This window comes from Myotis daubentonii, chromosome 3 (assembly GCF_963259705.1).
Source record: "Myotis daubentonii chromosome 3, mMyoDau2.1, whole genome shotgun sequence".
Classification (NCBI taxonomy): domain Eukaryota; kingdom Metazoa; phylum Chordata; class Mammalia; order Chiroptera; family Vespertilionidae; genus Myotis; species Myotis daubentonii.
In genome coordinates, this window is record NC_081842.1 from 134,393,554 (window position 1) to 134,537,732 (window position 144,179).

General features: G+C 41.2%; 1 protein-coding gene and 1 pseudogene across 1 annotated transcript; one reads left to right on the forward strand and one right to left on the reverse strand.

Moving 5' to 3' along the window:
- Nucleotides 1–11,570: 11,570 nt before the first annotated feature.
- On the reverse strand, nt 11,571–69,472 carry LOC132229713 (nuclear prelamin A recognition factor-like; annotated as a pseudogene).
- Nucleotides 69,473–97,699: 28,227 nt separating this feature from the next.
- On the forward strand, nt 97,700–134,783 carry TMEM170B (transmembrane protein 170B). The gene is made up of 3 exons (XM_059688633.1): nt 97,700–98,508; nt 121,719–121,889; nt 131,136–134,783. The coding sequence occupies exons 1-3, from the start codon at nt 98,193–98,195 to the stop codon at nt 131,264–131,266; spliced, it is 618 nt and encodes a 205-aa protein (XP_059544616.1). The 5' UTR covers nt 97,700–98,192; the 3' UTR covers nt 131,267–134,783.
- Nucleotides 134,784–144,179: the final 9,396 nt, after the last annotated feature.

Here is a 144,179-nt window from a genome sequence, read left to right on the forward strand (position 1 = left end):
ATGAACTTTACAGTTTAAATTTTGCACAAATAAGTATTAGATTTGTGATAAGTGATGTGAAGAAGTGCAGGGTCTAAGGGGTATATAAAAGATATGTTGCCTGGCTCATGTGACAGTCCTGTAGCTCAAAAAAAAAAAAAAAGAAGCTCAAATTACTTTTGAAAAATGGCAACATTGCCCAACCAGCATGGCTCAGTGGTTGAGCGTTAATCTATGAACCATGAGGTCATGGTTCAATTCCTTGTCATGGTACATGCCCGGGTTGCGGCTCAATCCCCAGTAGGGAGCGTCCAGGAGGCAGCCTATTAATGATTCTCTCTCATCATTGGTATTTTTATCTCTCTCTCCCTCTCCCTTCCTCTCCGAAAGCAATAAAAAAAATTTTTTAAGAAAAACTGCAAGATTGATATGGTTGAAACATTTTGAGTGAGGAAAGTGAAAGTGGGAAGAGATGAGGTTAATAAAGAAAGCAGAGATTGTATTTCCACAGCTTGGAGGGCAAGTTAGGGATTCAGGGCTTATCTCAAGAACAATGAGCTTTTATAGATTTTAAGCAGGAACAAGGTATAGCAAATGTTAATTTTTAGATACTCATTCTATTTTGAGCATAAAGAATGAAAGCAGATCAAGAGTGGACAGTAGGAACCCAATTAGTATGCTATTGCAATAATCTAGGTATGAGAGGACATTAACTTGAACTAAGGGGTGATATTGGAGACAGAAAAGGTGGATGAATCCAACATATTTCTTGGCTCTGGAATCGTCCATGATGATTGGATGGTGGTTGAGATGATGGTGACAGTAAGGGAGAGGGATTGTCAAACATAACTCTTCTATGTTGTATCTGAGCAAACCCATAAGTGTTGGTGTTATTTTCTGAGATTGAAAATACTGGAGGAGAAACAGGTTTTTTGGAGGAACATTACTAGTTAAGTTTTGAATATTTGTCACATTGAGATACCTGTGAGAGATCCAAATGGAAATGTTGAATAGTTTAATACACATTGGATGACTGGCTGGCCCAACATTATTCCTCTAGTAATTATGAGGTGTTCATGTGACTCAATATAAACCCATTTTAATATCTTAACTCTCAGGCCACATGACTGATTCATAGGAAATCCATATGAGCTTCACTGAACCAATCAAATTCTTTCTTTCAATCTGAGTGGGCAGAAGAGAAATGTTTTGCACTCTGGTTTCAGAGCTAGGAGGCTTTAAATTTCAGAGATGTTGATGAGTATTTCTTCTCTATGGGAATTATGTTGGATTAAAAAAATGAAGATAATATGCAGAGAGAGGAGTTGGAGGAAAAGAATCCTAAAATCCACAGTTTGGTTGCATGAATTAAGAGTCAGTACCTGTTAACCAATCTTTCTCTTCCTCCTCCCCTCACCGTCTCTCTTTGAGTATCGGTCTTTCTGTTTTATTTTATCTTAGCTAGATTTTGGTGGGATTTTATCACTTGTAATCATGATAGCACTAGCAATATAAGTAAACAGTTTAACTTATAATCTAGAACTCATTAAGAGATCTTGCCTACAGACATATGTTGAGAGTTGTTGATATAGATATAGAATGTGAAGACAGGGAGTGGACAAGATCACCAAGAAAGAAAGGAAAGAGAGAGAAGAGTACTGAGACCTCAGCTCTGCAAAAACTAACATTACAGATCCAGGAGAGGAAGATGAACTCCCAAGGAAGTTGAGAGAATGTTTTTAGTCATTGGAGGAATACCAGTAGAGTATGATGTCACAGAGGCCAGCGGTGTTTTAAAGAGGTGGTGATCAACTGTAGAAGGTCCAAGAGAGGGCAAGTGTGGTAAGCACTAAAAACCGTTCATTGAACTGCTGGCATAGAAGTCATTGGCGTCTTTTCTGAGAATAATTTCAGTGAAGTGGAGCAGTCAGAAGCCAGTTGGGGTGGATTCAGAAGTAAATGAAGGTAAGAAAACACAGCCTTAGTGTGGAAACAATTTTTTCAAGAATCATAGCTCTGAAGAGTGGCACTAAGAGGGAGTTCAGGAACAGATGTTGTTACCTTTTTTTTAAGTTGAGAGAGAATAAGCAACATTATATTTAAAGATCTATTAGAGCAGTGGTTCTCAACCTTCCTAATGCTGCGACCCTTTAATACAGTTCCTCACGTTGTGGTGACCCCCAACCATAACATTATTTTCGTTGCTACTTCATAACTGTAATTTTGCTACTGTTATGAATCGTAATGTAAATATCTGATATGCAGGATGTATTTTCATTGTTACAAATTGAACATAATTAACGCATAGTGATTAATCACAAAAACAATATGTAATTATATGTGTGTTTTCTGATGGTCTTAGGCGACCCCTGTGAAAGGGTCATTCGACCCCCAAAGGGGTCGCGACCCACAGGTTGAGAACCACTGTATTAGAGCATAGTGGAGAAGGCAGCTATCTGGGTGAGTAGAGAAAGATTTTGTGCCGAGTCAGCTCAGCCAAGGGTTAAAAAGCCTGAGTGAGGGTGGTGAAGGATGAAGAAAAGACAGACAAAGAGAATAAGCTGGGTCTAGGTGGATCTTCCTGTGCCTGGCTGAGGCCTCAGACAGAGATATCCAGAGGCAAGCTGAGCCTTTATTTTATAGCCAGAGGTAAACAAGGTAGTGGTCACCATAGTTACAATGTCCTTGTGAGTTTCACTTGTTTTGCCAGCACTTGCTACATCTCCCTCAGCCCATTGGCTACCCAGATAAGATCTAGGGAGCGTCATAAGGTCAAGCCTAATTATGCTAAGAGGACTGTGCCTCTAAGCTGGGACTTGTTTGTTGCTTTGCCAACAGGTCAGTCCAAGGCTTAACCCTATAGCTGTACCCTATAGATTTCTCCAGGAAGATGACATTAAGCTGGTTCTTGAATAGTGAGTAAAACTTTTGCAAAGGAAGAAGGCATTGGATGCAAAAGGAAGATTGTAAGCAAAGACACAATGGTGTGTTTGGAGAATGGTCAGTTGCTCAGTGCATAGAAAACTTTAGCCCTGGGCCCTGTGTGGGAGAAATGAAAACCCACCCAAGACCTGTTCTCATTTCCCTCTTTAAAATAATAGGATAGGTCAGATTATCTTTAAAGTCCGTTATAATATTAAAATTTGTAGCTAATGGTGAGCTGTCCTGAATATTTTGTTTGATTAATAATAATGTTTCCCAAAATGAATTTTCCACACAGCTGTTTCCTGGAATTCCGCTTTTTATTGTGTGGTGAGTGGCTTCCAGGAGATTGGAAGCTCAACCCAACGTGGCCCACTTAGGAAAAAGGAATCATGAAATGCCTTTGAAGTCTACTGTGTTTTACCTTACAAGCTTATGTGCATCCTCTTCCTTAATATACTTGGCATGCTTTTGCTATTCAAGTGTTTTATTATTATTCAGTGATTCTCCGGGAAGATAGGCTGGTCTCACCCTTTAGGTTTAAGTAGTTCCAGGTAGTTATGGCATAAGCTCTGAGAAAGGTTGAAAGTCCCTGGCTGGCTCCTATTTCCTAGTCTTTTTTCACTTGCCCATTCACTGCCAGCTTCACAGAGGCAGAGAGTCTGAGCACTAGCTTCCTGTACAAGTTGAAATAGGGTTGGAACCTGGGGGTAGAGAGGAAGAGAGCTTTAAGAGTAGCTTACATGAGTTACTTGATCTTTATAAATGTCCTGGTCCAGAGAGAATCAGTAACTGCTTTATGAGCCTTAGTATCTTAGCTACTCACACACAATATTATTCACATGTGTAATACTTTAAATTATTATTCACTTGGTTGTATGAATTTTCTTTCTAAAGATTGTGAGATATGAAAGCCACATAAAAATTGCCTGAAAGAAAGAAACAACACATGTTAATTGGATTCTTGGCAATAGAATGAAAAAATGTCCCTGAACTGATGAAGTTATTTTTAGACAAACTTTGCCCTAAAATATGTTGGTTCTTCTGTGAATGAGTTCATAGCACATTCTACAAACTCCTTTGGCCTGATCCTTCTTAAAAATCTCCATTTTCTTTTTTATTCCAGAATAAAATAAATGAGAAGTCTCCCAGTGCTGTCTCTTGGGTGCTTTACTCAATGGAAAGTTTTTTTATTTCCTCTTCCATCTTTATGCTGCCTATATCTTTTCATGCCCTCCGTTTGTAACCTAAAGATGTCAATAGAAATTTAAGTTCTTTTCACCATTCATTTAGAATTTTATTTGTCCCCATTTTTAACCCATGAGTTCACCCTGATGATTCATCAGATTTCCAATAGTACAACCCTCTGCTATTTCTATAATGAAAAGGTTGAAGACTAACACTTTATATGGCATTGCAGGGGAAGGATTAAGCCACTGGCAGTTACTGAGATCTGACTTCGAGATACGAGACCTGCCAATGATTAGAAGACCTCACCTAGCTGGTCTTGAAATGGAGTTAGTCCAGATGGTGCCAATGGGAATTAAGGGACTGCATGGTCCCAGAGCAAACACAATACCTGTCTTTTGGATGCTCTTAAGCTCAGAGGCAAATGAGGGAAATAGGTCTTTCTGAAGCCTAGCCACACATTCCCCAGTGATTATAGCACCAAATACTTGTGATTCAAAGTGACTGCTTATCAGATAGTAGAAACATCTAAATCATTAAAGGATTTAAAGGCCTGCTAGAGAGTCCCATGTTATTGAAATTAATGAGTTTTAAAGTCATTTATCCATATGTGAGGCTGCATCTACAGAGGTTTTCAATAATCTTGGCCATATATGTCATTGGAAGAAAAGACACATTTACTTCTTGAAAGCACAGCCTGGATACAGATATGTTTCCTTAGTGATTCTTTTGTACTTTGCTTATAGAACCTCTACCATGTGTATTATATCCTAGACAAATTTCTGAAACTCTATGCAAACAGGCATACTTATAGTGCTTGCTTCTTTGTGTTTCCAGCAGCTAGAATTTGGCATCTGAGCTAAAATAGCTTTCTAGTATGTGTATTGCTTTTGGGAGCTAGGAAGATCTAGAGGCCCTTTGTACTCACACGATCTTCCTCCTTAAATTATTCCTATATAATTGTCTGATGACAGAAATGATCAATTTTTCAGCCTTTAGGTTTAAGCTTGAGTCTCTGGTAAAATGCATACAGTCTAGTTGAAACATTCTGTATATTGTTATCATTTATTCAGACTGTAATGTGAATGAAGAGTCTGGGAGATTCTGACATAGGGTGGAGAAAGGAGCTCAAGGTACTGGGTTGCTATGGGTGATAACGAGGAAAGGTTTTCTAAGGATGGAAACAAATCCTGACTTTGCTCAATTCAACAGTTGTACATGGATGGTCTTGCCCTCAGTTATGGAACTAATGCAATTCCTTTAAGGAGGAGGTGCTTCCAAACTTGTTAGCACTTTTTTTGTAAACAGGAATGGAGTACTAGTATGTAGTGTCACAGAACCTAAGACCGGCTCCGAAGATACCCTGTGGGCATGCCCCAATCTGTGTCAATGTGGGCAAATCACAATGGCTTCCAACCCGCACATTCTTCGTGGCTGAATTTCTTGTGGCTGATTACAGATTTGACTTTTGAAGCCAAATGACGCAAAAACTTCCTGTCAAAACATAGAGTTTGCATGTAAAGTTTTCTTTTCTTGTGATGTTTTGTCTGAGTTTGGAATCAGGATAATCCTGACCTTAGACAATGAGTTGGAAAGTGCCTCATCTTTTATTTTAATTTTTAAATTTATAAAGGAAAAAATTGCATGTTTGATAGTTCTCACCAAGTGAAGCCCCTTGAACCTGGGATTTTTCTTGTGGAGAGTTTTTTGAATATTACATGTGTATAGGAAAAGATTAGTGGTTGTCTAATGACTACTTCATAGTGACTGTAAGAGCACAGGATTTCTTTTCAGAGTGATAAAAATGTTCCAAAATTAGATTGTGGTGGTAGTTGCAAAACTGTGTGAATATACTATAAACCATTGAGTTGTTCAAATGAATAAACTGGCATGCAAATTATATTTTAGTAAATTTGTGTACAATGTAGGCATTTTTAATTTATTGAAAGTATATATTTATCTCTAAAAACCTTTTAGCTACATCTAACAATTTTTAAAAGCAGTACTTTTATTCTGGTGTAAATATTTTGTAATAGTCATAAATGTTTATGTCCCTAAAATCATAACTTCAAAATACATAAAGTATATGTATACTTTACAATGTCTACTGTGATTTTTTTCTCCTTGAGTCATTTAAGAGCAAATATAAAAAGTTTTCCAAATATATGTTTGTGTTTACTATATCAGGGTAGATTTTAATTATTATGTAGTACCCATATTTATTTTTATTAATGTATTGTGTTTGAAATTCTATTTTGTCTAGTATTAATATTTTTACAAAAAATTTATTTAGTAATTAATTGCATGGTACCACTTTCCCATAACAGTCAATCTTTCTGTTAAATTGTTTTAGATTTTGTTTAGTGTTTCTCATAAACAGCAGCTAGCTGTCTTAAAAATTCCCAATCTGTTATTTCTGTCATTTATCTGATGAGTTTGATCCACTTTCATTGTTAATAATCCATGATATATTTGCATTTATTTCTACCACTTTATTTTCTTATTACTATCTACTAGAGGCCTGGTACATGAAATTTGTGCACTGGTGGGGGAAGAGGTGTGTCCTCAGCCCAGCCTGCACCCTCTCCAATCCAGGACTGCTGGCTCCCAACCACTTGCCTGCCTGCCTGATTGCCCCTAACTGCTTCTGCCTGCCAGCCTGATCACCCCCTAACCACTCCCTGCCAGCCTGACCGACACCTAACTCTTCCCCTGCTGACCTGATCGCCCCCAACAGCCCTCCCCTGCAGGCCTTGTCGCCCTCAGCGGCCCTCCCCTTCAGGCCTGGTCCCCCAGCAATGGCCCACCCCTGCAGTCCTGGTTGCCCCAAACTGCCCTCTCCTGCTGGCCTGGTCACCCCCAACTGCCCTCCCCTGCGGGCCTTGTCACCCCCAACTTCCCTCCCCTACAGGCCTGGTTGCCCTCAACTGCCCTCCCTTGCTGGTCTGGTCACCTCTAACTGCCCTCCCCTGTTGGCCTGATCGCCCACAACTGCCCTCCCCTGCAGGCCATCTTGTGGTGGCCATCTTTGACCACATGGGGACAGCCATCTTGTGTGTTGGAGTGATGGTCAATTTGCATACCGATTGTGACTAATTTGCATATCTTCTTGTGACTAATTAGCATATCCAGTGTGACTGTTAGGGTGTCATGACCAATTTGCATATTACCCTTTTATTAGTATAGATTTTTATTGGATTCTATATATATTCATGTTTTCTTTTGAATAAAGTTGTGGGTTTTTTTGTTTTGTTTTGTATTGAATATTCTCCATGCATCTCCCCTACTCTGTTGGTTTGAAAGCATTTCCATTATTTTAATTCTATTATTTCTATTATTTTATTTACCATCACCAATCTTTGGTTATATTGTTTTTCCAGAAGTCTAAATATATTTGAAACATTTTGGAATTGTGTATCAACTGTAATGGAAAAATAAATTTAGAAAACAAAGAAAAGAAATTTCTGTATTTTAAAGAAAAGGAATGTTACAAAACTCCTTCAGCAATTTTACCTACCCATTAAATAACTACTTTCTGGAATTTTAAAACTTTTTCTTCGCAATTGCTAAAATCACTTTTAACATTGAGTTAAATTAACCAACATGTTTGTTGTTAATATTATGTTTACTGTTATTTCTTTTTAAATATATATACACACATACATATATTTCTTATTGACTTCAGAAAGAGGAAAAGAGGGGGAAGAGAGATAAAAAATCAATGATGAGAGAGAATCATTGATGGCTGCCTCCTGCATGCCCTGACCAGGAATCAAACCCTGACCTCCTGGTTCATAGGTCGATGCTCAACCACTGAGCCAAGCTACCCAACTACCATTGTTGCTTGTATTCCATGCCTTCCCTCTGGGTCCTTTTACTTAAATACAATCTTTAATATTTGTGCTTATGAGCATCAGTTGATGGTAAACTCTCTTGGGATTTCTTTCTGAATCTAGAAACACATGTATTGCTTTTCATTTATGTTTGAGTGATAATTTGGGTGTAAACATTTAAGATAAGTTACTTTCACTTAGCATTTTGAGGATATTATTCTTTCATATCCTGTTATCTACTGTTGCTGTCAGTTTAACTGTTAGTCTTTTAGGTAATTTGTCTTTTTTACTCTAGTAGTTTTTAAGATCTCCCCTTTCTTTGTTCTTGATTGTTTGTAGACTCACTGCATGTATTACCTTGTAGTAATTAATATTTATCTTCACTATCAGCCCTTGGACTTAATTTTTCCTCATAGGACTCATGTCTTTCTTCAGTTCTGGAAAAACATTAGCAAATATCTCTTTAACTATTGCTTTCCTACCTTTCTGGAAAATTCTTTAGACAGACATGTTAGACTTTTCCATTTATCCTCTAAAACCTTCAACTGCTTTATCATATTTTTCTCTCTTTGTCTCTTTGTGATGCATTTTAGTGAAATCCTCAGAAATATCTTCCTATTTCCAGATTCTGTACAGCCTGGCTGTTTTTAAAAACCTTTTCAATGAATATTTTTCACGTTTAAAATTTTTACATTGTTTCTTTTAGATATACATGTTTTGTTTAATGCCTTCCTGTTTTGTTTGCCAATTCTGTGTTCTATTTTTAGTGAAAGTTATTCTTTGACTTATCTCCTTTATCACCCTAAAAATGTACTTATTTTAAAGTCTTTGGCAGACTATTCATTTTTAAATTTTTGTCATTTTGAGAGAGAGAGACAAAGGGAGGGAGGGAGAGAGAGAGAGAGAGAGAGAGAGAGAGAGAGAGAGAGAGAGAGAGAGAGAGAGAGAGAGTTGTTTCACCTATTCACACATTCATAGGTTGATTCTTGTATGTGTCCAGAACGGGAATGGAACTGCAACCTTGGTGTATCAGGAGGACACTCTAATAGGTTATTCTCATACTTTAGTTTTGCTTCTTCTAGGTAATTTGTATTGGATATGTGTCTTAGCATTACCTTACTTTGTTTTGGTGTCATAGTTTCTAGGGTCATTTTGAGAAAAAAGTATGTAAGTCTTTGTTTGTTTGTATTTGTTTGTTTTCCTTCTCTGCCCATGTCTCTTTCTCTAAGTTGTTTCATTGATTGCCTCCACCTGGCTCCTTGGGACTTGCTGACCAAAACAAGTCTTGTGTTGCAAGTTTGGAGCTGATGCACCTTAAAATATGGATTAAGGTTTATGGCCAATATGGTGATAGAGCCAATAGCTAGCTTCTTTCAGATTCCGAAGATGAGGCTGTTTTTATGTCCAATTAATTTAAGAAGGAGACAAAATTCTTAGGCAACAATTAAAGAGCATTTTTTTTAGCTTTTTTGAAAATTTTTTCTTTAATCAGGGGGTGTTCCACTGAAGCCTTAAGCTTGATTCCTGTTGCCACTTTGTATAATTTTAGTTATCATTACTTTAGATGAATCCAACTTCCAGATGTCTTTGCCTATTTCCTGCCTAGAAGTAGGATTAGATTTTTGTGCTTATGCTGTTGACTGCCTTCCTTTTCTGGTCCATGAACTTGGTGCACGTAGAATCTTACTGTACTTGAACCTACTTACATTGTTTTACTTATTTATGTATATTTGCCTGTCATTGTTCTTGTTTGAAATGGGGTGTGAAAATTAGGGGAAGGGGTGGGTATAAAGCATGTACTTAATAATCTAATTTTATACCTCCTTAGGATGATTCTTGCTTAAATACAATTCCCAAATTGTTTCAAAATTTTAAAAATACTTTGAGGCCAACTGAAACAAACATTTTCTTTGTGCTTTCTTAAACTGTAGAGCAATATAAATATACTGCAAACCACACATGTACTTATACATTTTCTAGTAGCTACAATAACAATATAAAAAGAAATAGATAAATTTTTAATGCTCACCTGAGGATATGTTTTTTATTGATTTTAGGAAGAGAGGAAGGGAGAGAAAGAGGAACATTGATGCGAGAGAGAAACATTGATTGGAGATAGAACCACCAAGCTAGGTATGTGCCCTGACCAGGAATCAAACCCACAACTCTTTTTGTCTATGGAACAATGCTCCAACCAACCAAGCCACCCAGCCAGGGCAAACTCTGACATTTTACTTAACTCAATATATCCAACATATTATTATTTAAAAATATAATCAATATAAAAATTATTAATGATACTTTTATTGTTTATACTAAATCTTTGAAATCTGGTGTCTATTTTATAGTGACAGTACATCTCAATTCAGAGTTGCCATATTTTAAATGCTCAATAACCACATGTGACTGGAGGCTTCCATGTTGGATGGTGCAGATTTATACCATTTATAAAATAACTAGAGGTCCAGTGCACGAAATTCATGCATTGGTGTGGGGGTGTCCCTCAGCCTGGCCTGCACACTCTCCTAGTCCAAGACCCCTCAGGGGATGCCCACAGGGAACGGGCCTAAGCCGACAGTTGGAAATCCCTCTCACAATCCGGGACCCCTCGCTCCTTACTACCCACTTGCTCACTGCTCCTTACTACTCAGCTCACTGCTCCTTACCATTGCCACAGAGGCAGGAGAGGCTCCCACCACTGCCACTGAGCTCGCCAGCCGTGAGCCCTATCTTTCTGTGTAGTTGTCTATGGTCCAACTGCTCTCTTTCTTCTCACTTAGGCTGAGCAGCATGTGAGGGCAGAGTGCACTGTCATGGAACACAGAGGGCTTCCCAGAGTTGAGGGGAGTGGCCAGGCCCACGGGGTGAGAGGTGGACACAGAGGACCCTATCTCACCCAATTGTGGGGTGGGCTTGCTGGCCTTCATCTGCCTGACCCCACCCAGGGAGGGACCGAGCAGGGTCTCTGCCTCTCCATTTTCCATCCTTCCATCTGTGACACCTGTCACCATTGCCAGCCCTCCCCAAAAGTGAGTTCAGCTCAATCCCTGAATGTAAAAGGGCTTGGGGGAGGGGGGCTCCACTCCAGTGCCCCCTGATTCCCAGCAACAGGACCTGGTCAACAGGACCTTATCTCAGGACAGTGGCCACAGCTGCAGAGCATAGATCTGTTTCAAGAAAAGTTGGGAATGCAGACTTTTGTATGAGCCCCTACTCCAAAAGGTGGCAGCTTATTCACATTGTGGCAAAGACACCTTCAAGAGTAACATAAGTGGGTAAAGTCAGGGCCAATCTGGGCCATTTCCTCATCCAATCTCTCTGAGGCACGTGGACAGAACCAAGTCTCAACTCTTTGCAGGACACTTCCAGGGTTATTTAAGCCTAAAGGACAGTAGTCTGTCTCCATTCTTGTTCTTTGGGATATTTTCATCGTTAGATAAAAGGATGCATACATTGGAGCAATCCTCTTGAGATACAATATTCCAGTTGCACCCATGTGATGACAACAGTGCCCCTCAGAGGGAGGGAGCTGACAGATGGAGAGCAGGGAATTCTGAAAACCAAAGCGATGACAGAGATGCTAAGCTTTCCTTCACGTGTCTGACACCCCTCCTCAGGCAGCCGGCAGGCTGGGCATCTGCTAGACCATTACCCCTTGATGTCCTGGCAGGCTGCCCTGGGCCCTGCTAGGCGAGAGGGCCACCTTGGCCTAGGGAGAGTCGCCCCCACCCCCCGCCCTGCCGCCCCCAGCCACTCCTGGTACATCTCCTGCACATGGGCGCTGGTCTCCAGGGGCCACACCAGGATGGCAGTGTAGATGCCTTCCATCTGCCACAGCAGTGCCCTGTCTGCACACCTGTCATCCACCTGGGCCTGGCCCCTGTCGCTTAGGCATGCCCGGCGCAGGCCAGGACCTCCACAAAGTGGCAGGGGAACTTGCCCCTCTACAGCTTCAGGACCACTTCTGGATGTTCCGAAAGCCTTAAGCAGCCCCAAAGCGTAGCAGAACCTCTCCATCCCTTTCAAGGGTGACCTCCTGGAAGTCTCTGTTCCTCAGGGTGCAGCAGGTGAGCACTCCCACGTCCTCGTTGTACAGCTCCTTGGCCACGTGCCTGAAGATGTGCGCCAGGTACCCGTCAGAACTGGCACCCTCGTGGAGCCTCACCTCCTTCTCCTTCATGTCTCCAGAGTGTCCATGGCAGCGTCAGTCGAGGCGAAGTCACTTTGCTCCATTATCTGGAGAATTTCACCTGAGGTTAACACGCAGTCAGCCCCTGGGAACTGTGTGAAGCTGTGGGAACACCTTCTCAAAGGGCCTCCAGTTTCCTGTCATAACCCGGGGCCACAATGACGTGGAAAATCTTGTCTGGGGACAGGTTCTGCAGTCTGGAGAAGTAATCCTTCACCAGAGAGCCCATGATCTGCTGGGGAGACTTGGCCGTGCAGAGGTGGGGGTGATGGGGTGACCCAGCACTGCTCAGCATATTGGACCCAGCCAGGGCAGGCGGAGGCCAGCATGGGTAGCCGGGGCTCTTCCTCACGGTGCCGGCAGTACCGACGCACAAATTCCTTCTGACTCTCCAGGATGCTGAAGTCCGCAGCTATCTTCATGTCAAAGACAGTGCATCCCAAGGCTTTTGAGGAAGCCACAGAGCCTTCTGAATGCATCAGTGACACTGAGGCTGAATGTAGCAGCAAAATAAGGCAGAGACTGAGGACACACAGACACTGCCAGCACTTGGTGCTGTGAGGTAACACATTTCTTATTAAGGTTCAGAACACGGAAGAAGTCCTCGGAGTTCTGTTGAGAAACTTGGACTCCTTCCTCTGTGGTCACACAACTGTCACACACCAGGCAGTCACTCAGAAATATCTTGGCATCGGCCAACTTATGGAATTCTCCCTTCTCTTCGTTTTCCTGAGCCAGACTCCAGACATTGACTGTGGCATTCTCTTGGTCATCAGTTTTTGTTTTTTTTACTACATTCCTATGGTGTGCAGTGCTCACACTTCATCTGGAGCAGGGTGGGCGAGGGCAGGCTCAAGTGACCTGGAGGAAGCATGGGGAGAGCAGTCACCGCTGGTTGCCCCTGGCACTGCTGATGGTATCCTTTCTTCCTTGTGGAGCGTCTATGGAGGGGAACTTGCTGCAGTGCCCGAGGCTGAGTTCCAGGAGGCGGGCAGTGCTGTTGGGATTGTGCCGGCAGCACTGGTCTGTTGGTGCCTGGCCTGTCCTCTGGAGATTGAACCTACTAAGGGAGCCAGTCCCAACCTCCGCCACTGATTGATTGGAATCTGAGGGCCGGGAGGAGGGACCAAGAGGCCTGTCTTCCAGCCGCTTGCCAGTCCCTGCCAAGCCACTCACTCCGGTTCCCTGTCAGCCCTCCCTTGATCAATAGAAGCCTGCAGGCCAGGGGAGGGACCAAGCAGTCTGCCTTCCGCCTGCTCACCAGTCGTTGCTGCCACGAATTCATCAGAGCCTGAAGGACCCTGGTTCCCCTGTTAGCCATCCCCTGATCAATGGAGCCTGAGGACCAGGGGATAGACCAGTCACCCCTTTGGTCATTTTGGACATTACAGACCCTGGCTCTTTATATATATAGACTAGAGGCCTGGTGCATGAATTCATGCACAGGTGGGGTCCCTCAGCCTGGCCAGCGATTGAGGCCTATCGGGGGCCAGCTACCCAGGCGGAGGGACTGCAAGAGGTTGGTCTGCTGGAACCCCCTTTCCCTCCCCCCCCCCCCAATCAGGGCCCAGGGGGAGGGGCAAGGGAGGTTGGCTGTGGGAGTGCACTGACCACCAGGAGGCAGCTCCTGCACTGAACATCTGCCTCCTGGTGGTCAGTGCGCATCATAGCAACTGGTTGACTGGTCATTCTGGTCATTCCGGTCATAATGGTTGCTTAGGCTTTTATATATATAGCTAGTAATTTAGTCACCACCAAGTAAATGTAATCACCACCACTGCCATCACTTTGGATTTTTGGACCATTTTCCCCCAAGAAATGTATTAAGTAGTTAAGACACACAGAAAAATTTAGATGGCTTCAAAATCTGTCATCACAATGCTGCTATATTTGAAGAATTCTCCTGAGCTTCTCTTTCTCAACTGAGGGAAGATAGTGGAACATCTTTCGTGTACAAATTTGAAATAAAGACAAGCCCATTTATGCTATCAATCTTGGAAAACTGGTCTCTGAAAAATCAAAGTTTTAGTTTTTTTCAAATGACATGATATGAGACTATATAAGGTTTAAAGTGTTCATTACATTAATAACCTAATAAATTAATTAAGGAGTTATCTTACTAAAAAGCATTTGTGGGTGCTGAAAAGGATTAGAAAGGAGTCAAAAGTATAAAATATGATGGAGTTTTATGGGTTTATACGGAATATTTTGCAGTTGAGATTACTTTTCACTTCCCCCTAAGCAAAAGATGCTTGGTTTTACTGTGTGTTCTAACAACGATTTTGATAGGCTGTTTACAGTCTGACATCCAGGTATCTCCGGCAGCCAGGTAGGTCTGTTTGGATGCAAGAACTCCTTACACTCTATATGGGTATTAACAAACATTGCTATTTCTGGGAAAGGTAATCCCTTCAAAGTATACTGTTACATTATTAACTCACTTGTTTTCCAAAGCATAGGACCACCTTCTCTCAAGATCTCTAAATCATACTATTTTGTAAAGCTGCTTATTTACACAGCTTAGAAACATTGATAGTTCATCAACCTCCTGATTTTATGGCCAATCTTTAAACATGCTAATTTGTCATACCTTTTGAAACTCTTTCCTTCACCATTGTGGTTTTCCTTAGTAATTCCCAATATGTCATATTTAATGGAAACAATACTGGTAATTACATTGGTATATAGCCCTTTTCTCTTGGGTATCTCCAAATGGTTTCCAGATTGGTGGGGGTCAGTTTTCAAAAGCTCCCTGTGAAGAAGGAGGGGAAGGGATTAGTTCCCAATCAAGGCAGGGGAGTGAGGCTCAGCACAGGACTGCACCATTACCTATGCCATTCAGCACATCTGTGCGGAGACGTTTCCATTCTGACCCAATGGCCCAATGAGCGGAAACGTACCTATTTGGCAGGGACTCCTGCTATGCTGGCTGGGGAACCATCATGCTGCCATCGCAGCTGGATGTGACAGGTTCCAGGAGTTTAGAAATTGTTCTCTACATGATGGGAGGCATTTTTATGTCCTAGCATCAGGAATTCGTCATTTCCTATGTAAGTTGTACTGGCCCACCCCTGGCTCTTTCAATCTCAGTTACCATGGTTTCTTTTTACCTATGGCACTTATCAACATATAACATGTTATATATTTGCTAATGTTCTGTCTCTACCCACTAACATGTAACCGCTATGAAATTCCTAGCCTTGTCTGTTTTGTTCACGGGTGTTTTCCCTGTCCCAGAGACCTAGTAGGAGCTCCGTGAATATTGAATGAAGGAATGAATTTATATGCAAGAACCATCACCTACTTTCAAATACTTAAGTGGGGTTAGAAGCCTAGATTCAAATCACAGCTCTGTAGTTAACTAGTTGTGAGATCTGAGCAAGCTGCTCGCACTCTCTGGTTTTCAGTTTCTCATGTATGAAATCGCGTAATGATGTGTATCTTCTACGTTGATTGAGGACTAGATTATGTAAAATGCTTGGCACAACGTAAGACCTGGCTGGCATGAAGCACTCAGAGAATGGTGTCTGCTTGGGAGAAAAAAACACATTACTATTCCAGTGGTTCCTCATCTGGAAAGTTGTTAGAACTAAGAACCTACACTTCAGCCATGGAAGTTTAAGCCTCGGGGCTAAGTCATATTCCTTCAAGGACCAGGGGCAAAAACTGGGCATGGCCATCGTCCCAGAGGGTCTAGGGCAGCAGGGACTTGCTTAAGGATTTTCCAGCACATCTAAACACAGTCTGTAAAACTGTCTGGTTCCACACACAGGGGCCACAGGCCTGCTTCATATCCCAGCCTGGTGGGGATAGTTTCTGAGAAAGGGAGTGAGCTCATGATACCCCACACCGTGTGGCTTTCTACAAACATTGGTTCAGCCCCTCTGGCTGGGGTTGTCAACTTGGCTTCTCTAAATGGTGCTATGCCCTTATTTGCACAGGGTGAGAGGGCAAGAAAGTAGGGAGCTGCATCCTAGAACCCTGATTGCCAGCTTTTTCTCAGCCCTTAGAGAGGCAGCAGCTGACTCACCCAGCCCACCCCCTCACCTGTGGAAAAAGAGAGACCCAGGCCTTCTTGCTTCCCTCTTGGAGTAGGCATACATCTGAAAGCAATCAAGTGTTAAGCACATAATCTTATCTGCTTCTCAAAGCACAGAAAGAATATCTTAGCAATCATGTTAAATAAGTGGCATTGCAAAAGTGCAATATTAAGCTGATAAGCATTCCTGAAACTTCCAGGAGTGGGTAGATGTAGGTGCACTTCAAATGAATTAATAATATAATAAACAAGGCAAAGGCATGAAAAACCACTTTCAGTTGTTTGCACTTTTATACGTGGGAGAGATTGTTATCATTTCTAATACTCAGGCTACATTTTTTCAGATTAAGCAAAGGGTTTAGAGACAGGGTGTGCAAAATAAAGATTTCTATTAAAATACATGTGTGTATGCCTGCTTGGGTGTGCTTGCACGTGGGTGCATATACTGCCTTTGCAATACTCTCAAATTCTAACTTCTCTCTGGACTCCTGGGCAGAGAGTGGTCATGCAGGAGCCCAGCCCCCAGCTCCTGGCTTGGCTGACCCTCGGAGCAGGAATGCTAGGGATGCTCTCCCTCCCCTTCTCGGCCCCCATGCTATCCCGCCCATCCACATCATGTTCAGTGGTCTGGGTTCTAATCCCGCACCTGGAGAAATCTTCCCTCAGCAGTTCACAGGGATCTACATTCTACTTTCTCTAGACGTCTGTGACATGTTTGTGCTGTCCCATTTTTACAATAGGACATTTGTTTTTGTAACTGGAAGAGTGAAATAAACCAATCCCTTCACTCAACTCTCCTCAGTGCTCCCCACCCTCGAGGTAGGGGCTATGGCGAGTGGTTCCTGTCCAGAGTCATAAATTTTCCCACTCCCTTTTCCAATGGAAAGTCTCTGAGATGCCTCCCGAGGACAGGGATGTGACCTAACAGACAGGGATCAGCATGCCAAAGCTTCTGCAGGGCTTCCTGTGGCATCTGTGACTCGATGATCCTGACTGTCCTGGATGAGGGGTCCAGAGGGGCACCCGGGCGTCCATCTGTGGGTGAGCAGAGGTGGGGGTGAGGGAAAGGAGGGGCGGATGACACTTGACACCTTTCAGCACATTGATATAAAGAACGAATTCCATAGAATAGAATTAGACTGTATTAGCATGGAATGGATTATGCTGTACTCAGAAAACATGCTTATTCATGGATATTAAAGTAGATCACATATTTTAAAATGTAATGGTTGTTTTTGGGAAGGTGTGTTTGTGTGTGTATGTGTGTGGATATGTATATGTGTGTATGTGTGCATGTGTGTTTATGCATGTTTGTGTAAGGGTGCGTGTGTATGTACATGTGTGTATATTTATGTGTGTTTACACACATGCAATTGATTTCATGGGGTGATTAAGTAGTCCCTCTGTGGCTCATGCTGCTAGGGAGACCCCCAAGGATGCTGTCCTTCAAAGCCCCTTCTGCATCCCAAGGAATCAAAACATTCCCTGAGCACCTTTCGTGCCAATGAATCAATTCCTATCACCCAGGAGGCCACAGCCTACCTGGAAGCAAGAGAGTGAGATAAAGGCAGAGGGATGCATATGGTAGGGGACAGGGGCGGGGGCAGGAGTTGGCTGATAGCTCCAATTTAGACGATGCAACATTGGTGTGAAAGCTAATGATCGGAAAAGTTCATTTCTCCTGAAGTATGCACAACTTCCTGTAACTCTTTTATTGAGAAACTAGAAGCCCATTGTAGGAGGATTCCTGCAAGAATAGGGCTTCCTCTGGCTGATCGTGCCACCAAGTCCTGCCGCCCAGGGCTGCAGACAGGGGTCCCCCCCCCAGGGCCGCACACGGGGGTCCCAGCTGGGGGTGGGGCTTAGGTGGCACACGGGGGCCCAGATGGCGGCTCACACTGGCCTGCCCTGCCTGCAGTATGCAAATTAGCTGCCATCTTTGTTGGTGGTTAATTTGCATATCCTGCTGATTAGCCAACAGGAGGCAGAGAGAAGGTACACTCAATTACCATGTTTGTCTATTATTAGATAGGGTATAATCTTATGAGGGATTTTTGTCCTCTTCCTGAATAATTTGTTTTTCTGGTGTGTGTGTATGTACCTATCATTGAGATTATTGTGCACAGGCTCTGCTCAGGAGAAACTTAGCATAGCCTGAGCCCCATGTCACTTTTATCCCTGAACTCTTTCAGTGCCTAGACATCCCTACAAACATCACACCCCACACCCACACACCCCATACATCACACCCAGGCATGCACACACACCCCACATATGCATATCGCACATATGCGCATTACACACACACACACACACACACACACACACACACTTCTGTCTGGGGAGGTCCTAAAATGCAATGGCCTGTGCTTACCACATGTCTTACAGTTTTCCATCTGAGACCATGACCTTGAGGAGAGGGAATACTGGGTGGTTGTTCTTTCCTAAGATCCTTTATGGCTAAAAGCAGCCTCCTGGGGGCTTCTGGAATCAGTTCTTATTCATATTCATATTCATATTCATATCTTACATCAAAATTGGCTATGCTCATAATAATCCTTATGAATCACTTGGAAAAGTACATAGGAAGTCAAGTTTTTCTAAATTTCCTTTTTCTAAAGGTTAAAATGAAGGCAGGAAGGAGCAGAGCATGACTTCTGTGGCGGCCCAGTGCGGGTAGAGCCTGGATCTCCCAGGCCCAGTCTGCTTATCTGTGTATTTTTCCCTCCCCACAGCTCTCCTGTCTGTGCATGATTGCCTTTCTCAGCTACACCAGGGAGTCAATTTGGAAGTGATTTCAGATGCTTGCCTCATCCAGCACACTCTTTTTTAAAAATGTTTTTATTGACTTTAGAGAGAGAGAAAGGGAGGAGGAGAGAGAGAAAAACATCTATCGGAACAAGTAACATCCATTGGCTGTGTTCTGCGCGCCACCTACTGGAGATCCAGACTGCAAACTGGGCATGTGCCCTGACCGGAATCGAGCCTATGACCTTTTGGTGCATGGGATGACACCCAACCAACTGAGTCACATGCACCAGAGCACCCAGCACACTCTCTTGCCCTATTTGACTCTAACCTGTCTATCTCAGACTTTTTTCCTGCTGCCCAGCCTCTGACCCTTCCACCTCTTAAAAATGCTCTGGGCGTCCCAGTCTCCTGGTTTGACTCACCTATGTCTCCTTACCTGGAAGAATAACCCTTTGTTGTCATTCCTCTACATGGAGTTCTGCCCTTTCCTGAAAGCAGGGCTAAACTTCCATCCCCTTCATGAAGTCTGCTATGATCACCTTAGCCAGGAGTGCCCACTTCTCAGGGTGGAAAGGACTTACTATCCTCGCCTAGCATTAATCTCAATTATTTATTTGACAAATGTTTGTTGAATACCCAGAATGCACTAAATAAACAGCATGCTCAGTGTGGGAGCTACATCAATAAATAAAACACAAAAACAGCTTCCTATCCTGTGGTAGGTCCCATGCTAATAGTAGGTTCTTTGCTAGCTGTGGGCCTAACAGTTCTTTGTAACCTCCAGTATATAGTAAAAATTAAATCAATTTTACTGAATTGATTAATGAATTCATAGTTTCTCTCGAGCCATGCAATACAGAGTTAGAGTCAACACTGCAAATGGCCCCTCTAAATAAGGCAGACTGTGGAAGGAAGAGAATACATTTCATTCTTATTTAAGACATCGAGTGGTTGTTTTCTGTATGAAAGGTAGAATTCTGGTTTTATCAAACGCATCTCAGAGAAACAGCCACGCCCCCCAAAGAGACAGCAGTTGTAAATGCCTTTTTCTCACTTAGAGGCTGTGGAACTCCAGAGTCTGACCAGCTTCCTTCTCCCTCTGGGGAATGGAAATGGGCTGGAACTTAAACCCCAGGAGTACTTGTGTGTTTAGATTAGACCCTCTGGATGATGCCTGGTGCTGGCCAGGAAGTACGCTCAGCCCACAAACCACTAGCAAAGGGGTTGAAGAAGACAGGCGGGACTCAGAGGAAGGGAACAGAGTTACTCTATGGCCCAGAATCTGGATCCTAGGAGCCAGATTATGGTTAGCCACATCGCTGCCTCATTGACCTGTTCTTTGATACTCATACTCTTATGTGTACACTCTGTCTTTTTCTTTTTCTAACCAGTCTCCTTCCCACCAACACAGTTTATGCTAAAAGATGACAAATGGCACGTATACGGGCATTTTTTCTACAGCTTAGGGATGGTCAAGACTTTTGATGACTTAAAAACATGTGACATCAGCTATTTCCTTCCTGAAAACTACACTACTTTAAAGGAACGTTGAGGTTTTGTCATAAAAAACACAGATGATTATGTAACTAACAAGGTCTGTATTTTCACCTTATTTTGTTTTATGCAGACGCAATCATAATGCTCAGCCCTCGTGTAATCTTCAAGCTTTATGGTTGATTTAACAATCTGCCGAACTTTTACGCTTACCTAAAGGTTGGATTTCAAGGTGTCAGGGCCTGAAGAGTTCTATGCTCAGGTGAAGGGGGTGATGTCTAATTGGCTTCTGGACCTAAATTAGTGTTAGATCAGAGGCTTGGGGGGGTGGGGGGGACGGGCTGACATCAGGTGACCATAGTAATGAAGCAATAGCAGCCCGTGAAGCATATGACAGCTGGGGAGAAACTGCTGGACACTCTTCCCAAGTCTTTCTGAGACTGTTAACGCCCAGGTTGGGGAAGAGCTGTGCACCCTTCTGCAGCTCGCAATTCATATGCTGAAGCCCTGATTCCCAGTGTGATGGCATTTGGAGGCGGGGCCTTTAGAAGCTAATTTTGTTTAGATAAAATAATGAGAGTAGAGTCCGTGATGGGATTAGTTCCTCTATAAGAAGAGACCAGAGCTTACTCTCTTTTCCATGTGAGGAGGACACAGTGAGAAGGCAGCCATCCCCAAGACAGAAAGAGAGCCCCGTATCTGCTGGCACCTTGATCTTGAATTTCCAGCCTCCAGAACTTTAGAAATAAATGTCTATTGTTTAAGCCATTCAGTCTATGGTATTTTGTTATAGCAGCCCAAGCTGACTAAGACAACTGTACTTATTGAATACAAACTCAGACCCAACTTTTAAAGCCACGTTATCATCTCTTCTTATTATTCACTTAATATTTCCAGTATTTAATTAGCATCTTTTATGTACTCTTTTATTGTTTTGTCTATCCCAATATGCTTTTCTACCCTACTCCCCCCTTTTGCTACCTTTAAATATTGTCTGAATAAGTCCTACTGTACATAGGTCAAGACTCAGCTGTGGTGTCCCCTCCGACAGGAAGCCTGCCCTGCCCTCCTCTCCTTCATTCCCAGTCTGGATTCAGGACTGATTCTATGCACCCCCATAGCATCCTGTGGTGCCTTCTATTCCTCTGTTTTACTTTCTTACTGTCCCTCATTAGATTGTGAATTTCTCGTTGATGGTAAGAGTGTGTGCCAAGCTTCAGTAGAATCTAGAACAATAGGCACAGAAAATGTTTATTGCCAGGCTGGTATGGTTCAGTTGTTGAGTGTCGACCCATGAACCAAGAGGCCCCCAGTTCAAATCCCAGTCAGAGCACATGCCTGGGTTGCGGGCTTGATTGCCGGTGGGGGGCGTGCATGAGGTAGCCGATCTATGTGTCTCTCTCATTGATGTTTTTATCTCTCTATCCCTCTCCCTTCCTCCCTCTCTCTAAAATCAATAACGTATATTTTAAAAATGTTTATTGGGTAAAATACATTTTTCTGTGAAACCCTTGGAATGGAAGACTTTGGTTGTTGATGAAAAGTCATGTCAGTGTGCAGTGAAAGACCAGGGGGCAACATACCAGGCAAGGACTGAGGAACAGCCTGGAGATTAGCACAAGATTCAGGTCAAGATGGGGCCCCGAAAGCTGCTGGACTTGCTGAAGGGTAAAGTAGCAGAGGGGTTTGGAATGGAACTGGGTTTTGGAAGCCCAGAATGTGGCATCTCAGGAGGAGATGAAGTTCAGTATAGGGGTCACAGGATGTAGAATTTTTATCCATGTGAATGGCTCTTCTATGGCTTGAACTGTGTCCCCCAAGAAGATGTTGAAGTTCTAATCCCCAGTACCTATGAATGTGACCTTATTTGGAAATAGGGTCTTTGCAGATGATCAGGTGAAGATGAGGTCTTTAGGGTGGGCCCTGATCTGATATAAAAAGGGGAATTAAGATATAGAGACAGATACGCATGGAGGTTTAGGTGATGTGAAGACACAGGGAGACTGTCGTCATCAAGCCAAGAACATCTGAGGCCCCCAGAAGCTGGGGAGAGGCCTGGAATAAATTCTCCCTCACAGCCCCAGAAAGGACCAATGCGGCCAACACCATGATCTCCGACTTCTAACCTCCATAACTGGGAGAAAATTTCTGTTGCTTAAGCCAGCCAGTTTGTGGTAGTTTGTTAATCACAGGCCAAAGAAGCTAATACAAACTCTTCCATTCGACTCTTAATTACCCATAGATAGCGATTTGGGGTTATTTATGCTGGAATCTTTAGCACCTGGCACACCTGCTAGACGTCCGCAGAAGTCTGAGAATTTGCCATGATAGAAAGCTTACCCCCTCAAGCCAAGCTTTCCTTGGACTTTAAGTCAGAGGATAGAGCCTAAAAATAACAATATAAGGCTGGAATTGATACACACCGGACTTTTTTTTTGCTTTGCCCACCCCACCCCCAAATCATGATGGATGCTTCTCTGTACAGAGACTGGAGCAGGACTCCAAGATCCAAGAAACCCATTCAGGTTTAAAGCCATCTGCTAACAAGGAAGTGAGAACACCATGTCCTCGCCCTGTGTCCTGTTCCCTCCCTGCCCTGGGGTTTAGCTACCCCATAATTTCATAGGGAATTCTTGTTTCTTATTATATAAAGGCTCACTTGAAATTCATTTCTGATGAGAAAAGTAAAAAAATTCTGGAAAGCTGTGCTTGAGTAAGTGTTTTACCTTAGGTTAGCTTCCAATTCCAGAAAATTTGACAAATATAAAACTGGAGTGAGGATTTTTATGTGGTTCCTTAACCGATACAGTTATTTGTAATAATAATAATCAAGAAAAAGATAGCACAACCTCAGAATTTTTCCTCTTTACTCAGCTGAAAATTAAACCAGACAGGCAATTACCAAGGTTTTGCCACAATATATAATATGTGTACACCGCGTTTATGGCACATTACACATTACATAGTGATTATTCCGAATTTTCATCCAATCATCTTATTAGTTCTGGTATTTTATGTGGTGAATGGCTGTAGCTAAAAATTAAGTGAGAAAGACACTGGTAGAGAAGTAAAACACAGACTCAATAAAGTCAGGCCCATTAAAATGTGACCACCACTGCAATGGACCACAATTGGTGGTATTGACGATGAACTCCTGAAGACTGGAAAAATACTAAGACACTAAAGCAAGCAGCCTCTTTTCTAATACATTTTTACTGCTCTAATAAATTCTGTATTTTATTTTACTATCACACACTTATACTTCATTCCTCTTTGTCAAGAATCATGGTTAGATAGCTTTTTGCGTGCTTTTATGTTCCCTGCACTTAACTTAAAAAAAAAAAAAAAATCAAAAGGAGAGTACCATGTTAAATAGAATTCACAATATTTTTAATATATTTTTAGACCCTAGTGAATACCATTGTATATTCTTATTATTTGAAGAAAATGAAACTACTTTATTAAATACTAAAAATAAACTTGGACCCATTTTTATAGCTCATTCAACTGATTTTCGAAGTTATGAGTCATTCGTTGCTTTTGGTGTTTGATGTCATTTTCTTGGAACTAAATTGAATACTATTTTGGGTATATAAGCAAAGATATGATGGATTATAATACATCAGATCATGGTCCAAATTAAAAAAAATAAATTCCCTAATAGTGTTTGGTCTATTTTTTTTTCTTTTTTCCTTTCTCTTTCTAAATTATCTAACTTCCTCTATCTTTTCTTCTGGAGTTAAAGTTTTATTTTCTTTTGTTTATTCCTTCCTCACTTGCTCTAACTTCCTTCTTTTATCTTTTGGAAACATTAATTAATGTAAATTATTGCCACTGAGAAGCCCCAAATTTCTCATCCTTAAGATAAGGTAATGCTGCTCAGCCAAGCAGGTCTGAGGGTAAAAGTCAACTTACATCATATCCTAAAACAATAGAATTTATAGAAAGAAGCTTTGTATTTTTCCCTCAATGTAGGAGAAAGTAGAAATGTGAAGTCTATTAATTAAAAGTGAAGGGAGGTCCTAAGTATCACTTATTGGCACAGTAACATATATGTAAAGTACCATCCTATATAATAAAACCCTAATATAACAAATCAACTAAATGGCAGAACGACACGTCGCTATGAGGCGCACTGACCACCAGGGGGTAGACGCTCACTGCAAGAACTGCTCCCTGGTGGTCAGTACATCCCCACAGGGGTAACCCCATAGCAGTGAGCCAGAAGCCAGGCTCACGGCTGATGAGCACAGCAGTGGTGGCAGGAGCCTCTCCCGTCTTCACTGCAGATGGGTGGTAAAGAGCGAGGGGTCCCAAACTGCGAGAGCCCCAGACTGTGAGAGGGATGTCTGACTGCCGGCTTAGGCCCTATCCCTGGGAGCATCGGGCCTGGGCTGGCAGACAGATGTCCCCAAGGGGTCCTGGACTGTGAGAGGGCACTAGCCGGGCTGAGGGACCTCCCCCATCCTCAGTGCATGAATGTTGTGCATTGAGCTTCTAGTCTATTATAATTACACTAGAGGCCTGTGTCCTCTCGCAGTCTGGGACCCCTCGGGAGATAATGACCTGCTGGCTTAGGCCTGCTCCTGGGTGGCAGAGGGCAGGCCCAATCCCTAGGTGCAGGCCCTGGTCCTGCTCAGAGCAGGGCCGATTGGGGAGTTGGGGCGCCGCCCCCTGTCATGCACAGAGCTGCAGGGCGATCAGGGATTTGGTCGCTGCCCCCTGTCACGATGATCCCGGTGCTGGGAGGTCTCCTTGCTCCGCTGATCCCGGGGTCCTGAGGCCTCTTGGCTCTGCTGCTCCGGGGGCCGGGAGGCCTCTCGGCTCTGCTGATCCCGGGCTGGGAGGCCTCTCGACTCCGCTGATCCCAGGCTGGGAGGCCTCTCGGCTCTGCTGATCCCCGGGCCAGGACACCTCTTGGCTCCGCTGATCCCGGGCTAGGAGGCCTGTCTGCTCCACTGTTCCCGGGGCCCTGAGGCCTCTCTGCCCTGCCGCTTCAGGGCTGTTTGGCTTCGCTCCGCTTGGAGCCTGAGTATGCAAATTAACCGCCATCTTTTAGCTTCTATAATTGAAACATTGTATCTTTTGGAGTTGTTGCTTCAGGAGCTCAGAGCCCCCCAGCTGCAGACGGGGAACCTTGGCTTCCTCATGCTGGGGCAAGCAAGCCTCCCTGTTCGCATCAGCTGCCTGGCTGCTGGCTGCCATCTTGGCTGCCAGTTAATTTGCATATCTTGCTGATTAGCCAATGGGAAGGGTAGCGGTTGTACGCCAATTACCATGTTTCTCTTTTATTAGTGTAGACTAGAAGCTCAGTGCACAAAATTGTGCACAGGTAGGGCCCTAGGCCTAGCCTGTGATCAGGGCCATCTTCCACCCGCTTGCCAGTCCCCAGTCCCACACCGCCACCACCCACCCGGTTCCCCGTGGTTCCCTGTTCACCATGCTGCAATCGGAGCCTGCAGGCCAGGGGAGGGGCCGAGAGGTTGGCCTTTCCACCTGCTCACCAGTCCTCAGTCCTGCCCCACTGCCACCCACCTGGTTCCCCATGGTTCCCATTCACCATGCTGTGATCGGAGCCTGTGGGTCAGTGGGAGGGACTGAGAGGTGGTCAATGCACCTCATAGCACCTGGTCGAGTGGTTGTTTCAGTCATTATGCTGTTACTAGAGGCCTGGTGCATGAAATTTATGCACAGGTGTGTGTGTGTGTGTGTGTGTGTGTGTGTGTGTGTGTGTGTGTGTTTCCCTCAGCCCAGCCTGCACCCTCTCCAATCTGGGACCCCTCGAGGGATTTCTGACTGCCCGTTTAGGCCTGATCCCTCTCACAATCCAGGAATGCTGGCTCCCAACTGCTCGCCTGCCTGCCTGCCTGATTGCCCCTAACTGCGTCTGCCTGCCACCTGATCACCCCCTAACCACTCCCCTGCCAGCCTGGTCTCCCCTAACTGCCCTCCTCTGTAGACCTGGTCCCCCCAATTGCCCTCTCCTCCTGGCCATCTTGTGTCCACACGGGGGCAGCCATCTTTGACCATATGAGGGCAGCCATCTTGTGTGTTGGAGTGATAGTCAATTTGCATGTTATCTCTTTATTATATAGGATAGTTGCTGGGCTTTTATTATATAGGATATTCGACCATATATTCTGACTTTGAGAACTAAATATCAGCATGCATATATTCTCATCAATTATATTCTGAACCACCATAAGAGCAGTAAATGAGAAAGTAATCTGCTGAAATATGTAACTTCTTTTCTATAATTACTAGGTATGATGAGCTAGTTAGGTTAAGGATGTAGGATCATTTATTTCACTCTGTAGCTTAGTTTCTAGTTCCCAATGAGGCTTCCAAAGTTGACCTGAATCAAACTAAAGGAGTATACCCTTGATCAGATTCAAATATGTAACTGCCTTCTGTGTGTCTCCCTTGAATTTTGGGAATGTCCTTAGGGCAAGGCTCATCTCACCCTCTGGGGCATGTGTTAGTTGATTATTTTTCTTATGTCCAACAGGGTGTCATCGTATGGATCACCCTGTTGATCCATACTTCCCTGGGTAGGGCTAAATAGTCAAGCAGGATGCTCTGTAGTAAAAGATGATCAGGAAATGTTTATTGAATTGGAAAAAATAAAATGAAACAAAAGTAATTGCTGAGGGTCATTCCTTGTGTTATAATTCTGCAATATGGCTATCAGTGGCCATGTTCTCAGTTGCCCAAGCCTGCATTTCAGAGAAGCATACTCCTAAAGCTATGAAATGCTTCTAAGAATTCCTTGCAATCTTTGAGTAACTTGAACCAAAGCCTAGGCACTTGATTCTGGTCCTTGTTTCTTATCACTTATAGCTGTAAACACTGAAGAAATTACTTATTGTTGCCTTAACAAGCAGAGCTTATAAATATACTGTATAATGGGGAGTTAACAAAACCTACTCAACTCATAATGGCTGTTATGATCAAAATAGCTAATGTGGTCAACCAGAATGGATCTTAGAGAGTCACTTTCCTTTCGCCAGAAACAGAAGTGCATTCTTGGGAATAAAGGAATGTGTGGCTGAATGTGGGAGCCAACAACTGGATTCCTCAACCGTCTCCTTTATGGTGCAATGTGCTGTGTTGGGATGTGGTGGTCTGAATTCTTTATCCTCAAGACATGGCCAGGACACTGTGCTCCAGGTTAGTTAGGGGTTCTTGGTTGTGCTTAGGCACCCAGGTAGTAGTGTGTGAGGAAGTGTAATGCAAACATGTGGTATAATAGGGGGTCTGATTCTAAACAGAGTCAGAATCAAAGTGACCTGCATATCATGATCCTGTTTAAACATTCTCCTTGTGGGCTATTTGGATACTTCTAGAAAATAATAGAAAGTCCTATAGCCTAATTGGATGGAAAGAGTATGGAATTTAGAAACAGCCAGCTCTTGTTAAAATTTCTGGCTTCAACATATATTAACTATGTGATCTTGAGTAAGTAACTTAAACTCTTTGAGTATTAGTTTCCTTGTCTAAAAATTAGAAATTACATTTATTTTGTGATTTTTGTTTCAGATTAAATATCATTATGCAAAAAAAGTGCATAATGAATTCATAGCATCTTGAAAACACCAAATATCAGATAGCCCTCTTCCCCCTACCCTCACCCTTCTCTTTCTATTTTCCCTGTTCTCTTTATTCTTATTATTCTGTCTGTATAACTGGAACCAGTACTCAGCATGGAAGGCTACATCTATCCTACCAGAACAAAATGTGATTAAGGGGTGCTCTGTTTCCTCCTGGCTGTGTGTGCACACATGCATGCATATAAGGGCAGGAAAAGGTTTGGGGTGGAGAGGAAAGATGACAGACTTTTGGGCAGGGACATTATCTCATACATCCCAATGCCTGAATTTCCCACTCTTCACTTTCCTGCTCCCCACCAGCTAATACTCCTTACCCACGAAGCTGATAATGTGCTGTTTTGGTATGATTGCTCTCTCTTTGCAATCTCTTTAATCCTCATGTTCTAGGAGGGTATGTGGAAAGAGAGAGGCAGTATTTTGATAATGGATGGTCTGAACTCTCACAAAGATGACTCTCAACTTCACAGGCTTCAGGGGGTTACTGGCCTCCAGTTAATCCTCAGTCTACTCCAGTCCCCTTCTGGGGAAATTAGACCCAGTTGGTAGCTCTATCAGATGAGCTTCCTGAGACTCAGATGGCACAGGCCTTTCACGTTGCCACTTCATTATTCCAAACACTGGGTTAAGTAATGGTGAAGAGGAACACAGCAGGAAATAATATATATAGAATTTGACAGGCTAGAGAACCAGTATCTTGGGCAAACCAACTATCTATAATGAAATTGCCAAACTCAAAGGGGGAGAAAGGGGTAGATAGACACAAAGATAGAGGAAGAAACCATGCATCCATCTATTTCTTTAGTTAAGATTATTTACTAAACCCTATTTTGTGCCAGGCATGAACTAAAAGCTGAGGGTATAATGGTAAACAAATCAATTATCTGTAGTTCCTGTCCACATGCCTGTAGAATGTGGTGTGGAATCTTACAGCCTAGATAAGGAATATGCATTTATATAATTACTAGAGGTCCAGTGCATGCAAATTCATGCACTTGGGGGGGGGGCAGTCCCTCAGCCTGGCCTGTGCCCCTCTTGCAATCCAGGATCCCTCTGGGGATGTCCACCTGCTGGTCTAAGCCCGATCCCCCATGGAGTGGGCCTAAGCTGTCAGTCAGACATTCCAGCCCAGGAATATTCAACAGTCTGCAACCTTAGAGCTCCTTAGCGCTGCTGTGGAGGCTGGAGAGGCCCCCCCACCACTGCTGCGCTTGCAGCCTTCAGCCCAGTTTGTGGCTGAGCAGAGCTCCCCTGTGGGAGTGCACTGACCACCAGGGGGCAGCTCCTGTGTTGAGCATCTGCCCCCTGGTGGTCAGTGCGTGTCATAGTGACCAGTCATTCCTGGTTAGGGTCAATTTGTATATAACCCTTTTATTATATAGGATGTTTTAGTTACTGGTGCTGTGCAATAACTTACCCCCAAGCCTAACAGCTTAAACCAGCCACTTTATTATGTTGACTAGAGGCCCGGTGCACTAAATTCATGCACAGGGGTGGAGGGGAGGTCCCTCAGCCTGGCCTGTGCCCTCTTGCAATCCTGGACACTGCATGCACCAGTGACCATACTTTTCATACAGGTGAAAGGCATCTTACTGTTGTATGGGCAGCTACATTTTTTTGCCCTGATTATAAAAAGTAGTATATAACATGATCCTTCTGAGGCAGTAGTACCATTTTTCCCATCTTATGGGTGGAAAAATTGAAGCAGAGGGAAGTTAAGTAATTGGCTTTGTCACATAGTTATAAGTGTCAGAATCAGGGCTGACAACAAAATGTGCAAGCCAGAGTCCATGCATGTCATTGCTGTATCATCCTGTTTTTTCAGTGTTAGAGTAGCCTTGCCAGGTTTTAATTTTTAAATCTAAGAGATTGTTCCCAATATATAGGGTAGGGGTGATCAGGGGGCCCCCACTGGCACCCACCTTGGCTGGTGGACTGGCGCTAACAACTCACTGGCCCCAACTGGGGGCAGCTCCTGTGTTCAGTCTCTGCCCCCTGGGTGGTAAGTGCACATCATAGGGACTGGTCATTCTGCTGCTGGGTTGATTTGCATATTAGGGTTTTATTATATAGGACTAGAGGCCTGGTGCACAAAAATTTGTGCACTCGCGGGGGGAGGGGAGGTCCCTCAGCCCGGCCTGTGCCCTCTTGCAGTCTGGGACCCCTAGGGAGATAACGACCTGCTGGCTTAGGCCTGCTCCTGGGTGGCAGAGGGCAGGCCCAATCCCTAGGTGCAGCCCCTGGAGTTGGGGTGCCGGCCCCTGTCACACTCAAGGCAGGGTCGATGGGGAGGTTGTGGAGCCACCCTCTGTCACGCACAGAGCAGGGCCCATCAGGGGGGTTGGGGCTCCATACCCTGTCATGCACAGAGCAGGGCCAATCAGGGGGTTGGGGCGCTGCCCCCTGTCACGCACAGAGCAGGGCCCATCAGAGGGTTGGGGAGCTCCCCCCTGTCATGCACAGAGCAGGGCCCATCAGAGGGTTGAGGAGCTCCCCCCTGTCACTCATAGAGTAGGGCTGATAGGGGAGTTGGGGCACTGCCCCCTGTCACACACAGAGCAGGGGGGATCAGGGGGTTGGGGTGCCGCCACTGTCACACTCAGGGCAGGGCCAATGGAGAGGTTATAGCTCTACCCCATCACACACAGAGCAGCGCCCGTGGGGGGTGGGGGAGTTGGGGCGCCGCCCTCTATCACCCACAGAGCAGGGCTGATCAGGGGCCCCGCCCCCTGTCACACACAGAGCCACAGGGCGATCAGGGGGTTTGGGCGCTGCCCCCTGTCATGCTGATCCTGGTGCTGGGAGGCCTCGCAGCTCCGCTGATCCCAGTGCTGGGAGGCATATTACCCTTTTACTCTATAGGATAGAGGCCTGGTGCATGGGTGGGGGCAGGCTGGTTTGCTCTGAAGGGTGTCCTGGATCAGGGTGGGGGTCCCTACTGGGGTGCCTGGCCAGTCTGGGTGAGGGGCTGAGGGCTGTTTTCAGGCTGGCAGGTGACTGAAGCTCCCAACCGCTCCTTGTTTTCTTTTTTTTTTTCTTTTTTTATTCTGGGCCAGCTTTAGCTCTGGCTCCAGCTCTGAGGCTTCCCCTGCTGAAAGCAGGTATCTGGTTTATTTGGGTTCTATAATCGAAACACTGTATCAACTCCAGCTCTGAGATCCCAGCGGGCTGAAAGCAGGTTTCTGGGGTTTTGTTTAGCTTCTATATTTGTTACAATGTTTCTAAAACTGCAAGCTCAGAGGCCAGCAAGGCAGGCGGGGAACGCTGGAGTCCTCTGTCACTGAAGCAAGCAAGTCTCATGTTAGCTTCAAGCTGCCTGGCTGCCGGCCGCCATCTTGGCTGGCAGTTAATTTGCATATCGCTCTGATTAGCCAATGGGAAGGGTAGCGGACGTATGCTAATTACCATGTTTCTCTTTTATTAGATAGGATGGCTCTGAAGCTTAGGACCTTGAACAATGTACAGGATTCTATGATATCTGGACCTGAGGATGCTTGAGGATGACTTAATGACTAAGCGCTGGAATTATCTGAAGATAACTTTACTCACTTTGATGGCAGTTTTTGCTTACCTGTAACTTGGGAACTGTGGCCTGGAACACCTACATGTGTCCTCTCCAGTATGACAGTGTTAGATTTATTGGACTTCTTACATGGCAACTGGATTCCCCCAGAATAAGCATCTCAACAAATTCCAGAGAGGGAGAATTAGATTCTGTCAATCTGCCCCCAACTTCTGGATGAAGGGGAATGAGGTAAGAACATGTGGAATAAGAGATACAGGTGTGGCCCTTTTTAGGATATACAATCTGCCTAATGTTGATCAGCAGAGTCAACCAATTGTTTTTCAAAGGAAGTACTTACTAAGCTGAAATTGAGAATCAGTGGAAGTTAGCCAAATAAAGGCTATCTTTGTCAGTTCAGACCACTAAAACAATTTACCATAGGTTGGATGCATTAAACAACAAACATTTATTTCTCACAATACCAGGGGCTGGAAGTCTAAGACCAGGGTATTGGAATGGTCAATTCTGGTGAGAGCCCTCCTCCTGGTTTACAGACCTTCTCATTGTATCTTTACATGGCAGAGAGAAGTCTAGCTGTCTTCATCTTATGAGGACACTAATCTCATCATGGAGGCCCCACTCCCTAACCTAACTACCTCCCAAAGGCCCTATCTCCTAAACTATCCTTTTGAATTTGGGGGGTGGGGGTGGTACACAAACATGTAGTCCACAAAAAAAGACTATGTATGAAGCAATGCTTTAAGCAAATAGAACAATATGGGCAAAGGTCCACAATCTGGTGGGATCCTAGGCCATACATGGAACTGAAATAATTTCTATATGCTCACCTTCTAAGGTGTGAGTGTGATCCCTCTTCAGGGAGAGTGGGAGGAAGTTGGTGGAGGGAGGTTAGCCTATGTATATGTATGTGCTCCTGGAGCATAAAAAATAAAGCTGGAGAGGTAAGCAAAGGCCAGATCATGAGGGTTCTGGTGCAACACACTAGGGAGCCTGCACAACAGTCAACGAGAGACAGAGGAAACATCTGTATGCAAAAGTCTACTATAGATCAGGACACTCAAAAATGTGAACAGAGTTCATATCTAGGCAGCCCTTAATGTTCCAATAGCCAAACTCTGAAACAGATAAGGGATGCTTATCTTGCCCATTTGTAATAAAGTGCATGGTGTTTCTTTGTCTCCTTTATTATTAATTTTAAAATTTGAATGGAAAGTCCTCTTCACTATCCCAAAGAAGCATACTTAAGACTCATGGACCCCAGGAAGCAGGATCCCAGGAAGCCCCCTGACTGAAGACCTTGCATCTGTTTCTTCTTGTTTATTCTCAGTCTAGCAAACAAACATGTACTATTGGTATTTCATTCAAATTCTGTTCAAGATTTACACTTCCTTTCTTTCCTGCAGTTGCTTGTCAAGACTTCTTTGTCTCTGACCTGCTTTCAGCCCTCCCAACTACTCCCCCTTCTTCTGCTTGCTCTCCAAGCCATACTCCACCCAGCTGCCAGATAAATCTTCTAGTACAGGGGTTCTCAACCTGTGGATCGAGACCCCTTTGGGAGTCAAACGATCCTTTCACAGGGGTCGCCTAAGACCATCGGAAAACACATATATAATTACATATTGTTTTTGTGACTAATCACTATGCTTTAATTATGTTCAATTTGTAGCAATGAAATTGGGGGTTTACAACATGAGGAACTGTATTAAAGGGTCGCGGCATTAGGGAGATTGAGAACCACTGTTCTAGAACGTCAGTTGCTTCGTGTGAGTCTCCATTCAAAAAGCTTCAGCAGGAAACTAGATCTTAAAAGTTCTCATCACACAAAAAAAGTGCAACTATGTGTGATAATGAATATCAACTAGATTTATCATAGTGCTTATTTTGCAATATATACAAATATTAAATCATTATGTTGTACACCTGAAAAAAAAAAAGACTCATGGACTCAGATACTCCCCCTCTTCAACTTGTAGCACTTTAATCACATATAAGATGTTTTCAGTATCTGTCAAAAGCAGTAGTGCACCTGAAATATCAACCTATAGCCTAATGTTAAGCATCATTTATTGTTAGTATAATTTTTCATAAAGATGGGGGAAATCTTTTCTTCAAGAGGAGATGTAAATCCCCAGTTACCAATTTCTTCTCTAAAAAGAAACTTTTTTCAGGAAGGGAAGATACTGAGTAGAAGGTGCCATCATTATAAGCCATTTTATGGCACTAGACTGCATGGCGAATGGCCATTTATATGAAACTATTCATTTCCTGCAGGGCCGTTCCCAAGCATTTGCCTTCTTGGAACAATCATGGGAAATTTCCTTACAGGAGAAGGACTATGACGTCATCTCCAGTTACATGTTGCTCTTCTTAGTCTTGGAAAATGTCCCATTGTCCTTCATGCATTAGATGGATCTAAAATAAGCAAGGAGTCTAGACAGTGGGAGCCATATATAAGATCTATGTAGTATTGTAGAGTGGAAGTCACTCAGCAATCTCTCATCTAACGGAAGAAAAATTAGAGAAGTACACAAGGGTATAAAATGTGTATGTCAGGTAACAAATCTTAGGCTATTTCTCTATTTAATTACTAGCTACTTTAAATCATTTTAAGATATGTGTAAGGTAAAAGTAATATATGAGGGAATAAAATTGTATTTATCAAATTTGAAAGCAGCTTTTTTCTAATGTGTCCCCAACCTTCCAGACTCTTCAATGTTTGACCAATGTTGATCTTATCCAGCAAATATTCTGGATAAAATACTTTGCCAGTCTACATGATGCCACAACAATCTAATTTGTTCTTTACTGAATCCCGACACGAGAAATGTTTTACACCCCTTTTTATGGAGATATTTGAGCAAAGTTACTATTTAATATTCGTTCTTATTCTTACTTCCGCTTAAAACCCTTTATTTTTAAATCAAGTAGTAGCCTTCAAATTTGTTCTTCTCCACATTTGCTTTGGACATTATATGTCTTTTGGATTTCCAAATGACTTTTAGAATCACTTTCATTTTCTAAAAAAAAAAAAAGATTTGCTGAGATTTTGATGGGGGTCTCACTGGTTATGTAGAGCAATTTGAGAAAAATTGATATGGATAACAATATTGAATCCTCTGCTCTGCAAAGTATATCTCTCCATTGATTTCATTCCTCTTTAATTTCTCTCAGCAAACTTTCATAGTTTTCAAGGTACATCCTTTGTAAGATTTTACCTTAAGTATTTCACGTTGTTGTGCTATTTTAAATGATCCTCTTCCTCTAGCACAGTGGTTCTCAACCTTGGCTGCACATTAGAATCACCTGGGAATCTTTTTAAAATCCTGATTTCTGGGCCTCATCTTCTGGAAATTCTGTTTCTTTGTTACTAATGTTGTGGCCCCACCCCATAACAAAGAAACAGAATTTCCAGAGGATGAGGCCCAGAAATCAGGATTCTAAAAAGATTCTCAGGTGATTCTAATATGCAGCCAAGGTTGAGAACCACTGCTCTAGCATCAGATAGATTCCTCACACACATATAATTATTATGTAATTGACTACCGGTGGAGTACCTTCCGCAGGTCTCCTCTCTTCAATATTCTGTCCTGTGAACTCTTATCTGTCTTGGTCTCCTGAGACTCTCAGCTTTATCTCAAATAAAAGAGGCTTTCTTGGGGTTCTCTCTCTCAGTGGCTCAGCCTGAAAGTGAAAACTCTCTCAAAGCAGCAAGCTGGGGCAATTACAGGACTTACCTTGTTTGTTTCTCATCAATTGGGATCACTATCTGTGGTTACCTGATGTCCAGTGTCCTGAAAACCATGGCTTCTTATATGTGTTTTGTACTTTTCCCCAAACAGGAGGAGAAATCTAGCCCCTGTTACACCATCTTGACCAAAACCTAAATTTTTCTGTTTTTTAAAAATCCATGACTACATTGGGTCATTCTATTACTTTATCTGAACTTAATCTTAACAACTGAAAAAATGATTAAAAGCTCAACAAATAGAGATTTAGTAAACTAGAAAAATCTGAACAAGTTACTCAGAATGCAACACAGAGAAAAAAAGTTAAAAAACATAAAAAGTTTCAAGAGAGAAGGGGGTAGAAGAAGAAACTACAAAATGTTTCTTGCATGCCACTCCTCCCTCCTGGGTTCAGTTGTCTTCCTACTGATGTACATCCTTTTGTAGTTCTTTCAGTGATGGAAGATCCATGAGTTGTACACTTCCAGGTTGGATTTGTACAAAATTGTTTTTATTTCACCCTTACTTTTGAAAGATAAGTTGGCTAGATAAATCTTTCCAGATTGACAATTATTTCCTCCCAATACTTAAAGGCATTATTCTATTGCTTTCTGGCATCCAGTAATACTAATGAGAATTCTGCCTTTTGTCTAATGGTTTTATTACTTTATAAGTAACCTACTGTTTATTCTGATTGCTTTAAATTTTTTTTGTCTTTAATATCCTGCTGCTTACTACTGACCATGTGTCAGAATTTCCTTCCTTTTTAAGACTAACTCACATATCATTCTATATATTTACCACATCTTGTTAAAACTCTTAGTAATTTTTAAATTGCATTTTGCAAATAATGTAGCAGGTACTGCTTTTATTCTATCACATAAGAAATTTATTTAAAAGCTGTAAAAGAATCCTATATAATAAAAGGCTAATATGCAAATAGACCAAACGGTGGAACAACCGGAACAACCAAACAACCGGTCGTTATGACATGTGCTGACCACCAGGGGGTGTGTACGGAACATGGTGGGTGTTGGCCATGGCGGAATGATGGAGAAGATGAGTGGGGGTGCCAGACCAAGGCAGGGCACCAGTCGCTGTCATCGGGGCAAGCCTCTGGTGGTCACTGAAAATTCTATTCTCCCGTGCACTGCAGTCCCGCCCAGCACTTGCACCTGCTGCCGGTGCTGGCCCCACTCGCACCCACTGCTGGCGCTGGAGCTACCACTCGCACCTGGTCACAATCACTCAACGCCATCAGTGGGTATGAGAGGCGGCTGCCAGCCCTGATAACCCCTCAGGGCTTCTCCACCTCCCCTGGCTCCTGAGGGGTGATTGGGGCAGCAGCTGCTGCTCGCACCCACTGCTGGTGCTAGCCCCAGTTGCTCCACGCTGTCAATGGGGCCAGCACTGTCAGTGTGTGGGAACGGCGGCGGCAGGAGCAGGGCTATTGGCAGACAGGGGACTGGGGGCATGGTGGGAAGGGCTAGGCAGGGGCACAGAGGATGGGCCGAGACCCACACCTGTGCCCACTGCCTCACGGCCCAAAGTTCCTTTCAAGGTGTACGAATTCGTGCACTGGGCCCCTAGTACAATATAAGAGGAGAAATGAATAGCTTATGCTTCACAAACCCACTCTAATAGTCCAAGAGAAACTAATTCACAGAGTTAAAATCTTCACAAGTGTACACAGTATGCCTGGCCCTGTGGCCTGATCCTCTGGTCTATCTCCTCCTGATAGGGGGCTTTCTTTTTCAACCCATCAGGTTGTGAATCTTCATCTTCCCTTGAGAAAACCATCCCCACCTCATTGGTATCAGACATGTCCCAGAATTTCCTCCTTATCCATTTTCACACCTCAACCACTATGGTCCCCAGGACAGTCCCCTGCAGCAGGACAGTTCCCAGATTAAGCCAGAGTATCACTGGAATTTTAAAGGACAGTCCAGAATAAATGGTCCAAGTTCAGTGCTCTTTAAGATTTCCTTGGTAGTGTAATATGCATACCTGCCTTATTCTTATTCTTCCTGGATCATCTCAGAGGTAATGCTTATCTCAGAAGATACATTAAGTTTCAGACACATCACAACCGAGATCAATATTAAGGATGAGAAACATTTCTCTGATTACAGCATAATGTGTTTAGACTGCTCTCCCAAGGGGATGGTAATCTATATATTATTATGCACTTAAGTGGCACACCACCCTTGGCCTTTTCCTAATTCTGAAACTTAACCAGAGGCCCACAGTGAATAAAAAATAAGACCTGCTAGGTACAACTTTTACAAACAGCAAAGCCATTTTCTTCTTGATGTCTTTCCTCTGGCTGCACAAAGACTTAGATGAAGCTTTGACATAAGGATTTTTCTGTACCTTAGGCAGATCACATTTTTCAGCAGAACATACTGAGGCTGCTTTCTGTGTTAAAAAGTGAATTGGAATTATTTTCCTAATTTAAAGCAATTCCCAGGGTTGCAGGGGTGGGGAACCTTTTTTCTGCCAAGGGCCATTTGGATGTATATAACATCATTCACAGGACATACAAAATTATCAGCTTAAAAATTATGTTGCTATGAAAAAAAGCTCCTCGATTTATTGAATTTTGAGTCCCGCCTGCAGTTGCCTTGGCAGGGCCAGACCAAATGATACGACCTGAAGGCCGGGCCTTCCCCACTCCTGGTAGAGAATAGGATACTGCAGTTTATGGTGTGTGTGGCAGGCGGGGAGGGGAGTGCTGGTCGTAACATATGTTTAGAATTAATGAGAGTATGTTAAATTGAATTGGATGACAAAATAATCCTCAGAGAAATGTCTTTAGGTAGCTGGAGTTCTAAGAATAAATGAAAAAGATCTGAACTCACTATAATAAAAGTGCAGCTTTGGCTTCCTAATTATTCCTAGGGCTTTTTATCTGGCTGTTAAAGATCCTGAAACTATATTTTAAAAGCAATTTGATTCATTTACTAGATTGTCTGAACCCAAGCTGACCAGCAAGGTGGCAACTAGTCAGAGGTGGCTTTAGAGCATTTGAAATGTGCATTAAAGTCACACTTTAATTTGAAGGCAGTACTTTAAAAAGGCTGCTACATACTCACGAATATTAATATTGATAGCATTTTGTGCATATGGGTTAAATAACACAGTACTTAAATGAGCATTACAGGTGGGGAAGCATGGGACTTGGTTGGAAAGTTTGCAATGTTGGGGCCTCCAGGGGGAGCTGGCCAAAGGTGGCCACCCCTGCCTTGACTTTTCCAAACAAGTCTGAGCCCCTGGTTGCTTTACTGGAATCTTTACGTTAAGTCTTTAGACGTCCTTGCTTAAAGGACACTGCAGATGCATGTGTCTTCTCAGGGTTACTTACCCTGCTAATAGTACCTAGAAGTTAATTTTAGTTCAAGCTGTTGTTACAATAAAAGCCTAAGGAGGCAGGCAAATAGGGCTGTTTGGTTTCTCAAGCCAAGCAGTCCCTTAGCCCTCTCTTTCACAGAAACATGTGTCAGAGCAATTCGTTCATCCATTGCTCAAGGTCTGCTGGTTAGCCCCAGCAATTACCTGTTTCCTTTTTGATGGGGCTATTGGAACATTCAGAATTGCATCATGGCTCATTTTACATCTGTTAGGTAGCACTAGTCTGGAATCCACTGAGTTTTTGTACAAACCCATTTGGTTTTGGACCTGTGGCATTCTCAGAGTTATTCTCACCCTAAAGGTTCATCACCTTGTGCAGTCCTCTTAACATAGTCTCAGACGTGAGCCACATGCTGGTGAGCCCAGCCATCCCTCCACCCCCCACCCCATCCCCACCAGCATTCCCACTTCGATGACCTCTCTACAGTTGTCTTCTGCGCGTACTTCAGGGACAGGAAAACCATTCTATTTGAGGAAAATACCCACCTCCCTATCCATATTAATATTACAAACTGGCGTTTGTGTGTGTGTGTGTGTGTGTGTGTGTGTTTTAAAAAAACACCCTTAAATTTATAATAAAGTAAGGAGTGAATTGTCAGATTTGGCATAACTTTTTTTTCTAATATCAATGACTGTCAATCACACTATAAATAAGTAAATGCTTTAATGTCACTGACATATTCCTCTGTGTCCTGGTCAGGAATAAAATATGTATGAGGGGAGAGAGATGATTTCAGCAAAAGAAGGATTTCACTAGATTTTATTCTACATAAGGCAGCTGATTCATAGTGTGAGGAAGTGCACAGAAAATGCTATGCTCAGTGCATTAAAGATAGATTTACTTAATAGATATAAAATTTCTTTGACTGCTGGAAGCTAAGGTAAGAAGGAAGGGGTAGCAGGGAGAGAAAGGGGCATAAGAAGAATATATTCTGTAGGATTTCATTACTTAACATATGTTAAGACTATACTATATGCATCAACTTTTCATTTCTTAAACAAAACTTTTCAATTTTGATAGCTGGTTAATAAATAAGAAGTATATTTTTAGAATATTTATAAAAAACCAAATGGATTTTATGAGCAAAAATGTATACAAATACATAGTTTATTTTTATATTAAATTTTATATAAAGTTCAAGTGTTGAACTCATGTTGAGGTTAGAATTAATATATCTTATCATGTCCAAAAATTGTAGATTTACACTTTATATAGCCCTATTATTTAAACATAAAAATCTTACTTAAGATTTTTGTTTCAGTTTGGTGCTCCTAAGAGGTTATTTTTTTAAGCTAAATTAGAAACTTTTGTTGCATCTTGAATTTTTTTCATTGTATGATATAGAATAATCTAGTACTCCTTTAAAATACAAGTGATAACAAAACAAACATTTTCCTGGAAACTGCTTTTCTTGTGTAGTTACTGTATTGCATCTGGGAGCAGTCATGGAATTTTCTATATGTTATTCAAATCTCTTTACCAGTATCTGATGTTATAATAGGAGTAAATCTTTTTTTCCCACTATGAATTTAGCTCTTGGATGTATTCCAGAATATGTGTGGTGCACAATTTATCATTGCATTGAAGAACATTAGTCATGTGGCCCCCGCCCCTCCTAAGGGTTAATATTAGGAATTATAGTAAGTAAATGAAATATGGAATGTTATTTTCTTAATCTCATTCGTGGCCTATTTGAGCCTGAAATAACTACTAAGTAAAAATAATGTTACATCTATTTTAATGCTTCTAAAGGTCATTGCAATAATGGTAGTTCTCTACTGGCTAACTTAACTACTTTATTTATAATAAAAGCTTAGATAAAATCTTGTTTCCTTCAATCTGCTTGATATGTCTTTAAGATTGACTCAGTCTATCTATAGTTGTGGTGGTTATTATTGCAATTCAACCTCAGCCTTAGCATTATATTCATATCTAGTTGTATGATAGCTGAACTTGAAATAACTGTACATGTTGATGGCTGCTTCCTGCTAATACCTTTAATTTTCTGCCTGGACACTTTCTTTCTAGCCACTGGAGCACTGATGATCTGCCTACACAAAGGCCCAAACCAGAAATTCCAGATTTGAAACCCGTAGAAACAGCTTATCACCAGTATCAAATAGGGCATCGGTAGATAAATCTCACCATTTTCTTGCCCCTTAGTTTAACCTTGAGGCATATATTGCCCCAGAACTTCACAAACATTATCACTTGGGGATCTTATTAAATATTTACATTCTGATTCAGTGGTCTTGGGATGGAGCCTGAGGTGACAATGATAAAGAGGACGATGATGCTCCACTTGGAGTAGCAGGTTCTGCACAGTCTCCCAGAATTCCCCAGTGGAATAAAGTTTGCTCCATTTGCCCTCAGTGGGAAGTTGCTTGACCTCTCCTTTAATTAGTTTTCTTTCCTTTTCTATTTTTCATTTCTTCATCCCTCCAGTAGTGTTTCCTACTTTCAGAAGAATCCTTATCTCAGGGTCTGCTTCTTAGGGAACACAAACCATGAATTTACCAGGCCACACATACATACATAGCGGTATCTTGGTCTATCTATCTAGATTCCATCTCCTTATCTATCTGTCCTAAACATAGTAACATAGGGCAGCCTCTTAAAGAATCCTGGCAGTTGAGGAGTTGAAAGGGAAAAGAAGAAGACATCCAAGAAAGGATGGAAAGAGGAAGGTGATGATCACCAGCTAAATTAGCTTTTTCTTCCTCCTGACAGAGTTGTCAAATGGATTTGATATTGTGAGTGCTAGTTAAAGAGGAGACTGGGCAGTTAGTTATGGCTGCATAAATAGTGCCTTTCCAGAAGTCCACAGAGAGATGGCTGTTCTCCTAGAAAACCCAGACAAGGACTTTTCACCTGATTCTATTATTCAAGACACACTGTTGGGAGGACTGGCCATTGGGGTCATGAGAAGAATGTTGGTTAAAGGCTACTCTTGGAAGGACTGGAGGCAGCATAAGTTCAGATGGTGGATTAGGCAATACCACACTTCCAGGCTCTGGGTCAGCTCTGTAAAGGAAAGGAAAATTATTGAATGGCCTTTGTGATGGTCATCTGGATTTCTTTAGAGACTTTGTTCATCCAATACAATGTGTGCTACTTATCTTGTGGGAGCATGATTGAGAGCAAAGTTCTGAATGTCCTCAGCTCCGACGTCAACCCTACCCCTTCCTGGTTATGCTGCCATAGTGTGCTATTCAATCTTTTTAAGTATCAGTTTCCAATCTGTATAGTGGGGACAATAAAACTGATCTCATAGAGTTGTGATTAAAATTAAATAGATGACTGGATAAAAAAGCAGTGGTACATGTACACAATGGAATCTACTCAGCTATACTTGTAAAAGGAACAAAATCTTACATGGATGGACCTGGAGAGTAGCATGGATGGACCTGGAGAGTACTATGCTAAGTGAAATAAGCCAGTCAGAAAAGACAGTGAGTGATTTCACTTATATGTGGAATTTAATTGACAAAATAAACTAACAAACAAAATAGAAACAGACTCATAGATACAGAGAACAGATTGACAGCTGTCACAGGGGAGTGAGATTGGGGGGCTGGGTGAAAAGGTGAAGGGATTAAGCTGAAAAAGAACAACTCATAGCCCAGCTGGCATTGCTCAGTGGTTGAGCATCGACCTATGAACTAGGAGGTCATGGTTTGATTCCTGGTTGGGACACATGCCCAGGTTGTAGTCTCGATCCCCACTGCAGGGCATGCAGGAGGCAGCAGATCAATGATTCTTTCTCGTCATTGATGTTTCTATCTCTCTCTCCCTCTCCCTTCCTCTCTGAAATCAATAAAGAATATATTTTAAAAAACAACAACTCATAGACACAGACAGAGGGTGGAAGAAGATAGAAGAAGATAAAGACAGGATAAATGGTGATGGAAGGAGACTTGATGGGGTGGTGGACACAAAATACAGACGATGTATTATAGAGTTGTACACCTGAAACCTATATAATTTTATTAACCAATGTCATCCCAATAAATTAAATAATAATTAAAAATAAAATGAAATTATACATAGTATATAAATACTTGTGTAACTATAACTGGAGAATAAGAGAGCTGCTCTCATATCGCAAATATTTCCAAGAATGCTGGGGAAATTGTGGGTGGTCATTTTACCTGATGTAGGCATTGTGTTACACACACACACACACACACACACACACATTTAATATCATATTCATAGAAATCTACTGGAGTGATAAGGTCTTGATGATCTAAGTCAGTCCCAGCTATCGCAGCAGGAAAATCCTACCCTTAGCTCTGCTTGAAGATACCTCTGAGAAATCTTTCTGTGAACAAAGCAAACACCTGTTCTTGGTAGAATGCAAATGGAAAACTTGGTTTAAAGCTCTTGCTTCCCCTTCTTTCAAAAGTTTGTGACTTCTGCATAAATAGCTCCTGCCAAGGCCACTTTCAATTTCTTAAGTTCAGTAGCCTGAGAACCAGCGACCCAAGTTCTCTCAGGGCAAAGGTGCAGTCTTGAGAGTGTCCTACTATAGCGACAGTCTGGGGTTGGAAGAGAGGCAGAATGAATTTGTTTCTGTCACAACTCACTGACCACACCCAATGGTCTCACCGTTTGCAGTGGCTTCCCTTTAGTGCCCTGACAGGTTGATATTCTAGAAGCAACAAATTGGAAGGCCAAGGACAGGTCAGTTCTTAGGAATGTGCAAAAGAAGATCAGTCATTGTACTAAGCTATTTGATTCTTGTAGTTCTTTCATCTCAACCCTTTGAAAGCTACTTCCTCTCTTTAACCAAGTTCTGCCCTGGCCTCTTCATAGGCCAAAGAAGGCAGATGCTGATGAAAATCACAGATGTGGCCAAACCTCCCGGGCAGTAATCCGGTCAGATATCATGTGGCCCCTTCCCTATAACAGGTGGCATGTAGTCTTCAGAATGGCTTCTACTTTTCAAGAGGGTTTGAATCAAGAGACATTCGAGGTAAAATACTGTCACTTGCATGTTTGTTTTTTTTCTGTAAAGCCAACCACAAGCTAATTAATATCTTCCTTATTGAAAAAAGCCTATAATAGCACGTGTCATTGGTATCAAACACAACGTCTCTACTCTCAGTAGCATGAGTTGCGATTGTTTTAAATTACATTTCAGTATACCACACAATAGATGCACTACACACACGCTTTATCTCACACACACTTACACTCACATGTGGAAGTAGTCAGAGAGGGAAGCATGAAGAATTTATGCTGATGTTTGAATAAAGGAATAAGTCTTAGTAAAATAAATATGTTCCTATTTACGCTATAGTAATACTATTATGAAATATAATCATGTTAGTTAATTAATATGCTAGACTTGAAAGGGGCTCTTATTTGTGCTAAAACCATAAATATTTGTCCTTCCTCCTTCACCTTTCCTCCCAACTAGGACAATAAAAGATATGCAAAACACACATACTTGTAAAATTCAAACACATTTTAAAAGGCCTGCAATTTTAACCTAAAGGATTCATGTTGAAACCTTTGATCACAGATATCTAAATAAGTCCTAATTAATGAAGGGACTCAATAATCCCCTGCCTGGGGGAATTGTCTGAGTTCCAAACTTCGGACTTGACATTCATGGATCGTGCAAAAAACATGGGTACAAGTACAGAGACCCTGGAATGTTGCCTAGAGCTCCAACAATGTCATTAGAAACAAAAGCATTGTATTTGACAACAGTGTGATCTAACACTATGATCTATATGAAAGGTTTCAGTACTGTCACTCATTCTTCCATGTGGAAAGGGGCTCAAATAGGGTGACCACCTAGGGACATACACATGCATTTTCTCCACACATACCGTTAATTCAAGAGTCTTATTTGTAGTTCCCCTAGGAAATAATCAAAGGCCAAGGGTGGGTGGCCCAGACTCTTGTTTGGACTGGAGAGAACAGACAACAGCTGTAGCATATCACTGAGATTGACCACTGACAGGTAAAAGCATAGATAATTTCATCAGGTCTTATAGATCAATAACAGCAGGACACTCTCCTGCTAGTGGCCACTGCGATAGCTACAGTTGGTTTGATTGAAATCAGTAATGTTTTTTATTTGAATTGTGGTAAAATACATGTAACATAAAATTTACAATCTTAACCATTTTTTAAAAATTAAATTATAGTTGACATACAATATTATATTATTTTCAGATGTACAATGTGATTATCCAACATTTGTATACTTTACAAAGTGATAACCACAATAAGTCTAGTAACCATCTGTCAGCAATCCTAACCATTTTTAAGTGTTCAGTTTAGTACTATTACTAAACCAACCTCCGGAGCTCTCTTCATCTTTTGAAACTGAAACTCTGTGCCCGTTAGAAATAACTCCCCATTTCCTCTCCCCCTGCCCTTGGAAAACACCATTCTACTTTGTGTCTCTGTCAGTTTGACTAATCTAGGTTCCTCATGAAATGAAATCATTCAGTATTTGTCCTCTTGTGACTGGCCTTTTTCACTTAGCATACTGTCTTCAATGCTACAACATGTGTCAGAATTCCCTTTCCTTTTATTTATTTTTTTAAAAATACATTTTATTGATTTATTTTATTTTATTTTTTTTTACAGAGAGGAAGGGAGAGGGACAGAGAGCTAGAAACATCGATGACAGAGAAACATCGATCAGCTGCCTCCTGCACACCCTCCGCTGGGGATGTGCCCGCAACCAAGGCACATGCCCCTAACCGGAATCAAACCCGGGACCCCTCGTCCGCAGGCCGACGCTCCATCCACTGAGCCAAACCGGTTACGGCTCCCTTCCCTTTTAATGCTGAATAATATTCCATTGTATAGATTACACCATTTTTTGTTTGTCCCTTCACCTAGCAATGAACATTTGGATGCTGCTATCTTTTGTTGATTGTGAATAATGCTGTTATAGACTTGAGTGTATGAAATCAGTGTTTTTAATTACAACAGTAAAAGGCTATGTTCAATTTCATAACTAATCTACTATCTGATCCTCAGTAAATCATGTACTTTGTAGAAAGCATAAACTTGTTCTAAGTCAGGGAGCGTTTTCACCCATTATACGCATTGATATAACTGAGTGGGATTAGGGAACCTGTGGACATGGGGCCGAAATGAAGCGATCTGGTCCATAAATCTTGGCCTTCTTAGCACTAAATTTTCATTGTTCAAATTGTTTCAGCCAGGATACACTGAATAAGAAACATTACTCAAGAGTTCTACCCTTACTGATATAACAGCTATGACTAATGTGGTTGACCCTTGAACAACATGGGTTTGAACTGTGTGGGTCAATTGAACTTCACAGGTCAAGTGAAAAAAAACCCGCATGTAAGTGGATGGACCTGCACAATTCCAACTTGTGTTGTTCAAGGATCAGCTATACTTGCATAGTTTTTAAAAAATTCCAGACACCAATGTTAGCTATTACATTATCAGGATACCTGTTTTATAAATGGAAAAATTAGTCAGAGTGGCTAAGCCCCTCGGGGCTGGTATTTGAACCCAAGTACTTTCACTCCAGAGTTCATGCACTTTACCACTACACTACACCACATAACATGAATGCACTTATATGGCTAGTACATGTATGTGCGGGTGTATATATAATTGCTACTTTTTGACAACCAGAAATGAGAGAAGACATGTTAGAACTCCAGACTGATATTGCTAGAAAATGGTGCAACAACGTATGATAGAAAAGTACTCTGGTTTTGTATTTGAAACCAATTAGTTTGAATCCCAACTTTCCCACCAGCTGTCTGATAACATTGACCAAGTGGTTTATCTTCTTGGCTTCAGTTTCCTCATCTGAAAATGGGGCTGATAATAATGTCGATTTGACTTGCTTGTGAACACTTAAGGAAACAATGTCTGTAAAATATTTAGCTCATGTCACGTACTCAAAATATTAGTTCTATGTCTGTAAATATTTAGCTCATGTCAGGTACTCAATAAATGTTAGTTCTCTTAACTCTTATGAGGCAAGAGAAAAGTGTGATCTTAAAAACAAGTATTTTAAAAAAGACATGCATTGCATGAACACATTGATTACCACTTTATTTTGCTATGTACAAAGATACTTAAAATTAGATTGCCTCCTTTCTCTTTTGCATTCTACTAGAGTCTATTCAGAAGTATAAGAGACATGCTATACTGAAAACCTAATAGGAGATCTTGATAAAATCAAGGTGCTCCAAATGCCAGGATCAGGGGCACCATTAATAGTCTACATCTGCCCTGGCTGGTGTGGCTCAGTTGGTTGGAGCTTCATCCCGTACACCAGTGGTCAAACTTCATCCCATATACCAGTGGTCGGCAAACTGCAGCCCCTTGAGTATGGCTCTTCCACAAAATACCATGTGTGGGCGCGCACATACAGTGAGACTGAAACTTTGTGGCCACACTCAAGGGGCCAAAGAGCCTCATGTGGCTCGTGAGCTGCAGTTTGCCGACCACTGCTGTACATCAAAGAGTTGTGGGTTCTATTCCTAGTCAGGGCACATACCAATTGCAGGTTCAATCCTTAAATCAATGTCTGTCTCTCTCTTTCACTCTCTCTCCCTCCCCCTCTCTCTAAAATCAACAAACATATCCTGGAGTGAGGATTAAAAAGAATAATCCACACCTGTATTCCCCTTCCATTTGCTCCAGAATACCATGACTTTGAGCACTGGTCATAAATCAGCCTTCAATGCCAGCACAGGAAGTTTGCCTCCCAGTCTTAACCCAAAGGCATCACTGTATAATCATGTTTTGACAGCCACATAATCAGCCCTTTTCCCTTCACTGAAATTTTTAGACAATTAGATCAATAGAAAATGCTATCAATCCACTATTTCACTGATAAAACAATACTCACATAGAATCTCAGCTATTATTTGTCCTGTTAGCTGAGTTGACTCAAGAATAAGCCTTTGGAACTCAGTTAATTCAAGAATGTTGCACAAGGAAAGATTTCTTTGCATTGCCCAATGCTCTTTACTTTGAAGGTATGCACAGGAAAGCACCAAGGGGACTAAACAGGGATGCACACAAATCCAGGTCTGCCTTCTCAAAAGGGAGACTTTGCTGATGGCAGAGGAGTTTCTCTGCAGATATTGAAAGATAGCATATATCTCTATGTGGATATATTTGCATCTTTACCAAATATTTTTCATGTGGTTTCTCAGTATCCTCTTTTTTTTTTAACTCTGTACTGATATTCCTTAAGCAAAAAGTTTAACTTCCAATTTGTTTTCACTGTATGGTATTCAGGGGTTGATTGCCATTAAGTCAAATGCCAAATGAATGGCAAGTTCAAACAAGCGTGAGAAGTTTTCGAACTGTCTGCAAGATAGATTCTGTTTTCCCATTTGTCTACTAAGTATTTTGTCATCCACATTATTGAAGGTTCCAACTCACTGATAGGTAAAAACATTTGATTGAGTTCAAAAAGCAGGAATGGAAGTGTTGTGTTTTGTTGTTTTGTTTTTTCAAAGACTACTATTTTAGAGCAGTTTAAGGCTCGTCGCAAAATTGAGAAAAAGTTACAAAGATCTCCCACATCCCTTATTATCAACACCCCCCACCAGAGTGGTACATTTGTTATGACTGATGGACCTACATGAACACGTCATCATCCAAAGTCCACAGTCTACATTAGGGTTCACTCTTAGTATTGTACATTCTATGGGTTTGGACAAATATATAATATCAAGTAAGTGTATAATGTATAATGACAATGGAAGTGTGGGTTGTTTTTATTCATTGGTCTTTTGTCTATTGTCTGAGATGACAAAATGGGGCTCCAGCATCTAGTGAAGATGCCTGGAGGGCTAGTGCTTTTCTGAATGGAAGTGTTAACTGCATAAACTACCATTTCCCAGAGTTGGATCAACTATCCTGCATTTAAGACATGGATGCCTAGCATAGTAGTCTCCAGGTCCTATGCTAAGTGAAATAAGCCAGTCAGAGAAAGAAAAGTATCACATGATCTCACTCATATTTGGAATCTAATGAACAAAATAAACTGATGAACAAAATAGATCCAGAGACATAGAAGCATGGAACAGATTATTGAATCTCAGAAGGAAGGTGGAGGTGGGTAGGTGGGTGGGGAGAGATTGACCCAAGAATTTATATGCATATATGCATAACCCATGGACATAGACAAAGGGTGGTGAAGGCCTGGGGCCGGGGCTGGGGGCAGGCTAGAAGGGGTTAATGGGGAAGAAAAGGGACATATGTAATACTTTCAACAATAAAGATTATTTTTTAAAAGTAAAAAGAAAGGAAAAATAAAGAAAAGAAGAAAAAAAAAGACAGGACTGTCAGCTCTGTTTTGTGTGATGTGCTTTCTGATGTCTTTTCTGAACAAGTAAGTTCCCCCTTGGGAGTAGGTAGAATATATCCCGCCAAAACTTATGTCAGATTATATTTTCCTCTACTTATAGCTGATCTTGAACGTTTCAGTCACTGTATTATACGAATTATAGCATACTCACATTGCTGAGGTGAACCCAAGCATGAGCTAGGGTAGTGACTGGTTAAGAGCATAGGTAAATTTTGATTCAAGGTGAGAATTCACAGGCCTTGGTCCATTGAGCCATGTTTCCCATGCTAACAATCTGTGAAACAGATGCGGTGAATTGAAACTCTGAGAAATATTCTCAGCAAAAGAGGAGATTTAAAAAGAACCAAACTCTCTGTTCCCTTCTTCTTTCGGTACAGAATCTGTCACCTTCCTCGCAGCCACCAGCCTTCTTTGGCTGAGGACCCTGGGGCAGGATGCTCGCTGTCTCTCCAGCAATTCATCTCAGAGCCAGTGTGGCTCCTTGACAGAGGTGGTCTTTCTGTGGGGTAGAATAACAGCCTACTTCTTGGTCTTAGAAACTTGGCCAGCATTTTGGGAGGGATTTTAGAAATAATTTTTAAAAGAGAAAGCATTGCATACTTTAGAAGTTAGATCATTGAATCTGACATTCATGAGCCTTACTCCTGTAATTTATAGATCAGTTGGTTCTTTATTTCTAAGGGTATCATCTCTTTGCTCTTTATCTCTGACATCTTCATTTTCTGCTTGGTATCTTCCGTCTCTTGGCATATTTTTTTTAATCTTTTTCTCTGTCTCTTGCATGCATATTCTTCCTGGGGTGTTTTTTTATTTTTATGTGTTTTTTATTTATTTACCTTTTCTCTTAATTTTAATGAATATTCATTAGGAATCTATTTGATACTAAGTACTTAAAGAAATATTCAAGAAAAGAGGCTCCTTTGAAGAATATGGTATCTCTCCTTTAATTAACCATAATGGAAAAACAGTTATTTTTTCCTGGTTTTGTCTCATCTACACTAATAAAAGAGAAACATGGTAATTGGCATACGACCACTACCCTTCCCATTGGCTAATCAGGGCGATATGCAAATTAACTGTCAGCCAAGATGGCGGCCGGCAGCCAGGCAGCTTGAAACTAACATGAGGCTTGCTTGCTTCAGTGAAGGAGGACTCCAACATTCCCCACCAGCCGCTGCAGGCCTCTGAGCCTGCAGTTTCAAACATTGTAACAAATATAGATGCCCAAAAAACAGCTTTCAGCCGGCTGGGACCTCAGAGCTGGAGTTGATATAGAGTTTCAAGAACCGAAACAAACCAGATACCTGCTTTCAGGAGCAGAGGCCTAAGAGCTGGAGCCTCAGAGCTAAAGCTGGCCCAGAATAAAAAAAAAAAAAGAAAAAAAGGAGCAGTTGGGAGCTTCAGTCCCAGCCTGAAAACAGACCTCAGCCCCTCACCCAGACTGGTCAGGCACCCCAATGGGAACCCCCACCCTGAAGGGTGTGTGACCAGCTGCAAACAGCCATCATCCCCTCATCCAGGCTGGCCAGGCACCCCAGTGGGGACCCCCACCCTGATCCGGGACACCCTTCAGGGCAAACCAGCCGGCCCCCACCCGTGCACCAGGCCTCTATTCTATATAGTAAAAGGTTAATATGCCTCCCAGCACTGGGATCAGCGGAGCTGAAAAGCCTCCCGGCACTGGGATCAGTGTGACAGGGGGCAGCGCCCAAACCCCCTGATTGCCCCGCGGCTCTGTGTGTGACAGGGGGCAGGGCCACAACCTCCCTATCGGCCCTGCTCTGTTCGTGACAGGTGAAGGTGCCCCAACCCCCTGATCGGCCCTGCTCTGTGGGTGATAGAGGGCGGCGCCCCAACCCCCTGATCTGCCCTGCTCTGTGTGTGACAGGGGGCGGTGTGCCAACTCCCCTATTGGCCCTACTCTGTGAGTGACAGGGGGGAGCTCCTCAACCCCCTGATTGGCCCTGCTTTGTGCGTGATGGAGGGGAGCTCCCCAACCCCCTGATGGGCCCTGCTCTGTGCATGACAGGGGGGAGCTCCCCAAACCCCTGATCGGCCCTGCTCTGTGCGTGACAGGGGGCAGTGCCCCAACCCCTTGATCGGCCCTGCTCTGTGTGTGACGGGGTGGCGCCACAGCCTCCCCATCGACTCTGCCTTGAGTGTGACAGGGGGCGGTGCCCCAACCCCCAATCGGCCCTACCCTGAGTGTGACTAGGGGTGGCATCGCAACCTCCAGATCCGCCCTGCTCTGTGCATGACAGGGGGCGGCGCCCCAACTCCCCAATCGGCCCTGCTCTGAGCCCGACCAGGAGCTGCACCTAGGGATTGGGCCTGCCCTCTGCCACCTGGGAGCAGGCCTAAGCCAGCAGGTTGTTATTTCCCAAGGGGTCCCAGACTGCAAGAGGGCACAGGCCGGGCTGAGGGACCCCCCCTGCCCGAGTGCACAAATTTTTGTGCACCGGGCCTCTAGTCCTATATAATAAAAGGGTAATAATGCAAATTGACCCTAAGGGCAGAACGAGGGAGAATGACTGGTCGCTATGATGTGCACTGACCACCAAGGGGCAGATGCTCAATGCAGGAGCTGCCCCCTGGTGGTGAGTGTGCTCCCACAGGGGACGCTCCGCTCAGCCACAAGCCTGAGGGCTCCTGGGTTGCCAGAGGGATGTCTGATTGCCAGCTTAGGCCCAATCCCCCGGGGAGCAGGCCTTAGCTGGCAGGTGGACATCCCCCAAGTGGTCCTGGACTGTGAGAGGGTGTAGGCCAGGCTGAGGGAACCCCCTGAGTGCACGAATTTTCATGCACTGGGCCTCTAGTTCCTCATAGTTAACTGAAAAAGAAAAAAAAAACAAGCAAATTGGATCTGTTATAATTCTTGTTGCAAGGAACAACAAAAAAAATCTATGTAAGGTTTTTTTGTTTGTTTTTACCTTTTTGTGATGCTCAATTGATTTTCTACATTTTACATCAATGGGCCTTGGTTGAAAAAATAATTTCTTTACCACTGCATTACTCCGTTTCTTTGGCATGAGAAAAATGTTAGGGGTAAGGCTCAGGTGCTCAGAGACCTTACTGGTTTATCTGCCTTATCAGTAAGCAATGCCGTGTGGGTTGACTTGCAGCCAGCCATCTGCTAGTCTTTCACATAGTGAACTACATATGACCAGTAGTCCTCCAACTTGAGCTTGTACGGAATCACTTGGAGGGCTGGTTAACACACCCATTTCTGGTCCACCCTCAGTTCTGATTCAGTACTCTTGGGGTGGAACCTGAGAATTTGCTTTTCTAACAAGTTCCAGAATTAGGCTGATGCTGCTGGTCCTGGGACCACATTTTGAGAACCACTGTACTAAACTGAACTTCAGTTAGTTAGGGGATAGTTCTGTCAGTCGTCAGTGGTGGCAGGTCTAATCATCTATCCTCATTTTTTTGTTGTTGTTCAGAACAGTAAATCTTAAAATAAATCTTTTAATAAAGACATAATTTAATACACTGTTCTTATTGAAATGTTTTTCTACTAGCGAAGAAAATTATTATTCTCGAGTCTCAGAACTCCCAACCTTGGCATGGACCCAAAGGGCAGGAGGACTCTTCCTTTGATGCTACTTCATGTTTGCACTTCTCTCCAACTGTGTGCTGCATTGAGATGCAGGTTGTAAGTCATCTCTGACAATATTGTTTTTTAAAGCAAAGACCAAAAACACAAGCATGAGTTCGATTATAGAATGTTGATTTTAAGGGCCTCCTGCTTTTAGTACTTTTGAAATTAAAAAAAATCTAATCTCCTCAAACTGCCCTGGTGTGCTTTCTCCTGACATCATGTTTGTTTGAGCTTCGGATTCAACAGTAAGTAACATCATGATTTTTTTAAAAAAGAACATAGTGCCCGGCCGGAATGGCTCAGTGGTTGAACTTCGACCTATGAACCAGGAGGTCACGGTTTGATTCCCGGTCTGGGCACATGCCCAGGTTGTGGGCTCGATCCTCAGGGTGGGGCATGCAGGAGGCAGCTGATCAATGATTCTCTCTTGTCATTGATGTTTCTATCTCTCTCTCCCTCCCTCTTCCTTCCTCTCTGAAATCAATAAAAATATATTTTAAAAAAAGAACACAGCAACCTTAAAAGTCAGGGTTTCTTTTAGGCTTATAGAGACAGGCCAGCTGTTGTGGGTGTGCATCCCTGTACACACACACATGTGGTGTGTGCACATCCCTGAGAAGTGCATGTGTGCGAGGGTGGAGTGGACAGTTTGGGAGCTACCCAAGTCATGAAATGTACAAATATTTCATTGTTTCAGATTCCCTGAGGATCAGATTAATAGATGGGTTCAGTGACACAGGAAAGAATTTTAGAATTTAAAAACTCATATAAATTATATTTAATTGCCATTTAATAAATATAGACTTCCAAGAAAATAGTTTTATTAACTTGATGATGTCCAGTCCACCTCAGCAATAGCAAATTTATTGCAGTGGTTTTCAAATGAGAACCTATTTGGTTTTCTGAAACAAACTAAGCTGATACAATACTTTTTATTTGAACCATAAAAGATAATAATTCATTGTGAGTCCTGGGAATATTTCACTTAGAAATATTATACTTATCTTGTTTATTTATTTAGCAGACTTACCTTTAGACCCCAAGTAGTGGTGCAGAAAACACTTCACTTCGATAGATTCAGTATTGTCGGTGTTTAAGTGGGTACTTGGATGTGATAGGACTGAAAAGATCCTGGCACATCCATGTGGCTGGGAGGGAAGATATTTAATGTTACAACTAACAAACAACAGGAAGACATCTCCCAACTCTATTCCCAAGTCTTAGTGATTTTTCCCAAGAGGGGAATACAGCAGATCACTTTATCCATCTGTCTTCTTTGGTCTTTCACAGAATCTCAGCTTTGCTGGACATGGATAGAGACCCCAGAATTGAACCAATCAAGAAGATAATTCCTTGTCCCAGAATCACACTAACCCCTAATGAAATGAGTCTCATTCTCTCTGTTGACTGCATGTAACCCGGTTCAATAAATGGCATGTACACAGTTTATTTGTGATCATTAAGTGAAGTAATAAGGGGGGGTGGCTAATAATGTGTACTCAAAGATGGAGCTGATTCTTTCCCGGTGTGAGCCACCCCTCTGGATCACACGTTACGAAGAGACTGAGTTTCCATTTCTGTGCAGTTGTGGTTTCACTAAACTCTCCTCTGCCTTCCCTGTCATTAGAGGCTAAAGATACAGGGAACATTTTTCGTTTTGTTCCTAGATATGTTTATTTCATATACCAATCTTCACAACTTCACTAGCTCCCCTCTGCGGTTATTGAGGATAAATGCTATGGGATGGAGTGAGGACAAAAGAACAAACTGAAAGGGGGAGAGACAGGGCACAGGATGACAGAGCCAAAACTCCGAGTCAGGGAAAGTGCTTAGATGAGAACAAAACACTTAAGTGAATGTATTGGAGTCCAAGGCCTGAGGAGCTGGCTTCAGAAAGGCCAACGTGAGGTAGAATTCCCAAAACCAGAGCCGAAGGAAGACCAGTCAGATGGCTCACAGGAGTGACCCTCAGGAATGGCTGGAGTAGAGGCCATGTAGAAAGGGCATTGATAGTGGCTCTCCCCTACCTGTGCATGAGAGTCACCATAGTTTTGGGAAAATGTCAATGCCTGGAGAGCTATATGGATTTTATAAAGTTCAAAAACAAGCAAGACAGAATAATATATATATATATATACTGTTACATATGTTCTAACAACATTTTTAAAGGCACAAAAAATTGCAAGGTAGCCCAGCCGGCGTGGCTCAGTGGTTGAGCATCAATCTATGAGCCAGGAGGTCACAGTTCAATTAACCGTCAGGGCACATGGCCAGGTTGTGGACTCGATCGCCAGTGTGGGACATGCATGAGGCAGCTGATCAATGATTCTTTCTCATCATTGGTGTTTCTATCTCTCTCTCTCTCTCCCTCTCTGAAATCAATTGAAAAATATATTTTTTTAAAAATTACAAGGTAGCAGTTACCTCTGCTGCAGGCAAATGGGTGAGTAGATGAGAAGCACATAGATAATAAGCTACTTGTAATGCTCTGGCTCTTAAATCAGGTGGTAGGTTCACCTGTATTTGTTCTATTATTAAAATCTAATTAAAATAGGGATATGTATGGACAGTGATGACAGTCTTCCACGAATCATGTATCAAGATTTGAACTTAACGAATTCTGAGCATCTGAGATCTGATTTCAAAAATTCCTAATGCACAGAGTTTACCATCAAATATCCTGAAGACAGTAAGGATACCTACAGCTACTGATGATTTCAGAAGCAAAGGAGAGAGTATTTGGGAAGTTCATTCAGATGGTCTTTATGAAGCTGCTCCTGCCAACCTAAGTGGAACTGATGACTCCTCTCCTCCCGTCCCTTTGTCCTACACATCTATCTATCTATATAGTTTGGCTGCCCTTATTTGTTCTCATGTCTGTCTCCCTCTACCCAGCTAAAGCGCATCCTGGACAGACATCATACCTTATTGGTCTTTATGTTCCAAAGGCTTAGCACAATTCCTGCTTCATAGCAGCACTCACTATATTATTGTTGAAAATTTTGGCCTTTCCTTGGGGAACGAAGAAGATAGACTACATTCTAAGAATGAAAGAGTGAGAATACAAGTGTGGTGGAGAATAGGAAGGTGGCCAGCTAAGGATCCTTATATGGATTGCTGGGTCAAAATCTTTAATAGAGGAGACAGGGATGTTTCATCACATTAGTTTTAGAGTCACATTAGCAGCAATAAGGTAATTGTGATGCAGGAACACCCTTATAAGAGAAAAACAACAACAAAAAACAAGTTGAGGCTTGAACACTTACCAAATAGGTCCCAAGACTACGTATCAGATGCTAATGATTGCAGAATCCTGATGTCTGACAACCTACAGCCTTCTCTCAGTCTAAGAGATAGTCTTCAGTGTGTCAAAGAATGTAATACATGCTCTGTAACCACTTCCCAATCACCAGGCACAGGAGCAATCAGAATGCCCCCTCTGCTGGGAGAAGGTCATGGTCTAAGATGACAGGTAAACCACAGGTCAGAGGCACAGGGCTCAAGGAGGCCAACTGGCTGGTGCGATCGGGTGATTTCTCTCATTTCCTTGGCCAAGTCTCTTGTTCTGTAATAGTTCAGTCAAGGATTTTACTGGAGTAGACGAGCATGAAATGAATTTTCCAGAGAAGTTTCTGAAGTGGGGGAAAGTTCATGGCTCAAAAGCGCCGGTGGGCAATGAAACAATACTGTGAGCTTCTGTTTTTCTTTATAAAGAGAGTTTTTTTAGGTTTTATGATCTGAATCTAAAACTTGAGCTGTATCCCCAACTCTCAGAACTGACTTATTCTCTAACCCTGGTGTTGTAAGTTTATTTTATGTGGCTTCTAAATTCCCCAAGTGTGTTATGCTGGTTCCACTCAGCTCCAGGATGTTGCTTGGAGAACACACCTACTGGCCACCCTTTGCTCTTGAGACCTCTAGTCTGCAATGCCCATCCAGCCCAGGGTCACAGCCACCAAAAGGAACTCATTGAGAGCAAGCTTAGTAAGTGATGCTTGTCTTAACCAGCAGGAAATCACTCATTATTAATCTTTATTAGACTATTGCTTATGATCAGAAACTCATCTTTCATTGATCTAAAACTAAATGCTTAGTTTTAAGGATAATAAAAACAAAACTAAAATCTGCTTTGAGCATCCCCTACTCAGCAGATGTCTTTGCTATACAAACATACAAATCAGTGTGTAAGGCTTTCAGACTTAGGAGGGGAAAAAAAGTAGAAATACAACTTTATAAAATAAATAAAACACTTTGATTCATCTTAATCCACTGCCATCCAATTTGCTGGTTCTTAAACCTGGTTCCATTCTCTGACCTTGAGTAAGTTATTTAATTCATCACTGAGACTCATTGATCTCTAAATTGGAATAATACCCATTGGGAAGGGATGTTATAAGAATTAAACTATTGTATGTGAAGTATAGAGCATACAACACATTAGATGTCTGCTCCTATTTTCTTCAAGTTGCCTCTCAGAATGAATCCTTCATCTTTATCAAAATGACCACCATCACCAAGGGAGGTTGACACACAAGCCCACAGAAGGTCCATCCTCAGAAAAGGTCGTGAGGCCCCAGCATCTCTTGCCATGCTGAGTGGTCCAGGCCTTCCCCTTCATGAAGCCCATCTGTACAGGCTTTTAAATGCCTGAATCTCAACAATAGTTTGTAAGGTGTACAGAGAAACAGGAACACAGTTGCTCAACCAAACCAAAATTAATCTCTAGAAACTGACCTTAAAGAAAAGGATACTTATGAATTACCTGATCTCAAAAAGATTCACATACTCGTATTCATTGCAGCGTTATTCGCAATGGCCAAGAGGTGGAAGCAACCCAGATACCCATTGACAGATGAATGGATAAACAAAATGTGGTAGATACATATAATAGAATATTATTCAGCCTTTAAAAAGAAGAAAATCCTGTCACATGTTACAACACAGATGCAATTGTACTTAGGACATTGTACTAAGTGAAATATGCCAGTCAAAAAAAGACAAACATATGATTCCACTGATGTGAGATATTTTAAGTAGTCAAATTTATAGAAACAAAAAACAAAATGATGGTTTCCAGGAGCCAAGGGTATAGGAAATGGGAGTTCTCATTCAATGGGTATAGAGCTGGGCTCATAGCTGGCAAGTGCAGTGGCAGGAGCCTCTCCTGCTTCCATGGCAATGCTGAGGATGTCCAACTGATGGGGAGCGGGCCGAAGCCATCATTCAAACATCCCCCAAGAGCTCCTGGACTGTGAGAGGGAGCAGGTTGGGCTGAAGGAACTCCTGAGTGCACGAATTTTGTGCACCAGGCCTCTAGTGTTTTATAATGTCTAATCCAGCCATGGGCAAACTACGGCCCGTGGGCCGGATCCGGCCAGTTTGAAATGAATAAAACTAAAAAAAAAAATACCGTACCCTTTTATGTAATGATGTTTACTTTGAATTTATATTGGTTCACACAAACACTCCATCCATGCTTTTGTTCCGGCCCTCCGGTTCAGTTTAAGAACTCATTGTGGCCCTCAAGTCAAAAAGTTTGCCCACCCCTGGTCTAATCACTAGAGTGCATACCTGAAACTAATATAATATTGTATGTCAACTGTAATTGAAAACTAAAAAGATGATTTTTCAAAAACCAACTAGATAATATAGTTATATCAACTTTAATTAAAAAAATGAGTTGATTCTGTCTCCCTTAACTTTTTTTGTCTACCTTTGACATTCACAGATAGATAGACACACTCAAAAAGAAATAAAGTAATAAGAGAGAAAGGATGGTGAGAGATGGAGAAAAAAGGAGGACAAAAATGAGGGAAGGAAGGGAGAAAGAAAGGAGTCCTTTCTTAACAGTAATACAGAGTATGTTAGTTATCCCAACAAGTTTGAAACCCCCCAAATTATAGTCACTTTAGCAAACTGCCCTCTCTGTAAAAATTATTAATCAATATTCTGCATGCGGTTACCTGAGATGAAACTGATATTGATTGTCATCTATGTCAGGCACTAAATGTCTGCCTTGTCAACCAGAGTAGAAAGCAGAATGCCAGGCCACAGGACGCTGAATTGAGAGGCATCCTGTATAATAAAAGCCTAATATGCAAATTGTCCCCTTAGGCGGTCATTGGACCAGGAGACAAGGAGTTCAACTGCTCGCTATGATGTGTGCTGACCACCAGGGGGTGGTGCAGAACATGGCAGGCATCGGCGACATGGAGCTGGTAGCAGGCAGCAGTGGAGACTCTGCCGGCCCCAATGCGGTAGGGGGCAGGGCCTCTGCCTGGCTCCCAGGCGCTGAGGGAGCTGGGCGGAGGGCCCAGCCCTGACTGATCACCCTGCAGGCAGGATGGTGAAGCAGGTGAGGGGGCAGTGACAGGCCAAGGCAGGGTGCCAGGTGAGGCTGTGGGGCTGTGGGGCTGTGAGTCTGGGGTGCAAGCTGGGGCTACAAGGCTGGGGGAGCAGCTGGGGCCCAATCTCTGCAGGCCACCCCAAGGGACCCCACCTATGCATGAATTCATGCACTGGACCTCTAGTCTTGCAATAAATACTGTAGAATATTAGCAACCTAAAACTTCAAAGATTTTAAGGGCCTTTCAAGATTAGTACTTCTTCCTCTTTGCTTCTAAAAGGTTATCTTTCTCAGAGGCCTGAATCAAGTCCTGGCAACATCGGTAGACATATCACCTGAGAATCTAGTTTCATAACTTGTTATTTTGCTGGATATGTGGCATTCCAGTAACTATGGCTGTGTAATAAATTACCACAAGATTTTGAGGCATAAGGCAATCTTTTATTATGCTCATGGATTCTGTTAGACAAGAAAATGTCCATGAAACGGTGAGACAGTTTGCCTCTGCTCCATGATGTCAGTTGGAATAATCTGAAGATTTGTTCATGCCTCTTTGTCTGGGGGTTGATGCTGGCTGATGGCCATGAATTAGCTGGAGTTCTGGCTCAAACACCCTCATATTGCCTCTCCTTGTGGCCTGAATTCTACAAGGTGGTAAAATTGCCCTGGGAGAAAGAGAGAGTGAAGAGAGAGGTGGAGAAACCCTGATGGGCAATTGGGGCCAGCAGCTGCCTCTCGCACCCGCTGTTGGCGCCGGCCCTACTTGTATCTGCTGCTGGCACTGGCTGCAATCACTCTGCACCATCAGCGGGTGCAAGCGGGGTCGATGCTGGCAGCAGGTGCAAGCACCAGGTGGAACTGTGGTGCACAGGAGCAAAGAATTTTCAGTAACCACTAGAGGCTCGCCCAGGTGACAGCGACTGGTGCCCCACCTTGGTCTGGTGCCCCTGCTCACCGGCTCCACCATCCTGCAGTGCTGATGCCCGCCATGTTTTGCGTGCACACTCTGGTGGTCAGCACACATCATAGAAACCGGTTGTCCGGTTGTTCTGCCATTCGGTCTATTTGCATGCTAGCTTTTTATTATATAGGACTAGAGGCCCAGTGCACAAAATTTGTGCATGGGGGGTGTCCCTCAGCCCAGCCTGCACCCTCTCCAATCTGGGACCCCTCTGGGGATGTCCAATTGTCCCTGCGGGATTGGACCTGAAGCGGCAGTCAGACATCGCTCTCTCAATATGGGACTGCTTGCCCCTATCCACTCTGCCTGCCAGCCTGATAGCCCCCTAACCACTCCCCTGCCAACCTGATTGATGCCTAACTGCTCCCCTGCCAGATGATCATCCCCAACTGCCCTTCCCTGCTGGCCTGATTGCCCCCAACTGCTTCCCTGTGGGGCTGAGAGGACTGGGGGACTCCAGCTGGATGGGGTGGGGCTGAGGGGGCTGGGGGACTCCGGCTAGATGAGGCAGGGCTGAGGGGACTGGGCACCACAATCTTGTGGCTGTGGGCACTGCCATCTTGTGAGGGCTTGATGGTCAATTAGCGTATTCCCTCTTTATTAGATAGGATTGTAATAAAAAGATTGATATACTGATAGGGGGTCTGAACTTTAGATTTTTCTCATATCTTATGAGAATCATGATATTGTCATTGAATGTTTGGCTTCCTACTTCTGTGTCAGGCTTTTGTTACTTTCTCCCATTGAAATGATTATTAAGGTCCTCCCAGACACTACATTTGCATTTGAGGAATCAGTACCATTGCTTTTTCCTTCATGAAAGCTTCCCCAGTTTTTCCAACAGGAAGTGGTTTCTCTTTTCCCTAAACTTCCATAACATTATATCTTTTATAGCTCTGTAGTGCACCCTGCAGGTCTCCCCTCAAGAGACACTACTGTAGGGGCATAACCCCCAATGGCTGCTGTGGATCCACCACAGCTTTTGTGGCAAACCACACTTCTTTTAGACTCTCTCAGTCAATGACCAAGTAACATGCAGGTACTAGCACTTGGCTCTTCATGCATGACGAGGGGTTCTTCCAACTGAGACTCAGGGACTCCCCACCCCTCAGCTTGGCCAAGACTTTTCTCAGATCTGCACAGTCTGAGGCTCTTCCTCCCCAACTCTTACTTCCTTCTCCCCTTTACAGATATCACACCTGCACCTTGGTCTGAAGCCTTTCCCTGACCACCCCTCTTGTTTCTTCCTCTTTATCCTTTGTAGGTGTTTCTCCCAATAAATCTCATGTATGTCTAGTCTCACCTTGGTGTTTGCTTCTCAGAGGATCCTACAGATACAGGTTCAAATCCTGACTCCTTTATTTATAAGCTCAAGGTATGACTTTGAGCAAATAATTATATTTTCACCTCAGTTTTCTCATTTTCAAAAATAGAAAAAGAATAGCACCTACTTCACCTGGCTGTGGTGAGGATTAAATTAACTCCTGTGTGCAAAGCACTTGGAGCAGTACCTATGTGGCAAGTACTCTGTATCTGTTAGCCATCATGAACTCTTCAGTCCTAACACTGAATAGGCACTCAGTCAATATGTGGTGAATGTTAAATTCCTATTGGAGGTAAACACCATTATTATTTCAGTTATCAAAGGAAAGTATTTCTGATTTTGTGTTATATGAATAACATGAATGCTTACTCACCTTGAAGGATATTGCTACATTTTTAATCTCCAAATTGCCTGTGTTATAGGATTCTGAAATTATTCTAGGGTAGGCCTGGCTGGTGTGGCTCAGTTGGTTGAGAGACGTCCCATGCACTGAAAGGTTACAGGTTTGATTCCTGGTCTGGGCACATGCCCAGGTTGTGGGCTCAATCCCCAGTAGGGAGTATGCAAAAGGCAGCCAATGTTTTACTCTCACAGTGATGTTTCTCCCTTTCTCTCTCCCTCTCCCTTCCTTTTGCTCTAAAATTCAATTTTACATATATATATATATGTAAAATTGAAGAGTAGCTACATCTTTATTTAATTATTTTTAATATATATTTTTTATTTCAAAGAGGAAGAGAGAGAGAGAGAAATATCAATGATGAGAATCATTGATAAGCTGCCTCCTGCCCACCTCACACTGGGGATTGAGCCCCCAACCCAGGCATGTGCCCTTGACCAGAATCGAACCCCAGGACCCTTCAGTTCACAAGCCAACTCTCTATCCACTGAGCCAAACCAGTTAGGGCTAAAAATATTTTTTAAAACAGAAATTATTCTAGGGTAAGTTCCTAAGTTCCTAAGCATTCTATTCATAGAATTTATTTTAATATATAAATATTAAAAGAAATTGCATTAGTTAAAGTCAAATCCTTTGCTTCTGCCTATATTCACTTGTTTTTCTGTATTCTTTGGTGAAAAGAAGAATTTATATCATCCTGTTTATAACAGTTAGGAAAAATAAGTCTCCACGTATTCTCCTTTTCTCTAGACTAAACATTCCCAGTTCTCCTAATGCTTTCTTTTTGATCTTCATTTCCAAAATATTTATCACTTGTGCGCTCCAGAGTTCTCCAGAGTTCCAAAAAATTGAGCCAAGCATTGAAGAAATGTCTCCAAGGAGACTTAAGTGATTGCAGATAGAAGCAACAAGAACTTTGCCTGTCTTCCCTGAAGGCCTGTGATTAATAAAATCCTAAGAAGGAAGTTCCTTTCTTTAATTTATAACCACTTTATTTTGGGGCAAGAAATCCTATATAATAAAAGGCTGATATGCAAATCGACCGAAACATGGAATGACTGGTCTCTGTGATGCACACTGACCACCAGGGGGCACATGTTCAACATAGGAGCTGCCCCCTGGTGGTCAGTGCACTCCTACAGGGGGAGCACCGCTCAGCCAGAAGCCATGCTCATGGCTGGCGAGTGCAACGGTGGTGGCAGGAGCCTTTCTCGCCTCCATAGCAGTGCTAAGGACCCCTCGGGGCATGTCCGCCTGCTGCCTTGGGCCCACTCCCCTAAGTTCTATTACACTTAAGCTGGCAGGTGGACATCCTCCGAGGGGTCCTGGACTGTGAGAGGGTGCAGGTCAGGCTGAGGGACACCCCCCCTCCCGCAGTGCACAAATGTGCACTGGGCCTCTAGTAGATTAATAAGGAATTAAGTGGAAGTGACTGTTATTTATAGTATCTGGATATACTAGTAGTTAATGTGAAAAAATTTCAGTATGAAGACTTTCTATTTTTAATTGAAACGAAGTGCATTTGTTTACCATTGTTAAACAGCTAGTTGGGAAAGCTTAATATTAATTAAGTCACATGTCATTTACTGGTAACCACATAACTGAGAAAAAATTTTAGGGGTCAGAACTTAAATTAAAAAATGCTCTAAAACATCCTTTTTGGGAGTTAAACTATTTCATGGTACTAACATGAAAGCTTTGATTAGAATATTTTGTTTTGGATCCTGCTTTTAAGTGAAGCTACCTTTTGTGTTATTTATTGGTCTTTATAAACCAGGCCTGCTTTAATTTCTTCTCCATATGCTACTAGTGAATGTAAAGTATATTTTTCACAGTCACCAAATTTCTGATTGGGAGTTTTCATAAGCAGAATAATAACAGATAGTCTGTGTTGCCTTGGTCAGTAGTTCAGCCACATGCTGGCTGTTGTGGCAGGCAGTCTAGGTCACAAGCCACCAGGTTCACAGCACAATGCTTGGCGCTGTGTCCATCACGCCAATCAGTGGAAACCAAGTGGGGAAGCTTGAATTTCACCTATAGAACTGTAGAGAAAAATGCCTAGCCTCTAGGCATTTCCCACCTTTTTTTGACCTCAGGATTATCCAGATACTTCCCAGCAGACTAAGCTCAGTTAGTCAGGCTTCATTCAGATTCAAAAGCTTTGCCTTATCTCTAAATAAAATAAATGAGAAACAACCACTCAGGGAGGGAAATCAGAGATTTAGAACACCCTGGGATATGACAACAAGAGTGTAGCAGGGGACAGGAAGGCTACAAGACAATGAGTCTTCTAGTTCCCTGAAAAGAACGGAGCTGTGCTTTTGAAAGCTTGTTATCTGAAACCAACAGGGGATTGAGAGAGAAAATTAGTTTGGCATTCGGAGGCCCCACTGCTAAAAACAAACAAACAAAAACCTAAAAGGTACAAATGCTCAGGAAAAAAAACAACAACAACAGAAACTAAAACTAAAGAAAAATAATAATAATTAATTACAAATCACTTAAACTCCCCCACCATGAATCCCCCAGCTGTACTAGATTTCCCTAATCGAAGGAGGTTCTGGAAGACAATCAAAAAATCAGTGATGTAAATACCAAAGGAAAGAATAAAGTCTCCTTGGTTAAGTTTAGGCTCATTAGTCCAACATGGTTTCACATATTTGAAAATCATGCTGAAGTCACTTTGGAATGTCTACAGCCAATCATTTTTCCCATATAGGGACAAAGCTCGGAATAGGAAAAAGAATGCAAAACAATAAAAAGTCATTAATAAGGTAGCCCTAGAGCAGTGATGGCGAACCTTTTGAGCTCGGCGTGTCAGCATTTTGAAAAACCCTAACTTAACTCTGGTGCTGGGTCACATATAGAAATTTTTTGATATTTGCAACCATGGTAAAACAAAGATGTATATTTTTGATATTTATTTTATATATTTAAATGACATTTAACAAAGAAAAATCAACCAAAAAAATGAGTTCATAGGTTCGCCATCACTGCCCTAGAGTAATAGGATTTCACAAGAAGCTATTAAATCAGAGAATCACTTTCCCATCCATTCCTTTCACATGAGGGACTAGATTCTAACTCTGTATCATTGCTCTTTCTGCCATCTTTCCCTTTCTTTTCTGGGATCCCACAGAATTCAAATTCAGGGGTGGTGTAGGTACAAAGGCTTCTGGGCTGTGTGTGTCCTCACATGGTCCTCCCTCTATGTGTGTCTGTGTCTTAATCTCTTTTCCTTATTAGGACACCAGTCCTATTGGCTTACGGCCAATCCACATGGCTTCATTTTACCTGAATCGCCTCTTTAAAGGTCCTATCTTCAAATATAGTCAGTCACCTTTGGAGGTACTGGGCATTAGAAGTTCAACAAATTAATTTAGGGGACACAATTCAGCCCATAAAAGTTTGCAAGGTACCTTTCGGTTCTAGAGTGCTCTGATTTTTCTCTCTCAAGTACCGACTTTTCATCAACGTATCTTCCCAATTCTAATGTGGAGAGAGTGAGCCTGTTGTTTTTATAAAAGACTGCAAGGAACTGAGGTTGTCCTTTCAGGTGGCCCATAGTCTTAGTTCATTTAAGTTAAAGCTACTCTGTAGGGCAGGGGAACACTTGCAGGGAATAAGTGGGTAAACCTGAATTTTCTGTTACCTTTCCTAAAGATGGGACCATTGAGCCTGGGCTTGTTAGAAACTCTTAAGAACTTGGCAACCAAGAGAATTTTCTAGAATTACTTTTTAAAGGACGCCCCACTTTCTCTGCCTTCAGATGTTATATTCTGTCAGATTGTAAGAATGAAATTGTGCTTGGGCTCTTTTACGTCATTTTTTGAATTCTTTTATATTCTCCTAAGGATTCAGGGGAAAGTAAGGAAGATAGGAGTTCAGCCATTCCCAGCAAGGCTTTGTAGAAAATGAAACGTTGTCCAAGATACTATGGAGTTTCAAGGTTCTTGTCATTTTGTTTCTTTAGGGAAGATATCCAACTGTTCAAGTGACTTCGGGTGACAAAGTGATCTGCCCTTCAATCTCAACCTGTACTGTTCCTGCTGCTACTTGAAGCTCTGTCTGGTGTCTTTGGTTCTAACTCTTTAACATGAAGAATGAGCGGATCGGCCAATCATCAGTCAGCACACATGCCTCTGTGGGACAGAGCTCTTCTGGCAGAGCACCCATTGGTCATTGTTTAGCCTGGAGATGGCTGACTCCGGTCAGTTTTCTATCTCTGGTCCTATCAACCTGCCAAGAAGACCACGTGGCTCTAAGTAAGGCAATTGATGACCAAGGACTTTCTTTTGAAAGGAAGTCTAGTTAACCTAAGTAGAAAATACAGCTAGTAGGAACCTCGCTACGTATTCCCAGTATATCTCACCTCTTTCTTTCCAAGAAGCAAAAGAGTAGTTTATCTTCATGCCTTCACTTTCTCACCTTCCCTTCCTGTTGTCCTTGAAATCCCTGCACTCTGACTTCTGAGCTCACATTTTTCTTAATTCCCAAGTTTAATATCTATTTGTCATTTTCTCCTACAACTTGTTGTGCCATATAAAACCATTCTTTGGCCTATGCTCTTTGCAAAGCCCCTCCCCTTAGCTTCAGCAAGCTGCAGGGAAAGCCTTGGAGTCAATGGACCTGGATATGAATCCTAATTCGTCCTACCACTCAGCATCTATGTAGCATTTTGTGTGTTGATTTTATTCAGTTCAATAAATTTACTTTTGTACACCTATTATATTTGTGATGACTGAGTAATGGGGAGGAATTCTAGATAACACCAGTTTGGACTTAGGTGAATGAGAGAATCAATGTACAGATGATACTCAAAACTTACTTCTTATATCCAATTAGATGCTAAGATCTATTGATTTTACCTCTGTAATATCTCCCATGTTAAGGCTTCTTCTCCATCCCTGCCACCCTGGAAGTAGCCAAAATAGTGCCTTAAGCAAACATGTTATAAGGCCCTGACTATATAGTTTCATTTGCATCTCTGCAAATTGCACACTGAAACAACAAGAATGAACTTTCAGCCTCCCTCTTCATTTATTACAGTTTAACTCCTGCCAGTTCTGTCATATTTTCATTGGAAATAGCTTTCAGGACAATTGATGCCCAGACTAGATCTTTGGATACACGAGATATGGCTATGTTTTCTCAGGTTGGGGGTCTAACCCCGGCTTTTATCTAGATGTGTGGGAGGGGGGTGACACACACGAAGGCAGGGTCACTGGCAACAGAGATTTCAGGAAGAAAACAAGGAACATTATAAGACTGCTCTCTTCTGTGTCCAAGGGTCTCTTCCAGTGATGAAAGGCTCACAGATGATGTTGGGGGCCCACCATAAGTAGTCAAGTGTCTCTGGAGGAGGGGAAATTGCAATAGGAAATTCCAGTGAACAATGTATAACCCTGCTGGTGTGGCTCAGTGTTTGAGCATCGACCTATGAACCAGGAGGTCACGGTTCAATTCCAGTCAGGGCACATACCCAGGTTGTAGGCTCATCCCCAGTGGGGAGCATGCAGAAGGCAACTGATCAATGATTCCCTCTCATCATTGATGTTTCTATCTCTCTCTCCCTCTCCCTTCTTCTCTGAAATCAATAAAAAACATTTAAAATAAAACAAAACAAACAAACAAAAAGCAATGTATAGAAGGCCAAACAAGATGAAACTGGTGTACTGGGTACTGGCTGAGGCCACCAGGATAATTAAATATCCAAAGAAGAACTTGGTAAGAGGTGGGATTAGATAGATGACCAGGTAGAAGCTCAGAACAAATGTCAAAGTGAAAGCCCACACTGGGACTATAAGCATAAGCCCCCAAAAGGAGTCATGATGCATAGACTGTAATTTCCATAATGCTCATTGTCCAAGGCCAGTGTGACACTCACTTGGGGAAGCTGTGTCATCTTTCTTGAAATCCAGAATCCACGTCTTTAAGATAAAGATGGTAAAAGTGCCCACTTCAAGGACTGATGTGAAGATAAAAGGAGTGCTCAGGCCACACTCAGTTCCAGACCAAATTACTGTAAGGGCATTTAAGGATGTAAGACAGCAGGTAGGAATCTGGGTCATCACCTGAGTTACACACTAGCTTTGTAGGTTTGGGGTTTAATGCTGCTTAAAGGTAGGTCTGGGAACCAGTGTAAGCCGAGCCTGCTATTGTGGGCATCAGTGGGCCCCAGGTTTGGGGAGGGATTATCTGGGTATGCAATTTGGGCCTCACAGACTTTCCCCCAAAATTGTGAAATAAAACTGGGAATGGGGCAGCATAAAGCATAGGGAACTTGAAAGTGGCCTACCCAGAATAATTTGAGAGACATAGTAACCACATCATCTCCAAGTACCGCTGCTGTCCCAACCTGCAGAACTACTGCCTGGGATTCCAACTGCTGGAACTCCATATTAGGCAACCAAAAAAAAAGAGCCTCCTCTATGCATGGTGATCATTACAACACATCTCTTAGCAGCAGGCAGAGAGGTGCAGGGCGCTGGAGTGTGTAAAATGTTTTCTTTGCTCTGTTCTCCTCCCTTTATCATGATATTGGTTTATAAAGTCATGGAGATGATCCCTATGGGAATAGCACCTGAAATAAACAGGTTTCCTGGTGTAAATAAAATCACTTAAGCTGTCTATTTATGTCAGAGTTACTCTGGTCAGCATTCACATATGGTCCAGACATCCTCCCCCCGGTTTCGTCTCATAATTATAACTACAGACAACAGATTCTTCTAGTAAATGCCACCATGTTTAGCTTTTCCGTTTCCTGCTGCTATCAACATTTGAACTTTCAAGCAACAGGGGATAAATACAAAATATATCCATACCTACCTAAACCAGTCTTCCTATACCAGTGGTCGGCAAACTCATTAGTCAACAGAGCCAAATATCAACAGTACAGCGATTGAAGTTTCTTTTGAGAGCCAAATTTTTTAAACTTAAACTATATAGGTAGGTACATTGTTATTAACTTAATTAGGGTATTCCTAAGGCTTAGGAAGAGCCACACTCAAGGGGCCAAAGAGCCGCATGTGACTCGCGAGCCGCAGTTTGCAGAGCACGGTAATACCATTAGAGTTTGGAACAGCTAGCAGGCAGGCCTAATGAAGAACTGATACACACAAGCCCAGCTTTACCAAGCCAGGGTGGAGCAAAGCTTGATTAGGGCTTTAAAGGGAAAAGGAAAAGGAGTTTGAGTAGGAAAAGGTGACTGCAGTGTCCTTGAGAAAACTATCGGCACCAAGGTGGTCAATGTCTGATCTAGTTCATTAGCACCCACTGTTATATCAAAAAACAAAAACAAAAACAAAAACAAAAAGCAAACAAACCCATGTCTGATGAATAATTTTATAAGACCCCTTCTTAAAAATTACAGAAAAAGGGCATAGGTCAGGGAAGTGAGTGGAAGTCTAGAAGGGCAGAAAGAGAAAAGTTGGCCTGCTCCAGAGGACATCTGCAGGTGGAAGACTGTAAAATATGCTACTTTGTTAGAGAAAAGGGCAGAGAGACTTACATTTGCTGGCCTTGTTTGAGGTTTATGCTTTGTCCCTCCCTTCCCATTTTCAGTGAACTGCACCTCCCCAGAGGGGCCATCATACTAGAAAACTCCATCCACTGACTCCATCCCTTGGAAATGTACCCATTTGAAAAGGTCGACCCTGCCTAAAAATTCTAAATCCTGCCTTAATCCACTTCTGATTCAAAATATTGCAGAAAAATGTAATCAGCTTGAAGGTCATTTCTGAATGGAGGACAACTTCCTTACCTCTCAGCATAGTCCAGTCCAGGTACTGACAGGCTACTGAGAGCATGGGATGAAGTAGCAGCCATTGGTGGGAAGTGGTAGGGGCTGTCGCCGCCGGGTAGCCTCCTAAAGAGTGCAGTGAGTATGTTACCACTGCTACTTCAGATCTACAAGGCAGTTCTGGGTATCAAGAGGGCTAAGAAGAGGCCTTCTGAATAGTAGCATGTGCATGAAACGCCCTGGGAGTTTCCAGAACTAGCTGGCTGGGAGGGATGGGATGCGCTCTCATAGTGTACAATTTGTGGTGAAGCCAAAGAGGACAGCATTGGATCTTCCTAGTATATTACAGGAAAGTAGGTTAATGTAAATCTTGTGAGCACAGCGTGATGACACATCGCTCTAAGTTATACCTGAAAGTCAATCTCAGCCTTTATAAACACATGTTGGGTAGAAACATCATTCTAAGGACTTACCATACATTTATCTTTGGTTTGATTTTGTTTTAATCCCCAGCATGAGATAGGGCTTGAGTTGATCAAATATTCGTTTTTCCCTCAGTTCTCATTGTGGTCGATCAACAAGATGGCAGGTCAGCTAGAGTTGAGATTGAGTCACAGTAACAGGATCTTCTTAGAGAATCAGCCTTTCAGAGTGCAATTCTCCCCCTCCCAGGCCCCTTTGATTTATACTCTACCAGGCTGCAAAATCCTGACCTCTTAGTGTAATGCTCTAATCAGATAAGCTAACCACAAAACCTCCTTTATTTTCAAGACCACTGCTCCATTAAAGCCCCAGCTATATTTGAGCCATCTCAGGATACAAGGCAGCCTTCAACAGTTACAGGGACTGGCAGACTGTCATCATAAGTGCAGGTTGCCAACCTTCTCAGGTTACTGTGAGTGATGATGGGTAAAGTCTGCTTTGAATTTGTTGGGAAAGGGGGAGGCTTACACTGTATTTGGTTCAGGCCATTCGTTTTACGGGATTTGGTTCTCAGATTTCCTGAAATCATAATCATTGCCCATTTTCACAGTCACTAGACTATTAAATCCTATATATTCAAAATAAAGTATTAGAAAAAGACAGAATTAAACATTTGTAAGTTAAAGTGGTGGTGCAAATGTTATTTAGGACCCTGTAAGACAGTATTCAGAATTAATCTCTGGCCATCAGAAGCTAACTGCAATATGGAGACTGCTTTTCCATGTTTCTAGATATGGCATAGGCTTGCAGATCCCTTCTTTTTGGAGGTTAAAGAAAATATACCTGTTCTGCCACATCTAAAATGAAACGTAAAAAGTGGGGAGTGGCCCTGACCGGTTTGGCTCAGTGGATAGAGCATCAGCCTACGGACTGAAAGACCCCAGGTTCAATTCCAGTCAAGGGCATGTGCCTTGGTTGTGGGCACATCCCCAGTAGGAGGTGTGCAAGAGGCAGCTGATGGATGTTTCTAACTCTCTATTCCTCTCCCTTCCTCTCTGTAAAAAATCAATAAAATATATTTTTTAAAATAAAAATAAAAGGTGGGGAGTGGTTCTTGTCTTTGGTCTGCACATCTAGGCTGGAGGAAGTCTTATTCATCGAAATAAGCTTTATTTTTAGGATGTTTTTACATATCATTGTCTAATCCATCTTTCTTAGATATAGTGTATTGATTCTAAAGCTTTTTTTTCCCCAAGTAGACCTCTTAAAGGGACAGTGAAAAATTAGGGACTGGCTCCACCTGGTGCCTAAGTAAGGAAATTGCACCTGCATGTATGAGGGCCCTCTATCAATGATAGAGAGAGCCCTCTAATGCATGGAAACGGTAAAACTAGGATTAAATGCCGATTACTAATTAAATGCTCACTGAAAAAACTAAAACTACAAAATATTAAACCTACAGAAAAACAAGTGACCAATTATGCCTTTTCTATGAGCCAAGCATTATGAAAGGGCTGTGTGGGTATTTTTGTTTTGCTTGTCTATCACTGTGGAAGAAATCATCCCCAATCGTAGTGGCTTAAAATAACAATCGTTTACAGTCTCCGTTTATTGTCACAGTGTCTGTGAGCCAGGAATATGAGTGCAGCTAAGTTGGGTGGCTCTGACTGGAGGTTTCTCATGAGGATGCAGTTAGGTGGTGACTGGGGCATCACAAAGCCTTGTTGGCTCATGTGTCTGGAAGCGGACCTAAGACTGGATGAGCTGGCGTAGGCCCATCTGCACCTCTCCCTGTCCCTGTGTGGTCTCTCTGTGCAATTTTCCAGCATAGCCATGCTGTGTGAGTTTCAAGAATGTTGGCTCAGAGCTTCCACGTTGGCATCCCAAAGAAGAGAGCCACATGGAAGCTGCATAGCTTTCTAACCACAGAAGCCATGCAGCATGACCCACTGAGTTCTAGTGGGAGAGGCAGCTACAGAGATCCATCCAGGTTCAAGAGGAGGGAACATAACCTCCACATGGGATGGGACATATATTTGTGTGGCCATATCTGTAAAAATATAATCAAGCACAATTGTTTTCTTTAATTTCTCCCCCAAATTATATAAGGTTACAACTATCATTAACCCAATTTTACAGTTAAGGGAATGAGGTTGAGAGTCCTTAAAATTTTGCTTCCTATGTCCTTTCACCATCATCCTAGAACTTGGTCCAATAAGCCATCTCGTGTGTTATCTGTACATGGTCTTCAGTCTCAGTGCTTTTGACACTTCTGGCCAGGTAATTATTTGTTGTGGGAGCTGACCCATGAATTGTAAGCCATTTGGAACTATCACTGGCCTCTACCCCTCAGATGCCACTAGCATACCTTCCTCTCCTCAGTTGTGATAACCCCAAATGCCTCCAGACATTGTCAAATATGTTGGGGGTGGGGATAGAGGGAGGGCAAATTTTCCCCAGTTGAGAATCACTGTTTAGGGCAAAGTAAATTTGATTGTTTACTATTAAGGCCAGACTCTGTAAAGTTAATGTTAATTTGTAAAAGATCAATATGTTGCAATTTATTTCTGTCCAGTAGAAAATAGAAATCTTATAGATTATAGTTTTGTTGTTTTAAAGGACAAAATTAGTTTCAATTTAACTTACAATCTTATTGCAGCATTCTTTTTTGTCTATATCATAACAACTCTTCCTCTCCTTCTTTGAACAATCATTGTCATCATGCTGGTTCCCTCATTAATGAAATAAATCTTTGTCACACACACACACACACACACACACACACACACACACACACACACACCAGCTTCTTGGTAGAAAGCAGAGAATGAATTATTTCCAAAGGATAGGTATGGTAGTCATAGAGAGGTACTACTAAGATCTCCCTTCAAGAAAGAACTTGCAAAAGCTAAAGCAATATTGAGAAAGAACAAAGCTGGAGGACCGCAATCCTGGTTTCAAACTATATTGCAAAGCTATAATAATCAAAACAGTATATTAGCATAAAAAACTGACCCCAAACAATGGAATGTAATTGAGAGCCCAGAAATAAATCCATGCATATATGGTTGGTTAACTTATGAAAATAGAGCCAAGAATATATGAGGAAAGAACAGCCTCGGCCTCTTCAATAAATGGTGTTGGGAAAACTCGACAGCCACATGCAAAAGAATAAAACTGAATCACCACCTTACACCATACACAAAAATTAACTTAAATAGATAAAAAAAAATTGAATGGAAGACCTCATAAAACTCCTCAAAGAAAGCATAGGCAATAAGCTCTTTGTCATCAGTCTTGGAAAGGTTTTTATGGGTTTGACACAAAAGCAAAGGCAACAAATGCCAAAATAAACAAGTAGGATTACATTGAATTAAAAAGGTTTTGCATAGCAAAGCAAACCATCAGCCAAATGTTGAGAAAACCTAATAAATGGGAGAGAATATTTGCAAATTATATACCTGATAAGGGGTTAATATTTGTTGAGGAGCACACGAGACTTGGTTGGAAAGTTTGTAAGGAGACATTCTGAGAAAAGGGAAGTGTGTGGAAGGCCACCTGCACTGTCATTGGAATTTCGACTTGGGGGAGTGCAGAAGGCAGAATCCCTAATTATTCCTTGACCTTTCCAAATAAGTCTGTGCACAAGCAGACCCTCGGGTATGTACTGGAATCCTATGCTTAATCTTTCAGGTGTCCTTGCTTAAAGGACATTATAAACACATGTGTACTCCCAATATTACTTACCCTGCTGATTGTATCTAAATGATAAACTTTATCTCAAACTGCGACAATAAAAGCCCATCGAGGCAGACAATCAAGGCTGTTCGGTTTCCTTTAGCCAGGCAGCCCCTTAGCCCTCTCTTTGTTGTGTCGGAGTAATCCATTCATCCATCACTGGTCAGCCCCACTAAATATTCAAAATATATAAATTATTCTTACAAACTCAATAGCAAAAACCCCCAAACAATCTAATTTTTAAAATGGTCAGGGGACTTGAATAGACATTTTCCCAAAGAATACATACAGATGGCCAATAGACATATAAAAAGTTGCTTACCATTACCAATCATCAGGGAAATTCAAATCAAAACCACAATGAGATATCACCTCACACCTGTTAGCTTGACTATTATCACAAAGACAAGAAATAACAAGTATTGGTGAGGATGTGGAAAATAGTGATCTCTTATACACTGTTGGTGGGATTGTAAATTTGTGGAGACACTATGGAAAAAGTACAGAAGTTCCTCAAAAAATTAAAAATAGAAATACCATATGATTTAGCAACTTCACTCTGAGTATTTACCCAAAGAAATAAAAACACTAACTCAAAAAGATATATGCACCCCTATGTTCATTGTAGCATTATATACAACTAGAGACCCGGTGCATGACATTCCTGCATGGGGGGTGGGGGTGGTCCCCTCAGCCTGGCCTGCACCCTCTCACAGTCCGGGACCCCTCGGGGATGTCCGCCTACTGGCTTAGGCCCGATCCCCCGAGAGGTCCTTAGTGCTGCTGCAGAGGCAGGAGAGGCTCCCGCCACCACGCCAGCCATGAGCCCAGCTTCTGGCTGAGTGGCACTTCCCCTGAGAGAGCGCACTGGCCACTAGGGGGCAGCGTCTGCATTGAGAATCTGCCCCCTGGTGGTCAGTGTGCGTCATAGCGGCTGGTCATTCCACCGTTTGGTTGATTTGCATATTAGGGTTTTATTATACAGGACTAGAGGCCCAGTGCACAAAAATTCATGCACTGGGTGTGTCCCTCAGCCTGGCCTGCTCCCTCACAGTCCGGGAGCCCTCAGAGGATGTCCTACTAATGGCTTAATCTGGCCTCAGTCTGGCCTCCCTCTGAGGAAGGCGATCGGGAGGATCAGGGGAAGGACCCCCCATCACCCCACTGCTGCTACCACTGCCGGCCCTCGGCCCTCACTTCTTAGCCCTGGCCCTGGCCCCTGCCCACTGGTGGCTGGGGAGGATCTGAGGCCAGGCTGGCTGGGGGAGGGGCTGTGGAGGCATGGCGTCGGGACTGGCCCAAACCGTGCCTCTGTGGCTGCCTCTGCGGAAGGGGCAGCACTGGGACCGGGACCACGCAGCCCCCTCTCCCGCTGCCTCTGCAAAAGGGGCCCACTGCCTCTGTGAAAGGGACCATGGCACCGCCCTCTCGCACACAGTGCCGCCCTCTCCCACGGCCTCAGCCTCTCACTGCTCTCCCGTGGCCTCTCATGCAGCACCGGCTCTCCTGTGACCTCTCATGCACTGCTGGCTCTCTTGCGGCCTCTGTGAAAAGGGCTGCGACGCTGGACCAGCCCACGCTGCTGCCTCTCCCGCACCACCAGCCCTTAGCCCTTGCAACTGCTGTGGCTTTGTCCGGAAGAACGTCTGGAAGACATCTGGTCTAATTTGCATATTGCCCTTTTATTAGTATACACTGAGTGGCCAGATTATTATGACCACCTGACATTTGTAGGCAAATTAGCTGTACACTGCATTGTATGGGATATGGAAGCCGAAGACCTGTTCGAACACCTTTGCTGTCTGCAGTTACCAAGATAAAACGTCTCCAATTCGCACAGGAACACAAGGACTGGACAGTCGAGCATTGGAAAAAAGTCATGTGGTTCGATGAGTCACGTTTCCAGTTGCATCATGCAGATGGCAGAGTGAGAATTTGGCAGAAGCAGCATGAAAGCATGCATCCCACATGCATGAGTACAACCCTTCAAGCTGGTGGGGGCAGTGTTATGGTTTGGGGCATGTTTTCCTGGCATGATTTGGGCCCTTTAATTCGTGTGGAACAACGTCTGAATAGCACAACATACCTAAGTATCGTTGCTGATCAGGTTCATCCTATCATGCTGATGGCGTATCCCAATGGAAATGGCTTCTTCCAACAAGACAATGCACCATGCCATGGTGCTCCTATTGTGCAGGAGTGGTTTCAAGAACATGAGGGAGACTTTACCTTGCTTAGGTAGCCCCCACAATCACCAGATCTCAATCCAATCAAGCATTTATTGGAGGAAGTTAAAAGAGCCATCAGGCAGCTGGTTCTACAACCATCAAATCTCACAGAACTGGACAGTGCTATTCATCAGGCATGGTGTCAGATTCCTCGCATCACCTTTCAACATCTCATGGAGTCAATGCCAAGAAGAATCCCACAGTATTGAAGGCAAAAGGTGGCCCAACGAAGTACTGATGGGGTGGTCATAATAATCTGGCCACTCACATTAAAAAATATCCCATGTTCAAAGGCTGTTAAATAGCGTTGTTTACCCATATCTTCAGAAAAAAATCACTTCTACTATCGTGGTAAACAACCTGCTTCCCTATTTATAATGGTCTGGCCCTCTAGCAACTTCAGAGTGAAATTATAGCTAATTTGCCTACAAACATCAGGTGGTCATAACAATCTGGCCACTCAATGTAGATAGCCAAGACAGTGTCCACTGATGAATAAATGGATAAAGAAAATGTAGTAATATATACAATGGAATAAATATGTACAGCCATACAAAAGAAGGAAATCTTGCCATCTGCAATAGAGTTGAGGGCCTTATGCTAAGTAAAATAGGTGAGACACAGACAAATGCCATGTGATCTCACTTGTATGTGAAATAAAAAAAAAAACAGCTCATAGATACAGAGAACACACTGAAGGTTGCAAATTGAGTGAAGGTGGTAAAAAGGAACAAAATGTCGTCAGTATTTATTTTCTGTATTTCCTTCAGGAAAACAGAATCATTAGGATCTACTTCATAATTCAAAATTTATTGGTGGGTGGATATTGAGGGTATGCAAATATTTTATTTCTTGTCAATTTTATTACTTACACTTTCAGCATCAGTTGATGATTTTCTAAATCCACCATTGAAACTACCTTTGTTTTTTATTAAATTTTTGGGGGTAACATTGGTCAACATGAACATATTGGTTTTAGGTGTGGGTTTCTATGTTACAAGATATGTATATTGCACCTGTGCCCACCACCTAAGGTAATCTTTTCCTGTCACCATATATTAGGACCTCCTTCTCCCCCATCCCCTTCCCTCAGGCAACCACCACACTGCTGTCTGTGATCACAAGTTTCAGTTTTATATCCCACATATGAGTGAAAGAAATCATATAGTTCTTAGCTTTTTCTGACGGACTTATTTCACTTAGCATGATATTCTCAAGGTCCATCCATCTTGTTGCAAATGGCGCTATTTCATCCTTTCTTATGACTGAGCAGTATTCCATTGTGTATATGCACCACATCTTCTTTATCCAGTACTCTATCACAGGACACTTTGGTTGTTTCCATGTCCTGGCCACCGTGAATAATGCTGCAATGAACATAGAGGTGCATATATCTTTGTGAATACATGATTTTGAGGTTTTCAGGGATATAGCCAGGAGAGGTGTTGCTGGGTCATATGCTAGCTCTATTCTTAATTTTTTTTAAATATATTTTATTGATTTTTTACAGAGAGGAAGGGAGAGAGATAGAGAGCTAGAAACATCGATGAGAGAGAAACATCGATCAGCTGCCTCCTGCACACCCCCTACTGGGGGATGTGCCCGCAACCCAGGTACATGCCCTTGACCGGAATCGAACCTGGGACCTTTCAGTCCGCAGGCCGACGCTCTATCCACTGAGCCAAACCGGTTTCGGCTATTCTTAATTTTTTGAGAAACCACCAGACTACTTTCCATAGTGTTTGTATCCGTCTACATTCCCACCAGCAGTGAATGAGGGTTCCCTTTTTTCCACAACCTCTCCAACACTTAATATTGCTTGTCTTGTTGATAATGGCCACTCTAACAGGGGTGAGGTGGTACCTCCTTGTAGTTTTGATTTGCATTTCCCTAATTGCTAGTGAGGCTTAACATCTTTTCATATATCTATTGGCTGCTTATATGTCTTCTTGGGAAAGGTGTATTTTCAGGTCCTCTGCCCACTTTTTGAATGGATTTTTTGTTGTTAAGTTTTATGAGTTTTTTATATATTTTAGGAATTAAACCTTTGTCGGAGCTACTGTTTGCAAATATCATCTCCAATCTGGTTGGCTGCCTCTTTGTTTTGTTGTCAGTTTCTTCTGCTGGGCAGAAGCTTTTTAGTTTGATATAGCCCCATTCACTTATTTTTGCCTTTATTTCCCTTGCCTTTGGGGTCAAGTTCATAAAATGTTCTCTACAACCAAAGTCTGTAAGTTTGGTACCTATATTTTCTTCTATGCAACTTTCATGTCTTAAATTTAGGTCTTTGATCCATTTTGAATTAATTTTTGTACATGGGGACAAACTGTAATCCAGTTTCATTCATTTACATGTGGCTTTTCAGTTTTCCCAGCACTATTTATTGAAGAGACTATCTTTACTCCATTGAGTGTTTCTGGATCCTTTGTTGAAAAATTTCTTGCCATATACATGTGGTTTTATAGATGGGCTCTCTATTCTGTTCCATTGATCTGTGTGTCTGTTTCTCTGCTAATACCATGTTGTTTTGATTATCGTAGCTCTGTAGTATAATTTGAAAGTCAAGTAGCATAGCATGATACCTTCAGCTTCGTTCTTTTTTTCTCAGGATTGTTTAGGCTATTTGGGGTCTTATGGTTCCATATAAACCTGATGATTTCTTGTTCTATTTTTTAAAAAAATGACATTGGGATTTAAATGGGGATTGCATTAAATTTGTATATTGCCTTGGGTAATATGGTCATTTTAACTATGTTGATTCTTCCAATCCATGAATACAGGATATTTTTCCATTTTGTTGTGTCTTTTTTCAATCTCATTTAATAATGCTTTGTAATTTTCAGTATATAGACCTTTCACATTGTTTGTTAAATTTATTCCTATGTATTTTATTCTTTTGGTTACAATTGCAAAAGGAATTATGGGTTTTTAAAATTTCTTTTTCTGAAGTTTTGTTGCTAGTATACAGGAAGGCAATGGGTTTTTGCACATTGATCTTGTATCCTGAAACTTGACTGTATTTGTTTATTGTTTCTAATAGTTTTTTGGTGTAGTTTTTAGGGTTTTCTATGTACAGAATCATATCATCCACAAAAATAACAGTTTGACTTCTTCCTCCCTTATTTGGATGCCTTTTACTTCTTTCTCTTGCCTTATTGCTCTAGCTAGGACTTCCAGAACTATGTTGAATAATATTGTTAAGAGTGGACATCCTTGTCTTGTTCCTAATTTTAGAGGAAAAGCTTTCAATTTTTCACCATTGAGTATGATATTAGCTGAGGATTTATCATGGGTGGCCTTTATTATGTTGAGGTACTTACCTTCTATTCTTATTTTATTGAGTGTTTTAATTATAAATGGATGTTGTATCTTATCAAGTGCTTTTTCTGCATCTATTGATAAGATCATATGATTTTTATCCTTTCTATTGTTAATGTGGTGTATAACATTGATTGATTTGCATGTTGAACCATCCTTATGCCCCTGGAATGAACCCCACTTGGTTGTGATGTATTAATTTTTTTATGTACTGTTGTATTCAATCTGCTAGTATCTTGTTCAGGATTTTGTAACTGTATTCATCAGAGATATTGGTCTGTAGATTTTGTGTGTGTGTGTGTGTGTGTGTGTGTGTGTGTGTGTGTGTTATCTTTGCTAGGTTTTGGTATCAGGGTTATATTGTCCTCATAAAATCTGTTAGGGAGTCTTGCCTCTTCTTCAATTTTTTGGAAGAGTTTGAGAAGGATAAGTTTTAAATCTTCTTTGAATGTTTGGTAGAATTCACTGGTGAAACCAACTGATCCTGGACTTTTATTTTTTGGGAGTTTTTTTTAATAATTGTTTCAATTTCCTCACTGCTGATCAGTCTATTTAAATTTTCCAATTCTTCATGATTTAGTCTAGGAAGGTTATATATTTCTAGGAACTTACCCATTTCTTCTAAGTTATTGAATTTGGTGGCATATAGTATTGTATTTTTATAATATTCTAGTACGATCCTTTGTACAACTGTGATGTTGGTGTTGACTTCTCTCTCATTTCTGATTTTGTTTATATGGGTCTGTTCCCTTTTTTCCTTAGTGAGTCTAGCCAAGGATTTATTTATTTTATTAATTTTTTCAAAGAATCAGCTTTTTGTTTTATTAATTTTTGTGTAGAATTTTTGTTCTCAATTTCATTCAATTCTCCTCTAATTTTTATTATCTCCTTTCTTCTGATGCTCTTGCTTTTGTTCTTCTTTTTCTAGTTCTTTAAGATGTGATGTTAGGTTGTTTACTTGGTATTTCTCTTGTTGTTTAAGATAGGCCTGTAATGATATACATTTCCCTCTTATTACTGCTTTCACTGCATCCCAGAAGTTTTGATAATGTTGTATTGTCATTCTAATTTGTCTCTATATTATCTTTGTTTAAAATATATTTTTATTGACTTCAGAGAGAAAGAGAGAGGGAGAGAGAGATAGAAACATTATTGATGGGAGAGAATCATTGATTAGCTGCCTTCTGCATGCCCCACACCGGGGATTGAGCCTGCAACCCAGGCATGAACCTGAACCAGGAATCAACTGTGACCTCCTGGTTCATAGGTCAATGCTCAACCACTGAGCCACCACAGCTGGGCTGTCTCTCTATATATATTTTTTATCTCATCTTTTATTTCTTCTTCGACCCAGTCATTTTTAGTGGTATGTTGTTTAATCTCCTCGTATTTGCAGTTGGTATCTAATTTCAAGGTGTCATAGTTAGAGAATATGTTTGGTATAATTTCAATCTTCTTGAATTTGTCACTAGTTCTATGACCCAACATATGTGCACTGGAGAAGAATGTATAATCTGATGTTCTGAGATGAAAGGTTCTGTAAATGTCAATTATGTTCATGTGGTCTAGTGTTTTAATATTTCCTTATTGATTTTCTGTTTGGTTGATTTGCCTAGAGCTGTCAGTGGAATATTAAGGTTGCCAGCTATGATTCTGTTTTGAAGTTTGAAGATAAACTAATAGAATGTATCTAAGTTGAAAACACTAAAGATTGGGAAAAGTGAAGAATCTCAGTGAGCTATGAGGTCACCAAGGAAAAGTCTAATATATGTGTACATGTAGTCTCAGAATAAGATAAGAGAGAAAAAATATTTGAGAAAAAAATATGATAATATCCCCAAATTTGGTGAAAGGCATGAATTTACTCATCTAGCAAGTTCAATTGAACTCTAAGAAGAAAACAAACAAACGAACAAACAAATAAACAAAAACAAAAATATATCTGGGCATATCACAGTCCATCTTCTGGAAACCACAGTTTAAAAGAAACTCTTGAAAGCAACCACAGATTAACCACATATTAATTTATTACATGCAGTGGAATGATATAGACTAACAATGATTTCTTGTCAGAAACAATGGAAACCAGAAGTCAATGGAATGAAATTTCTACAATGCAGTGAAAATAACACTCAAGAATGAAGACAAATTAAGACATTTTCAGATAGATAAAAATTAAGAGGATTTTTATCATCAGACTTTCAGTACAAAAGAAATGCAAAATAAATTCTTTAGGTGGAGAAATGATGATAGTGAGGACACTTAAATCTTCAGAAGAGAATGAAATACCAAAAATGATAAATGTGTGGCTAAGTATAAAAGATCATTGTCTTCCTCCTAATTATTTTAGAAAGATGGAGAAGGCTGTTTAAAGCAAAAATGGTAACATCTTTATGGGATTTAAAATATTTTATATAAAATATATGATAACTAAGAAACAAAAGGAAGAGTTTTAAATATATGTATTTTTGAAAGATTATTATACTTTATGTGAAATGATCCAATATTAAATTTAAATAGACTGTGAAAGATTAAGGATGCATATTGTGATCCCTAGAGCAACCACTTGAAACAATGCAAAAGGATTTAACTAAAAAGCCAAAACCCATTAAAAGGTAATTCTCAAAAAGATTAAATTACATTTAAAAAAGTAAGAAAGTAGGAACAGAAAATCAAAGAAAAAAACCCACAAAAAACCAGATAGGACCAATTGAAAACAACTAGTAAAATACTTGGTCTAAATTCATTTATATCAATAATTGGATGAGATATAAATAGACTAAACACTCCAATTAGAAGTTAGAAATTCTCAGAATTGATAAAGGAGAAAGACTCCACATAGTCTCTCCACAAGAGATGAACTTTAATTATAATAATACAAATGGGTTGAAAGTAAATAATAGTAAAAGATATATCATGCAAACAAGAAACCTAAGAAGGTTGGAGTGGCTATATTAACAGGAGATATAATAGATGCCAAGACAAAGAGGATTGCTAGAGATAAGCTGAGCTGTATGAAAACAATAAAAGGATAAATACACAAAAGAACCTAAGAATCATACATAGGCACATAAGGTATATGCCTAATAAAAGACATTCAAAATACACTAGATGAAAAAGTAACATAAAATTAAAAAGAGAAAGAAAGAAATCCACAATGATAATTGGATTTTTCTCTAAGCAATTAATAGAAAAAATAGACAAAGGATCTAAATAACACTATCAACCTCCTTTATCTAATTGATATTTATAGAACATTACACCCAAAGATTGCAGAATCAACATTCTTTACAAGTGCATACAGCATGTTCACTAAGATAAGCCATTTGCCAGACCATAAAACAAGTCTTATTAGTACACTTAAAATAATAGAAATAATAAACTATGTTTTCCTGAACATGGAAATAAATTAGAAACCAATAACAATAAGATATGTAGGGTAATAAACGCCAAATATTTAAAAATGAAAGAAACACAATAATTCATGGGCCAAAGAAAAATATCACAAGACACATTAGGAAATATTTCAAACTGAATTATAATGAAAATACAGCATATCAAAATTTGTGAGATATTGCTAACAATGCTTAGAGGGAGGAAAATGCATAGCTTTTAAATGCCTAGATAAGGAAATAATGAAGGAATAAAAGCAATCATATAAGTCTCTACTAAAGAAAGAAGAGTAAAATAAATCCAAAGTAACTATAGGAAGAAAATAATAAAGAGTAGAAATCCATGAAATAGAAAGCAGATAAATGATAGAAAATATTGACATATATAAAGGTGTGTTTTTTTTTTTTTGTAAAGGATAACAAAATTTACAATCTTTAGTTAGACTGATCAAGAAAAAAAGATGAAAGTATAAATATCAGAAAAAAGTTCAAATATACCATAGATCCTATAGCTATTATGAACAACTTTCTGACAATAAATTCAACAACTTACATGAGAAGACACATTTCCTGAACAATACAGCTTACCAAAATGGGCATAAAATAAAATAGAAAATTTATTAGCCCTATATCTATTAAAGAAATTGGATTTGTTTGCTCAGGTACAATCATCAGGGTCAGATGGTTTCACAGGTTAAAAAAAAAAGATATTAATTTACACAAATACTTACATAAATAAAAGAGGAGGAAACACTTCCCAACATGTTTTATGAGACCCGTATGACCTGATACTAAATCTAACACGGATATTTCAAGGAAAGAAAATTAAACCATTAGTTATGTCAAGTTGGCCACTTAATTTGGTTTTCTTTCCCCACTACCAGCAGGCAGGCAAGCCAGGTTGCCCTGAATTTGGGGGAACAGAGGGAAAAGTGATCTGGCTGGCTGGTGAGCTACAATCCAGACAGTGCAATCCAATCTGACTGTCTTCAGGTTCTTGCAAGATCTGGACAGAAGCCAGAAATGGTTGAAGAAATGTAGGGAAGCTGACTTAGCTGCCTTAGGGAAGAAATGTAGAGAAGCCTGATTAGCTAAGTAAACATTATTGCCAAAGACTTTGTGCATCTATGATGTGTGGAACTAGTACTTATAAGACAGATCTTTGAGATTATGTTTAGCATATGCTTTGATTTAAGAAAATCCATGGATTTGGCATAAAACTTGATATTTAAATAAAATTTCCTGGGAAATTCCTCAGGGCTCAACAAGATAACCTAGGATCTGTTGAGAAGTACTCTAAAGCGGTGGTCGGCAAACTGCGGCTCGCGAGCCACATGCGGCTCTTTGGCCCCTAGAGTGTGGCTCTTCCTAAGCCTTAGGAGTACCCTAATTAAGTTAATAACAATGTACCTACCTATATAGTTTAAGTTTAAAAAATTTGGCTCTCAAAAGAAATTTCAATTGTTGTACTGTTGATATTTGGCTCTGTTGACTAATGAGTTTGCCGACCACTGCTCTAAAGAAATACTTAATGTTCCAACAGTGAAGCACATTATTTAGTACCTTAAAGATATTTTCTTAGACTAGTACTTCATGTTCTTAAATTCTTATTTCTGGCAGACTCAGTCCTAGAACAGCTTATACTCAACATCATGCCAACAGGTACCACAGGGACTTATTCAGTCTCTCACTGTCAGATCAAGCCAGAACACAGAAGAAAAGAACTAGATCTTCCATCCATATATACAAAGCTCCCCATCTGTCTCACTTCACATTGTTGCAGGCCCTGTATGTCCCTCCTTGATGAAGTCTGAGAATGAGAGATATGAAATTGGATGAAAACACCTCAAAGCTAACCAAGAAATACCTTAAAAGACCAGAGGTTAAATAACTTTGCTTAATATAAATACTGGTAGAAAATATGATCTTAATATAATGGTAGGTACATATATCAAACTATACATATAAGCCAGAGCTTTCTAAAAGTATTTCAGAAACCACTGAAAATATCTAAGAGAAAGTTTGAAAATGGGTTTTAACCTTGTATATTATATATGGAGGAAAAGCTATATGATATATAAAGCACTTAATTACTGAGTATTTCCTGTGGACCATCCAGTGAATGCATTAAACATTGATGATCTGCTTGTTAAGTGGCCACTGCTTGAACTTGCATTCTTTAATGACCTCTCTTTTCAGAAGACAACATTGTTGGTAGCACTCTGGGGGTATTTTAGTTAAGTCATTTTGAATATAACATTATTATTACCACTAGAGGCCTGGTGCATGGATTTGTGCACAGGTGGGGTCCCTCAGCCTGGCCTGCACCCTCTTGCAATCTGGGACCCCTCAGGGGATATTGGACTACCAGTTTCAGCCTGGTGGGTTGAGGTCAAAACCAGCAGTCCGACATCCCTGAGGGATATAGCAGTGCTGAAGCACAGGCAGCCAGGGAGAAGACTGAGCTGGGGCTGGGCATCATACCACCACTCATCCTGGCCCCGCTGCACCTGGTGCTGCTGCCGCTTGGTAACGTTGCCGCAGAGGCAGGAGCCCACAGCTACCCTTGCCAGCCATGAGCCCAGCTTCTGGCTGAGCAGCACTCCTGCTGTGGGAGTGCACTGACCACCAGGGGGCAGCTCCTGCATCGAGCATCTGCCTCCTGGTGGTTGGTGTGCATCATAGCAACCAGTAGACTGGTCATTCTGGTCGTTCTGATGGTAACAGTTGCTTAGGCTTTTATATATATGGATGAGTCTAATTATTAGGTACTAGAGGCCTGGTGCACAAAATTCAAACACGGGTTGGGTCCTAGGCCAGGGCCAATTGGGGCCTTCTGGCTGCTGGCTGGGGCCTTCCTTCCCCAGGTGCCAGCTGCTGGCCAGGGCTTTCCTTCATTTCGTACCACTCCCTGGTGGAGCGCATGTCATAGCAAGTGATTGAACTCCCAGTCTCCCGGTCAAACTCGAGAGGGAACACTTTGCATATTAGCCTTTTATATATATAGATTACTTACCAGTTCTTTGAAGAAATAAATGCTGGGGAGATGTGAAAAAGAAATCCTATATAATAAAAGGCTAATATGCAAATCGACTGAACAGTGGAATGACCAGTCGCTATGACATACACTGACCACCAGGGGGCAGACACTCAATGCAGGAGCTGCCCCCTGGTGGTTAGTGCACTCCCACAGTGGGAGTGCCGCTCAGCCAGAAGCTGGATCACAGCTGGCAAGCACAGCAGTGGTGGCAGGAACCGTTCCCGCCTCCGCAGCAGTCAGATATCCCTTGAGGGCTCCCAGATTGCTAGAGGGTGCAGGCCAAGCTGAGCCCCCCTGCCCCCCTGAGTGCACAAATTTTGTGCACCAGGCCTCTAGTATACTTTATAAAATATTACAATAAAGTTCAGGACTAACCATTGACTAGTAGTCACCTTACTATGTTGTTAAATCTCTAATGGGCAGTACGGCTAGTGTGGCTCAGTGGTTGAGCATCAACCCATGCACCAAGAGGACACAGATTTTTATCCCCAGTAGGGAATGTGCAGAAGGAGGCTGAGTGATGTTTCTCTCTCATCGATGTTTCTATCTCTCTCTCTCTCCATCTCCATTCCTCTCTCTGAAATCAATAAAAAAATCTCTAATGGACAGTTAAAGAAGTTACCTAAATGTAGAAGAAACTGCGAACTCCCCAAACAGAGATTTCAGTGTAATATTGTCTCCATTAAGTGAGTGTAAAGAGAAAATTGAAGTTTGAATAGAAAGCAATCTATTGTTGCTCTATATCTGGTTGTTACTTACATTCATTTGTTGAATTTTCACCTTACCTGAGTCATAAGCTTTCTAGCAGGTGTACACTGAATACTTCTGTTTTGTGGTCAAAACAGAGTCAGAGGACAAGGATACTGACCATCTATTTGACTATTTTTCCATGACTATATTCACTGCCTTGTTTTGCTTTATAAGAACTACCTGGAAAAGATAGGAATTTTGTTATTTATATAGAAATTATTGCCTTCATTTTGGGTGGGAGAAATAAATTTTATACAATGTGCTTTAATCTAAATAAAATACAAATTTTATTATTATTATCATTATTATTATTATTATTATATCCTCACCCAAGGATATTTTTTCCATTGATTTTTAGAGATAGTGGAAGGAAAGGTTGGAGGGGGAGAGAGAGAAAAACATTGATGTGAAAGAGACACTTGATTAGTTGCCTCCTGCAAACAACCTCACTGGGGCCAGGATTGAACCTGCTCTTGACCAGGAATCAAACTTAAGACACTTCCATGTGCCAGCCAACACTCTAACCACTGAGCTCACCAGCCAAGGTGACTCACCTCATTTCTTATCAAAAGAAATATTTTCCCAGCCTCGTCACTCAACTGACATAACACCAAGAAACTTCCATTTCCAAACACCAAATCCACTCTTAATTTACAGATAACACTATTGAAGACATTTTTAAAGTGTACCAAATAGTTATCAAAGTTAGTCTTAAATACCTAAATGTGAGAGAAAACATTCTGAATTCAAATAGAATATCAATCTTGTTGGCATAAATAATGGGTGACTTCAAAAAAAGCAAGCTTTTTTAGGTAACTTTTAAAAAGTATATATTATATGTCAGTCTTTTCTCAGATACCTAAATGGTTAACCCTAACTGGCTACTCACTGAAGTAATGAAATGTTCAGTGGTGTATTTCTAATTGATGCCCACTCAGAAATTTCAAAGTAAATAAATTGAAATACATAGATTTATATTTTCCTCTTTACATATTAAACCTTACAATGCATGAGGAGGGGCTTTATCTTTCAAAGGCTTACAAAGAATAGAAAGGAATAAACAATGATTTCAAATGCTTGATAATCTATGTTATGTTCAGAATTTCAGAAAGGAAGGAGGACAAGCAAAAGGCAAAAGGTCTTCTTTTAATCTGTGCCAACTTTAAGTAATATTCCCAGAGATCCCAGACAGATGAAAAATGATCAATGAAAAAAATTAACTTTGTTAAAAATGGGCCCCTTAGAACACATGAACCAAGACTTTTTCATTGCCTAATCTTTACTTTGAGTCAATTAAATTCTTTATTCATCTTTCTACTGGACTTTTTGCATCATATTTCACAGTAAAATACTAAACTGTAATTTATTTGAGCTTAGAAATCCAGGACAAAGACAGGGTGTCACAAAATACGTATACACACTTTGAATAGTTACTAATTCCAATGGGTTAAATCTGAAAAGAAAAGGATACCAATTGAGCTATCAGAAAAAAACTGTGTATACATATTTTGGGACACCCTATATAAGGAGGTTGAAATAAAAGAGGAGCCTCCCTTGGAAGCCAAATTTTGAAAAGCAGAGAGGAAGTTGCATTTTGTTATGCAACTTGGTTACTACACAGAACCCTTGGCCTAATTCCACGACATGACATCAATTTAACTATTGCCCAACTTGGTGCCTTACTCAATAAATATGTGTTGATTTGATTTTAAAAAACTGTCTTCCATTCTTTTGGTCATCAGGAAGATGAAGAAACTAAGAGAGGGAGTTGAGTGCCCTAGTTGATACAACCTTTCTCCAACTTGGAATTGGGCTGCATGACCTTGGCTATGAGAAAAGCTCTGATTACACCTAACCTGTTCTTACAATTCTCTTGGCATTAATGGAATATATATAGACACACACCCCCACACACATACAGTAACTGAGAATACATGTTATATATATGTAACATATTTACTGAGCACACACATATACTATGTAATATAATAAAATATTTAATATATTGTTATATATTTTACAGTATAATACGTACAATAATAATATTTGTATATTATGTATACAACTATAATAATACATAAATTATACACATATAATATATACATATATGGCATATGTATATAATATATATAATATATGTTATTACATGTAATAATATATATAATGTATATCCTATCTAATAAAAGAGAAACATGGTAATTAGCCATACATCTGCTACCCTTCCCATTGGCTAATCAGGGCGATATGCAAATTAACTGCCAGCCAAGATGGCGGCCGGCAGCCAGGCAGCTTGAAGCTAACATGAGGCTTGCTTGCTTCAGTGACGGAGGACTCCAACGTTCTCCGCCTGCCTTGCCGGCCTCTGAGCTTGCAGTTTGAAACATTGTTGCAAATATAGACGCTAAACAAAACCCCAGAAACCTGCTTTTAACCAGCCTGGATCTCAGAGCTGGAGTTGATACAGTGTTTCGATTATAGAACCCAAACAAACCAGATACCTGCTTTCAGCAGCAGAGGCCTCAGAACTGGAGCCAGAGCTAAAGCTGGCCCAGAATAAAAAGAAAAAGAAAACAAGGGAGCAGTTGGGAGCTTCAGTCACCAGCCAGCCTGAAAACAGCCCTCAGCCCCTCACCCAGACTGGCCAGGCACCCCAGTGGGGACCCCCACCCTGAAAGGTGTGTGACCAGCTGCAAACAGTCATCATCTCTTCACCCAGGCTGGCCAGGAACCCCAGTAGGGACCCCCACCCTGATCCAGGACACCCTTCAGGGCAAACCAGCTGGCCCCCACCCATGCACCAGGCCTCTATCCTATATAGTAAAAGGGTAATATGCAAACTGACCCTAACAGCATAAAGACTGGGAATGACTGGTCACTATGACACACACTGACCACCAGGGGGCAGACTCTCAATGCAGGAGCTGCCCTCTGGTTGTCAGTGCACTCTCACATGGGGGAGCTCTGCTCAGCCACAAGGCAGGCTGATGGCTACCAGTATAGCAGTAGTGGTGGGAATCTCTCCTGCCTCCTCAGCAGCGCTAAGGATGTCCGACTGCAGCTTAGGTCTGCTCCCCACTGGCAAGTGGACATCCCCCAAGGACTGCCGGGCTGCTAGAGGGATGTCTGATTGCCATCTTAGGCCCAATCCCACAGAGAGCAGGCCTAAGCCAGCAAGTGGTCATTCCCCAAGGGGTCCCAGACTGCGAGAGGGCACAGGCCATGCTGAGGGACCCTCAACCCTGAGTGCACAAATTTTTGTGCACCGGGCCTCTAGTATTATATAATATATATACTATATATAATTATACACATATAATACATACATATATGACATATGTATATAATATATATAGTATATATTATATATATTATATAATGTACTCAGTCCCATGTTGTTTTTTGTTTCCTTAATGTCTGTTTTGTTCTCCCTTAAACCCATGTTAAGCTTGGTTTTCTATTTCTTAATACATATAATTAATATAATGAAAGAAAAACAAAAATTATAAAGTTGGCTTCAATTTCATACTTTTATAATGGGCCAGATGGTCTCATTATATTTCTGGTTACCCCAGATAGGTACTCTATGAACTTAAAAAAGTTTTATTATCTAAGATGGCATAAAAAATGGCCATTGGAAAACTTATGTTCAGAATTTTATTTTTTTATTGTTTTTTTAGAGAGAGAGAGAAAGAGGGAGAGAGAGAAAAACATGGATTTGTTGTTCCACTTATTTATGCATTCATTGGTTGATTCTTATATGTGCCCTTTTTAGGGATCAAACCCACAACCTTGGCAAATTGAGATGATTCTCTAACCAAATGAGCCCAGACAGGGCCCAGAATTTTATTTTTTTAATGCAACAAAATATTTCCAGTTGAATTCAATCTATGATAGATTGTTTATATAACTTAATTCAACAGAAATTTAAGATGGAATAGAGTTATGGAGCAACACTCTTTCTGTATGTGGCAAAGAAAATTAGACACTCAGAAAGGAGGTGGTCTGGATGAGTTATCTAGAAAATGGCCTTTGTTAGCTGCAAAATTTTTGCCTGGGTAGCAGGATTTTGTGGGTAAACAAGATCTACTCGAATTGTTTGGGTCTGATAGAATCACCTAGATTTGACTACTAAATTGAATTCACCAACAGACTTCCAGGAAATAGGATCACTAGAAACATCAAATACAAAATAATCTATTCCTATGGAGCTGTATTAAAATATTTCTTAGGTTAGTTAAACCGCTGAAACCAAAGTTCCAAAATGCAACAACTCAACACTGAGAAAGTTCAAGTTGGTTCCAGTTCACCAGGGGTGCTCTGTGCTCGGTTCCATGCACCTTTGCAAGAACTGGGGCTGATGGCAGCTTTGACATCTTCAACATGTGGCTTTCGAGGGTAGTTTGGTATCACCCTCCCACTTTTCATCAGTAAAGTGAAGGAGTATGAAGGAATAATTGGGTGGGGGTGGTTATACATCAGGCTTGGAAGCGGCACACAGCACATATGGCCAATCCATGGCCATACCTAACTACAGAGGAGGCTGGGAAATGTATCTAGTTGGGTGCCCAGGAGGAAGGGAAGAAGAGATTCAGGTGAACAGCGAATGTCTCTGTCACGAAAGTCATTCAACAAGCAGGTCTCCTGTAGCCTCTGTAATTTTGAGCCTCAAAAGTCTTATGAAAACAAGAGGGCAGTTTGGAGGAGTAGCAGTTAGGTTTTGGGATCAGATGGCATCAGGCTAGGTGACCTTGGCAGGGTTTGTCCCATCCTTTTGGGACCACAGCTCTTTCAACCAGAGAAGAATTCTCTCAGAGTTTTAGCCTCCTGCTGTTCCCTATAGACTGTCATTGCAGCTGCCTCAGCGATAGCACATTAGGGGCTGGGACTGAGCACAACGAAAAAAACCCCCACACAAAACAGTGATTTCTCCCCACTCTCTCTGGTTGTTGGGAGACCTTTTTCCTTCTCTTCAAGCCCAAGCAAGAGGACTTTTCCTGGAGCTCTCTGTTGGCAGCTATGTCCATGCCCATGGTCCCCACTGTCCTGAGCCCAGCCCAGGGGACACAGAGAAAAAGGCATGGGACACTAATGGCCTGTTTGATGGCACTTCAAATTCTCATCTTCCTCCCCAACTGACCAGCTCCTCTTTCCTCTCCAAAATCCTCCCTGCATGCTAAATTCAGTAGCATGTGCCACAGGAGACACTGGATGAAGAATGTTCACTCCATCTTACCAGGAACTGGACCCTGCCTTATTAATTTTATACTTGCTTAAATTCTCATTTAAGTATAAATCAAAAGCAACAACAAAAAAGTCAAGGAATATATTGTAGTTTCCTTAAGTATTCTTAATGTCAAGATGAAATAATAATTGTGTAACTGGCAGCAGTTGGGGGGGGGGGAAGGGGCAAGTGGAGGAAGTTTAAATATGCTGATTTCCTCATTTTTCATAGTTAAAAATATATTTGAAGTAGCTAAAGTTCAGGAAGAATTCACAGAGAAGCTAATAATCATGGCTGCCCGAGGAGCACTAAGTGGCTGGGAAATAGGGGTGAAAGGTGACTCTTTACTGAACACACTGCAGCCATCTGAATGTATTATGTTAAAAGCAAAACAAGGGGAAATAGAGGTAGATGCTTGTCCATCAGTAGAATTCTTCACAAGTTCTCTTTGCTTTTTCTTTAGGAGACATATTATTTAGAAGTTGGCATTCCCATATAGTTTTTAAAATCTATTACTATTTAAATAAAACAATGATAAAAGCTAGCATTTATTGAGTATTTATAGCTCCAGATTCCACTCTAAGTATATAATATTGAAATGAATAGTATATATGAAATACAGATATTTCCCATTTTATAGATGAGGATACTGAAGATCAGTGAGGTTAAATAACTTGCCTAATGTTCTTATCTGGTAAAACAGCCAGACTTGGATTAGACCAGGTAGTTGCATAGCAGAGGTAAAGAGTAGAAAATATATAACCTACTGTAATCTGATTAGAGTTAACAGAGAGGTAGTATATACTTTTGAATTGCTTAGAGTGTGTCAATAGCTACATTCTGTTTAGGGGAGATTGGGATAATGGAGATGACCATAAAAATGAAAGCAGAACCAGCCCTTTCAAATTATAATGAACATAAACAAAGGAAAGGCAACATAAACCATACCAACTATTTTAGAAGAAGCAACAAAAATAGAAAGAATAATATAGCCAATACTACATGCTTATTATATCACTAAATAGAAATAGTTTAAATTAAAATAGGAATTGAAAATTATATTACAAAGTAAAATTCAACATAAGAATTCCCTAAAACAAAATGATTCAGAAAAGTTGACAAAGATATACTCAGCAAATGCAAGCAAACATAAAGTTAATATATCTTCTAAAGTCATGACCTTAAAATTAAGCACAATTAAATTAAATTTTAAAAGAATTCTATAATACAAATTGACATTTTTAATTTGAAAAGTAAAATCGTAATTAAAATCTAACATATTTGATTATCTAGCCACTAAAAAATATGGAGTCAAAATTAATAAAGCCCAAACTATAAAATTAGAGAAAGAAGCAGAAATATATTATCTGTAGACTGATGTTACTCAGTTTGTGTCAGACTGAATTATTTGTTCAAATTATTTGTTGCCTCCACCTACTCACTTTTGCCATTTTCCCCAGTAGACCAAATATACTTTTTTATTTTATTCAGTTTGTGTTTGACCTTTCTGCTTTGACCAAATAAATGTGAGTATACGTGACATGGACCATACTGGAGCATAAACTTAAAATGCACCTGCCTCTGTACCTGCCTCTCTTCTTCCTGCCAGGACTGGGTTCTAGGTGGATCATAATGTATTTGTTTTTAGACTTGGGGTAACAAACCAGGAGCTACACTGTAAGGGGGTGATAGCTGGGAGAACTTGGTAGGTAGGTGGTTTGAATGCATCCATGGAGGGAGCGAACAAGAACGAAGTGAAAAATGGAGCTAGAGGAACATGTCCTAACTCTGGATGACTGTGTGTGGAGGTGCTATCCCACTGCCATTACAAAGCAGCTCCCCTTCCTTTTCTGGGCAGGGCTGGATCCCTCCGAAGCCTCATATCGTTAGCCTGGTACCCTAGGTGTACCATATGTTACTGAGGAGACTAAACAGGACATATCTTTATATTTCCTAGTCCCAGAAATTTAAGTTTTTCAAATAGTCTAGGTGGGCAATTTGGAATGCTTCTAATTCTGATGTCATTTTGCAAAATCGTTTTTAGAGTCAGAGCTTTCACAGCAGGAAAATCCTCTTTACCTTGTTCCTCTGATTTACTGTGGTGGAAATGTCTCTTGACACTAATAGGTGTTCTGAGAAGCATTTCAACATGTAAGTTTCAGCGCAGTACACAGTTTGGAATGGTATGCATGGCTTTCTTCCTCGTACTTCTGTCATTTTGTTACAGGATTCCAGGACAGGAGGAAAAGAGAAACTGAGACAGGAAAGTTAAAACAAGGCCAAACAGTGTGGGCAATTTGAGGCCAGCTTGTAACTAGCAAGCCATTATTTCCTCAGCCAAGGACATGAAAACAAATGGTTAAAAAACCTCTCTAGTGTGAGAATGCAGAAAGGGAAGGGGGAAAGGGGAAAGGAAAAAAGGGCAGTTTTACTTCCTAAGCAGAGAAGCCAGCAGTCTTAAGACTTGGCATGATAAAGTTGCCAGGTGCTTCTCATCAATTCTGGGAAGGCCACAACAAAGTAAAAAAATAAAAATAAATAAATAAATAAAAAAAGGAGGGGGATGGGACCTTGAGAATTAATCTGTACCAAAATATTCATCAAATGAATTTTGAAACCTATGGACCAGGGGTATATAACACCTCGGACCCTCACACAACCTGCTTTTCAGATTAGCTAAGAGCCTGTTTGTGCTTTGTAAGCCAGATGTATAGGTTTGCCTGCTTGCTTTGCTTTTGCAATAAAGGTGCATTCTTTAATTAATTGACTTTTCACAACGCAGTCAAGGTCTCTCATATAAATTCATCTATATGCAGAGACAAGGATCGAGGTTGGGAACAGCCCTCTCCCACTGACTGAGGGGGCTGTCCACTAACACCTCTCTGGTGATGGTGAGAGGTGCCTCTAACAATTCTTATATAGTACCGTACAGCAAGAAAGATAATAAAGTGGAGAAAAAATGTCTTTAATAACATTTTCTCTAAGGATCAATATCATTGTGTAGTCTAACTGATTTTAAAAGCTTTCTTCCGGGCTCTATCTGGACATTTAATAGGATGGATAAGATTTATGAGTGTTCCCTCACTTGTGTGTAAGAAATAAACCAGAAACAGTTCATAAATTGTTTATTTTATACTGAAGGGTACAGGGTTGAAAGAGACCTTTAGGATTCATTTGGGGTATTCCCTGATTTCTGGAAGGAATGTGACTTGATTGTTGTATTAACTCAATATCTAAAATCTGCAAGGAAAGAAATTACACAATGTTTATTTGCATTAACTCACTTTTGTGTTTTATAACTCTGGCTGTTGGAAAATGTTCAATTCCCTTAAGAGCACAGGCTTCCAACACAGTAGCCTTATTAAGGCAAATATAAGTTAAATGCAATGAATTAGCCTAGAGAGTAGAGAACTTATTAATATTCAAATCCTATAGATAATGCCTAGCATAGAACATTATAAGTAATAGATGCCAAATAAATATGTATTAAATTGAATGAAACTGAAAAGCAGGGGGAAGGTTGTTGGGTTATCAAAGTGCATTATGGACTAGAGCAGTGCTTTTCAACTGTTGTGCCGCCAGAAATTTTAAAACATGCAATCCCAGACTATTTTAGTCAGGGGCACTGACCTCCTCCCCTTAAATTGTCAAAAAAAAAAAAAAATGACAACAGCCAACACAACAGTGGCCATCTGGTGTGAATGAATCAAAATAATACCTAATGTGTTGTTGTTTTTTGTCAGATTGGTAACAAATATATTTTTGGGTATGCTGCAGAATTTTAGTAATTAGTTTATGGTGCCATGAGGTGAAAAAGGTTGATAGCTGCTGGACCAGTGGCTTCATTGCTGTGTCCTACTTTCTCATTTCTGAAATCAACACTTAAATTACATTTAAAAAATTATGTGAAACAAGAAAAATGCTGACTTTCTCTGACGTTCATTCAATTATTCATTCAGCAAGTATTTATTGAACATCATGTGCTAGGCACTGTCCCAGGTTCTGAATATTTTATTTTTATTTTTTAATTGAATTTATTCAGGTGACATTGGTTCACAAAACCATACCGGTTTCAAGTGCACAACTCAGTGAAACATCATCTGCACACTGCATCGTGTCCCCATTGCCCCAAGCAAAGTCTCTTTCAGTCCCCATTTTCCCCTTTGCCCACCTCCACACACCCCACCCTCCTTTCCCTCTGGCTATCACCACAGTTTTCTGTGTCTATGTGTTATGTATACACGTGTTTTTCTAATGCCTTCACCTTCTTTCATCCAGTCACCCCATCCTGCTTCCCCTCTGACATCTGTCAGTCTGTATCCATGCCTCTGTTTCTATTTTGGTCATCAGTTTATTTTGTTCATTAGATTTAACATCTGAGTGAGATCATATGGTATTTGTCTTTTGCTGACTGGCTTATTTCACATAGCATAATAATTTCTAGATCCATCCATGCTGTCACAAAGGGTAAGATTTCCTTCTTCTATATGGCCAAGTAGGATTCCATTGTGTAAATGTACCACAGTTTTCTTATCCCCTCATCTACTGATGGGCACTTGGGCTAGTTCCAGATCTTGGCTATTGTAAATACCACTGCAATGAGCATGAATGCTATGTTTTAAACAATAGTGTATAATACTGAGAATCCCAATTGATTCTAAAACAACTAAAAGTTCCTGATGTGAGAGTTTAATGAGCTGTTGCTCAGAGTTTGCTATGAACACTTCACTGAATGTGGTTGCCTGATTTTTTTAAATACCACTAATCATATAATGTCGACTCTCTTAATACCACCAGTACAAAACCTGCACCTCCCCATCCAGAATCTTAAAGCTATGGAGTAATAGTGAGTTAAGAAACACAGTGTGGTTGGTAGAAAGAATTAATAGACTGGGAATTCACAAATTAGCCTCTGAAGTGGTGTTACCTCTGTCAAGAAACTGAATTCTGCAGAATCAGTTTCCTTAGCTATTAAATAAAATGAATTAGAAAAATGCTAAGGCCAATTTTAAGTCTGATATTCTATAATCTTTAATTAATTAAGATCCAGATAATTCTAAATACTGGGAGGAAGATAAACTCTACATTATTTGTTTGGGTCCAATTCCTATTAGTGATACAACAATTCCGCCCCCCCCCTTTTTTTTTGTATTGTGACACCAATACATCTACTATATACATATACATAAATCTGTATGTATAATTATTACTTTAAAAGTGGTCACCAAAGTCCCATCGTACAGGTGACTCAACCCTACAGGTTTTGCTGAGTATACTTGCTTTTGCTACAGCATGAACGTCCCTTCCCTTTGTACATTTTCTTTACAGACGGCAGAGCCAATGAAAAGGATGGAGTTGGGAATGGCAGTGGCTAGTGCATATTTGTGTTATGGCCCAAACTTAATTTTTATTTTTCAAGTTAAAAGGTTTCAAACTTCAAGGAGTTTAGTTTGTCATAGTTGGAATTTAGATAGCTCCTCTGGCTAACATTGGGCATGAAAAAAGGTAGCAAACAAGGGGAAGGACGTTTAAGTCCTAGGGGAGAAAAATAACGAAAGCTTTTAAAAAAATTGTTTGTTTTTTACAATTCAAATAAAAAGAATACTGCAATGCAGAAAGAGCTAGATCAGGGAATGGCGCTGAATAGGACACCTCAGAGCCCTATGTCAGTAAGTATTTGGGAACCTGGAACAGCAGGAGGCCCAAGTTCTTGCTGCCAGAAGGACTGGATGAATGAGAAAGGGAGTCTATTTCCACTTTAGTAGCTTTAAAATATATTCTTTAAAATATATCCAACTCCCCTGACTCAGAAAAAACACACACAAAACAACTCAATTAATAAATGTAAAATGTTGAGATATTGACGCCTTTCAAAAAAGGATGCAAACATTTGTTATCAAAAGTATTTCATTAGGAGCCAAAGATCTGAATTATCACAGAATCCATCTCAGGAAGTTCAGTACCGTTTGTTGCCCCCGTCGTAGGTCAGGGATGGTCTTCAGCACCAGCCGGCACCCCACGCGCCCAGTGCGCCTCGGGTCAAGGGCTGCGGCTCCCAGGGCGCGCGCCCGGGCCTGGGGCGGGGAGTGCGGGGCGGGTCCTGGCAGCGCCCAATCAGCAGCGGAGCCGGCGGTGGCGCTAGTGACGCAGCTGCGCTTCCCTCCGCCCCTCTGCGGGCCGCTCCCGGCGCTGTCGGCCTCGCGAGCTCCGCGCGGGGAGGGGAAGAGGAGGACTCCGGGCCGGCCGGGTGTCCGAGGGCGGCGGGTCGCGGGAAGGGGGAGACTGAGCATGCGCAGCCGCTCCGGCGAAGGCAGGGAGGAGGGGACCCGTGCGCGCGCGCACGAGCGGCCCGCCGGCGGCCGCGGGTGGAGGGGGCGGTTCCTCGAGTGTCGGCGGCCGGAGGGTGGGCAGGCTGGTGGCAGGTGCCGCCTGGGCCACCGCCGCAGCCTCCTCCGGGTCCCGAAGCTCCCGAGCCTCCGGAGGTGATGAGCTGGACTCCGTCGGGGGCTGCACCTGCCGGCTGCCCATCACTCCGCGCCTCCCGGCGTGACCTCGGCCTCCCAGCGCGCCCGATCCCCGCGGCGCGGTGCTGCCCCTGAGCGGGAGCGGCGGCGGCCTCCTCCGCACCGCGTCCTCGCTGGGGGGCCGCGCGGGGACAGCGCCGGGCCCCCTCCCCTCCCCCGTCCGCCGTCCTCAATGTCTCCACGGCGGGGAGGGGGCTGCCTGGGAGACGCGCTGAGCGGCCCCCCTCGGAGGTCCGTCGGCCGCAGCAGCAGCGCCCAGCCCGGCGCCCCGCAGCCTTGCCCGGCGGCGGCGGCCTGGAGGAGCCGCGCACCCGCCGCCGCCCCCGGAGCCTCACACCCGCTGCCGCCCCCCGGCGCCGGAGGAGAAGGCGGCGGGCGCCCCCCAGGGAAGATGAAGGCGGAGGGAGGTGACCACTCCATGATCAACCTGTCGGTGCAGCAGGTCCTGAGCCTCTGGGCCCACGGGACGGTGCTGAGGAACCTCACGGGTAATTGATGCGCCGGGGTGGGGACGCGGATGCGGGGCCACCCCTCGCCTTCTTCCTCCCGAGCGGAGGAAGAGCTCCTTGCCTTCCCGCCCCACCCCGTGTGCGCCTCCTCGGGAGACCGCGGTCCCAGGTGCTGGCCGGGAAGGTCTTATTGGAGCCACTCCGCGCGGGTTCCCGGGGCGCCGACGGCCGCCACCCGTTCGCCCCGCGCTCAGAGGCTTCCCAGTCTCGAGGGTGTGCGGGGGAGAACCCACGACCCCCGCCTCCCGCCTGGCAGAGGGAGGGCCCAGGGCCCTGCCTCCCTAGTACTCGCGGGGTAGCATCGCTGCTGAGACTTGGGCACAGTTGGCTTTTATGTACCCCCTCTTCCCCACTAGCGCACACACGCGTACACGCGCACCGCTTTTTACTGTTTAGATCTTTTTCTGTTTAGCTCTTCTTCTTTCTGGCAAATCTCAAACTGAACGCAGGACTTAAATTTCCTGCTCAAGATCAATTTGCTTCCATTGTTAACGTTTTGTTTTTTGGGAAGATAGATGACATGAAGTAGATTTCGGTGGGTCAGGGGCTGGGCCAAGGTCTAGTGATTGCAAGCATTTTAGTTTCAACCATATGTCTCCTCTCTCTCCTATTTCCTTTTGTCTGTCTGTCTTTCTCTCTCCTCCGCCGGCCTCAAGCTGCTGCTTGTGACATTTGATAATTTTGTGCATTTCCCTTCATTCTCAAGGCTATCAGGAGGGAATTGGACTGAACTACATTGTAATAATTAACATCAATTTATAGTGGTAAAAATGAGCAGTAATACTCATATTTTTATAGGATGTCTGGGCTTGCTTTGTGAAGAAACTTCTGGGTTTGTTAATGTGGAAATGCTTGTATTATCATACTCTGAGTTCTGAATTTTAAAAAGACCCTCTAGATTAGTATTTACAGGAAAGAGATTCTTTTGCATTTTGGTGACTCCTCGGTGCCTTATCCTCAGAGAAAAAACTTTAAAACATGCCCAGGATTTGATTCTTGAAAATGTATAAGACAGCTAGTTTTGATAGAACATTAGTATTTCAAAATGCATTATGTCAAACTGGCTAAGAGTAGGAAGAGTATACTGCAAATATAACTGGTATGCTATGGATATTCATTATATATGAATTATATGCCACAAGGATGACTTAGAGACACTGGTTTTCTTGAATGTGGAAGCTATAAAATTAAATTCTGGATTGACTCATGATGGCCTCAGTTTTAATACGTGGTTATTTAACTTGGAGCAAACTGACCTTACATGATGGTTTAAAGATAGGAACATGTTCTTAGTTCTGAAAAACTCTGTTGACATAAAGACCATTGTATGATTCAATGGAATTTAGGGATAGACTGCTTTGCCTTTTTACTATGGTTTTGCCTCATTGTGTATATTTCAAATGTTTTATCAGTTAGAGTATTTAGAAGAAATAGCTTTGGAGAACAGAGAAAATGTAAATGTAACTTACCTCTTGGCTGGATTTTACAATATTTTAAAATATTTACCTTAAGATTCTAATCATTATTTAGCAGCTTCCAGTTCTGCAAGTCAACCATTACGTTAGTAATAGTAGTTTGAGCCCAGCGTTAGCTCTAATTATCTCCTAATGCAATCTGAATAATCATCAGTTGCTCACAGGACTTTGCCATTTCATGGAGGATATGCAGAATGTCCCAAACTAGGACCGAAGTGGGCCTGGGGAATAAATGGAAAAAAGTAGAGTGTGAGTATGCAAAATGGTTTGTCAAGGTAAAAATGGAGAAGGAAATAGATTAGAAATATGTTTCACCAGCAGTTGAGTATACCACATGTTAGGAAGCACATCACTTTGGACTTTGGAAGTGGTAACATTCTGATGTGGTTTTTTATGGCCTTCTCTGTTCTGGTGACATATGAAGCTTAATCATTAGTCAAGATATGCTACCCACCTTTTAAATGTGGTCTATTAAAAACAAATCCTAAAACAACAAAAAATAATTTCTGCTATGTATCAGGTACTTCACATATATTCTTTCTAATCTTCAGAATAGCTCTCCAAAGTAGCTTTACAAAGAAGCTCAGAGAGGTAAATTCAGTTGCCCCAAATCACAGAGCTAGTAAATGGCTGAGCGAGGCTTTAAAAACCCAGGCTTTGCCTGCAGAACGACTCTTTCCCCTTTTCCAGGATGTTTGCTAGCATTATAGTATCTGGCACATAGTCAATGCTCAATGCATATTTACAGAATTTTAAAAATAGTACTAACAGTTCCATGATTTAAACATTCTATTTGTGTTATTTTTTGACTACATCGTTTGAAGTAAATATGCTGTTAACTAGGGAATGAGGTGTTTCCATAACTTTTGTAGATAATTGTCAAAGCTTTAAAACACAAATGCTTATTGAAAGTGCTTTTGTGCTAGTTAACCATACTTCCATGTATTTTATTTAATGTTGTCAACAATCTTGAGAGAGATTGTTTACCCTTATTTTACACATTTAGACATTGAAGTGAAGAGTAACTTGCTTACATCTGATAGCTAATAAGTTAAATATCATTACCTTTTTTCAAAGTATGATAACATTAAGTCAGAAAGCATTTTGTCATCATAATAAACTTGGAAGAGAAGCAGGTAAAAGAAAGGAGCCAGACTGATTTGGATTTAAGATATGACTGTGTAAAGGATTTGTAGAATTCTGATTAATAGGAATTCTGGTTATTAAAAGCCAATTAAAGGGGGAACACACTCTCATTTCTATTTTTTTGAAAAATATTTTTTTTTATTGATTTCAGAGAGGAAGGGAGAGGGGGAGAGAGAGAGAAACATCAGTGATGAGAGGGAATCATGATCGGCTGCCTCCTGCATGCCTACTGGGGACCGAGTCTGATACCTGTGCCTATACCTTGACTGGGAATCAAACTGTGACCTTCAGGTTCCCAGGTCGATGCTCAACTACTGAGCCACACCAGACTGGCTCTATTTTTTTCTTTATACAAACCAAAAGTTTCTTTTTCTTCTTCTCTTTATATCTTATCCCATAAGTGAAGCGGGAACATTTTTTATTGACCTTTTTATCTTAGAGACTGACCTTTAGAAGGCAGTCTTGAGTATGTATCACTTCGATAGAAATAAATGTTTAAAAAGCGATCATGAGAACTAACTTAATATTTTAGAGCTAGAAGTTATGTTGTTCAGCGACTTCACTTTGGAAATATCAAGTGTCACATTGTCGAGGTGAAGGGCATGGTGGGGATCAAACAGTTGCTTAATAATGGAGGCAGGGCTGGAACTAACCTTCCCTGACCCTTAGTTCTGTGCCTTTTCCTTTTCCTCCACATGGCTTTTTTCAGGCAAGTGTGTTGAACGATTAATCTTAACGTACTTAAGAATAGCCTGGTAAGTATTTGTCCCAATGAACCCAAGAATGTATGACTGGAATTTATTTCTATCCATCTAATAAAATATATTAGGAAATGCAAGAATTATTGAATAATAGTGCTTTGTAAAATTTTAAGTTGCTTTTGCCTGTGTAAAAGTTAGTGATTCATATTTATATATATCCACTTTTAGAAATCCTATGAAGTTCAGGCTGTTATTTATTTTTCCTCCTTCATGGAAGACACTAGGATTGAGAGGACTTCATATAGAGCAGATTAATATCTGGAGACCCCCATGTCTGTCACTTAGTAACCAAAGTGTATGATTCATAAGATTCCTGAAGTGTTAACTGTGTATAGGTTAGATGGGTCTTTAGCTTACTAAAGTAGAGAGATAAATGGCTTTCTTTCTCAATTTTTTTTTCTTTCTCTGAATTGTTCCTAATACCCTGGCCCCAATCTAAAATTAGAGTCAGTGTATATATATACTCTTTCAGTTTCATGGGTTACTTGATTTTAAAAAATATTCTACAATAAACTGTCTTCCTTTGCTTTACCTTTATTTTCTCAACTTTGTGTTCTGACCTAAATTTGGTTTAGAGAAGAATTTTTTACTTAGAAATAGGCAGGATGCCTAAACCCTTGGATAAACACAGATCCAGGCTGGTGTTGGAAAAGGGATAATTGGTCCCTGGGAAAAAGGCAAAGGCTGGCCTTAAGCTGTCTCTTCTCTCAGTGACAGTGGCAAATGTGGGGGCAGGTGCTCCCCTTTTTCTATTGGTAATAAGCATTGGGAGGCTGGGAATTCAAACTGGAAGGAAAGTCAACCGTCTGTGTGTGTGCATATATGTGTGTGTCTATATTAAATGTATGTGCTTATTTTTGCAGTATGTACACACACACTATTGTAGTTCCCTTTTAGACTTTACACTTACTAAGCCACTTTAGTGTTAATATTATCAGCAAAAAAAGAGAAAGAGGGAAAATAATTGTTATCTACCATAGGTATCTGGAATTGCTTATACCACATGCTAGTAAAGCCGGCACCTTCCGTTAGCCGTGCTCCCAAGTCGGTTTGCTTTTCTCGGTGTTATTTTGTATCCTAGGTTACGATTAAGTTTAATTCCTCTTCCTAACTGCTCTGTTATTGGAGGTGAGTTTATGTGGATAAAATTATTTCAAATGTCCACTTATAGGTATTTCTGTTTTGTAAATGTAGCCTTAAAGACAAGTACTTCTTTTCAGTATTGTGCTGGACTCCAAAATTAGCTGTTTCTGAAATAGATGTGAAAAAAATTCTGTATTATTTTGTGGTACAGAGCCAATTAATAAGTGATGGTATGATTTGTACTTTATAGGAGTTTGCTTTTTGGAAGGTTGTATATCTTATTGCGAGGGAAGCTACTGTAGTTTTTCAAAAATTAGAATTTTTATCTTCAGGTTTTAAAAATTCCCATTTCATTATCTTTGAACCATATCCTCTGGCAATACCAAGTCTAAGGTCCAGATGACATGTTTTAAATCTAAAGCAATTTCTGGATAAGTCTTGGGACTGTGTAAGCTATGATTTTGACAATTTAATAGTTAACTAGTAGTTAACTATCAGGTATAAATTTATCTTTGCTTAGTTCAGTTGTGATAGGCTAATTATGTATTTTTTAAAATAGATTTCTATTGATTTCAGAGAGGAAAGGAGAAAGAGAGAGAGATAGAAACCTCAACGATGAGAGAGAATCATTGATCAGCTGCCTCCTGCACATCCCTTACTGGGGATAGGGCCAGCAACCCGGGCATGTCCTAACCGGGAATCGAACTGTGGCCTCCTGGTCCATAGGTCAGTGCTCAACCACTGAGCCATGCTGGCTGAGCTAATTACGTATTTTTAATGACTAAGTATTTTAACAAAAATCATAGAGTGAACAGTGGCGGTAGCAACACATTTGAGAGAGTTCTCATTAGACTATTATATTCCAGTGACCTTAGCTAAGTAGATGAAACTTGGAAATAGGAAAAGATTTTCCACCAAATTTCATACAAGAAAAAAAAAAAAAAAAGGAACCATACTTTTACCTGGATCCAGTTACTTGTGTTCTTATAATATAATCTTGTAATGTAGTCTAGGAGCATGTTATGAACTTATTGCAGTATGACTATGACAAATGAAAACAGTTTTGGGGAATATAGATTGCTAGATTAATTAGTGTTACCTTTTTAACATATCCAGTATCTTCTTTTATTTGATATTCTATCTTAATATTTGAAGGTAAATCAGTTTTCTAAGTTTATTTCATAATCCTGACATGGCTTGTAAATAATTCTTACATTAAAAAATTCATCTTTAGGGTTTCAATACTTAGGAAAGAGAGTGATACATTTCCTTTTAAGACATTTTACTTTTAGTAGTTAACAACACTTAACACTTTTCAGTGTGGTGGGCATTGTTCTGAGGCAGTTATGAATATTATTTTATTGGATCCTTATAATAACCTTGTGAGGTAAGGAACCATTATTGATTCCACTTTTAAAAGTAGAGAAACTGTTTCAGACAATATCTTGTTCCTGCTTACAAAATACATAATCCAGGACTTGGAAAATTATCAGTCAATCCAATTCAGCAAACATTGTAGTAACAGTCAGAGATACCATACCACATCATGACTGTTTTTAAGAAGTTTATGTTGTAGTGAGTATGAATTTACAAATCTTTGTATTTGTTATTTATTGCCGAGTAATAAATTACCCCAGAATTTACCAGTTTAAAACCAAACACATTCATTTTCTTGTACAGTTTCTAGTACTCAGGAATCTGGGAATGGTTTTGCTGGTTGTGGCTCATCATCTTACAGAGGTAACAGTCAAGCTGTCAGCCTGGACTGCAATCTCTACAGACCTGATTGTGCTGGAGGGTTGGCTCACTTCCAGGCACTTTCATGTGACTGCTGGTAGGAGGCATCCAGGGGCTGCTTATAATATGGCTTTCGTGGTAGTGAGTGGTCAGAGGGAGAGAAACCAAAACAGAATTCATAGGGTCTCTTATGATCTAATCTTGGAAGTGGTATCCCATCACTTCTGCTGTACTCTATTGGTCACACAACTGTGGTATGTTGTCCAGGGGACTGTACCAGATCAGGATCATTGGGGGCCTCCCAGAGGCTGGCTGCCCCAGTCCTGGAGGTAGGTATGGGGAGTAGGGAATGAGGCCCTGAATGGGAAGACTAGAGGTAACATAGTGGGTGAAGGGGATGAAGTATCTAAACAGTGGTCGGCAAACTGCGGCTCGTGAGCCACATGTGGCTCTTTGGCCCCTTGAGTGTGGCTCTTCCACAAAATACCACGTGCGGACGCGCATGTACAGTGCGATTGAAACTTCGTGGCCCATGCGCAGAAGTTGGTATTTTGTGGAAGAGCCACACTCAAGGGGGCCAAAGAGCCGCATGTGGCTCACGAGCCGCAGTTTGCTGACCACTGATCTAAGAGAAACAGGTGCCTAGAAAAAGCAAAACCCATCCTGATACATTGAAGAATTATACTAAAATGCAGTATCTAGCATTTTTAAGGGTTAATCTTATTGGATATTTCTTGATTATTAGTCATGTCAGTCTCTGGTAAATACTGATAAAGATGATAATATCAATCATTGTCCCTAAAGAGCTCATGGGCTAAAGACACCGACTAACCATGAGGTTAAGTAATTCTTTTGTGGCTTGTTGAGTTCAGGGAGAACCAGGTAGTGGGTTTTGAAGGCAACAGAAGAGGTAAAGAGTGGAGAAAGAATGATGGAGAGAAAGGAAAGATGAACTGCCTGTAGGATGGACCAGGAATACTATCAGGACTTGATTAGGTTTAAAAGTATTACTTGAATATCTGTCCAACTAAGATGTTTTCATTAGTAATGTGAAACTGGATTTTCATTATCAAATTCCGGTTTCATTCCCTCCCATGAATTACTTTAATCCCGCAGGATTTCTAAACCTTGCTACATATTAGAATCACCTGGGGCTGGTTAAGGGTACAGATCCAGGGCCTCAGCCCCTGTCTATGGAATTAGGGTCTTTGAGAACGGAGGCTAGGAAATCACCTTTTAAACTAGCTCTTCAGGTAATTTTGTTATTGAGGGTTCAAGGCTTGGGAACACCTGATTTTAAAAAATTAAGTTTTTTAGTAATCAATTTGTAGGTATGTAAGATATATAATGTGCTTTAATATGGAGTATTTAGGATAGCTAAAATTTATTAAAATATCAATATTAATGATCCAGTTATTTCCAAGAGGATGCTATAACCAGCTTTTATTAAGTGACTTTTAGCATTAAAATCATATATCTTTTAAAAATGTTTTATTTATATGAACTACTAGAGGCCCGGTGCACAAACTTGGTGCGCAGAGGGGGTGGGTTCCCTCAGCCCAGCCTGCACCCATTCCAATCGGGGACCTCTGGAGGGTTGGACACTCCTCTCACAATCTGGGACTGCTGGCTCCTAACCACTCACCTGCCTGGCTGCCTGATTGCCCCTAACCCCTCTGCCTGCCTGCCTGATTGCCCCTAACTGCCCTTCCCTGTCAGCCTGATCTCACCCCCAACTGCCTCTGCCCGCCTGATCACCCCTAACTGCCCTCTCATGGCCAATTTGGTTCTGATTGGTCAGTTTCTATGCCAGTCAGCATCAAAAGCTCCACCTCCTAGGCAGCCATTGGCTCCTCACAGTTGACCCAGATTTTGTTCTGTTTGGTCAGTTTCTATGCTAGTCAGCATCTCTGAGCCTATCAGCCGGGCCTGGTCAGAAAGGTGGGACTGATCAACAGCCCTGGTGGAGGCCTGGAGAGAAATGGAGGTGCGGCTGTTAGCCAGACCAGGAGAGAAAAAGAGGCAAGTTCTGATCAATGGCTGCCACAGAGGCTACGGATCAGACTCTGCCCCTCTCTCTGCAGGCCTCTCTCCGGGCCTGATCCACAGCCCCCTAGGCAGTCAGTGCTGGGTTAGGGCACCTGCAGCAGCCCCAGTCAGTGCTGTGTCGCCACAGCAACACAGCACTGACTTCTGGTCTGGTCAAGCCTTTGGTCATAATCAGTCATTATGATCCTGACTCTTTATTATATAGACTAGAGGCCCGGTGCACAAAAATTTGTGCACTCGGGGGGGAGGGGGGTCCCTCAGCCCGGCCTGTGCCCTCTCGCAGTCTGGGACCCCTCGGGAGATAACGACCTGCTGGCTTAGGCCTGCTCCCGGGTGGCAGAGGGCAGGCCCAATCCCTAGGTGCAGCCCCTGGTCAGGCTCAGAGCAGGGCCGATTGGGGAGTTGGGACGCTGCCCCCTGTCATGCACAGAGCAGGGCGGATCTGGAAGTTGCGATGCCACCCCTAGTCACGCTCAGGGTAGGGCCCATTGGGGGGTTGGGGCACCGCCCCCTGTCACACTCAAGGCAGGGTCGATAGGGAAGTTGCGGCACCACCCCCTGTCATACACAGAGCAGGGCCAATTGGTGTTGGGGCACTGCCCCCTGTCATGCACTGAGCAGGGCCCATCAGGGGGGTTGGAGCTCCTTACCCTGTCACGCACAGAGCAGGGCCCATCAGGAGGTTGAGGAGCTCCCCCCGTCACTCACAGAGTAGGGCTGATAGGGGAGTTGGGGCACCGCCCCCTGTCACACACACAGCAGGGTGGATCAGGGGGTTGGGGCGCTGCCCTCTATCACCCACAGAGCAGGGCCGATCAGGGGGTTGGGGTGCCGCCACTCTCACACTCAGGGCAGGGCTGATGGGGAGGTTATGGCTCTACCCTGTCACACACAGAGCAGGGCCGATCAGGGGGTTGGGGCGCCGCACCCTGTCACACACAGAGCAGGGCCGATCGGGTTTGGGGCGCGGCACCCTGTCACACACAGAGTCGCAGGACGATCAGGGGGTTGGGGAGCTCCCCCATATCAGGCACAGAGCAGGGCTGATCAAGAGGTTGGGGCGCCTTCCCCTGTCACGAACAGAGCAGGGCGGATAGGGAGGTTGTGGCCCCGCCCCCTGTCACACACAGGGCTGCAGGGCGATCAGGGGGTTTGGGCGCTGCCCCCTGTCATGCTGATCTTGGTGCCGGGAGGCCTCTCGGCTCCGCTGATCCCGGTGCTGGGAGGCATATTACCCTTTTACTATATAGGATAGAGGCCTGGTGCATGGGTGGGGCTGGCTGGTTTGCCCTGAAGGGTGTCCTGGATCAGGCACTGGGGTGCCTGGCCAGCCTGGGTGAAGGGATGATGGATGTTTGCAGCTGGTCACACACCCTTCAGGGTGGGGGTCCCCACTGGGGTGCCTGGCCAGTCTGGGTGAGAGGCTGAGGGCTGTTTTCAGGCTGGCGGGTGACTGAAGCTCCCAACTGCTCCTTTTTTTCTTTTTTTCATTCTGGGCCAGCTTTAGCTCTGGCTCCAGCTATGGGGCCTCTGCTGCTGAAAGCAGGTATCTGGTTTGTTTGGGTTCTATAATCGAAACAATGTATAACTCCAGCTCTGAGATCCCGGCTTGCTGAAAGCAGGTTTCTGGGGTTTTGTTTAACTTCTATATTTGTTACAATGTTTCAAACTGCAGGCTCCAAGGCTGGCAAGGCAGGCGGGGAAGGTTGTTTTCCTCCGTGACTGAAGCAAGCAAGCCTCATGTTAGCTTCAAACTGCCTGGCTACCGGCCGCCATCTTGGCTGGCAGTTAATTTGCATATCGCCCTGATTAGCCAACGGGAAGGGTAGCGGTCGTACGCTAATTACCAGGTTTCTCTTTTATTATATAGGACTAGTGGCCCGGTGCACAAAATTCGTGCACGGGGGAGGTGGTGTTCCTCAACCCAGCCTGCACCTTCTCCAATCTGGGACCCCTTGAAGGATGTCCTACTGCTGGTTTACAGGGATTGGGCCTGAACTGGCAGTCGGACATCCCTTTTGCAATCCGGGACTGCTGGCTCCTAACCGCTCACCTGCCTGCCTGCCTGCCTGCCTGATTGCCCCTAACCACTCTGCCTGCCTGCCTGCTTGCCCCCAACTGTCCCCTGCCGCCGGCCTGCTTGCCCCCAAATGCCCTCCCGCCAGCCTGATCACCCCCACTGCTCCCCATGCCAGTGTGCTCATCCCCAGCTGCCTCCCCTGCCAGCCTGCTCACCCCCAACTGACCCCCCTGCTGGCCTGCTCACCCCCATCTTCCCTCCCTACTGGCCTGCTCGCCCCCAACTGCCCCCCTGCTGGCCTGCTCACTCTAAACTGCTCCCCCCTGCTGTCCTAATCACCTCCAACTGACCCCCACTGACAGCCTGCTTGCCCCCAACTGGCCCTCCTGCTGGTCTGCTTACACTCAACGGCCCCGCCCTCCCACCAGCATGATCACCCACAACTGCCCTCCCCTCTTGGCCTCTAACCACCTCTACCTCAGCTCTGCCACCATGGCTTTGTCCAGAAGAACATCTGGAAGGTCTCCCAGTCTAATTAGCATATTACCCTTTTATTAGTATAGATAGAGGCCTGGTGCATGGGTGGGGGCCAGCTGGTTTGCCCTGAAGGGTGTCCCAGATCAGTGTGGGAGTTCCCTTGGGGCATGGGGTGGCCTGGGTAAGGGGCCTGTGGTGGTTTCCAGGCCAGCCACACCCTCATGGGGTGGGGGTCCCCACTGGGGTGCCTGGCCAGCCTGGGTGAGGGGCTGATGGATGTTTGCAGGCTGGCCACAGCCCCTGGCGACCCAAGCTCCCAGCCCCTCCTTTTTTTTTTCAGCGCCTCCTTGAGCGGAGGGAAGCAGATATCTGGGATTTATTTATCTTCTATAATTGAAACTTTGTAGCTTTGAGCGGAGGCCAGGGCTGGCCAGGGCAGGTGGGAAGCTTGGCTTCCTCCATTACTGGGGGCAACCCAAGCCTCCTGCCCTCTCCAGCTCCGTGGCCGCAGCCATCTTGGTTGGGTTGATTTGCACACTTGCTCCTGATTGGCTGGTGGGCGTGGCTTGTGGGTGTAGCAGAGTGACACCAATTTGCATGTTTCTCTTTTATTAGTGTAGATTAGCTATAGAGAATAATGCTTACGAAATAATAGTATTTTTAAAATTCTAGGCTGTTTATATTAAATCTGAAGTATATGGGAGAATTAAACATTAACACTGTTTATGTAAATACATACATAATGAGCAGTTATTGGAATTACCCCTCCCCCCAGTATAATTTGGGTTCTGCTAGATTTCTGTATGCAAATAAAGAGTTTAAATAAGCACTAGGATCCTTGAGTTTTTAAGTGAAGAACCTGAGTTTTATCCTTGAATGCTACTAATTAGCCTTTGTACTTAAGACAACCCACCTATTTCTGAGGCCTGGGTTTTCTCATTCATAATACAACCTAATGCCCACAGCTTTCATATTAAAAGCTGATTTAGAAATTTTAATGAGTTGAGAAAAAGTTTAGAGATTTTACTGAGTTAAGAAAAACATTTATATTTTCATAGAAACTTGTTTCTTTACTCTTTAAAACTAAGAAAATTCTTTTTTAAGAATTGATATGCTAATATGCTAATTAGTTGGGTTTTGGTTTAGGACCTAGAAAATCTTTGGTGTTTGAATACCATTTAATAGCTCCTATAATTAGGCCTTCTTTTTTAAAAATATATTTTATTGATTTTTTACAGAGAGGAAGGGAGAGGGATAGAGAGTTAGAAACATCGATGAGAGAGAAACATCGATCAGCTGCCTCCTGCACACCTCCTGCTGGAGATGTGCCTGCAACCAAGGTACATGCCCTTGACCGGAATTGAGCCTGGGACCTTTCAGTCTGCAGGCCGACGCTCTCCACTGAGCCAAACTGGTTAGGGTAGGCCTTCTTAAAACTTGGTTTAGGAAATTGAATTCAGTATCTGAAGATCCCTTCAAGTTCTGAAATTATGTTGTTTTTGTTTTTTCAATCCCCATTCGGTATAAACTGCTCCCTCAGGATTACTGTCAATAATACCTGAGGTGTGCCCTAACCAGTTTGGCTCAGTGGATAGAGCGTCAGCCTGCAGACTGAAAGGTCCCAGGTTTGATTCTGGTCAAGGGCATGTACCTTGGTTGCAGGCACATCCCCAGTAGGTGTGCAGGAGGCAGCTGATCGATGTTTCTCTCCCATCGATATTTCTAACTCTCTATCCCTCTCCCTTCCTCTTTGTAAAAAATCAGTAAAATATACTAAAAATAATAATAATACCTGAGGTGTGACTGTCTTGACATGCTTGTGCATTGCTTGCTTCGTTTTTCTGGTGGTGCTTTTATTTTCTGATCTGCCATTCATGTTAAGAATTTGTTATTAGGTATTTCATTGTAAGTTCGTTTATTGATGTAAAAAGTTCATTTTTCAATGTTCAGTGTAAATATCTCTTTGTAATGTTATATCATGAGATCATTCGCTGAGTTAAGGACAGTGACTAAATCAAACAAATGTAATTTAAGATGCTTGAGGGCAGACAAGTAATAACAATAGAAACTGTTGCATAATCTGTTATAATTTTATAATTAGATTCAGATTCTGATTATAAACCCTATATTTTATAACTGAGTGATAACTAATCATTATGAGGAAGAACAAACTGAATGACATCCTTAGGAAGATAATGCTGTAGCTTAAATATAGAACAATTTTTTAGAACTATTTTAAATAGCTTAACCTGATTTCTTTAAAGCAATTGATATTCAGATTGTTTTAAATTAAAAACCTGTTTTTCTAAGAATTTTACTATTCAATGATGAGTACTGTAATTTACAGTTTAAAATTACATAATTATCTAGTGAAAGGGTAATTTAGTTTAAGTGGGTAATAAACTGTATTGCCATTAGCTTTAAGAGAGGCAGTATATTAAAGTAGCTCTTGAAGGTGTCAAAATTAAATTTAAAATCTAGTGTTTTTGCTCTTTTTTAAGAAGCAGAATTAAATATCCAACACAGCTTTAACTTCTATGTTAAATGAGGTTTCAAGTGCAAAAACAGTAACTTATTTTTAAATCTGACTAAAATGTTAGTGTGATTAAAAATAAGAAAATATATCTTACGTTTATCTTCACTGTTACTCATTTCTTTGTGTAGAGTTAGGATTCCATGTAGTAGTATACTTCTGTCTGAAGAACTTCCTTTAATATGTCTTGTAGCACAGGTCTGTTGGCAGTTAATTCTCCCAGCATTTTTCTTTCTGGAAAAAGTCTTCATTTCACCTTCAGTTCTTACAGGTTTTTTCCCTTTCAGTCTTTTTTTAAAATGTCATTCTGTTGTCTTCTGGTTTGATAGTTTCTTTTTTTTTTTTTAAATATATTTTATTGATTTTTCACAGAGAGGAAGGGAGAGAGATAGAGAGTTAGAAACATCGATGAGAGAGAAACATCGATTAGCTGCCTCCTGCACACCTCCTACTGGGGATGTGCCCGTAACCCAGGTACATCCCCTGGGTTTTTTTTTTTTTCTCTTTATCCAGTTCCTTTATTTGAGCGGAGGGCACCCAGAAGACGCCATCCACTTGCAAACTCAGGGCCAACAAAGGATGGCCCAGTCTCTCCCGGCTTAGCCCTGCGTCACCGTCCATGGGCGGCAGCTCTGCCCCGCACCTGCAGGCCATGTCAGGTAGACGTGTCCATCTCAGGGACCTCAGTGGATACTTCGGTGGGCACTGCCAGCCGCTGGGGGGGCACATAGGAGCCCATACCCGCTGCCCTCTCAGCCTCTTCCTGAGTGTAGGGCTCCACGCTCAGCTGCTTTAGCCTTTTCTTGTGGTCTTTGGATCGGAGGTGGGTCTTCAGGTTGGCGGAATCGATTCCTTGACCGGAATCGAACCTGGGACCCTTCAGTCCGCAGGCTGACGCTCTATCCACTGAGCCAAACCGGTTTCGGCTGATAGTTTCTGATGAGAAGTGTACTCTACTTTTTATCTTTGTTCCTCTGTGTCTAATATAACTGGAGTCCTAGAAGGAGAAGAAAGAATGGAGAAGAAAAATATTTGAAGAGAGACCATTTGAACCATTTGAAATTATTCCATAGCTCTTGGATGGTCTCTATTTTTCCTTCTCCTATTATATTTCAGTTTGAATAATTTCTATTGTTTTATCTTTAAGTTCACTGATTCTTTGCTTAGCTGTGTCCAGTCTGCTGGTGGGCCTATTAAAGGAATTTTTTTATCTCTGAGATAATATTTTTTGTTGTTACTGTATTTCTAGGATTTTCATTTGACTTTTTCTTAGATTGTCTGTCTCTTTGCTGAAATTTCTCATCTGTTCATGAGAATTGTCCACCTTTTTCATGAGAGTCTTTAACGTGTTCATTATAGTTATTTTAAAGTCCTTGTCTGGTTATTCTAAAATCTGGATCATCTCTGGGTCTGGTTTTGTTGATCACTTTATTTCTTAGCAGTGGTTTGTTTTTCCTGTTTCGAGTGGGTCTCATAATTTTTTTTTAAATTCCCACCTGAGGATATGTTTGTTGATTTTAGAAAGAAAGGGAGAGAGAGAGAGGTGAGAGAAATATCAATTGGTTGGCTCCATTACATGCCCAGCCTGGGGACTGAACCCTTAACCTAGATATGTGCCCTGACTGGGAATTGAGCCCACAACCCTTTTGGTGTGTGGGATGAAGCTCCAACCAACTAAGCCGCCTGGCCAGGACTGTCTCAAAATTTTTTATTAAATGCAGGACTTTATATGCATAGCAGTACAGACTGAAGTATGTAGTATTTATGCCAGCAAATAGGCTGCTGCTTGTTAGCCTAGAATGTGAAGAGTTGATTTAATCTCCTCAGGAGTAAGCTGAGTTTGAGTTGGGTTGTTGTTATGGCTACCTTCAGTGTGCCACAGGCTTCAAAGTCTATAGAATTGCTGCTGTTGCCATGTCCCTGTGCTGCAGGGTTATTCTCAGTGTTAGTGCTGTATGTTAGGTTTTAGCCATCTCTGCATGCCTACACCACAGAAGGGTTTGTCAGTCCACACACTTCTCTTCCCCCAGTGGCAGACTTCTGTTGCTTGTTACTTAGTGTTTGGCTCATGGTGGGGGCAGGAAGATTTCTTTGCTGGCCTGGTCCATTTGTAGTCTTTGGCAAACTCTGTATTAGGATCTTGAGAATTGGACTGTATTTTTGCCTTTGAGAACTCATGGTAGCCACACTATTCCTTGTATCTGGTAACCTTGCCTGCTTCTTGGCACCTTCTATTATTCAAAGCAAAAGACTTAAGCCATTGGGGAAGAGCGACCTCAAGACCAGAGTTTTTGCAGTTTCATATTCTTCATTGCATGTAATTCCATGACTTGATCATTATATCTTAGAGCAGTTCTTTTCTCATTTGTGGTTGTGCATGAGAGTCACCTGGGAACTTTAAAAATTTCTGATGCCCAATTAAATCAGAATTTCTGGAGTGGTATTTCTTTTAGGGTCTCCCAAGTCACTCCAACATTTGGGGGGGGGGGTCCTGAGAACCATCTGCTGTCCCCATTCCTCACCCTCATTCCATCTCCAATATGTTTATAGTTTGGTTAATCCTGTTTATTTTTGAAAACTCAGACGTAGCAATGTGTTCTCTTGCAATCTTCTTTGACATTCTTTTCTTTTGCTGAGGACTCTATATCCCATAGTATTAGCTGCACACTGTGCTCTGAAGAACCTAAGGTATTAGAATATATGCCATTGAAGTATCATTAGTTAAATACCAAATGTGTCAGTTCTTGATAATATATGAAAATACTGTGACTAATTTTCAATGGGGTTTGGGACAATGCAGCACCCAGGACATATGTCAAGTCATCTAGACCAGGAATCAGTAACTTTTTCTGTAAAGGGCTAGTACTCAACACACTCAACATATAGTAACTGCAGTAAATATTTTTGGCTTTGCTGACCATATGGTCTCTATCCCAACTACTCGACTCTGCCATTGTAGCATGAACATAGCCATAGACAATGTGAATGAGCATGTCTACATTCGAATAAAACTTTATGAACAATTAAATTTGAATTTTTTGTAATTTTCATGTGCCTTGAAATATTGTTTTATGAATTTTTTCAGCCATTTCAAAATGTAAAAACAATTTTTAGCTCACAAACTCAAAGGCTAACACGAGCCAAATAAACAAGGTTTAAGTATATATGGGCCACAAAAAAAACAAAAGCTTCAGTTTTCATAGAAACATAGGTTTATTTTGATAGAAACATGCTGAATACAAAGGGCTGAAATAAATGTTAACAAAAATAATAGAACATTTTAATAAAAATTAATATTTTTTCTTGCACATTAGCTTACCAGACACTGAATAACTGCACAAATTAATAAGTGTAACGAAATTAAACCCATTTTTCTTGTTCTTCAGCAACAAAATATTTTCTGTTGCATACACCAAACAGTACAAGACTAATGATGTGGCAATAGGTTGCTAAAATATTCGCTGCTAGAATTAGTGGAGAGAAATGGTGTGTCTGCACGTCAGGCGCTTAAGGGAAATGAATTCAACACTATTATAGTAATCAGTTATTACGAATGTTGTAGTTATTAATAACTAGAGGCCTAGTGCATGAACTTCATGCACAGGTAGGGTCCCTAGGCCTTGCTGGTGATCAGGGCCAATCAGGTTCCCCACCTCCCCACCTCCTCCTTCCCTCCCCACCCATGCGCCCCCACCTTGCAGTTCCCTGCCTCCTCCTTCCCTTGCTCCCTCAGTGCCCCACCACCGCCGCTGGTCACCCACCATGTTCCACGCCACCCCCTGGTGGTCAGTGCACATCATAGTGAGCAATCGAATTCCTGGTCTCCCGGTTGAACTCCCGAGGGGACACTTTGCATATTAGCCTTTTATATATATAGATTATGTATAACAGGATATTGTAAAGAGTAAGTTACGAAATTTGTATTAAAACATTTCTTACATACCATTATGTTGACTGGGTTGCAAAAATATTCATTGTGGGCCGCGAGTTTGACATGCTTGCTGCACAGAAACGTAGTGGATCAGACAGTTATGGGTCATGGGCCATATCTGAGGCTGACCTCTGATCTGGGGACTTTTTCAGATACAAATGCATCATTTTCCTGAGAACCTGCCTCTGTTGGATATATCCCCAAATTTAGAAGTTATTGCTGTTTGAAACTAAAAGAGAGCAAGTTCCACACCTTAGATTTGCTAGAATGAAAAAAAGTTTGAGATACTGAGATAGCCTAATTTGAACACAAATTACTTAAGCTTATCGTGTGCACCATTTCTATAAAGAAGGTGTACAATTATGAACAGTCCCCAAATATAGTCTTACTGGCATGGTATCTTCAGCTTGAGGCTCAGAATATGTTGAATACATAGTACATTTTTATTTTTTTTTTATTTTTTTTTAAAATATATTTTATTGATTTTTTACAGAGAGGAAGGGAGAGAGATAGAGAGTTAGAAACATCGATGAGAGAGAAACATCGATCAGCCGCCTCCTGCACATCTCCTACTGGGGATGTGCCCGCAACCCAGGTACATGCCCTTGACCGGAATCGAACCTAGGACCTTTCAGTCCGCAGGCCGACGCTCTATCCACTGAGCCAAACCGGTTTCGGCCATAGTACATTTTTAGTATCTACTTGCTACTAAAGGGTTTACACGATATTAAAGGGTTAGATACTCTACAGAAGATTAAAAATATATTTAGTGTTATTTAATGAGATAGGTTTTCTTGTTTTGTGACTTTTGGATTTTTTTAAACAAATACCTCTATGAACCTTTAGCTTAGAGTAGTGATTTCTGTCTCTGTTGCATGCCCTGATTATTTGATAAAAACATGGTAGTTTAGGTCCTACCTCCAGAGGATATTAGTTGCTCTATGGGTAATTATCATGAGCTGCCTGGGTTGAGAACCTTTGGCTTTGATGAACTATAGAATGAAAACCTATTTTTTTTGTTAATCCTCACTGAGGATATTTTTTCCATTGATTTTTTTAGAGAGTGGAAGGGAGGAAGGGAGATGGGCGGGGGCAGAGAGAGAAAAAAACATCTATGTGTGAGAGACACAGGGATTGGCCTCCTGCACGTGCCCCAGGGTCAGGGAACAAACCTGCAACCCAGGTTGGTGCCCTTGACCCGAAATTGAACGTGAGACCCTTTGATGCTAACCACTTAGCAACTGGCCAGGGCAAAAAACTATTTTTTAAAGACAGTATGTTTGTAGTAAAAATTTTTTTAAAAAGTGTTTCCAGCGGTTTGTTAAAAAAATAAGCAAATAATAAAGAATACATAAAATGCCATTCACCTCCTATCTTATCTTTAAAAGATAGCCATTGTCAAGTATTTTGTTTGCTTATACATTTTATGTACATATGTAAACATGTAATTTCTTAAACAAATAGGATCAAACGATAGGTACTATTCTTTGACCTGTCTTTACTCAGTTAATATATTCCAAACATTGAGAGAAGTTCAATTTTCATAAATAACTTTCCCAAGGATTAAAATCAAAAGCACAGAATATAATTTCTGAGTGACTTGGCAACCAGAGCTGATGAGCTGCAGATTTCAAGCAGGACTATTTCTAGTATTGTTTGGAGGCTGGAACAAATCACAGCTCTCCTTCCTCTTGTCCCACTAAAAAAGGAACAAACACTGCAAAAATCCAGGCAAAACTACTTTAAGATGAAGCGTATGGACAGCCTTCAATAGGGAGAAATAATCCAAAGGACTTCCAAGATGTGCCCAGGAAGAAGGGATACTTCTTCCATGGAATTAAAGCGATCGTACGATGGCATGCTCCAAAGTTTCTGTGTTGTGCATTGTACTTTAATTTTTTTGTATTTGTTTAGCACTAGCAAAGGCTGCCTCTGGCTTCCTCCCTTCACTGTTGCTTAATTGCTAGAAAGTTGGATCAGATGAGTTATAGATGGAAAGGAAAAACTGGGATTTGAGTGTTCAAGTTAGCTGTAGGACCTAGACAGTTGAAGAAAAAAATTGAGATATTCTACTCCTGTCCTCTTAGTACCTGTTCTTCCTCTAGGGCTTCTGGATATCTCTTCTTGCTCTACTTTTAGGATCCTACGTTTCTCTTCATCTGAACTAACCCAGTAGGTTTCCTGGGTTTGCCAATGGTGAGTAGAACCTTAGACAGGCTTGTTTACCCAGAACAGATCAAGATCTTTAGAGGCCCTGCTCAGTGACAGGGTTGTGTTAATCTATCAGGTAATTCAAAATAATAGTAGTAACATGACACCTAAGTTAGTTATAGATATTTTCAGTGGAGTTTAATTTTTTCCATGATATATTATTATTTTTTTTAAAGCGAGAGAAACAAAAGTAAATTTGAGTTTAGGTACTTCGTTCTCAGTCAGTTTAAGGGTTAATCCTGGACTGGTCATTAGAGGACCATTTAAGATTCCTTTTTAGTTATGTAATTGTTCGATATCGTGGGGTTTGTTAAAACATTAATTTTAAAATTTCGTTTTCCTAATTATTAGGTAAATGTATTATTGATGTCAATATCTATATAGTCAGCCAAAGAATATTACTAGTATTTAGTGTCAAATAATCCCACATTCATAGTGTTAAATGCAGTCAAGAAATTTTTAATCTACTTGTATTATAAGGACAACAAAGAAAAGTGCTTTAGGGGGAATACATCTGATAAGCTATCAGAAGTGGTCTTAGGATACTAGGCACATTGTTGACTTATTAGGATTATGTTTTCTGTTGCAGAGCCCTTTCTTGTCTTAGAGCACTCCCTACAATGCAGTAGTACTCCTTTATATTTTTACTTTATTGAGTTCACTTTGGAAAATTATATCTTTTTAAATATAAATTTTATCTTCTGAGCAGGTTAAGCCTTTTTGTCTTTAATTCATTTATTATAAGTTGAAGCTATTGGTTTGGGAGTGATAGCATGAAAGCACTATTTCCCTGAAAACTGGAAGAGAGAAAACCTTTTAAAAGGAAAGCTGTGTCTTGTTTTCCTTAATCACCAGTATCTATCTCCATGCCATTGAGAAGCATGCATGGTACTTTAAAGTACACTGGATTATATATCAGATGTCTCCAGTAAAATGATTTCGAATGATTCAAGTCCATTTTAAGGATCAGTTCTTTAGAATTTGGAGTCTCCCTTCCTTTTACTTTATAAATTTAACTTTTTATTTTGAGATAATTATAGATTTACATGCAGTGTAAGGAATAAAATAGGGTGAGCCCCTGTCCTCTTTACCCACTTTACCCAATGGGAACCTCTTGGAAAAGCACAGTATAATATCCAAACCAGGATATTAATATTGATGCAATCCACAAACCTTCAAACTTCACTGGTATTGTATACTTGTACTCATTTGTGTGTGTGTGTGTGTGTGTGTATGTCTTTAGTCGTATACAGTTTATCACTTTTATATATATTCTCATCATCACAGTCAAAATACAAAACAGTTTTATTGCCACAAAAACCCCTAGTGTTACCCCTTTATAACCTGCTTCCTTTCTCCAGAGAGATTTTTGTTTGTTTTGTTAAGTGCCTATTCAGTTATGGTCTTGACTTAAAATAATTACCTTTTAAATTTCTACCTAAAAGTTTTAAAATTTTTACTTATTTGTTTATGTGGTTAAGAAATTTATATATGTAAAAGCCTAAGCGACCAAATGACCGGTTGACCAGTTGCTATAATGCACACTGACCAGGCGGCAGATGCTCAACATAGGAGCTGCTCCCTGGTGGTCAGTGTACTCCCACAGCCAACTTCCCGTGGCCAGCCAACCTCCCGCAGTCCCTCCCCCCGGCGGCCGGCCCCAACCAATTGGCCCCGCTCACCAGCCAGGCTGAAGGACCCCACCCATGCACGAATTCGTGCACCAGGCCTCTAGTATATAATATAAAAGTTATCATCTTATTCATGCAGTTCAGTAGTAAGCACATTCATATTGTTGTGCACTAGATCACATCGTTTTTGTCCCTGCACCCATTAAGCAACAGCTCCCCTTTTCCCTCTTTCCCATTCCCCTGGCAGCCACCATTCTGTTTTCTGTTTCTGTGAATTTGACTACTTTAGATACATATAAGTGGAATTAAACAGTACTTGTCCTTGTAACTGGCTTATTTTATTTAGCATAAAGTCCTCAAGATTCATCCATGTTGGAGCAGATGACAGGATTGCTGCCTTTTTAAAGCTGAGTAATATTATTCCATTGTATGGAATAAATAAGCTTTAATTCATCCATTTTTATTTTCTGACTTTTATTGACTTTTATATTCCATAGAGTGAATACTAGCACAAATAGCAGATGAAATATTTTGCATATAGAACATTTGTATAACAAGGATAAATATCAAGGTGACATCTAAACATTCTAGAGTTAGCTCTTTTAGCTATAGGTAACAGAAATCTTATCTGAACTAATTTAAATAAAAAGAGGGATTTTATTACAAGGAAACTGAGATTGAATCTGAGGATGGAATGTGGCAGGGCCTTAGAAATGGAACTTGGTTGTCTCTAGTCTTTGATGGACCTGTTGTTGTTTTTTCACTGTGTATGGTGGCTTTTATCACATGACTAGAGACCTGTTACATGGATTTGTGCACCGGTGGGGTCCCTCGGCCTGGCCAGTGCCCTCTCGCAATATGGGACCCCTCGGGGATGTTGGACTGCCGGTTTCGGCCCATTCCCCACAGGCCAGGCCGAGGGACCCAACTGGTGCAAGAATCTGTGCACCGGGCTGGTTTCAGCCTGATCCCCACAGGCCAGACTGAGGGACCCCACCGGTGCACAGATCTGGGCACCGGGCCTCTAGTATGCATATAAGATCTTTGATTAATCTCTTCCTCCCCTCCCCCTTCCCCCCTTCTCTCAGATTCATCAGTCTGTTCCATGTTTCCATGCCTGTGCGTTGAGCGTCTGCCCCCTGGTGGTCAGTGAGCATCATAGCTACCAGTCAAATGGTCACTTAGGCTTTTATATAGAGAGATGATGAAATGGCTCTTTACAAATCATGGACCCTTTGGGTTCAGCCTCCCAAAGACCTGCTTGCTCAATTGGTCCCAGTACAGGACTCCCAGGGGGAGGGAATGACTGGCATGGCTGGCCTCAATGGCCTGCCCTAATATGCCTGACCACAAGTATGGTCAGGAAACTGGAGCCGATGCGAGGGCTAAGCAATATCTATGGGAGCTGTGTGCATCAACTGGGGGGCTGCGGTTGTCAGAGAGAAAGGGAATGAAGGCTAGAGAGACCAAATGAAAGGTATGCTCATTAACTCTATAAACTCAACTTCTGTGAACAGTACTTGAGTATATATTGAAGAATAATGGAGTTGAAAGTTTTGGGTAAAGACTATTAAAATTATATAAGGTAAAGAATTCTTAATTAAATAAAAAATTCTGACTGTTTAATAGTGTATATAAAGTTGAGAGCCAAGGTGGGAATCACATGAAATTCTTAAAATTATAAAAGATAAATTTACTGACTAATTTCTGGAATGATTTGAATTGAGGAATAGATTTTTAAATGTCTTAGCACCGCTATTTAGTGTAGAAAATAGAAAATTACATATCAAACAGTAATAAGTTGTACAATTAACTTCAGGAGATTTGAAAATATATGAGGGGTGTCTTAGACAAATTGATGTACTATGGCTACATAATGGAAATATTTAGAGGAAATTAGTGTGTAGCCTTACCTTCTGAAGTCATGGAGAGAATTATTTTCCCATCAAGCATTAGCAAGGATGGTAATTGTTAAAATTTATTTAGTACTGCTATGTGTCAGGTACTGTAGTAGGCATTTTTGTACCTATTATCTCATTTAACCTTCCCCAAACCAGGAGTGCTCACAATTTGTTAAATTGAATTTGCTAAGATATTTTTCTACAGAATTATTAACACTTTGCTTTTCCTTTCAGAGATGTGGTACTGGATCTTTCTCTGGGCTCTCTTCTCCTCTCTGTTTGTCCATGGTGCTGCGGGAGTGCTGATGTTCGTCATGCTGCAGAGGCATAGGCAGGGGAGAGTGATCTCCGTCATTGCAGTCAGCATTGGATTTCTGGCTTCTGTAACTGGAGCAATGATCACTAGTAAGTTGATTTTGTTTTGTTAAAGGACAGAATTTTATATGCACTTACGGTGTTGGTAACATTATTCTTATTGTACCTGCAACATGTATTCTTTCATGTAGAATATTTTTTCAGCACTAATTGCACTTCACCTAGGATAAAGATCAGTTCACTTATTCATTAAAATAGTTTTTTACTACTATGTTAAGACTCATTATGTTTTGTGGGAAATGCAACAACTTGTAAAATTTGGCAAAGGGCAAAGCAATTCATGGGAAATTGTGTCTTACAGTGGATGTAATTTCTGTTTTAAAGGATCTCACTATCTCATAAGGGGGAAAGGTAGGCACACAAATATGATAGTGAGGGTTGTCCTTAAAAAAGAGTGAAAATATAGCTTTTAGGTCCTTGATGTCATCTGCCCGTAACTACAAAATAAAATTGTACTTCCTTCTTATACACAAATTACGTCACAAATCTCCTCGGCCTATTAGAAATTGGCCACTTTAGAGTGTCCTCTAGCTATTTGCAAGTTTTCTACTGTGCTGCCTTGTGTATTTCATGCATGGTCTCAGGTTCATTCCCTCTGCCCACTCCTCTTTTTTGTTTTAATTCTCATCTGAGAATATGCTCTTACTATTATTTTTAGAGGAGGAAAAGAAAGAGAGAAGGAGAGAGAGGGAAGGAAGGAGGGAGGGAGAGGGAAAGAGAGAGGGAAAGGGAGGGAGGGAGAGGAAGAGAGAGAGAGAGAGAGAGAGAGAGAGAGAGAGAGAGAGAGAAATATCAGTGTAACAGAGAAACATTGATTGATTGCCTCCTGTACACACCCTGACCAGAAGATCGAACCCGAAACCTGGGTATGTACCCTGACCAGGAATGGAACCCGAGACCTTTCAGTGTATAGGACGACTCTCTAACCAGCTGAACCACCCGGCCAGGGCTGGCCCTCTCCTCTTAACGCTGTCCTTAGGCTCCAACTCTAGCCTTGGGTTCAAAGCATTAGTACTGGTTTCTGTTGTGCTAGTTGAGCCAGAACTTCGATGCATCTTGTTCAGATTGGAGGATGCCACAGTAGCTTCCTTAATGTGGTCCTTCCAGAAACCAGCTGCTTTTCTATGCTGCTGTTGATTGTCAGTGCCACTGATTAATAGAGGTTTACATTGCCCTTTGCTTCTGGTCTACCAATACTTCCAAATGTCTGGGGCAGCTCACTGCTCTCTGTTTTGAGACTCTCCACAAAGGACTTTTTCCTTTCTGGTTGGTTCTTAACCCCAGAAATAAGAGGAGGTCCTTTTCTTCTATAGCTCTAAGGCCTCTCCTTTTATGTCCCACACTCGCCTTTTCCCAGAGTGATTGGCATATGCTGCCTCAAGAGAAAAGCCCTATGCTATGTCTCTGGGTATGTCCTATGGCACTAATAAGACAATCATAAAATAGTTGTGAGAAGTGGTGAGTAGCCTATTTTTTCCTTCCTTCATTTACTATTTATTTTTTATGTTATTATCTTGTATCAGGTTTTTTTTTGTTGCTGCATTCAACCAGTAACTTTATCATAAGGTGCCTCATCCATTTTGCCATAGATAAGGTTTAAAGCACATGCTCAGGTTTAGCTGAAGTATAGGATGTGCATAGTGAAGAAATAGGAGATTCAGTTGGAAAGATAGAATGGAGCCAAATCCCAGAGGATCTTGGAAAGCCAGCCATAAAGTGCTTCAGTCTGGGGAAAGCAAACAGATATTTTTGAGTGGAGTTGGCAAGGGGCAAAACAGTTCAATGGGAAAATGTGCCTTACAGCTAAATATAGAATACTAGTGTCCTGGTGCATAGATTCATGCACATTGAAAGGAAATTAATTAGAATAAATATTTTAATATCGCTATTCACGTCTTGCTAATGAAAAGAAAATAAATTCTACTGAGTTTCCTATCTACCTACTCTAGGACTTCTGTGAGGGTGAAATGAGATGAGGCATGTGAAAACGCTTCACAAACATTCAGTTAAAGTGTAAAATGTTTGCGCCTGCCTATAAAGCAAGTTGTATTCCTGGGCTGAAGAAACTCCAATGATGCGAGTTGCTAGGGAGAGGAAGTCGGGCATTGCTACGTGATGTCATTACCCGGCGCCCACAGTGACCGTTTCTGGGCTGGGCTGGGCTTTGGGTCACATTTGCACCATGGGTTCTTGGCAGCATTGGTTGCGATTTGGTGGGGTGGTGCTCTGGGGTGGTGGCAGGGCCTGTGTCTCACTTGGGGGAAGCCAAGTGTTGGTTTGTTAGCACCAGGTCTGTGGTGCTGTTTATTTTTAAATAGCCAGTGCGCATCATGGCAGCTCCTGTGTTGAGCATCTGCCCACTGGTGGTCAGTGTGCATCATAGCTACTGGTTGGGTGGACGGACACTTAGCCTTTTTTATATATAGATATGTGAGGAACCAAGAGAAAACTGAAAGAGCAGGGACCTTGTCTGTCTTCCTAACTGCTGTATCCCCAATAACACTACCTGGAACATAATAGATACTAAAACGATGCTGGTTGGTTGGATGGATGGATGAGTGGATGTAGTGAGTGAGAAAGAGCAGAGGAAAGGAAGAAAGAAAGGATGGGCAAGAAAAGAGAGAGAAAGGGAAGGGAGAGGAATTAAGAGGCAATAAGTATAATTTGAACTTGAGGGTGGATCTTAGCTAGAGTGGCAGTGGGTTGGAAAAGGAGTTAATGTTAGGACTATGGCAGAGGGAAAACCCCCAATTAATTACTATTTACTTTGATGGCATGCAAAGAGGCATGAAAGGAATCCCAGTGTTTCTGATGTGGCCTCTATGGGAATTGTGAAACAGCGAATGAGGAGAGAGAAGGAACAGCTTGTTCAGGCGTCATAGAATGTGTGTGTGTGTGTGTGCTTATTGGCATAAATGTTTAAAGAAATGTCATTCTACTTTCATTTATCTCAGTGGTATATATACATTTATTGCCTACTTTCACTTCAGTCAAGAATAAAAATAAGCCAATGATTTTAGAAACTACAATGTTACATGTTCAAATCTTCGAAAATATAAGTCTGAAACAATTTCAAGTAAACAAATGTTAGTAAGAAAACATTTAAATTTATTCTGGCTGATTTTCTGACCTGCAAACACTTGAATTAAGAAAACTAGCCAATGTGAATATTTAACTAAATTTTCCTAATGTGATTTGTGAGTGTCGGAGCACTCACAGCTTTATATTCAGTGCAGCAAACAGTTCTTGGATATCTATATTGAACAAGATACTGAATATCTATATATATAAAAAGCTAAGTGATTGAGCACACGTTCATCCAATGCTGGTACATATGACGCACACTGGCAATTTAAAAACAAACGTTGACTTGTGCATGTGCAATATATGTTAAAATATTTTGTATTTTAATTATATAGTACTATATTATATATACTATATTGACATGTAATTTTTTGCAGTAACGTAATTACCGCACAAATCTTCTAATTAATTTTCTTTCAATGTGCACGAATCCATGCTCCAGGCCACTAGTTGATACATATCTCTCATATTTTGCTACTTCTTAGATTTTATTCTCAGAATAGAGTGATTTTTTTTTTCATTTTAGTTAGTATAGATAGTTAATACCAATATTGAAAGAAACTGAGTTACTATGTAATACCATCTTTTGGCAATATACACATATCTGTCTAATTTTAGCAAGGTATTAAGTTACATCTCATTGTTGGTTAATTTGCATTTCTCTGATTATTAAATGAATTAGAATATCTCTTCATTTCAGGTATATGGCATTCAGGTCATAATTTAGACTTGGTCTAAAGTCTACCTTTGTATCTGGTGTTAGATAGGCAATTTTTACACCAGCCACTAAAGTATACAGCTCCTCATTGATTTGTAGTATCTCTTTTTTTGTGTGTATTATGCCCTCAGGTACATGGATATGTCTCTGAACCTCTGTTCTGATTTGTTAGTCTTTTTATCTGTTCTTGAAGCAAGGCCACATTTTATATCCCTATGAATTTGTGGTGCAGGCAAACCTCACTTTATTGTGCTTCACAGATGTTGCATTATTTTACAAACTGAAGGCAAACCCTCCACCAGCAAAAAGGTTATGACCTGCTTTATTGCAATACGCACTCTATTGCAGTGGTCTGGAACCAAACCCACAGTATCTCTGAGGTATGCCTGTATTTCTCAATATCTGATAGGGCTAGGTTCCTCTCCTTTCTGTTTTTTTTTGTTTGTTTGTCTGTTTTTTTAACTCAGGGTTAACATAGCTATTCATGTATATTGATTCTTTCACGTAAATTTTTAAAAATATCTACTTAGTTCCTAAAAGAGTATAACTATGATTTTAATTGGGATTTAATTGAATGTAGAGGTTAATATGAAAGGAATTGGTATATTAAATTAATCCACCTAAGAACATTAATATACCTTTATTTATTCAGATCAACTTCTGCCTTTTGTTAGAGGTTTAAAATGTTTTTCTCCATAGGAAGGTTATATATTTTAAGTTATTTCCTAATCTCATTATGCTGTGGTTATCTGCATGGTATCTCTTTTGACTACATTGTTTATTTTTATTGGTGTAGAGAAATGCTGCTAAGTTTTGTATGTTGAATTTATAAAAGATTACAAAACAAAAACACTGGTTCTTTGCAAAGTTAATAAGATAAATAGATTACTAGCAATCTAATAAAAAATGAGTTAAGGCAGAAAAATAAAATATAAAACAATCTAGAAAAAATAGCCCAGCTGGTGTGGGTCAGTGGTTGAATTTTGACCCAGGAACCAAGAGGTCAAAGTTCAATTCCCAGCCAGGGCACATGCCCAGGTTTGGGCTTGATTCCCAGTGGGGGCATGTAGGAGGCAGCCAGTCAATAATGTTTCTCTCTCATCAATGTTTCTACCTCTATCTCAGTCCCTTCTTCTCTCTCTAAAATCAATAAAAACATTTTTTTAAAAGAAAAAAGAACCACAGATCCAATAATACAGATGGGGTAAAGAATTATTAAAATAACAGTTTTGTAACAGGTATATATTTCTAAATATAAATATCAAAATTATCATAAGAAGAAAGAGAAAATAAGAATTGGACAATAAGTATTTTTAAACAATTGAAATATTAAATACTCCTTCTCCCCAAAGAACTCCAGGCCCAAATGGGTTTACAGATATCTTCCTAATTTCCAAGAAACAGTTAGTTCCTATTTTATTTAAATTATTGTAGAAAATGCAAAGAGTAAAAGCTGGGGCCACAGCTTATTTACCAAGGCCAAAGTAATCTTGCTGCTAAGCAAGGTAAATACGACACAAGAACAGAAAAGTGCAGGCTCATTACCTTACACATGTTATCCTAGGTATGCAAAGATAGCTCAGTATCAGAAGGAAGTATGGCTGTGTGCCAATAAAACATTATTTATGGATGCCTAAAATTTGAATTTTATACAATTTTCATTGATCATGAAATAGTATTCTTTCTTTGATTTTTTTCAGTTGTTTAAAAGTATAGAAATTGTCCTTAGCTTTCATGCTGTACAAATACAGTGGTGGGCCAGATTTGACCTGCGAGTATAATTTGCCAAACCCCTGATCTAACTACACTCAATGATAGAATCAACACACTAGTAAAACTAAATTTGTCTTAAACTTCATATTTGCTTTCTCTTAGGAAATGAGGGGGAAATCAAATCCCTTTCCTTGGTACACCCCTGCAGGCACTTTGTGTTGCTGTATATTGACACCAACTCAGCCATATTGCTTTCCCCACCAGTCTTCGCTAGCCTCTTAATACTTTTGGGGTCTTTTCTTATTCCTAATTCATTCCTTTTGCCATTGATCATATTGGAAGCGCCTAACACGTATCATTTATTCCAAGCACCCTATTCCACTTCTGTCTTCTTCATTCTCACATAGCTTAGCCTCATATTTCACCAAGAAAATAATGTTCATAATGTTTGTAACTTTTCAGCTGACTATTGTTCAACAAAATACATCTTAAAGTGAATGAAAATTAAAGCACACATTGGGGAAAAACATTTGTGATCATATATAAATATGTAAGATTAATATCCAAACTATATATTTTTAAACTCTATTAATTAAATAAGAAAAAGACGACCCAAGAGCAAAATAGACAGAAGATGTGACAACATTTTATAGATGTAGAAACTTTAATTGCCAGTAATGCGAAAACAATATCAGTCACATCAGGAAAATGCAAATTAATCACAGAGATAACACTTCCCACCCATCAGATTGACAAAATTTAAAAAAACAGAAGATAAGTGTATGGATTTGTAACTGGAATATAAATTGGTACAACTACTTTGGAAAATAATTTGGCATTTTCTAGAGAAACTAGTGATTACATGTGTGTGCCAGGTGTTACATGCAAGGATAGTCACAGAAGCAGTGTTCGTCATTGTGCTTTGGGGCCATAATTAAGTAAAATAAAGGTGACTTGGACACAAGCATCATGATACTACGACAGCGGATCTGATAACTGAGAAGGCCACTAAGTAGCTGATGCCCAGAGAGCACCTGCAGCGTAGAGATGCTAGACAAGGGAGATTTCCACGGAGATCTCATCACACTGCGCAAATGGGCATGCAGTTTAAAACCTATGAATTGTTTATTTCTGGAATTTTCCATTTAATATTTTCAGACCACAGTTGACCACAACAAAGAAAGAGAAAACATAAAACAATATATATTTTTTACTAGTACATACATACAGATGTATGTGTATGCAGTAGCTGAAACCACAGCAAGTGAAACTGTAGATAAAGGGAACTTATGTATATACTAGTGGCCCGGTGCACGAAATTCATACAGGTGTGGGGGGTGTCCCTCAGCCCGGCCTGCACCCTCTCCAATCTGTGACCTCTTGGGGGATGTCTGACTGCTGATTTAGGCCCGATCCCATAGGACCGGGACCACTAGCTCCTAACTGCTCACCTGCCTGCCTTCCTGATCACCCCTAGCCACTCTGCATGCTGGCCTTCTCTCCCCCAACTGCCCCCCTTTGCCGGCCTGCTCGCCCTCAACTGCCCCCCCGCCAGCCTGCTCGCCCCCAACTGCCCCCCCAGCCGGCCTGCTTGCCTCCAACTACCCCCCTCTCTGCCTGCTTGTTCCCAACTGCCTCCCCTACCAGCCTGCTTCCCCCCAACTCCCCCTCCTTGCTGGCCTGATCGCCCCCAACTGCCCCCTCACTGCTAGCCTGATTGCCCCCAACTGCCCTCCCCTCCTGGCTTGATCGCCCCTAACTGCCTCTGCCCGGGCCCTGCCATCATGTCTTTGCCCAGAAGGACGTCTGGAAGGTCTCCCGGTCTAATTAGCGTATTACCCTTTTATTACTATAGAGGCCTGGTGCATGGGTGGGGGTCTGCCTTGAAGGGGGTTCCGGATCAGGGTGGGGGTCACCTTGGAGGGTGGGGCCAGCCTGGGTGAGGGGCTGGGGTGGTTGGCAGGCTGGCCACGCCCCCTTCAGGGTGGGGGGGTCTCCGCTGGGGGGCGTGGCTGGCCTGGGTGAGGGGCTGATGGCTGTTTGCAGGCTGGCCATGCCCCCATCGGGGTGAGGGTCCCTGCTGGGGGGCATGGCCGGCCTGGGCGAGGGGCTGAGGGCTCTTTAGGGACAGTTTACAGGCTGCCCAAGCCCCCGGCTTTGACCCGAAGGACCTCCGGAAGGTCTCTGGAAGGTCTCCGGAAGGTCTCCTGGTCTAATTAGCATATTACCCTTTAATTAGTATAGATAGCATATAATTGTTTTCATCATGTTAAACTTAAAACATTATGGATGAGTCAGGGGTCTCTTTTGAGTAGTATTCCTAAACCAGTGCTCTTTTCAAATGTAATCCTATTTTCTTTTTTTTTTTTTTTTTGTAATCCTATTTTCAGTTTGGCTATATATCCCCCAGATTTTTGCTTCTACATTACATGCATGCATGCATACATACATGTACATGTGTGCCTACATGTATACACATACATCTATAAAAATATAAGGGTAATATGCTAATTAAACCAGACATCCTTCCAGACGAAGCTGGGGCCGGAGGGAAGCTTGGCTTCTGGGTGCCTGCCGGTGGCTGGAGGGAAGCCAGCCCAGGTCCCCAGTGCCTGCATTCAGCCAGAGGGAAGCCGGTGCCGGTGGCAGGGGAAGGAAGGCCTACTCATGCACGAATTTCGTGCATTGGGCCTCTAGAATGTATATATGTACTATTAAAGAATATATATCGTTTTATGTTTTATCTTTCTTTATTGTATAAATTGTATGTTTTATGTTTTTTCTTTGTCAATTCATATAGATTTATATTTTTTTTCTGAATAGATTTCTCTGTCAAGTAATTATAAATTTGGTGTCCTCAAATAATTTATCTCTGTTCTTATTTCTATATATTTGACCATTCTAGGGTATGTAGACAGCTTTTTCTAGAAAAATAGTTTTAAGGCCTTTCAATCTATTAGATGGCATTCTATAATTTAAATATTTCTTACTTTATGATTTCCAAATGTGCTTTTCAAATCATCCACTTAGATACATTATTATATATGCTGTGTTAATAAGGTCAAGTGTTGAATCAGATGGGTCTGAGGCTTCTTGTAATGGTGATTCTCTCATTCTTGGAAGTGCACATTATCTAAAAATCTTTTCTGAAACAAACATCAAGTTCATCTTCTGTTTTTATTAGATGTTACCATAGTGGTCTCCAAATAACCTTAACAAGCAATTTTATATGCTAGATTGTAAAATGGAATCGTCAAATATCCTGATATTTTATATGACATTTAAGAATTAATTTATTTTACTGAAAGAAATAAAATGATTAATATTAAAATGAATAATTTAGAAGTTACATTAAATTGTGTAGTTTTTGTATTATCATTTGTAATCATCAATGTATTGTTATGTATGTTTATAAAATGCTGATGAATTATGGCCAGGTCAATGCCCAGATGAGAGATTATGTACAATAATGAATTATTTATTTTTATGAACATATTTTTTTGTGTCAAGCAGTATGTAGCATAAATATGTATTTTGTGTTGAATAGAAAAGCCTGTTTTTAAGTTAAGTGGGTAAATGTAGTATGATAAAGTGTAACTTTTACCAATCACATGGAAATTCCTTTATAGAAAATTTATAAAAAGAGAATGATCAATGACTAACTCAGTTTTGATGAAATGAAGAGATCTGAAGTTAAAGCCATGCAGTCTCTCTAAAATGAATGACTGTGCCCTTTTGTTTCTCCCTCCTATCTCGTCCAGGTGCAGCAGTAGCAGGCATTTACCGAGTAGCAGGGAAGAACATGGCCCCTTTGGAAGCCCTGGTGTGGGGCGTTGGACAGACTGTACTGACGTTGATCATCTCCTTTTCAAGGATCCTCGCCACACTTTGAGGTTTCTGTGGAAATGTCTGACCTTACATAAGGAAACAGATGTACAGATTCTCTGAAAATGGCATTGTTAGCAAGTGGGAATTAAATTATACAGGAATCCTGGAAGGAGCAGGTCGGAGCATAAGGCCTTGAGCTGTGTGGAAAGATTGCCCTCTGGTGTTCAAGTGATTGCACTACCGCACTGCACCTTACGTGCCTCCGTCCCAGGCAAGGCGAATTACTCTGAGAAGCTACAAGAAAACGCACCTTGTTTAGCTGCCAATCAGGTTAACATTGGTGTTGAATCATCGTTTTTAACAGTGTTGTGTTTAAGTTACAGGGACATTTTGAAGAATTGATATATGTGCCAAACTCTTCTTTTTTTATAAATTGGTCATGTGACAGTTTGCAAGTGTAGATGTAGATGAGACAAGTGCTGTGAAAGTGTTTGACATGAATTCAGGTCACGTAGTGAGACTTTGTAACTAAATCCTGTGTGAGTGCCGAATACCGAATTGTTTACTAGGAGATAAATTATTTTATTTTTAATGTTGAACTTTTTTGGGATTTAGGGCTTTAATATGGTTAGGCATTATTGTTATTTAATTTATGTGGAAAATAATATTAATGGAAAACTAGCTAAACTCTTTTAAGGACTCAAAGTAGATCTATAGGGTTCATCCTTTTCATGAACATAAATAATACTTTTAATAGTTTCCCTCATACATAAATGTTCTATTGATATGAATTAAAAAACTTTATCGGTAACACACATTGATTGTAGTTTGTGTGTCATAAAAATATTATTTGAAATTTTTCTTATAAATTTTGTTAGAAAACAAGTCTGAAATGCATGTTGCATTCTTTGACCCTCTAAAGAAAGTTTTGCCCTGTGTCTCATGGAGAAAACATCTTCACAACTGTTCCTCAGTGGGGTTCTATGACTTGTTGCCTATGTCTTGATTTTTGACAAAGTGTAAGCAGTCTTTAATTCTGGAGTATTAACTATATTTAAAGAGTGGCCTAAATTAGGCTGTGAAAACAAAAAGCCTCATTTGTAGATAAGTAACAGTAAGTTATCTAGGGAGATTAATAAACTATCTTACTTTGGATATGTGGTAACAAAATTTCACTGAATAAGAATTGAGGAATTTAGTAAATCTGGCAGTCCATCTCAGTGTTTAAAACAGTACTGAAATATATTTGAGTGATTCATTTTGTTCAGTTCTTGATTTATGCTAAGTTTATTAGAATGTGATGGCATTTATTGGAAATGAAAAAGTCTTTAGTATAAAATATTTTAAGAGATTTTGGCAACATATAATTGTTTTTAAGACTACAGGAAGTAAGGGAAACAGAACCTGCTTGAACTTATCTCCTCCTGACATTTTTTAAAACCAGGTACAATTATAAATGTTCTTACTCAAAGGAGAGCTATTGCAGAGAATGCGAAGTGAAGGACAATCCAGAAAAACATCAGCGTGCTTCAGCCTTGCTGCTTTAGAACCTGGTTGGGTAACAAGTAGGTTCCTATTAGGTCCCATTCAAATTTAAGGCCTTTGCTACACAGGTCACTTTTCCTTCACCAAAAAAATAGTGAGGAGTTGGTGGGAGAGGAGAAGCTACTTTTACCAGTAGGAAAGCCAATTTGGGGAATTTTCTAATTCTGTGGCTTGGAAATTTTTTAAAAAATAACAATTAGCATCTATGCACTTAGAGATCTTTGAAGTAAATCTTAAAATTGATTTTAAATATGTATAACCCTGAAATTAATTTCATGTGTTCTTTATAGTTTTGATGTTTTCCAAATTAAATTTAGGCATAAGTTTTCCAAATTAAATTTAGGCGTAAGTTTTCCAAATCAATTTGATTTATCCTTTTCTGTTAGTCTTGAATTCAGTGTTCTTTCTTTATGTTGGCTATTCTGTCAATAATTTAAAGTGTTTGTATTCTTTGAGAGGAATTACCAATAACATATTGAAGATGTACAAAATGAAAAATTTTAACATATAGTTATGTTGTGATTTAAGAAAGTTATCCTGGTGAGGTAATATGGAACATATGGTTCAGAATCAAAACTTAACCGGAAAATAACTTGGTACATAAATATGTGAATGCATGGACCAAAGAGATTCGAACTCCCATTTTTACTCTTAGAATGGAAGTATAATTTGATATATAATAATTAGTTTGTAGAGTGTCCTAATCTCATTATCAAGTTGCTTTATATTATGAAGTGTGTGTGTGTGTGTGTGTGTGTGTGTGTGTGTGTACTTTTAACTTGTAGGGGAATTCTTGTTTTGTTTTTGCTGTTTTCAGCTCTTTCCATTGGGATTTTGTGCAACTGTCACTCTTTTGATGTTTTGAAATATAGTTGAATGGTGTGCATTGATGAAATTGTCTTAATAGATATTTCTATGTTGAGATTTTTTTTTAAAGTTAGTGGTTTTCCTACAGATACAAGAAACATGTAATGATATATATCCACATACACCTATATATCATTATATACGTCCACACAAAGCTGCCATGTATGAACGCAGTCTAGCTGGACAGCTGCTGTTCCAGGAACACATCCATGCTCTAGTGGAGAATTTGTTCAGCTGAATGATCTTTTAAATGGGTTTGAGGATGTTTGAGATTTTTTAATTTGGGGAGATTTTTCTTGGTTTAATAGTGCTGGAGACCCTTGTTTTTATATGACAAAAGCTCTTATTGATGTATTTGCGTTACACTTATTTAAAATGTGTTTTTGATTTAGCAGTAAATTCTCTTTGATTAAAGCAGGAAGGATAGAGGAAATCATCTGCAGTTTACACATCTTTATTTTTTTTCATGTGTAGTAAAGTATTGCTGACAATGAAATCAGTTCCCCAAAGAAGAGACTCCTATATGCCCAAACTAGTTATTATTTAACATCCTGGTTAGAAATGCCCATAGGCCAGAGTTGAGTCAGGGGACCTCATCTAAACTATAAATAACGCTGAAAACCTTTAAATGAAGGAGGTGCAAATAATCTGCCCATGGGATGATTCCATGGGTTGTCTAGAATAAGGCAAGTCCTAAATGATGGCTATATTCAGTGCTTGCAGCTTAATTATTCTTACTGTAGATCTCAGTGTTTACCAAACAGTGTTATAGTTTGTAACCCAATGTACTAAGTGTTTGCAGCATTTAGTATTCCCATTCCCTTAAAAATTGTAAGGGTCTTATTTGTACTTTAAGTGAGAAGTAAAGAAATGAGCTGCCCTGTGTATCATGTATTTGTGATGTAAGGAACAAGGGTAATTTAAAATCAAAGAATATTGTTGGGAAAAGTCTTTAGAGAACTTTAATTAAGGTGAGGAGACTGGGGCTGACATGTTAACATGCCCAAGCAGACACTTACACCAACTAATTCAATTGTTTAAATATTTTTGATGGACCTACTGTGTATGTATAAAGCTGTATGGAGTATTTTCTATAGGAAGTACAAGGATGACTAAGATAGGATTCCTGCCCTTGAGTTCACCAAAAGCTAGCAAGATGGTTTTAAATCCTAAAAAGGCCCTGACTGGTTTGGCTCAGTGGATAGAGTGTCGGCCTGCGGACTCAAGAGTCCCAGGTTTGATTCCGGTCAAGGGAATGTACCTTGGTTATGGGCACATCCCCACTGGGGATGTGCAGGAGGCAGCTGATCGATGTTTCTCTCTCATCGATGTTTCTGACTCTCTATCCCTCTCCCTTCCTCTCTGTAAAAAATCAATAAAATATAAAGCCTAAAAAGACCAGAACAACATTTTGCTTCCTGATTCTAGTTGAGAGTTCAAGTCTCCCCTCCTGCCCCAACCCCAAATTCTGATTTTCCCAGTTTTATAGGTTCTCTAAGTATTGCACAGTCTGAAAAAACACCAACAAAAAAAAAGAGGGGGGCAGGGGGGAAATCACATAATATCTACAAAATGGAGTTTCGGTAACTGAGTTACCATCACTGTGACAGAGAGATAAGAATACTAGACTGTAAGCCAGAGACATAAATGTGAACCCAGGCCCTGTTGCTTGTCAACTTTTTGTTCATGGATGGCAAAGCAGTAAATGTTCGACAATAAATGATAGTCCCTAGAATTTTTTAAATTATATTTTGCAGTGCTATTTAATATGTTGTTTTGTAAAATACATTTGTCTTCTTTCATTTCCACATTTTCTCTACATTTATTTTAAGAAGGAAAATTAAAATAACCCGTATAATCTTGCTTCCTTTACCTCCTCTTTACCTCTTTATTTTTTTAAAATCAGCAGATACTCATCTAGGAGCATTTTTAGGGGTTGGTGGTAGTAGAAATGGCCAAAGCAAGCAGGATTAATTACAGGTTGTGTTTACCACTGGTTAAGATAGAAAAAGGTAGAGGTGGCCAATATTTACTCCTTTACCTTATCCTGCTACTTCCCTTGGATTCATTCAACCAACATTCATTGAATCTCTGCTACATGCAGCTTACCACGTGTTTCAGTCTGAAGTGTCTCCTCTTCTGCCCCAGGGGTGTTGGTTCGCAGCACAGTGCAAACTCGATAGGGAAACAAGAGTGTCTGCCAGGCCCTTCCTTCATGGGCCAAGGTGCTTCAGCTACTGTCCATTTGCTTTTACTTAAAAAGAAATACTGCTATTTTACATTTATGTCCATTTTTTAATTCAAGAAGTAAAAGATGCTAAGAATATTTTCTCAAACTACTTCACTTTTGCTATTACAGTTTTTCTCTCTCAGAAAATCTTAATTGGAATCTCTTCAAAGAGTTGTTATTTGTTTTTAAGATATGAAGAATGCAGAAAGTTATTTAAGAAATCCAAGTAGGCCTAGATTGCAGAGAAGTTTGGCAATACTTGGGTAACTGGGTAAATTGCTGTTTCTTTTCCTAAACAAAGTGAGACTCTCAGTGGTTAAAATTGACTACTAATCAATTTTAATTTCTCTCAACGGTCATTCCTTTTTGTAACATCTTAGAGGTAGACTCTCCAGGATAAGAAGGACATTATTTAGTTAAAAATGATGAAAAATTTCAAACATGTAGTAGCATTTTTGTAGCAGAGGGAAGTTTAAAGATAGGAAGATACATTGAAGGGGTGACACACAGAACAAAGGCATATCATGAATACTCAATATTCTGTGAACAATTCCCCCTTGTGTTAAGAATATAAACAACACTGTATGCATATGTGTCCTGCATGTTTACAGAATGTGGGGTTTCTTTACCTGTGAGACAACTTCCACAAAGCTTTGAAATCATTACGTGTGTGTGTGTGTGTGTGTGTGTGTGAGTGTGTGCGCGCGCGCATGTGTGTGTTTTACTGGTAGGTTTGCCCTTCTAACTTAAGGATCTCTGTTCAGTGTAAGAATACAGTGCTTTTGAGGTTGCTGAATAAATTATCTAAAAATGTATCTGAATTTGTTTTAGAGGAAGTAGTGCTTAATATATAAAGTATTTTCAGTAAATGTGGAGATGTACCAGTTAATACTTTATTAAATTAGTGGAAACACCCAAATTTCTGAGTGAACTGAACTGTGAACTGTAACCACCTCCTCCCCTGCATTTAGAGGACTCATCTTCACATTTTTTACATTCATTGCCTGTATGTTGAAGCTATTTATTATAATCCTTTCTTGATTTGAGAACCAATTTAGCAATTTCTTAAAAATCTCTCCTCCCTCTACACAACTGTCATATGTTGGGGTTTAAACATATGTACAGTTTGTTAATAGAATGAGAAGTGCTGGTTTTGAAGAGAATGTGCTGGATACTAAGGAGACAAATACTAAGGAGAGTCAAGAGAGCATGAACCTTTAACATATTGTTTTAGATTCTATAGTGCACCTATATGCATTTTCCTTCAATGGTAGCATGACTGCCCCCTTTTTGGGAATGCATTTAGAAATGTAACTGAAACTGGAAAGCAGTATAATATAAATATATAGAAAGAGGAGCTATTAACTCATAATTACCATAACAGGAACACCTTTGCTCCAAAATTGTTATATATTGGAAAATTCTAAAAAGCATCATTTTTTAGACCCTTGTATAAATGAATGTTAAGTTGATAGTGTTACTGATGATGAAAAGTTTTCTTTGTGTTTAAATTAGTGTATTTGCACAGCATCACTAAGTATCTTTGGGAAGGAACATTTTAAAGTTTTCTCCATAGAAAGCAAAATAGAGGCACTTGATTGAATAGTAATAAAAATGATTTATTTTGAATAATGAATGAGTTGATAGTGTAATTGTTGACACTTTCTTAGTATTTGTGATATTAGATGCATTTACGATGGAATTTTATATATTCTGGCGTTCTGCACACACACACACACACACACACACACAAGCTCTACGCATTGAGATGAACAATATGAAGTTCCACAGTATTTTTCATTTTAGTCATATAACTTGGTAAAATTCATATGATTCTACCATAAAGTATTAACTCCTGACTCTAGTCATTCTATGATGAGAGAATCGATTTTATCTTGAAGTTAACCAACTAAAATGTTTTTATTTAAAGATCAAAAACATAGTTTACCTGATGGGTATTAAAAGACTCTCTTTCAAATTGTAACTCTCAGACTACTGATGAATCGTTTAGAAAACCACAGTACCATTTTTAAAGCTAAATGATGTCTCAGTGCCTTGGAAGTTAAGATACTTTTTCAAAGTGAATCTAGTGAGATTCAGGATTGGTACACATGTTAATGGGGATTCAGCATTAAGGAGAGTGTAATAGAATCACCTGTGGTTTAATAAAAATCAGTTATTTTGTTATTGACGATGACAGATGATGACTTTCATTACATTTTCATGATGTGGTATTTGTCTCTCTTTTTTAAAAAGTAAGTTTGAAATGGAAAAATGTAGTCAAGACAAAAGTGGGATTTTAAAATTTAATTTTGTTGTAAACTAGAGATTCTAGTATAAACAGTGTTAGTTTTATATTGTAGTACAAGGGCGGACATTTTATGTAACCTTTAGAAATATGTTTACCATCAGGGATTTATTTTTGCTATCCAAATACTTAATGTACTGTGAAGCTTAAAGACAGGAGGAATAAACGCTAGAGGGGTAATGCACAAAAACAAAGGCATATCTGATGAAGTACCCTACGTTATGTGAACACAATTTCCCCTTCTGTTAAGACTATAAACTACACTGTATGAGTATGTGTACTGCATGTTTACATAATACAGCTTAATTTTGAAGGATTATTTTAAAAAAACTATGTTTATGTATAATACCTAACAGTCTGTAAATATTGTATACTATTGATTTTTAATTTTATATAAGCAATTTTTTAATTTCCCAATTCATGTACAAATCTCATTGTATATATAGCATAATTTCCTGGAGAACACAAACTTTGTGGTGAATTTTATTATTTTAACTGGTAAGCATCAGGTTAGCCTTAGCAATCTTGATTTTTGTTTTAAATTACTTTTACCGCTCATTTTCTTCAAAGGGCAGCAATAAACATATGCAAGTTCTCTTTGATTATAGACAGTTGGTCTACAAAGACGAGATCTAGGTTCCAATTCATGGCTTTAAAAAAAAGATGCACAATTAATATCATCCACTGTCTAATCACAGGACCATTTCTGAGGTCCATGTGTGTTTCTCCTCTTTGTAACATACAGGGTGATTCTACTGATACACACAAAACAACTGTTAAAAGTGAATCCAGCACTTAAATGTCATAACACAGAATTTATTGGATTAAAAATTTGTAATATACAGTATTTTAATAAAGTTTCTGTATTCTATTTCATGCACTTATATATAAATAAATCTGTCTTTAAAAGCTTTATGGGATGTGTGATTCTTGATAACATCTTTTCAGATCTCTATAAACTCCAGTGTTCTCTCTCACCCTTTTGTCAGTTTTTCTGGGGCAGTTTTACATAGGGCTTTTGGAGGTAGTGCTGAAATGTAATTATGAAATCTGAAAGACCAACTTGGCCTAGTTTATAGTTTTACCTGGGACCAGTCACAGGACACATAAGCGTCCACTTCTAAGAGTTATTGTTTTAAACAGCATACTATCGCCCTAGCCGGTTTGGCTCAGTGGATAGAGTGTCAGCCCTCAGATGGAAGGTTCCCGGGTTTGATTCTGGTCAAGGGCATATACCTTGGTTGCAGGTTCCCAGCCCTGGTCAAGGTGCATGTAGGAGGCAACCAGTCGATGTGTCTCTCTCACATCGATGTCTCTCTCTCCCTCCCACTCGCTCTCAAAAGTAACTGGAAAAATATCCTCAGGTGAGGATTAACAAAATATAAAATACTTAAAAAGCATACTATCACTTTCAATAATAAATGACTACTGTTTATCAAGTGCTTACGTTAGACACTTACTGTAATCCTTCAGGTTAAGTGTTTTATCCCTACTTTACAGGTGAAGAATTTGAGGTTCTGAGAAGATGAAAACCTCTCTGAGAAGATGAAAACTTCTCAAGGTCACATAGGCAATAATGCTTATTTGAGGTTTTCTTACTCTTACCTGTGTTTTTCCCCACTATGCTATGTGAGGGGTTTCTACAGAGTATTCTGGGAACTCTTACCTGTAATGAGATAAGGTCTCATTATTGAAGAGAAGATGGAATTATGGGGATTGAAAATGATTAACTCAGGATTTGTATTGTCAAATTTATGCATAGTTTAAATTTTTGTTAGGGATTTCTAAGGGATGGTACTAATTACTCAATGAGGCTTAGCTGTTCTGTCTGAGAAAAGAGTGGTGCTGACTGTAAGTGGTATAGCCTTGCTGGAATAAAGACTAGCTTAACTTTTAAAACTGGGCAGGCAAAATGGAAGTGAATGTTTCTTCATATACATTGACAGTTGATGTAATTACTAAATTGAAATGTATTTCCTTTTTTTCTAGGTAACTGTTTCAACCATAGAATTATACAATTATTAAACATCTTTTCTTCCTATGAGTCTGAAAAAGTTCTTGAACAAAATATAAATCTTGAGATTAAAAAAGAAATTTCTATTTTGATTCTACCACCTTTGGCCCTTGAAGTAATATTTTGTAAATTTTTGTAATAGGTAATCTATCTGGGTATTTTGACATTTACTGAGCATTGAAAAAATGCATCAGATTCCAGATTTAGTGCCACCTATGTAGACAAGACCAGTATGAAAGGTAATCTAGAAGAAAGATGCTCAGGTTTCACACTGAGCTTTATGATGCAGAATGAGTCCTGGTCATACTTACTGAATATGAACTTATCTCTGTTTAGAAGTTAAATTGTTAATTCATAACATAGTACCTAAAGTCCTATATAATAAAAGCCTAATGTGCTAAATGTCCAGTTATCCGGTCATCCATTCAACCAATCAAAGTGTAATATGCTAATGATATGATAAGGCCACTCAACCGCTCGCTTTGATGTGCACTGACCACCAGGAGGCAGAAGTTGACCAGTCGTTCCAACCGGTGGGTTAGCTTGATGCTGGAGTTCAGCCAATTGTGACTGAGTGAGAGAAGCTGGACATGCCCTGGAGCCCTCCCGCAGCCCCTCCCCAGCTGACCAACCTCCCTCATCCCTCCATGGCCCCAATCGTGCACTGGTGGGATCCCTCGGCCTGGCCTGCTCCCTCACAATCCAGGACCCCTCAGGGGATGTCAGAGACCTGGTTTCTGCCCAACCCCACAGGCCAGGCCAAGGGACCCCACAAGTGCACAAATTTGTGCACCAGGCCTCTGGTTACGATATAAAGAAAAGTAAACAGACCTCTGGTAATTCTCTGAGGAGTAGAATTTGGATTCACCTCCAGCTTCCAAAGGAACTTTAACAGAAGAATCCATCCCATTCCACTGTTCCTACTTATCTCCCTTTAATTTTCCATTGAATTTCTTGTCATCATACATTTTTTTTTGCCCAATTTTATGAATATTCAGGCTTAGACTGTTTTGCAAAAAAAATTGCATCAAGTGATTTTCTTGCAAAGCAGGAGTTTCATCACTAGATGGTGCAGTGGTTCTATTTTTACTTTCCCTCCTTTTTTTTTTGTCTTGGACTTTCTTACCTAAAAACCCATATTAACTTAGTCTGTACTTTTGTCCATTCTTACCTAAGATTAACTTTTAATGGGACATCATCATTTGTACTTCATACACATAGGTTGCATCTAATGTTATCTTTTTCCGATAAAAGTACACATGAGAAAATTAAATAAGAGAAAAGTCAAGAGTGTCTACATGTTATCACTAACATTTAACTTTCTTCAAAGAATGTTAAAATATGGTGTTCAAGGTTTATTTACAAATCAGAAAATTACATTAATTTTGATAAGTTATTTATTAATCTGGATCTTGATTTATGTGTTTTTCTTAAATCTGTCATTCTAACTCTTAATGCATCATGGTTTTTATCTAATGTAATAGTTTATACTTTAGTGGCATTTACTAGTAGTTATATAGTTGGTCAGCTTGTTGGGATAAAAGCAAATACACCAACTTAACACAATCCTTGTATTGTGAGACTTGGTTTTAAGTTCTTGCTCTGCCATTTAATGTTTGAACTTGGCCAAGTTATTATACTCCCAGAATTGTCAGTTTTCCTCATCTGTACACAAGGATAATATATCCTGTTGCATGCAGTGGGTGCTCAGCAAACCCTCTACTTTATCCCATTGGCCACCTCTTCTTGTGCATGTGTGCACATAGAAGGATGGTGTAGTTCTGGATTTTGTTGTAAGTTTCGGTATAAGTCTAGATAAGTCTATTTCAAAGTCAGCTGGATTCTATTTCTGCGCAGGTCACAGTGCATTTTCACAGAGGACAGTTTCAGGTTTAAACTGTCTATTGAATTGTGTGCTGCACTGGCAGCAAAGTCTGTGGAGGGAATTTTTTACAAACAGACCTCAGTGGACAGAGCCTGGCTAGAAAACAGAATGGACAAACTTGCTCAGCTAGCAAATTCCTTGCATTCTCTAACCCTAACATGTACAAAAGGAGGAAGCCAAAGCAGCCAACATAAATTAAATCCACCAAAAGATGGTCATGACTCCCTCTCCGCTGTGCACAGTCACCAACCAGCTCAGATCCTGTTTGCAAGTGGGCTTCTCAACTTTGTTTATTGCTCTGCAGAGACAGCCTATGTTCCGCACTTAAAGATGTGTTGCTGCTCTTTTCAGATCCAGGGTTTTTGACCTTAAAAGCACACATCTCACTCCACAGCATGGTCTGTGGCAGCTGTGGAGACAAACATGCCCATAGACCAGCCATGGGCAAACTACGGCCCGCGGGCCGGATCCGGCCCGGTCGGCTGTTCTATCCGGCCCGCGGAGCCAAAAGAGCGGAGGGTTCTCTTGCTCTCCCCTCCGCTCCTTCACCAGCAGCAGTGTTAACATGTATTAGTTCACACAAACACTCCATCCATGCTTTTGTTCCGGCCCTCCGGTCCAGTTTAAGAACCCATTGTGACCCTCGAGTCAAAAAGTTTGCCCACCCCTGCCATAGACTCTAGGTCTTAAATAAATCAGGACTGAACTTAAGAGATTAGAGATGACCAGATTTTCATATAACACCTCTCCTGTTCCTTTGCTTATTTTTTATGGTAATAGGTGTTGGTGGATGACTTTAAGATACAAGAAGACACGTGTTATCTCTGATGTGGAAAATAGATAAAGAGATGGCTGGGAGATGTAGGGCTGAGGGAACAACAATTATGAGAGACTTCAGATTTGAAAGTCCCGTGTTTGTTCACTGAGTGGGGAAGGGGTCAGACCTGGGTCTTCTCCCTGTTTCTGATGCCCCTGCACGTGATACCTCATATGTCAATTTCCTCTGTAATAAACATGAAAAGGGATTGGCTCCTTTTGTCTTCTCTTAAATGTAGACTGAAACTTTTAATGGGACAACATCAATATAGGTCTGTTATGTTCGTACTTTCCTGGGCCAGGGCCAGTGAGTGTGGCATCAGGAACTTGACATTTGCCAAACTCACTGTTGCCTTCAGATTTTTTGCTTGAGCTTTTGCAAGATGAATGAAAAGGGATGAGAATTTCAAATCTCAACCAAAACTTCTGGGTTTTTAAAATTAGTATCTTTAGGAAATATGCAAAGCCTATGTTATTGACAGGGTCATGCTTGAAACAATGTTGATATTGAACTTTTACTCTCAAACCATTTTCACATCTATTGTCTCATTTTATCCTCACAATTTGTACTTATTTGAGGGGAAATGTCCATTTTTTTCCCCTTTACAACGCCACTTACCTGGCTAAGCACAGGTCTTTTATGAGACCAGGGCAGCTGTTTGGACAAATGTTAATAATTAAAAACAGACCTAAAAGAGACTCAGCAGCTGAGAGCCTGGACCCAGGTAGTCTCCGGAAGCCTGAAGAGATCTCCTTGGAAACTGACCGCTTCCTGGGTGCCCATGACCAGCTGATTCTCCTGCCATTGTGCTTTGACTTAAGACTTCTTATGAGAGGACCCAGAAAGGCCAGCTGCGTTCACAGGAGATCTTATTGGGGAGTTAACCTGTGTCCTCCTACCAGGAATATTTCCCTTGCGATGGATGCCTGCAGTCCTAAGATTTACATGCCAGTGTTGACAGAATGCTCATATCAATGGGAGTGCCACCATACTTAATTAAGGTTTTTCAAGATTTAGCTTAACTCAGCAGATTATTTCTTTCATAAATAAAATAGCATGATTTTCAGAGACTCTTCCTTTACCTTAACTGGTTTGATGTACACCGTTAATTATCTGGACAGGAAAAGTTGCCAAGTCAAAGAAAACATTTCAGTGTTCCTGGACATAGAAATGGGAAGCGGTGTTTTAGAGATGTCTGCAGACGCGGGCCTGCAGTATGTCAGCAGCAGGTTTGTCGGCCATAGTGGAAAAAATGAACAACCTGCTGATTAACCTCAGAATCGGGATCAAGTTAAAACACATCCACCCATG

Coding starts and splice junctions, on each gene's coding strand:
- TMEM170B (XM_059688633.1), top strand. CDS start 98,193: ATGTCTCCACGGCGGGGAGGGGGCTGCCTGGGAGACGCGCTGAGCGGC. Junction 98,509..121,718: donor GGTGCTGAGGAACCTCACGG/GTAATTGATGCG, acceptor TTTTCCTTTCAG/AGATGTGGTACTGGATCTTT. Junction 121,890..131,135: donor AACTGGAGCAATGATCACTA/GTAAGTTGATTT, acceptor TATCTCGTCCAG/GTGCAGCAGTAGCAGGCATT.